Source organism: Geotrypetes seraphini, chromosome 16 (genome assembly GCF_902459505.1).
Source record: "Geotrypetes seraphini chromosome 16, aGeoSer1.1, whole genome shotgun sequence".
Lineage (NCBI taxonomy): Eukaryota > Metazoa > Chordata > Amphibia > Gymnophiona > Dermophiidae > Geotrypetes > Geotrypetes seraphini.
In genome coordinates, this window is record NC_047099.1 from 11207834 (window position 1) to 11326050 (window position 118217).

General features: G+C 45.5%; 3 protein-coding genes across 4 annotated transcripts; 2 read left to right on the forward strand and 1 right to left on the reverse strand.

The window, feature by feature from the left end:
• Positions 1–23743: 23743 nt before the first annotated feature.
• KLHL33 (kelch like family member 33) lies at positions 23744–33242 on the forward strand. Its single transcript, XM_033925023.1, has 5 exons — positions 23744–23813; positions 24751–25382; positions 25930–26875; positions 31719–31895; positions 31976–33242. Exons 2-5 carry the CDS (start codon positions 24782–24784, stop codon positions 32508–32510), a joined length of 2259 nt encoding a protein of 752 aa, XP_033780914.1. The 5' UTR covers positions 23744–23813; positions 24751–24781; the 3' UTR covers positions 32511–33242.
• An 8509-nt stretch (positions 33243–41751) lies between these two features.
• TEP1 (telomerase associated protein 1) lies at positions 41752–114112 on the forward strand. Of its 2 annotated transcripts, XM_033923800.1 has the most exons (56): positions 41754–42003; positions 49068–49537; positions 49806–49955; positions 50129–50263; positions 51198–51359; positions 52898–53059; positions 53621–53680; positions 56145–56275; positions 56805–56962; positions 57034–57143; positions 57556–57646; positions 57865–58042; positions 60480–60699; positions 61191–61343; positions 62129–62218; positions 62427–62554; positions 63784–63852; positions 63935–64084; positions 66104–66280; positions 66407–66527; positions 66728–66849; positions 67451–67564; positions 67734–67851; positions 69870–70058; positions 70948–71144; positions 71246–71399; positions 72487–72666; positions 72743–72835; positions 74017–74149; positions 75206–75365; positions 76012–76148; positions 76324–76412; positions 77391–77505; positions 79402–79678; positions 80834–80951; positions 81353–81477; positions 81588–81687; positions 83255–83410; positions 83544–83756; positions 89716–89869; positions 89950–90162; positions 90269–90429; positions 91203–91313; positions 93953–94060; positions 95494–95632; positions 96435–96511; positions 96849–96981; positions 100400–100536; positions 104118–104239; positions 104639–104779; positions 107114–107222; positions 107312–107417; positions 109017–109126; positions 110032–110097; positions 112602–112706; positions 112975–114112. In XM_033923800.1, the coding sequence occupies exons 2-56, from the start codon at positions 49094–49096 to the stop codon at positions 113089–113091; spliced, it is 7788 nt and encodes a 2595-aa protein (XP_033779691.1). In that variant the 5' UTR covers positions 41754–42003; positions 49068–49093; the 3' UTR covers positions 113092–114112. The 2 variants fall into 2 exon arrangements, with proteins under 2 accessions (XP_033779692.1, XP_033779691.1); XM_033923801.1 differs by lacking the exons at positions 112602–112706; positions 112975–114112 and adding an exon at positions 111621–112595 and having other exon boundaries at positions 41752–42003.
• Positions 85209–88207, reverse strand: LOC117349980 (caveolae-associated protein 2-like). Its single transcript, XM_033923802.1, has 2 exons — positions 87656–88207; positions 85209–86509 (listed from the first exon to the last, which is right to left on the reverse strand). The coding sequence occupies exons 1-2, from the start codon at positions 88097–88099 to the stop codon at positions 85706–85708; spliced, it is 1248 nt and encodes a 415-aa protein (XP_033779693.1). The 5' UTR covers positions 88100–88207; the 3' UTR covers positions 85209–85705.
• Positions 114113–118217: the final 4105 nt, after the last annotated feature.

Here is a 118217-nt window from a genome sequence, read left to right on the forward strand (position 1 = left end):
AGTTGGAGGATGAGGGTATCCATGCTCAACAATTGGAGAACGGCGAGGAGGCTCACAGATGTGGTTTAAAGCATTGAAGGAGGAGATGATTGGGGTCCACGTCGATGTTAAAGCATAGAACTCCGCTCTGATGTTAGTGAGTTGGGTGCATGAGTTTCCACCTCTGAAGACCACATGGAAACCCTTTCTACATCGGTGTCTGGGATTAAAGAATCTACCGATCGTATATCTACTGAACTGCAACACCTACAAGCGCAGGCGGAGGATCTTGAAAATTGATCCCGGCGTTGTAATCTGCGTTTTAAAGGCATACCAAAGGTGGAGGCCTAGCGGGACTGCAAAATGGTGGTGTGGAAATTTTGCGAACAATTGCTGCGGGCTGATGGATCACATGCTTTTACTACGGGCACATCGTAGCCTGTGGCCAACTAGAGGTCCCGGCACTAAGGATGTTATCGTTTGCTTTGTCGATTTCAATTTAAAGGAGCGTGTTTTGCAGGTGACATTTCATTGGCAAGATCTGGCAGTGGGAGTATTTCAGGATCTAGCATGGTCTACGCTACAGAAACACAAGGCCTTTAAAGAAGTCACATAGGCTTTGCGTTCAGGTGGACATAGGTTTCGCTGGCTATTTCCCTTTGGGGTGTGGTTGACTGTGAATGGAAAATCTAAGCGAGTGAGCACCGTTGCAGAAGCGTGGTCGGAGATGCAAGATCTGGGCTGCACGAACCTTCCTGAGATAGCAGTGACGTCTAGGCCGAGCGGGACATGGACTACAGTGTTGAGATCTGGAAAGAAACCTGTCAGATCTGCCACTTGATTTTTTTTTTGTTTGGGGTGGGGGTTGCTGTTCATAGGCTTTTCTAGCTATTTGTGAGCCAGCAAAGCCACTGTGTGGTTGTCTGTTGCCTTTGGCTCTCATCTTTTGTTCTAATATTAGACGATTTTATAGAATGTCTGTACTTTTAAACTGTTTGGCTCGAACTGGGATGTTTATGTTGCTGGCAGTCTGTTGGGGATTCTGAGGTGCAGTTTGTTTTCCATCGGTTTGGGAAGGGTTGGACTTCCCCAGGGTTTGTTGCTCTCCTCTACACTACCTTGGGTAGGTAGGGAGTGCCCTCTTGTTCTCCCTACCTTGGAGAGGGTGAACAACCTGTCCTATCCACTAAGTCTATTCCCTTTAGTACCTTGAATGTTTCGATCATATCCCCTCTCAATCTCCTCTTTTCAAGGGAGAAGAGGCCCAGTTTCTTCAATCTCTAACTGTACGGCAACTCCTCCAGCCCCTTAACCATTTTAGTCACTCTTCTCTGGACTAGAGAGTTGCACGGGGGACAGAAATCCCACCCGTCCCTGTGAGGAATGCCTCCATCCCCGCCCATCCATGTGAAGAATCCCATCCATCCCCGCGAGAAATCCCTTCATCCACGCCCGTCCCTGTGAAGAATCCCATCCGTTCCTGCCCATCCCTATAAACTTCAGAATTAGTCATTTCATTTAATTATGCTACTGAATTAAAGACTCTGGTAGAGACCCTTTATTATTTGGAAATATTAATTGGGAAGAATACATACTTTGTAAATGGTTTCTACCAGAGCCACTAATGTAAATATAAAATATAAATACTCAGCTTATGAGGACCCCCCAAGGTATGTCAGCTGAGGACTTCCTCTGAAGGTGGCCGAGGCTCCCTTTTGCCAAGCTTGGCAGGCAGCAGCAGAGTCCCTGAGTCACAGATGCTGGCACCTCAGTGTCTCATGGATGCTGCCAGTGGCTGCTGCGCTTGGTGGAAGGGAGTTCTGGCTGTCTCTAGAAGAGGTCCTCTGCTTGCAGTGCTTGGGGATCATCAGCAGCCACAGCCAGGGGTCAGCAAGTACTTCAACTACACTGTAGAAATAGAACCAGAAATGCATTTCCTTGGGTAGGTAGGGAGTGCCCTCTTGTTCTCCCTACCTTGGAGAGGGTGAACAACCTGTCCTATCCACTAAGTCTATTCCCTTTAGTACCTTGAATGTTTCGATCATATCCCCTCTCAATCTCCTCTTTTCAAGGGAGAAGAGGCCCAGTTTCTTCAATCTCTAACTGTACGGCAACTCCTCCAGCCCCTTAACCATTTTAGTCACTCTTCTCTGGACTAGAGAGTTGCACGGGGGACAGAAATCCCACCCGTCCCTGTGAGGAATGCCTCCATCCCCGCCCATCCATGTGAAGAATCCCATCCATCCCCGCGAGAAATCCCTTCATCCACGCCCGTCCCTGTGAAGAATCCCATCCGTTCCTGCCCATCCCTATAAACTTCAGAATTAGTCATTTCATTTAATTATGCTACTGAATTAAAGACTCTGGTAGAGACCCTTTATTATTTGGAAATATTAATTGGGAAGAATACATACTTTGTAAATGGTTTCTACCAGAGCCACTAATGTAAATATAAAATATAAATACTCAGCTTATGAGGACCCCCCAAGGTATGTCAGCTGAGGACTTCCTCTGAAGGTGGCCGAGGCTCCCTTTTGCCAAGCTTGGCAGGCAGCAGCAGAGTCCCTGAGTCACAGATGCTGGCACCTCAGTGTCTCATGGATGCTGCCAGTGGCTGCTGCGCTTGGTGGAAGGGAGTTCTGGCTGTCTCTAGAAGAGGTCCTCTGCTTGCAGTGCTTGGGGATCATCAGCAGCCACAGCCAGGGGTCAGCAAGTACTTCAACTACACTGTAGAAATAGAACCAGAAATGCATTTCCTTTTCTTTTGAACACAATACAAAGACATCTGCTATATACATTTCCCAAAGCTAACATATTTTAGTCAATAAATTCTGTTTTTTACCTTTGTTGTCTGGAGACTTATTTTTCCATCAAGTTGGTCCCAGTTTCTTTTTTTCTGCTTTCCCTTCTTCTGTAAATTCTTCTGTTGCTGTCCATTGGTTCCTCCTACCAGGGTCCAGCATTTATCCCTCTCTCATGTCTCATTCCCCGGACCATGTGCAGCATCTTTTGCCCCTGCCCATCAGCCCCATGCCCAACATTTCTCTTTCTATCACCCTTCTCCAGCACCATGCCACATCTCTCCCTCCATTCCCTTCACCACTATGTCCAACATTCCTCCCTCTTGCATCCCTTTCAATCTTTCCCACTGTTCCCTTTCCACCACATTTCTCCCTCTCATCTTTCACTTCCCTATCTGTACCTCCTTCTCTCCCAATGACCAAAAATTCTCCACTTTCTTCCATTCCCCGTGTACACCATCTTTCTTTCCCTCTCACTGACACACATATGGCGTGCTATACTATAATAAAAGACATTTTAAAAGGTAGGGTAACTCCTTATTGTGGCCAGTTGTTTTCTAAATATAGCTGTTGAATGAAATTTAGTCCTACAGTTATTTTCTTTCAGATTTCCATTGCCGGGTATTGACCCTCATTTAGTTCCTTATTATCTCATATGAGAAAACCACAATTCTAATCACACAATAATTCTATGGTGCTGCGGTCATCCCTCAACCCTTTAAATATGATAACTCTTTCTTAACAGAAATGAAAGTAAAGAGTAAAAGAGACTTGACTAGTATACTTGTTTCCCTCTCTTGTTAGCTTGACAGTAAACTACACAAGAAAACACTATATACGTTTCTTTATCAGGCACAGCAACAAATGGTTCAGCATGCACAACCGAGATAATAGGACCAGTATAGAAATACAAAGATGTACTATATTAAGAGACCATATTTCTACATAAACACTCGAAAACCCCAGCTAAAAGTAACTAGTCTTTAACAACTTTCAAAAAGCATTAACGATTTAAAACGTAAATAAAAAGGCACAGAATACTAGCCATGCAGCAACGGAAGTTACCATCTGAACTACAGAACCTAGTTAATTTAAAAATAGGTAGCAAGCATAACAACAGTACGTTCACTATACAATGCAGAAACGATCAATTACTTCTCTTCAACAATGCTTTTGTTCCCACCTCCGTTTGCTCCTTTTTTTTGTATTTTTAAACCACGGTAATCTGCCAACTGTGATCAGTTCTAACCAGGATATACTATGGCAACTAATCCCTCGGGGTCCCACCAATTTAAAGATGCCGCCATCCACGCCCACCTTTTCCCCTTTAATGGATAAGGGAAGCTAAGTAGCAAGAGCTCAACCTACCTTATTAGGTGGGCTAGTTACGTCTTTAAAGAATGGCAGACAGCCAATTTGGTTCCTCTCTAAGGGAAGAGGCGGTACCTTTCCGGTTTGAATGGACAGAATGATGCAATAGGGCACCAGTGGGTGGATACTCGCTGAGTAACTAAGCTGCTGTTGCTGGGATCATTGTAGAAAACAAGAGACTGTATTACTATTTAAAAGCTGGAATGGGAAAGAACAAATTAGCAGGAGGATCGGTTTCTTCCTAGTGCGCACGCAGTAAGTTCTTTTTTGCAGGAGGGCAGAAAAAGAAGACGAGAGCCACTCGGCTTGAGCTTCTTCCAAACCGCGGGATCCCCACAACCCTGAGGGGCATCCTCCCAAAAGAAACCAGAATATGTTACAAATCAGCATTCATAGTATAATGAAATAATTGCATAACACACACAGATACTCTTACAAAGAATGATGTTAATTTTCCTGGTAACAGTATTTTATGATGATGATTATTGAGAGCTTCTATACTGCAACTAATGACAGTGGAGTCATTTCAGAGCGGTCTACATGAGCTTCTGTAAAGGTGTTATGATACATTTGTTTCTCTTCATTGTCTTAATACTTATTACATTTAGAACATTTAAATGGTTTCTCTTCATTGTCTTTATATTATCACATTCAGAACATTTAAAAGGTATCTCTTCAGTATATCTGTATACTTATCACATTCGGGATATTTAAAAGGTATCTTTTCATTGTTTTTATGCTTACCACATTCAGAACATTTAGAAAATATGTCTTCAGTGTCTTTATACTTATCACATTTAGAACATTTAAAATATCTCTTTATTGTTTTTATACTTATATTTAGAACATTTAGAAAGTATATCTTCAGTGTCTTTATACTTAACACATTGAGAACATTTAGAATGTATCTCTTCAGTGTCTTTATATTATCACATTCAGAACATTTAAAAGGTATCTCTTCAGTGTCTTTACATTATCACATTCAGAACATTTAAAAGGTATCTCTTCAGTATATCTGTATACTTATCACATTCGGGATATTTAAAAGGTATCTTTTCATTGTTTTTATGAATATCACATTCAGAACAATTAGAAGGTATCTCTTCAGTGTCTTTATACTTATCACATTTAGCATATTTAAAATGTATCTCTTCAGTATGTGTCTGTATACGATATTGCTGAGACAAAGAATGCCTAAAATACATATCACAATCGGAAGATTTAGAAGGTACCTCATCGGTCTCTTTATACTCATCACATTTAGAACATTTAAAAGGTATCTGTTCAGTATATGTCTTTATACCTATGACACACAGACTATTTAAAGATTTCTCTTCAGTGTCTTTCTACTTTCGACATTCAGAACATTTAAAAGGTATCTCTTCAGTATATCTGTATACTTATCATATTCGGGACATTTAAAAGGTATCTTTTCATTGTTTTTCTACTTATCACATTCAGAACATTTAGAAGGTATTTTTTCAATGTCTTTATACTTATCACATTCAGAACATTGAGAAGGTATCTCTTTAGTGGTTTCATGATTATCACATTGAGAACATTTCAACGGTATCTCTTCATTGATTTTATGCTTACTACATTTAGAACTTTGAAAAAGTATCTCTTCAGTATGTCTTTATACTTATCACATTCAGAACATTTAAACTGTTTCACTTTAGTATCTTTATTCTGCAGAGATGCTCAGTGCTGCCCTCCTGTGGCAAATGTATAGCATAAAGGCTGAACCTTTTATCCCCCTACCTGAGCAGTTTCAGGAATCAGTACTGCAGAGATGCTCAGTGCTGCCCTCCTGTGGAAAATGTATAGCATAAAGGCTGAACCATTTTTCCCCTACCTAGCAGAGTTTCAACATTACCCCCACCAGCATGAAAAGAAACAGGTGGTTAATGTGGAAAGAGAGTGGGAAATGTAAATCAAACAAAACTGGACACATTTAAGGAAATGAGAACTGAAACCAAAGGAAATAGGAAATTGCAACCCAGGACAGTGAGATACGGATCGCAGCAAATACAGAAGTGGGAAAATGGAAAACCAGAAATGTAACTGATAGGAACAGTTACCCTATTTTTAGACGCCTGCAAGGTGCTGAGGGTAGTAATTTTCAATGTAGAAAGATGCAATGAAATAACATCTCAGATCCTATGGGAACTTTGTAAACACTTTAGCATCATTGGATTGGAAGAGCCCTGGGGGAACCCACAACTCTAAGAGAATGAAGAGATTATGATCACCTGGGTTATCCCCATTCTGACCAGTCAAAAGCTGGATGCAAGAATACTGGACACAGTGGTGAAAGAGAAAAACTCCAGATGGGCATTAATCAGCAAAGTTTCTGCCCTTAGCGGAAACTCTATAAGCTGCAGGAAAAGAAAGAAGATCCGGTCAGCGTAGTTGCCAGATTTTTACAACCCAGTGAATGGCTGCCTAAATCGAGAGCTCTATAGGGGCAATCTCTGACTCTTGGGAGGTCGAGGGTCAGTAAGGTTATGGCGAAGGGGGTGAGAAGTCCTCTGCAGACCTGCCTGGAGGTCCTCTGGAGAAAAATAAGATGGCAGCAGGGCAGGCGACTCATTCAGAGTTGGAGGATGAGGGTATCCATGCTCTACAATTGGAGAACGGCGAGGAGGCTCACAGATGTGGTTTAAAGCATTGAAGGAGGAGATGATTGGGGTCCACGTCGATGTTAAAGCATAGAACTCTGCTCTGATGTTAGTGAGTTGGGTGCATGAGTTTCCACCTCTGAAGACCACATGGAAACCCTTTCTACATCGGTGTCTGGGATTAAAGAATCTACCGATCGTATATCTACTGAACTGCAACACCTACAAGCGCAGGCAGAGGATCTTGAAAATTGATCCCGGCGTTGTAATCTGCGTTTTAAAGGCATACCAAAGGTGGAGGCCTAGCGGGACTGCAAAATGGTGGTGTGGAAATTTTGCGAACAATTGCTGCGGGCTGATGGATCACATGCTTTTACTACGGGCACATCGTAGCCTGTGGCCAACTAGAGGTCCCGGCACTAAGGATGTTATCGTTTGCTTTGTCGATTACAATTTAAAGGAGCGTGTTTTGCAGGTGACATTTCATTGGCAAGATCTGGCGGTGGGAGTATTTCAGGATCTAGCATGGTCTACGCTACAGAAACACAAGGCCTTTAAAGAAGTCACCCAGGCTTTGCGATCAGGTGGACATAGGTTTCGCTGGCTATTTCCCTTTGGGGTGTGGTTGACTGTGAATGGAAAATCTAAGCGAGTGAGCACCGTTGCAGAAGCGTGGTCGGAGATGCAAGATCTGGGCTGCACGAACCTTCCTGAGATAGCAGTGACGTCTAGGCCGAGCAGGACATGGACTACAGTGTTGAGATCTGGAAAGAAACCTGTCAGATCTGCCACTTGATTTTTTTTTTGGGGGGGGGGGGTGCTGTTCATGGGCTTTTCTAGCTATTTGTGAGCCAGCAAAGCCACTGTGTGGTTGTCTGTTGCCTTTGGCTCTCATCTTTTGTTCTAATATTAGACGATTTTATAGAATGTCTCTACTTTTAACCTGTTTGGCTCGAAGTGGGATGTTTATGTTGCTGGCAGTCTGTTGGGGATTCTGGGGTGCAGTTTGTTTTCCATCGGTTTGGGAAGGGTTGGACTTCCCCAGGGTTTGTTGCTCTCCTCTACACTACCTTGGGTAGGTAGAGAGTGCCCTCTTGTTCTCCCTACCTTGGAGAGGGTGAACAACCTTTCAATCTTTCCCACTGTTCCCTTTCCACCACATTTCTCCCTCTCATCTTTCACTTCCCTATCTGTACCTCCTTCTCTCCCAATAACCAAAAATTCTCCACTTTCTTCCATTCCCCGTGTACACCATCTTTCTTTCCCTCTCACTGACACACATATGGCGTGCTATACTATAATAAAAGACATTTTAAAAGGTAGGGTAACTCCTTATTGGGGCCAGTTGTTTTCTAAACATAGCTGTTGAATGAAATTTAGTCCTACAGTTATTTTCTTTCAGATTTCCATTGCCGGGTATTGACTTTCATTTAGCTCCTTATTATCTCATATGAAAAAACCACAATTCTAATCACACAATAATTCTATAGTGCTGCGGACATCCCTCAACCCTTTAAATATGATACCTCTTTCTTAACAGAAATGAAAGGAAAGAGTAAAAGAGACTTGACTAGTATACTTGTTTCCCTCTCCTGTTAGCTTGACAGTAAACTACACAAGAAAACACTATATACATTTCTTTATCAGGCACAGCAACAAACGGTTCAGCATGCACAACCGAGATAATAGGACCAGTATAGAAATACAAAGATGTATTAAAGGCGTGTTAAAGCCCTAACGCGGCTTCGTAAAAGGAGCCCAAAGTATCGTAGTAACCTATGGTACTTGAAGTGCTTTGAAAACGAGCTCCACCGAGAGGAAGAAGAGGGGGCATAGAAGAGAAAGCAGGGGGCAATAACCAGAGATACAGGAAAGTGTAGTTACTTACCTGTAACGTAGGTTCTCCGTGGACAGCAGGATAGTCAGCCACATATGGGGTGTTGTCCCAACACCTCCCAATTTGCGGATAAGCTCTCCAATAGCTCAGAGAGATTTTTTTTTTTTTTTTTTCTCTGAGCATGTGCAGTGCCCGGGCCCCCCTGGGCATGCCCGAGCCCTACCCATTTCCCCCTGCTTCCCCCTAATCCCCAGGATGTTCCTAGCTGTGGCCGGGTCGGCCGTATGGGGAGGCGGGTGGGTTGTGTGGCTGACTATCCTGCTGTCCACGGAGAACCTACGTTACAGGTAAGTAACTACACTTTCTCCTAGGACAAGCAGGATGAGTCAGCCACATATGGGTGACTCCCTAGCCGAGGGATGTACCGACTGGACCTGCGCCTTAGCGCTTTGTGCATCCCTCGCCTGGCTGTGGAGGCCGAGCCGGGCAGGGTAATCAGGCAAAGCAGGTAAGGTTGTGGAAACAAGGTTTTAGATAAAGTGCTGTGTTAACTGAGCAATAATACTCACAGAACAGTGAACTGGTCAATGACAATCAATGAACAGTGAGAAAACCAACTGGTCAACAGTGACAATTCTTAACTGGTCAACAGTGACAATTCGTACTTGCATATGAGAATTCATACTTGCCTATTCCACCTTCAGACTAGACAGGATTGCTGGAAGACCTACTTAACTCACAGAACAGTGAAATTGGTCAATGACAATCAATGAACAGTGAGAAACCAACTGGTCAACAGTGACAAATCGTACTTGCATGTGAGAATTCATACTTGGAGGTGAGGAGGATGGCAGTTTGAGTGCAGAGCTCCTCTCCCTGGACAATCTGCCTGCTTTTAAATATCAACAGCAGTGGGAGATCAATTGCTTTTACACCTAAGCAGCAACGGGACCAACCCACCAACCTCTGCAGTCCATTGGAGAGATCAATCTACCTGCTTTTAAATATCAGCAACAATAGGAAATCAACTGCTTTTACACCTCAGCAGCAGCAGGACCAGCCACCACTACCAAGAGCCCTTTGCCCCGATCCAGCCAGGCATGTGAGCTCCTCCCTCTGCAGTCCATTGGAGAGATCAATCTACCTGCTTTTAAATATCAGCAACAGTGGGAAATCAACTGCTTTTTACACCTCAGCAGCAGTGGAACTATCCGCAACTACCAAGAGCCCACAGATTCAATCCAGCCAAGAGTTTGAGCTCCACCTCCCCCTGCAGTACACTAGGAAGATCAACTGTTTTTTACACCTAAGCAGCAACAGGACCAGCCACCACTACCGAGAGCCCTTTGCCCTGATCCAGCCAGACAAGTAAGCTCTTCCCCAGCATTCCGTTGGAAAAATCAATATGCTTGCTTTTAAATATCATCAGAAGTAGGAGATCAACTGCTTTTACACCCAAGCAGCACCAAGACCAGCCGCCACTATCGAGAGCCTTTGTCCCAATCCAGCCAGACGTGTGTGCTCTTCACCATACAATTTGTTGGAGAGATCAATCTGCCTGCTTTTAAATATCAGCAGCATTGGGAAAACAACTGCTTTTACACCTAAGCAGCAGCGGGTACATCCGCAACCACCAAGAGCCCATAGACCCGATCCTGCCAGGAGCGTGAACTCCTCCCCCTGCAGTCCATTGGAGAGATCAATCTGCCTGCTTTTAAATATCAGCAGCAGTGGAGATCAACTGCTTTTACATCTAAGCAGCAATGAGACCAGCCACAACCACCGAGAGCACTCAGACCCGATCCTACCAAGAGTGTGAACTCTTCCCCCCCTGCAATCCGCTAAGAAGATCGACTGTCGGTTCCGGGCGGCTTTCCCGCAGAGGAGAGAATACTGCATTCACCGTGGACCTCATCTGGGGCAGCCTCCTTGGAGCGGCTGGGGCACGGGCAGTGTGTCTGGGAGGGAATGCATGGATGGGAGAACATCGCAGGGGAGGAGACATAGGCATCCTGGGACTGTCTGCCAAGTCTCTTCCCTGAAGAAGCCCTTTCTGGAAACGTCAATCGCTCCTCCTAAACTTACTTGCTCCACTTCATCACTGACGCTGACCCATTCTGCTTCTATTCCTTTCTCTCCTCTCTTCAACCTTCCAAAGTATTTAGATCAATGCTGTCTTTTTAAAATGTTTATTTTATTTTTATTTTTCCTCTAACTCTACTTTTCACTTCACTATTACCCTCCAGGTACTTTAGTTAGATTGTGAGCCTTCGGGACAGTAAAGGAATTTTCCAAGTACCTTTCTTATTTCTAATCTTAATATATATTTTCTGTAAACCGCTTAGAACCTAACGGATGTAGCGGTATATAAGAAATAAATTACATTACATACTTGCCTATTCCACATTCAGTCTAGAAGGAGTGCTGGAAGACCTACTTAATCAATATCTATAACACCCTACTTGAACAGTGTTTGTCGATATTTATAACACCCTACTTGATCAGTGTTTGTCAAGGCTGTGCTAGTGGTTGCTGTCCCTCCTGGGAGGGAACCTGTGCTTGGTGAAGGTGTGCATGGAGGACCAAGTGGCTGCATCGCAGATGTCCCCTATTGGTGTGTGGTGCAGATGTGCCGTTGTGTTGGCTATGGTTCTGCGCTGGTGGGCGTTGGCTCCCACCTGCGGTTGATGCTGCGCTTTTCTATAGGTGAAGGGGATGCACTCTTATATCCAGCGCGCGCGCCTGCGTTTGGTGGCCGGAAGTCCTGGTCTGTTTTGGTCGTAGGAGACGAACAATTGAGGCTTGTCTAATCTGCTGCATAGTCAGGGCCCGCACACAGTCCAGGAGGTGTTGCTGAGGTGGCAGTGTGCCTCCCTGTGGGGAGATGTAGAGTGCCGGGAGGCACGCTGAAGCCGCCTTCGGCAAGAATCGGGGGTGGGTACTGGGTACCACCCTGTTCTCATGAGGGAGCGTGTCGGTAGACACGATGGTCAGGGTTTTCCCAGCCAGGAATACGGGATCTGCCTCCCCCAAAGGTTTGAAGGGGTCGAGGTGAGATGATGCGGCACCAAGTTGAGGTCCCATCCGGGCGGTGGTGGTCTGACCGGTGGGTGCAGATTGGACAGTCCCTTCATGAAATTTTGTGATTACTGGATGCCTCGACACTGGTTTGCTGTCTAGGCCAGCGTGGTATGCCGTGATTGCTCTTAGGTGGACCTTGATGGAAGTGGGTTTTAGGTCCCCCTGAGATAAGCTCAGTATGTACTGCAGGATGTCCGGTATGGGGCAGTTGTAGGGGTCTCGCTGCGTGTCTGTGCACTGGTAGCGGAACCTTCTCCCTTTCAACCCATAGCGTTTTCTGGTTGAAGGTCTTCTGGCTGCCATAAGAGTGTGCTCCACGTCTTGTGGTAGGTTCATCCTCTCATCATCCATGCGGTCAGGGCTAAGGAACGCAGGTCGTGGTGGAGGGGGTAATGAGAACTGCACTGATCTGGAGCGGGGAGAGGTGGGTGAACCGCTATCCCTTGCCAGAACGGGAACCATGGTTGCAGGAGCCCGATCAGGGCAATCATGATCACCGTTGCTCTGTCCTGAAGAATCTTCTGCAGGACTTAGGGTGTTCCAACTCACAGACAGACCGTCGGGGCTGAGATGGCGATGGGTTGATCTCTTTGCGCAGAAGGTCAAGTATTTTGAGTTCGGTTCGGTTGCAAACAGGTCGAAGCTCGGTGTGCCCCAGGTGCTGAAGATCTTCTTAATCGCCGCTGGGTTGAGACACCACTCATCAGGATCCAGCTGGTGGCTGAGTCTTTCTGCCAGGTCGTTCTGCTCCCACAGGAGGTAGGTTGCCTGGATGGTGCATTGAATGGAGTTGGAGAACTCCCACATGTGGCAAGCTTCCTTGCATAGCAAGGTTGACCCTGTCCCTCCCTGTTTGCTGATATAGTGCGAGGCCACCTGGTTTTCTGTTTGGGTGAGGACTGCCCTGCCTGTTTGAAGGTTTCGAGGGCATTCCCTAAGGCCCTGAGCTCCAGTGGGTGGGTGGTCTGAGGTTGGGTACACTGGTCTCAGTGATGTCTGAGGTGCCCTTTCAGGGATCACATGAGTAGTCTGGTGTGCTGCACAACAAAGACCGGAGCGTGCTGACGATGAGCTGCTGGCAGGGATGCACTGGGCCAGGGATGTCATGGCGTCGATCTGGTAGTCCCGTAGGACGGCCTTGGTCTGCGTGGTGTCGATGACTGCCCAGATGAACGATATCCCCTGGGTGGGTATCAGGTGGGGCTTCATATAGTTGATGAGGAACCCCAGTTCTTGGAGGAGGGTTATGGTGGTTAACGGGGCTGCCAGCTGTCGAGATAAGATAGGATGCGCACCCCTTGAAGGCGAGGATGTGCCACTGCCACGCACTTTGTGAACGCTCTTGGAGCCGTTGAGAGTCCAAGGGGCAGGACCTTGTACTGGAGGCGTCTGTCTTGGCTTTAGAAGCGACGATGCCTCCTGTGGGCTGGGTGCATGGGATACTAGCCAATACTCGGGCTGTAACAGGGCCAAGACTGTACCCAGAGAGTGCATCTGGACCTTGTGTATGTATCTGTTCAGCTTACAGAGATCCAGGGACGAGCATTGTCCTTGTCCATGGTGACGCGGGGGTTCCTGGAGTAGAAACCCCTTGGTGATCTCCTCTGTTCGTCACCGCATCTATTGATTCTGCCGAAGCAGGTCCTCTCCTTGCTGCAGGAAAGTTGGGTCGTCAGATGGAGGGTGCCCCGCCCACTGGGGGGGGGTGGGAGTGGAGACGAATTCGGAATCCCTGCTTGATGATGCTGAGGGCCCACTGGTCGATGGTGATCCTGGGCCAAGCCTTCGCAGACAATCTGATCCTGCTGGGCCGGAGGGTGGTCAAGGTTCTATTTTTGTCTTGGGGAGAGGGCTGCCCTTGGATGCCCCTGCCCCTCGGGCGGTGCTTGTTTGCGTAGCAGTTATGTTACTGTTGCGAGTGTTGGGGCACAGACTGCTGCCAGTGTGGACTGGCTCAGTTGTGAGCTGGAATCTCTATTTTATTTTATTTATTTATTTCCTCTCACTGGCCTCCTGATAAAGCCGCATCTGGAACTGGAGCGCAGCAATTCGTGCGCTCAGCATTGCGCCCTCGAAGGTCTTTTTCCCCGTGGAAACCAGGGTTTTTCAGGTCCTTCCCTGATGGGGGTTGGAGGGGGGGGGGTCGTGCTGCCCTGTTTCTCTTAAGCTACCGCAATGTCCATGTATGGCTGCTGCGGGTTGTCGAATCCCTGGGCTGGAAAGATCTGGTACTTCAATCCCAGTCTCCTTGATGTTGGTTGCCCTGAGGAGGGAGTCAGCCAAATCTTGTCTCTGCAGTCCAGGAGGTTCTTGTGGACTGGAATCGCCACTGCCTGCGTGAAGTACTGGTACTGGTAGTTCAGGCCTTGTAGTACTCTGTCTTGGGTACTTGTTGTCCACCCACGTGGATCTTGAGAAAGGCTGTGAGTTTCTGGAGGGACATGGGGTGAGCCTCGTTTGTTTTTTTGGGGGTTTTTTTTTTAGTAAATATTTATTTATTTTTGTGGGTGGTGACTCGGGGCGTGGCTGGAGGCTGGTGTGTAGCTTGTTCCTCCGTTGCTTGGGTGCATGGCCTGCCGCTGAACCGCGCCATGTTGTTGTGCGTGGCTCCCTCTAAAGGGGGGCATTGTGGGGAGTGTAGCCCGCTGAGAGAGGAGTGGGTCAGCAGGAGGATTAACTGTGGCTGCTGGTCCCACCCCTGGTGGTTCGCAGGTTCATGTGCTGCTCCACTTGACTGGTTGGGTGGCTCCATGTACCCCACCACCCTTCTCTGTCCTTCTTGAGAGGGGGGGAGAGCCTGCAGAGAGGGGGCAGGATGCACCCCTTCATCTGTGCCAGTGCTCCTGGCTGCGTTTCCCACTGTGACTGGAGGCAGAGAAAGAGGAGTGATAATGCCTCTTGAGTGGGCTTCTCCTGCTGTACTGCCTATTGTATATTAAACTGTACAGCGCTGCATATGCCTTTCAGTGCTATAGAAATCATGAATAGTACAGAGTCCCTCATGCTAGCTGGAAAAACACTGCCTAGGTTTTATGAAGAGCAAACAGCTTTTTAGACTGAGGAGTTTCAAACCCCCACCCTTGGAGAGGCATGGTCTGACATGCCGCATCTCTGAAGATATCAGCACCCTGCTGAGAAAGGCAGACTCCTCGTTCCCAACCTGAGAGGGGGAGGGGGAGGGGGGGGAAAGGTGTGAATTGTAGACTCTGCAGGACCCCAAGAGGGAAAGAAACATCGAGTTGTTTTTTTTTTTTTTTTTCAGCATGTCCTTTATAAGCTGAACTCTGGGGCAGCATGTCTCCTACTGGGGGGAGAGGTCTGCAGGTCCCCTCCAAGGGAAAGAAGCTTGGGAGATTCTTTCTCCTTAAATTCAGATTGGGAGGAGGGTGGGGCAGAGCCCTCGGGGCTGCAACAGATTATCAGAGGTTTTCCCAAAAACAAGCAGATAGGACTTACCTTTGAACCCCAATCGGCTCCCTTCAGAGGCCGGCTGTAAGAGGCAGCATGCCGTCTGGAGGGTGAAAGCCCCGATCTGTTGCTTGCAGAGGCTGTGGATTTACGCAGCAGCATGCAAGACTCCTATCGGCTGCCCTGCAGAGGATGGCTGCATGGCAACATGCAAGGATTCCTGGAGAGATCTCTCGGTCTGGCGAGACTCCTATTGGCTGCCCTGCAGAGGCTGGTTCTAAGCGGCAACATGCAGGGACTCCGGGAGATATTTCTCTACCGGGCCAAGTGCAGGCGGGGGGATTAGCTGAGCCAGGGCATCCTGGAGGCTCCTTGCCACTGTAGCATGTGGATCCCCCGCTGCTGCATTCTGATGAGGATGGCTGCTGGAGGAAGATTCTCGGGCCTCACTTCTCTTCATGCCCCACGGAGGCTGGCTGTCAGCAGCAACATGCAGGAACTCCTGGAGAGATCTCTCGGTCTGGTGAGACTCCTATCGGCTTCCTGCAGGGGCCGACGGCTAGCGACAGCATGCAGGACTTCCGGGAGAGATTTCTCGACCGGGCAAGTTGCAGTCGGGGGGGTTGACTGAGCCAGGACGTCCTGGAGGCTCCTCACCGGATTCGTCTGTGGATCCCCCGCTGCTACGCTCCGATGAGGATGGCTGCTGGAGGGAGATTCTCGGGCCTCACTTCTCTTCATGAAGTCTCTCAGTGCCCTCTTCCTTAGCTTGCGTGCACGTGGTGACATGTGCGCACAATGCAAGCCACACGGAAACCTCGAGCGCCGGATCCAATCAGTGGGCGCACAATTCATGAGGATCCAGTGTGTTCATCCTCCTCCTGCATCCCAGTTGTTTCTTTAGATGATTCAGGCATCTTCAGGTTGAGTAGAAAAGTTGTAATGGAGAGCTGTAGAAAAATCCGACCGATGGGAACGGGCGGAAACTAAAGACTGGGGATTAGGGGGAAGCAGGGGGAAATGGGTAGGGCTCGGGCATGCCCAGTGGGGCCCGGGCACTGCACATGCTCAGAGAAAAAAAAAAAAAAAAAATCTCTCTGAGCTATTGGAGAGCTTATCCGCAAATTGGGAGGTGTTGGGACAACACCCATATGTGGCTGACTCATCCTGCTTGTCCTAGGAGAAGTTCTGTTTCGCACAGCGAGTGGTGGATGCTTGGAATGCTCTCCCGGAGGAGGTTGTGACAGAGACCACCATTCTGGGATTCAAGGGCAGGTTGGAAGCTCACCTCCTTGCAAATCACATTGAGGGATACGGGTAAACAAGGTCTTCCTTAGGGGTAATCATCAGTGAGGACATGAAGACTGCGACTCAGGTGGAGAAAGCTTCTAGTGCACTGCGATACTCAGGAAAACAGAAGGGAGGTGGGACTGGAACCAATGAAGGTAACTCAAGAGAACAAGCGCACCCTAAGCACAAATAAAAAAGCCAAAAACAGAAAACTATTACTGTTGGGGGATTCCATCATCAGAGGCATTAACCTTGGAACACAGGGCGAGGAGACCAAAATAGTGAAATGTCTTCCAGGATCCTCAGCTACCAGGAGTTCCAGGCAAATACAGACTATAATTAAGGAAGAAACTAAGGATTTTAACACTGATGTTGTTATCCATCTGGGAACAAATGACCTGGCCAACAACTCCACACTTGCAGCACAGAAAGCTTTTCGGGAGCTTGGTGAGGGCGTGAAACCTTTTGTAAAGACTTTAGCTTTTTCTGAAATACTGCCTGCATATGGAAAAGGAGAGCAAAGAGTGAACTTTAATAGATGGCTCAGAGCCTGGTGTCATCAAGAAGGCTTCAGGTACATAGGAGGATGGGGAAATACATGGAAGGACAAGAAGCTATATTGCACTGATGGGCTACATATTACTACAGCAGGAAAAGAAACCTTGCAGAGAAATTTAGACAATATTTTTCTAGGCATTTAAACTAGAAGGTGGCGGTGGTGTATGTACGAAGGACAATTATAGAGACCACCCCTGGCAAAAGAAAAGATGTGATAGTAGTAAAGGCTGCAACATAAGCAATATCAGCAACTCATTTCTTAGTATTGCAACCGAAAGTAAAACGACACAAAAATCCATACGAAAAAGGAGATTATCACTGAAAAATAGCTGGAAAGCGATGACCACAAATGCTCGCAGTCTAAGCAACAAAGTTCATGATCTGCAAGCCCTGATATTAGAGGCAGATCTAGATATTGTTGCTATCACAGAGACATGGTTCAGTGAATCACATGGATGGGATGCAAACATACCGGGATATAATCTTTTTAGGAAGGACAGAGATGGTCATAAAGGTGGAGGAGTAGCTCTCTATGTAAAGATCAATATCCAAGCGACCGAAATGCAAGGGACCTGGGGAGAGGAAGAAGCGATATGGATTGCTCTGAAAAGAGAAGATGGAACTTCTATCTACGTGGGTGTAGTCTACAGACCTCCGACTCAATCGCAGCAAATTGATAAGGATCTGATTGTGGATATCCAAAAGTTTGGAAGGAAAGAGGAGGTTCTGCTGTTGGGAGATTTCAACCTGCCGGATGCGGACTGGAATGTTCCGTCTGCGGAATCGGAAAGGAGTAGGGAGATTGTGGATGCCTTTCAAGAGGCTCTGCTCAGACAAATGGTGACTGAACCCACAAGGGAAAAAGTGATATTGGATCTGGTCCTCACAAATGGAGAGAGTATCTCTAATGTTTGAGTGGGTGCTCACCTGGGTAGCAGCGATCATCAAACGGCTAAAGTGGAGAGCGGCCGCACGATACTTAAAGTCCTAGATTTCAAACGTACGGACTTTAATGCAATGGGAAAGTACCTGAAGAAAGAGCTGTTAGGATGGGAGGACATAAGAGAAGTGGAAAGACAGTGGTCTAAGCTGAAAGGAGCGATAAAAATGGCTACGGACCTTTATGTGAAGAAAATCAATAAAAACAAGAGAAAAAGGAAGCCGATATGGTTCTCCAACCTAGTGGCTGAGAAAATAAAGGCAAAAGAGTTGGCGTTCATGAAATATAAAAAACCCCAAGAAGAGGAGAGCAGAAAGGACTACAGGGTGAAACTGAAAGAAGCCAAGAGAGAGATACGTTTGGCGAAGGCACAGGCGGAAGAACAAATGGCTAAAAATGTAAAACAGGGAGATAAAAATTTTTTCAGATATATTAGTGAAAGGAGGAAGATAAAAAATGGAATTGCTAGGCTAAAAGATGCTGGGAACAAATATGTGGAGAGTGATGAGGAGAAAGCAAATGTGCTAAACAAATACTTCTGTTCTGTGTTCACAGAAGAAAATCCTGGAGAAGGATCGAGATTGTCTGGCAAAGTTACACGAGAAAATGGAGTAGATTCTGCGCCGTTCACGGAGGAGGGTGTTTATGAGCAACTTGAAAAACTGAAGGTGGACAAAGCGATGGGACCAGACGGGATCCATCCCAGGATACTAAGGGAGCTCAGAGAGGTTCTGGCGAGTCCTATTAAAGACTTGTTCAACAAATCTCTGGAGACGGGAGTGATTCCTGGGGATTGGAGGAGAGCGGATGTGGTCCCTATTCATAAAAGTGGTCACAGGGATGAAGCAGGAAACTACAGGCCGGTGAGCCTCACTTCAGTTGTTGGAAAAATAATGGAAGTGTTGTTGAAAGAAAGGATAGTGTATTTTCTTGAATCTAATGGGTTACAGGATCCGAGGCAACATGGCTTTACAAAAGGTAAATCGTGCCAAACGAACCTGATTGAATTTTTTGATTGGGTAACCAGAGAGCTGGATCGAGGACATATGCTAGATGTAATTTACTTGGATTTCAGCAAAGCCTTTGATACAGTTCCTCATAGGAGGCTGTTCAACAAACTTGAAGGGCTGAAGTTAGGACCCAAAGTGGTGAACTGGGTCAGATACTGGCTGTCGAACAGACGCCAGAGGGTGGTGGTTAATGGAAGTCGCTCGAAGGAAGGAAAGGTGACTAGTGGAGTCCCTCAGGGTTCGGTGCTGGGGCCAATCCTGTTCAATATGTATGTAAGTGACATTGCTGAAGGGTTAGAAGGAAAAGTGTGCCTTTTTGCAGATGATACCAAGATTTGTAACAGAGTAGACACCGAAGAGGGAGTGGAGAATATGAAAAAGGATCTGCAAAAGTTAGAGGAATGGTCTAATGCATGGCAACTAAAATTCAATGCAAAGAAATGCAGAGTAATGCATTTGGGGATTAATAATAGGAAGGAACCGTATATGCTGGGAGGAGAGAAGCTGATATGCACGGACGGGGAGAGGGACCTTGGGGTGATAGTGTCCGAAGATCTAAAGGTGAAAAAACAGTGTGACAAGGCAGTGGCTGCTGCCAGAAGGATAAAGAGAGGCGTAGTCAGTAGAAGGAAGAAGGTGTTGATGCCCCTGTACAGGTCATTGGTGAGGCCCCACTTGGAGTATTGTGTTCAGTTTTGGAGACAGTATCTGGCGAAAGACGTAAGAAGACTTGAGGCGGTCCAGAGGAGGGCGACGAAAATGATAGGAGGCTTGCGCCAGAAGACGTATGAGGAGAGACTGGAAGCCCTGAATATGTATACCCTAGCGGAAAGGAGAGACAGGGGAGATATGATTCAGACGTTCAAATACTTAAAGGGTATTAACGTAGAACAAAATCTTTTCCTGAGAAAGGAAAATGGTAAAACCAGAGGACATAATTTGAGGTTGAGGGGTGGTAGATTCAGGGGCAATGTTAGGAAATTCTACTTTACGGAGAGGGTGGTGGATGCCTGGAATGCGCTCCCGAGAGAGGTGGTGGAGAGTAAAACTGTGACTGAGTTCAAAGAAGCGTGGGATGAACACAGAAGATTTAGAATCAGAAAATAATATTAAATATTGAACTAAGGCCAGTTACTGGGCAGACTTGCACGGTCTGTGTCTGTGTATGGCCGTTTGGTGGAGGATGGGCAGGGGAGGGCTTCAATGGCTGGGGAGGGTGTAGATGGGCTGGAGTAAGTCTTAACAGAGATTTCGGCAGTTGGAACCCAAGCATAGTACCGGGTAAAGCTTTGTATTCTTGCCCAGAAATAGCTAAGAAGAAAAAAAAAAAAAATTTAAATTGAATCAGGTTGGGCAGACTGGATGGACCATTCGTGTCTTTATCTGCCATCATCTACTATATTACTATGTTACTATGTTAAAGCCAGACAAATCATGGGTTGCATACGCAGGAGTTTCGTTAGCCGTAAGCCCGAAGTCATAATGCCATTATATAGGTCCATGGTGAGACCCCATCTGGAATACTGTGTACAATTCTGGAGACCACATTACCGCAAAGATGTGCTGAGACTTGAATCGGTCCAGCGAATGGCCATACGGATGGTCACGGGGCTCAGGGATCTCCCGTATGAGGAACGGCTGAATAAATTGCAGCTCTACTCCCTAGAGCTGCATCTATATCGCCTCCTTAAGCCACCTCCTACAAAAACTAAACTTAATACACTACATTTACGCAGACGACATATCCATTCTAATCCCTTTAAATGACATCACAAAAGAAATTGTAGACAATCTCTCAACCGTAATGACCGAAATCGATAAATGGACCACCAATTTCAAACTAAAACTAAACGCAGAAAAAACAAAAGTCTTTCTGGCTAGTCCTAATGACAAAATTACGAGAACATCGATAAAAATAAACAATCACGAATACCCAATTTCTAATAACATAAAAATACTTGGTATCACTCTAGACACACACCTAACTATGACTGACCACACAAACTCACTAGTGAAAAAATGTTTTTACACACTATGGAGACTAAGGTCCATAAAAAAATACTTTGACCCAACATCATTCAGGTTGCTGGTACAGGCACTGATCTTATCCATTCTTGACTACTGTAACATCATCTACCTGGGCATCCCACAAAAAACAATAATAAAACTGAGATTAATACAAAACACCGCCGTTCGACTAATCTTCGGACTAAGAAAAAACGACCACATCAGCCCCTACTATAAAAAGCTGCACTGGCTTCCAATTGAAGCGCAAATACTATTCAAATTTGCTTGCACCTGTTTCAAGCAAGTCTGGGGACTAGCACCTTCATACCTACAAACTCACTTCATCCTACACAACCCCACACGAGCGACCAGAAACAAAAACATATTTGCATACCCAAAGATTACGGGCTGCAGATACAAATCATTCCTGGATAGAACCTTTAAGTTCCAAGCGAACAGACAGCAAGTTTGGCTGAAAAACTACATAAACGAACCCAACCTGTCTTACAGTGCATTCCGCAAATCGATCAAAACCGCCCTATTCGAAAAATTCACTGACTAAAATCGTCCCCTCCCGCACTAGGACTCCCCTCCCTTTAAACGCCTTTCTTTCTTTCTCTCAAGATGCCCCTCATGTATTCAAATATTCGCTATCCATAGTACTCCAATTCAAATGGAAGTTCTAAAGAAATACTCAGTTACTCATTACCCATTGAACCCCAATCTGTAACTTTCCCCTCTTCACTATTGTATTATATTCAGACTCATTGTACGATACTGTATTTAGACTTATGTATGGTGTTGTCTTTAGACTTATTGTATTGTATTATATTTAGACTCGTTGTATTATATTGTACTGTGTTGCATACACTCATTGTATCGTATTGTATTGTATTGTTTTGTCTTGTATTGTATGTTGACTTATTGTATTGTATTGTGACCTTGTTATTCGCTGAATGTCCAGCCTTCTTACAGTGTAAACCGCCTAGAAGTCACCTGACTATGGCGGTATAGAAAAATAAAGTTATTATTATTATAGAGGAACGCAGGGAGAGGGGGGACATGATCGAAACATTCAAATACCTCACGCGCCGTATCGAGGTGGGGGAGGATATCTTCTTCTTCAAGGAACCTACGTCAACACGAGGGCATCCATGGAAAATCAGGGGAGGGACATTGCATAGCGACACCAGGAAATACTTCTTCACCGAGAGGGTGGTGGATCGATGGAATGGTCTTCCGATACAGGTGATTGAGGCCAGCAGTGTGCCTGATTTTAAACCTAATGGGATCGAAAGGTGGGATCTCTTCGCAAAGGGAGGTAGGGGAGGGTCATTGGTGTGGGCAGACTTGATGGGCCTTGGCCCTTATCTGCCGTCACTTTCTATGTTTCTATGTTTCCTCAGGGAACACCTGGCTTGGCCTCGGCGTGTGCGGGTAGCCGGACTAGATGGGCCTAAGGTCTGATCCGGTGAGGGCATTTCTTATGTTCTTATGTAGGGTCAGGAAAGTAAAGCTGGGGTGCTGGATGGGGCGTCGTCAGGAACTTCCCACCAAAAAAAGTAACCTGTGTAAACTGCTAGCCGTTCTTTTCTTGAGCAGGCAAAGAAGGGGGAAAGTTGCTTTTCCATTGGTCAGTCATTCATGGTATTTTCTGACCGGAAGAGGTGGTCAGAAAATACCACAAATGACTGGGTCCGTGAATCGCAAACCATGAAAAAAAAACAAACTACTCTGGTTCGGACCACAGATATACCTGATCACTCCATAAATCACACTAGCAAACAGAAACAGCTTCAACACTTAAAAAACCCCTCAAAAGACCTGGGGGTCACCCTAGATAGCTCACTAGGAATGGAACATCACATTAGCATTTTTTATAGCTGGCTTTGGCGGTAAAAGCTTCGATGCTCATAGAATTCCTATGAGTATCGGAGGTTATAGTTTATAAATCTTTCCTTTTGGCTAAGTCTTAATAATAATATTGTCATTTATAGCTAAAGAGACATATGATCAGGAAACTGTTTTATTTTACTTTTGTGATTATGATAAACATACCGAGGGCCTCAAAATAGTACCTGGCGGGCCGCATGTAGACCCCAGGCCGCGAGTTTGAGACCACTGGTCTAATCTGTTAAAAGAAGGTACCTCCAAAAATCCTCTATCAGAAGATGATAGGATAATATCATTTCATAGAATTAGCAATTAAAGTAGAAGTCATCAGATCGTACTTTGTAAATCAACACAAAACTTTACGACAAATCCTCTGTAAGACAGGGAGCCAATTGTAACAGAGAAGCCAAGTTATCCAGTTCCAGGCTGGAGGTTTTGAGACAATCCTCGATTTATGACCGCTTATTCCTCGTGCATTATGGGACTCGCAGCACTGATTTCGGTGGGCCGGATTAAGCACTTCAAATCCCATATTGCCCTGGGATGTAAGTTCAAAACCAGGAATACCCCATAATCTCTGCCCAGTTCCAGGAGGGAAATATTAGGCCATTCCTCGATTTCTGGCAAGCCCCCCTTTCTCCTGATGCATTATGGGAATTGCAGTACTGATTTTTCAGCAGGCAGCATCAGGGATTACAAATCTCATATTGCTTTGGGATGTAAATTTGAATCCAGGAATGCCCAAAAATCTCTAGTCTGCCCTATTTAAGGAGGGAAATAGCCCATTCCTGAATTTCAGGCAAGCCCCCCTCCTGATGCATTATTGGAATTGCAGTACTGATTTTTCAGCAGTCAGCTTCAGGGACTACAAATCCCATATTGCTTTGGGATGTAAGTTCTAAACTTAGACTGGCCAAAAACTTTCCCTCCTGGCACTGGACAATTTGGCACGCAGCTCTGGTCCTTACCACAGTGGGTCTCCAGCTACTTCCAGCCTTACCACTCACTCTCTGCAGGGTGAGAAGAGCAGAGGCTGATGGGGTTTCACTGGGGTTATATTACCCCTGCACCTGTGGAATTCAGGAGGTCAGGGAAGGTCATCACAGAGACGACCAGCCAGTTCATCTGGGACATCCTTGCTTCACACATTTTTGAGCCACAGGGACAGAGAGAATATATGTTTTTTGGAGTGTTTTTAAAAAAAAGTTTTAAATAAGGGTCATTAGAAGATAATTACTTTTTCCTCTTGAGAATTCAAGAAGAATATAGGAGAGAGGATCCTAGTACAGCACATATCGAAGACCCCAGCAAGAGCAATACATTCAGAACTTCCTCTGCCATTGTCACAGTAGATATGAGCTGAAAATCAGAAACACTGAACGAGATACATTTGCAGAGAGGTACTGGACAGACAAAATTTCACATAAACAGACCAACAAACATACACAAAACACAGACACACCACGTGCACCAATGTTCCTTTGCTATAATTAACTCCACTCTTTGGACAGAAGCCAGGGACCTTCTGGAAGGCAGACAGAGATTTCCTCTGCAAGGACATAACACAGCCAGGAGTTTCAGCCTTCAGATGTTGTCCACAGCACAGAGCTCCTTGGAGAACATATTGAGTAAGAAATATCCTGCCGCAGGGGAACTCACATTTAAAGCTTGCTAATATGTACTTTATGCAGAAATGGCTAGAGGGAATGGGACAAGACCGAAGAAAGGCTCAGGGGATGGTCACAGGGATACAGAACCAGTCTCTAGGACTGGAGGGCTCAGGGAAAGGTCACAGGGACACAGAACCAGTCAGCTGTCACCTCTAGGAGTGGAGGCCTCAGGTGATGGTCACAGGGATACAGATCCTGTCACCTCTAGGACAGGTTAAAACTGAAGTCTAATACCTGTATTCAGAGAGATCAGTGGGTCTCATGAAATGTTTTATGTCTTCCAGCTGTTCCCAAAAGCTTGGAATCTCTCCTGGAATGATGTCTTATATGGGGGGTTCCCAGGGAGATTCTCTTTTTCCTGGATCCAAGGATTTATCTGGTGAGAGGGATGCTAGGACACTTGAACAGGAGAAGGATTCTTCTGTAGACCTCCAGGAGTTCCAGAACGTGGACTATGTGGAAGATTTTTTCTCCTCTCTATGCCACTTGAGGGAGCAGGGTCTCCTTGTGGACATAAGCCTGGTGCTAGACGGGAGACTCTACCAGGCTCATTGCCTCCCCCTGGCCGCTGTCAGCACTTTCTTTGCCAAGATCCTGGAGCAGGGACAGCACAATATGGTGGATCTGGAAGGGAAGTCCACTTTCTGTGGTTTGGAAGCCCTTCTAGACTTTGCATATGAGGGCCACTGTGAGGTTAGCAGACACACAGCGATGGAGGTTCTTCAGATGTCAGAAGCTTTAGGGGTACCCAGGGTGACTGCCATATGCAAACAATTCCTTAATCCTGCATTCCAAGACCACAAGGAGGTATTGGCAACAGAAGAGAAGCTTCAGAACCTGAGGGTCATCCAGGAGATGCAAAGACACGGGGTTGGATGGGATGTGGAGCTAAAGGCAGCCAGGACATCCTTGAAAGGTAGGTTGGGAGGACTCCTCTGATGCAGATGCAGAAGGAGCTCAGGCATCAAGCTGTCCTTAAGGGATCACAGGTCAACAAATGTCTATTTCTGAAAAATGAAATTCTTCAATTTCAGGCTTGTTCTTAACTTCATCCTCTTTCCCTTTCCCTTTCCCTTTCCTCAGCCTCTCAACTTTACTAAAATTATTTTTTTTCACCACTCCTCCCCCTTATATACCCACTACAGTATTTTTCCTTAGTTAAATAAAGACAGCCTTGTTTTTATACTGGAAGTGGATGCACACCTCCTCATCATAGGTAAAATGGTTTGGTTTCCTACTCATATCACTATTTACAAAGCTCTCAAAAAAATTCCAGTCCTATCCATCCTGGTATTCCCCTTGGAAGACATTAATGGTCAGGTTTTCCACCCCAGAGGTTGCTGCACAGTATGTTAATTTGTATGAGATTTTGCCTTAATGCAGTTTTCATAATTACAGCTGAGCATGAAGGTGGTTGGTTCATGAAACCTACTCATTACCCTTGTCCTCTGTTCTCATTACAGTACACCGGGTGGTCTTGGCTGCAGGCAGTGACTTCTTCCGTGGAATGTTTACCACTGGAATGAAGGAGGCATACCAAGATACAGTGTCCCTCAGCACCTTCTCCTCAACAGACTTGTCCCTTTTTACCTCTTTCATCTACTCTGGTTCCCTTCTCCTTGGCTGGGACAACGTTTTTGCGGTCACTGAGGCAGCCTTTCCCTACCAGGTCTCTGGCATCCTGCAGCTATGCTATCAGTTCTTCAGAGAGAAGATGGAGCCAGAACACAGTTTGGACATCCTAGCTCTGGCTGAGGCCTTCGGTCTGCCTGAGCTGAGACAGGAAACTGAGGACTTTATCCTCAGGAACTTTAAAGAAGTGGTACAGGTGCCGAAGTTCCAAGACCTTGAGGTGGACCAATTGGTGGCCCTCCTAAGCCAAGATGGCCTCTACACTACCACAGAATTTGAGGTCTTCCATGCTGTCCTCTGCTGGGTTGATGAGGACAGGGAAGCACGACTTTCCCAGGCTGCCAAAGTCATGAAGTGTGTCCGCTTCCCCCTCATGACCAACCGAGAACTTAGGCAGGTCATCGCTACTGATCTGATGGCACCTTCTGAGAAGTGTTACAAGGTCCTCGAGGCCTCCCTATTAAGCGTGCCCAAGGGTCCATCTGTTCTTAGCCAACTGCCCTGTAGGGTTCGCTCGCCAAGTCATGTGTTGGTCATTGTGGGAGGAGATAGCCTCACCAGGAACCTATCCAGTCGTATACCCAGTCAGGACCTATGGTTTGCCCACCGGTTCATTAATGGTATTGGCTTGGTCAAGCACATTGAGTGGAAGGCCCTGAGCCCCCTCCCGGACATGCCACGCTTCCGTCATGCTGCGGCTGTACTTGACAACAAGTTGTATGTCTTTGGTGGAAACCATTTCTATGGGAAGGAAGATGTGCTGAAGAGTGTGGTGAGGTGAGGTGAGGTCTCTGGGCAAAGGACAAGTCCAGCTTGTATCCTTTCTGGTGTCTAATATGCTTAGATTCTTATTGCACAGAACCAAATGTCCTTCACACCTCCCTAAGGAGCTGATGCAGAAAGCTAGCATAGGCTAAACTGTGCAGTTACCAAGGGTTAAACAGTGCATGGTCTCATGTTGCATTAAAGTAAATGCTAATGAAGCCATGGAGTATTCCATGGCAATGCAGAGAGGTAAACAGGGGCTGTTGACATGCAGTTACCATGAGAATTTTTTTCATAAGGTCCAGGGCAACATATAAGTGTTAGTGGAGAGGATTTCTGGTCGGTTTTTGAGATTTTAATGGCCAATTTTGTTCCTTAAGCAGCCAAAAGGAAGCTCCTGCAAAGTTCAAAGGCAGGTTTCAGGTTTTATTAAAATTTGACAAAAACGCTTTTATAATGAAATTCAAAGCGATGTGCATAAAAATTATACATATTGAGAGACATACAAAGGACTAACTATAGACATCATACTTGGAAATGGATGGGAAAAGGGTAGAACTGCAATTTCAAAAAGAAAAGAACAATTAAGGGAAAAACATGAAGGGAGGGGGACCCTGTTGGCGTGAAGTTCCTATTTTTCAAAAATGACAGCTTAATGACGGGCAAAAGAGATCAGAGGTTTTATCCTAAGTTAATTCCTGAAAGCATCTATGAAGAGGAAGCTCTTTAGTGAACTTTTAAATCATTCTAATATTGTTTCTTCCCAGAGATGAATAGGTAAGTGATTCCATTGCTGGGGAGCTGTAACAGAGAATATTTCATTCTGCCTTGTACTGATTACCTTTAAAGTAGGGACTGTGAGAAGATTTTGATTTGTTGATCTTAGGTTTCTAGATGTGGAATATGGAATAAGAAGTCTATCCAGGAAGGCTGGTAAATTTGACTGTCTGATTTTGAACGTTAAAAGAGTTAATTTATAGGAAATTCTGTGTTGGATTGGAAGCTTTTTTAAGTAGTGGAGTAACATGGTCGTACTTATTGCGGTATTTTGTATTATTTGAAGCCTCCTTATTTCCTTTTGAGAGATGCCTTTTAAAAAGAGAATTACAGTAGTCTAGTTTGGATATGATTAATGAATGAATTACATTACATTAGAGATTTCTATTCCGCCATTACCTCGCGGTTCAAGGCGGATTATAAAATATTTATGAATGGGGTTACAACGGAAGGACATTTGTCATTTCTAGTAGTGAAGCGGAGATCTTTTTTCATTTTTATAGTTGTAAAAAGTAAGGTCTTCTGTCAATTCTCTAGAGGTAAAAAGTGATGAAGAGAAGTAGATATTTAAGAACGGAGGGTGACAAATGAGGAGCATTTGTTATTTCTCAGGTTGTTAAGGAAAGGTTAGATAGTATCTGGGGGGCGGTAGAAGGGAGGGATGAGTGAAGGAGTAAGTGGGTTATGAATGAAGATGTTTAGAGCGGCTGGGTCCAGGACTTTAGCTATTGATCTGATCATCCTTAGCTTCCAAAAACAGTTTTTTACTACCATACTAATTTGATCATGGAAGCTCAACTTTTTGTCTATTATAACTCCTAAGATTTTCACTATAGTGACTGATTGAACTATGGTGTTGTTTAGTTTTATCGACTCAGTAAGAGCGAGATCATTTTTTCCACAGGAACAGAATGGTTTTAGATTTAGCTAAATTTAGCGCCAGCATGTTTTCATTTAGCCAATTACTAATTTTTTGTAATTTAGAATTTATTTTAGTTATGTCTTCAGGGTCATTAGTATCAATTGGGTGAAGTAATTGTGTCATCTGCGTATGAAGAAATTGTGGGCAGATGGGAGGTAACAGATGTGTCAGTGCTCTCAAGGGGGCCGATCCACTCAGCGGGAGATTCAGGGTCTGCCCCAGCCCGCCCCATTGCTCCATCCAGACCTACCCCTTGCTCCGCCCCTGGCACAGCCAATTGGCGGCCAGAGACAAAAGGAGCAGCCTCCCCATGCCGCAGCAGCTGGAAGCCTTTATAAAGCATCATCTTCTGCCACTGCGGGAGATGATGTTTTATAAGGGTTTCTTACCACGGCATGGGAAACTGCTCAGCGAGAGATTGTGCCTCATGTGGAACTGTCACGCTGGATGTGTGATGTATCTAAATAAAACCAAAAATAAAGCAGGGACGGGGTAAAATGTGGACCTCACTGGCTCCATGGACCTTGTGGATTGTAACCGCAGGCCCTTAAAAATCTGCTCACCTTGGGGTAAGCAGGATCCATGAAGTCCACGAGAGTTAAAATGAGGATCTCTGTGGGATCTGCGAGGTCCTGTTTTACCCCCATCTCACAGTCCCAACCACAAAGAGAAAAGAAATTTGCAAGTGTAGAAGTTAAAACGCAGACTCTCATTTAACTAAAAGAAAGCAGCCCTGGTGTGGGGTCCCCAGAGATTCTCTTTTTTTTTTAAACTCTCTTGGACCTCACGGATCTCACTCGGTCGCTCTACAGATCCTCATTTTAACTCCTACGGTCCTCATGGATCTCACTGGAGGGGGTAAAATGAAGATTCATGGGGTGAGTGGGATCTTTGAGGTCCATGGGAATTAAAACAAGAATCCCGCGTGCCATAGCTACTTTCTTTTTAAGGTCGTATGGTAGACAACCACGAGGTCAGTGGAATCCTCATTTACAGGTCTGTCAGAGATAAACTGAAATGACAAGCTGCAGCTGCCAAAACTGAGGTAAGCAGATTTATAAGGGCACGCGGTTAAGATTCATGAGATCCGCGTTTTACCCAGCCCCCCAATGAAGCACACATTGGCACCTGTTCTTTGGAGCCTAAAAATGAGATTTGCAAAAATTTAATGTGCAAGCAGTTTCTGCAAGGTTTATACTTACCATAGGTGCATAAGAATAGACGTTGATGTGTGCTGACAAGTGTACTTACCATGAAAGCTCTGTGCATGCCATCAGTTTTGGGGGTTTTGCATGGTGTGGTATGGAGCTTGCTCTAGAACAGTATATCGCAAACTGTGTGTCGTGGTGAGATTTCAGGTGTGCTACGAGAGGCAAGTTGAGTAGGTGAGTCAACCAGCACCACTCCTGCTCTTTTAACCTCCCCACCGATGTCGTCCTTTATCTGCCATCAAGTTTCTATGCTTCTGTAGAACTTATGTGCATGACAGAACTGCAGGACTTGAATGGAATTGTATGTGATGATCTTAAGGTGGCCAAACAGATTGAAAAGGTGACGGCAAAAACTAGAAGGATGCTAGGTTGCACAGGGAGAGGTATGGCCAGTAGGAAAAAGGAGGTATTAATGCCTCTGTATAAGACTGGTGAGACCTCATTTAGAATATTGTGTACAATTCTGGAAGCCGCACCTTCAAAAAGATATCAAAAGGATGGAGTCGGTCCAGAGGAAGGCTACTAAAATGATGCTTGGTCTTCGTCATAAGGCGTATGGGAACAGACTTAAAGATCTCAATCTGTATACTTTGGAGGAAAGGCGGGAGAGGGGAGTTATGATACAGACATTTCAATACCTATGTGATGTAAATGTGCATGAGTCAAGTCTCTTTCATTTGAAAGGAATCTGCAATGAGAGGGCATAGGACGAAGTTAAGAGGTGATAGGCTCCGGAGTAATCTGAGGAAATACTTTTATACAGAAAGGGTGGTAGATGCGTGGAACAGTCTCCCGGAAGAGGTGGTGGAGACAGAGACACTGTCTGAATTCAAAAAGGCCTGGGATAGGCACGTGGGATCTCTCAGAGAGAGAAAGAGATAATGGTTACTGTGGATGGGCAGACTAGATGGGCCATTTGGCCTTTATCTACCATCATGTTTCTCTGTTTCTAAGTTTTCTATAAAACAAGCTGTCTGGAGGGTCTCCATGACGGATGTCAATGTGATGACATCATACATGCATGTGATATCATTGTGTTGACGTCTGTGCATGTGTGGAGACCTTCCAGCCATTGGCCCGAGTTTAGTGTGCCGCAGCCTGGAAAAGTTTGTGAGACACTGCTCTAGAAGCCACACACTCAGCCACCCTCATGTGGTTCTACTGCCAGCCTTTCTGCATCGGCCCCTAAGTGGGTCCAGACATTTGGCCATTTGCATACAAATTTGTGGAATTTTACAGACAGAATTTGTCACCATCACCGTCCCTGTGGATAACCATGGGAAACCATGTCACCGTGTCATTAAGGAGAGAGGGAGAATCAGAGTACAAATGGGCACAGCCACTCATACTCTGCCTTGCATTAAAGAATGCTGGTGTAGGAGGACTGAGGTTGAGATAGGGTTACCAGATTTTTGCTGGGCAAAAAGAGGATATGTGCCCCCCCCCCCCCCCGTTCCACCCCTTCCACCGACAGCCCCAAAGCCCTGCCCAGCTCCACACAAACCTCATCTCTATGGGCCACGTCTGGAGGGCATCCACGCTTGCTTGGATGCTATGTGGTGACTTCACACACATGCGCACATGGAGTGACATCACCACTTACATTTGCACATGCGCAGATGCCCTCCAGATGTGGACCCGAGTTAAAAACTCGGACAAAGTGCCAGGTTTGGGAAAGCTGTCCGTTCGCCTGGACAGTCCTCTAAAAAGAGGACATGCCTGGGTAAAACCGGACATTAGAGATAGACATTAGACACAGGATGTTTTCCCATGGTTATCCGTGGGGACGAAGATAAATTCTGTCACCTTATCATCTCCCTTGGTCACTCCTGAGCTCTCTTAAGAGAGGCCTACTTCTGAAAACATGTCCATGATCTCATTCACAACACATTGGTCTCCCTCTGCTTAGTCACACTCTAAAAACCTTTTCCCCTCCTCTTCTCAGGTACAACCCATCGCAAGATACGTGGGAGAGGCTGGCAGATATGCAAGAACGGCACAACTACTTTCAGGCTGTGAGCTTGGGGGGGCTGCTGTACGTTCTGGGGGGGAACCCAGACAATAGCAACACTCAGTGCCTGGACACCGTCGAGTGCTATGACCCGACAAAGAACGCTTGGAGGTAAGAGCGGGGATGGAGGGAGAAGAAACCTTGGGGACTGCGCTGAGAGACTGAATGTTCCTCTTTTCTCTCCTCTTCAGGTTCATGCACCCCTTGCCCGTTCCCCTGTGTGGGCATGCGGCGGTGGCCCGGGATGGTGGGATCTATGTCTCCGGAGGCTGCACTGGCATGTACCATGTACTCCGTGACTTCTTTTACTACGACCCAGCAGCTGGCTCTACACACCTTTCCCCCATGACCCACGTCCGAGGAGGCCACGTGATGGAGGCTCTGGGGGAACGTCTGTATGTGGCCGGGGGCCTGGGCCACGGGGAGCGAGGTTACATGGACCTGTATGTCTGCGAGATGTATAGCCCTGCCGAGGACTCGTGGACGAGTATCGCATCCCTGAACCACGCACACGTGGTGGCTGCCTCTGTCGCCTTTCTAGGGGAGCTGTATATTCTCGGGGGCTACTCCTATGAGACCTACAAGGATACACATCTTGTGCACTGTTACAACCCGAAGACTGACCGCTGGGTGAATCTGGGCCCCATGCCCAAGCCATACACTGATATGAAGGCCTGTGTGCTCTCGCTGCCTTCACATGTGAGAGAGAGAACGCCTGAGACATAAGGAGCCTTGCCCCCCCAATAGATCTTCCAATGCACCTCACTCCTGCCCTGCACACTACCTGCTAATTTTAGTACTACGAGCCCCACACAGCTGTACCAATGCACCTCATTCCTGCCACTAATGCACTTCACTCATTTTTTGTTTCACCTCCTGCTGTTCCAGGACTACTACTACCATTTAGGGGGAGTGTGTGGCGCAGTGGTTAAAGCTAAAGCCTCAGCACCCTGGGGTTGGGGGTTCAAACACACATTGCTCCTTGTGAGCCTGGGCAAGTCACCTAATCCCCCATTGCCCCAGGTATATTACAGAGATTGAGAACCCACCAGGACAGAGGGGGGAAAATGGTCTTGGGAGACAGTGAAGAGGAGATTGGAGGTGAGGGCACCTTGAGTAAGAAGTTTATTGTGGCAAGAGAAAGCGAGAGTGAGTTAAATGGAAGTAGTATTCTTGTTTGACAAGTGAGAGGGAAGGATGTCAGCAGGAACTTGAAACTCCTGAACAGCTGTGCCCATGTACCTCATTCCTGCCCTCCAGTTCCTCCCACTCCCATTTCAGTACTCAGCCCCCTTCCAACAGCTCGTCACTGTGCATCACATCCTCTATCACAGTATTTCTCAAGTCAGTCCCTTGCCAGCCAGGTTTTTGGGATATCCTAGAAACAGAGAAACATGATGGCAGATAAAGGCCAAATGGCCCATCCAGTCTGCCCGTCCGCAGTAACCATTATCTCTTCCTCTCTCTAAGAGTTCCCACGTGACTATCCCAGGCTTTCTTGAATTCACCTGGGAGACTATTCCACGTAGCTACCACCCTTTCTGTAAAAAAGTATTTCCTTAGATTACTCCTGAGCCTCTCACCTCTTAACTTCATCCCATGCCCTCTCATTGCAGAACTTCCTTTCAAATGAAAGAGACTCAACTCATGCGCATTTATGTAGGTATTTAAACGTCTCTATCATATCTCCCCTCTCCCACCTTTCCTCCAAAGTATACAGATTGAGATCTTTACCCCATATGCCTTATGATGAAGACCACATATCATTTTAGTAGTCTTCCTCTGGACTGACTCCATCCTTTTCATATCTTTTTGAAGGTGCGGCCTCCAGAATTGTACACAGTATTCTAAATGAGGTCTGAACCAAAGTCTTATACAGGGACATCAATTCCTCCTTTTTCCTACTGGTAATACCTCTCCTTATGCAACCTATCATCCTTCTAGCTTTCGGCATCACCTTTTAAGCCTGTTTGACACCCAATTCCCACTCTTCTGTCGTGCATATAAGTTCTTCACCCCCTAAACTGTACTGTTCCCTCAGGTTTTTGCAGCCCAAATGCATGACTTTGCATTTCTTAGCATTACATTTTAGCTGCCAAATTTCAGACCATTCTTCAAGCTTCGCCAGGTCTTTCTTCATGTTATTCACACCATCTGGGGTGTCTACTCTATTGCAGATTTTGGTATCATCTGCAAAGAGGCAAATCATACCCGACAGCCCTTCAGCAATATCGTTTATAAAAATGTTAAAAAGAACAGGCCCAAGAGCAGAACCTTGAGGCACACCACTGGTAACCTCCCTTTCCTCAGAGCGATCTCCATTGATCACTACCCTCTGTTGCCTTCCACTCAACCATTTCCTGACATAGCCCATCACTTTGGGACCCATCCCGAGGGCACTCAGTTTATTTATTAGACATCTGTGTGGAACACTGTCAAAAGCTTTGCTAAAATCTAAATACACCACATCCTCTACACACAAATCTAAATACATGCACATCCTCTATCTAATTCTCTGGTCACCCAGTCAAAGAAATTGATCAGATTTGCCTGACAAGACCTACCTCTAGTGAATCCATGTTCCTCTGGTCCTGTAATCCACCAGATTCCAGAAACTTCACCATTCTCTGTTTTAAAAGTGTTTCCATTAATTTGCTCACCACAGAAGTCAAACTTATAGGCCTGTAATTCCTTACTTCCACTTTTGTGGATAGGGACCACATCCGCCCTTCTCCAGTCCTCCGGTACCCTTCCCGACTGTAGGGACTCATTGAAAAGGTCAGTCAGTGGAGCTACCAGAACTTCCCTAAGTTTCTTCAGCAACCTTGAATGTACACCATCCAGCCCCATCGCTTTATCTACCTTAAATTTAGCTAACTCTCCATGAACCCAACCCTCTGAAAATTGATCAGGGTCTATCACTCCTCCATCCCTAGTCACATTTGTCTTCTGCGGTCCCACTCCTGGTGCGTCAGACCAGAAATATTTGTTAAGCAATTCAGCCTTTTCTTTATCATTTGAAAGGAGACTCTGCAATGAGAGGCCGTAGGATGGAGTTAAGAGGTGATAGGCTCCGGAGTAATCTAAGGAAATACTTTTTTATGGAAAGGGTGGTAGATACATGGAACAGCCTCCCAGAAGAGGTGGTAGAAACAGACTGTGTCTGAATTCAAGAGGGCCTGGGATAGGCATGTGGGATCTCTCAGAGAGAGAAAGAGATCATGGTTGCTGTGGATGGGCCATTTGGCCTTTATCTGCCATCATGTTTTTATGTTTCTATATTCCTCCCTTTCACCTTTGAGTCTCACAATGCTGCTTTTGTACTTCTTACTATCACTAATATATCTAAAAAAAAGTCTTGTCTCCCCATTTTACTGTGTCAGCTATTCTTTCTTCCATTTGAATCTTTGCTTTCCTGACTAAACGACCAGCCTCTCTTAACTTTTCTAGATATTTTTGCCTGTCTTCCTCTTTCTGCGATCTTTTGTAGTTTATGAAAGCTAACCTCTTATTCCTTACCTTCTCAGCTACTACTTTTGAGACACAAATCGGCCTTCTTTCCCTCTTACTTTTACTTACTTGCTTTACAATTACTCCTTTTAGTTTTGCCCACTACATTTCCATTCCTTCCAGACGCTCCCATCCAGACAGTTCCTTGACATAATCCCTCATCCACCAAAGTTAGTTTTTTTTAGTCTAGAACCTTTACTTTTGACTGAACCCTCTCTAAACCCATTTTAATATTAAACCATAGTATGCAGTGATCACTGGATGCCAGACGATCACCCACTGTAACATCAGAAACACTTTCCTCATTTGTAAGCACTGAAAGTCCAGTATGACTTCATCCCATGTGGGTTCCATTACCAACTGCTGGAACAGTTCTCCTCATAGAGAATCCAGGATCTCCCAGTCATCAGCCGGCATGTTATAATCACCTATTAGTAAAACTTCCACTTTTTTAGAAATACTGAGTATGCTAACTGTTCTGTGTCTTTTTGCATTTTGAGAGTGGGTGGAGCATTACCAAAGTGTATCCTTTCCATAAACAGCATACACATACAGCACTCGCCGCCTGACTCCAGGTCATAAGGACATGGGGCTCCAGTTCTGGTTTTACTACAATACATTTCTGGGTTTGTATCTTTGATTTTACTGGGAGACTGAATGGAACAGACAGAGCTACAAATCCCTGCATGCAATAGGGCAGAGCTTACAAAATAAGTATAAGGACCGCAAATGGGGATACAAAACCCTTGTGTGGAGTTACGATCTAGGAGGTGGACTTTCCGTGGTTGCATCATTATTCTGCACCTCCAGGAGGTCACACAATTTTATTTGACTCACCTCAATACCAACAACAAAAATTCCTTCCACAACCTGCCTCTACCAAATCAACACCACACCCAGCGCATAAGAAAAGCATGAAAACATAGGTATCCGCCCTTGCATTCCCAGGGCTTTAACCTCCAGGGATTAAGGGCTAGATTCACTAAACCTTCCAATCCTGTTCCGACAATCGCAAAACCAGTTTTACTGGTTTTGCGATCATTCCCCGACCCCGACCTGATTCGCTAAACTTCTGCCCGATCAATCTCCTACCCGATCTGATCCGCCCATGCAAATGAGGGCACATGGCATGAAAAGTAGGAAGCGATCGATTCACTAAGCAGAAGAAGAAACGCCGATTGGGTTTGCCGATCTGAAAAGACTGCTTACTATCCTTGCCGACTCTCCAGCCCTGTACCGCCCTGAAATATCAGTATCGAGGTTACAACCCCATATAAAACAACCATCAAAATTAAAAAGAAAACTGTACATTAACTTGACATATGTGTAAGAATTCCTTTTTTATATATTCTATAAAAAGCGCATAGCGAGCCCATGGTTTTAATCCGCGGTTTTAACTCGTGGGTTTAATGCATGTTCTGTTTGATAATCTGGCTTCACTGCGTCGGTCACAAATCATTCCTTTTTAAAAATGCCCAACTCGTAGGCCAGCAAAAGTAAACTGCGGCTACCTCCCCCCCTTTCTTTTGAGCTTACTTGTGCTTTGCGGGCGGCGCATTCGACGCCCGCCTATGACATGCGGGAATAAACCCCGCCCACTAACTACATGGTAAAGGGCGAAGAGCAAGCGCATGCGTAATTTGCATCACTAACCAACAAGGATACTCTGCACATGCATTTCGATCGCTCTTACAACGATCCATGGGATCGCTGTAGGGCGCGCGTCCGATCAGATCATTTGCATGTTGTGAATCGGTCGCTCGGCAGAACTCGGCCAAGAATCGTCCAACAACAATCCAGATCGGTAAGTTTAGTGAATCTAGGCCTAAGAGCAGTCAGTACTATCACTGCTTAAGGTATGTGGTTCCCCTTATTTGGTTATATATTTGCTCTTTTATTTTAATGTTTATATTTCACATTTTATCTAGTTCTCTATAGTTGTATTTTGGTTGTTTCAAAAAATTAAATAAACTGTTTGAACTGAAGCTGAAACAATCTATTTTCTTTTATTTGCTTTAATTTTGTCTTTCATGTTGTTTTCCCTTAATTGCTGATTTATTTTTACAAACCTTACTTTGTTAACCTGAAACAATGGCAACCCTGCCTAAGAAAAAAAACAGGGCAGGATTAACTCTTGGCTGGGCCCTAGGCAGACAAGTACATTAGGTCCCCCATTGTAACATAGAATATTTTTAAAATTCCTACAAATGGGTCTTATTTGAAACATAGAAAGGCCAAAATGGCCCATCCAGTCTGCCCATCTGCAGTAACCATTATCTCTTCTTCTCTCTAAGAGATCCCACACAGTCTCTGTCTCCACCACCTCTTCCGGGAAAATGTTCCACGCATCTACCACCCTTTCTGTAAAAAAGTATTTCCTTAGATTATTCCTGAGCCTATCACCTCTTAACTTCATCCTCTCATTCCAGAGCTTCCTTTCAAATGAAAGAGACTTGTTTCATGTGCATTTACATCACGTACGAGTAGGTATTTAAAAGTCTCTATAATATCTCCTCTCTCCTGCTTTTCCTCTAAAGTATACATATTGAGATCTTTAAGTCTGTCCCCATATTCCTTATGACGAAGACCATGCACCATTTTAGTAGCCTTCCTCTGGACCAATTCCATCCTTTTTATAAGAACATAAGAAGTTGCCTCCACTGGGTTAGACCAGAGGTCTATCGCTCCCAGTGATCCGCTCCCGTGGCTGCCCATCAGGTCCATGACCTGTGAAGTGGTTCCTGACCATTTATATAACCTACCTCTGCTTCTATCTGTACCCCTCAATCCCCTTATCCTTTAGGAACCTATCTAAACCTTCCTTGAACCCCTGTACTGTGCTCTGGCCTATCACAACCTCCTCTTGAAGGTGCAGCCTCCAAATTGTACACAATGAGGTCTCACCAGAGTCTTATACAGGGGCATCAATACCTCCTTTTTCCTACTGGCCATACCTCTCCCTATGCAACCTAGCTTCCTTCTAGCTGTTGCCATCGCCTTTTTAACTTGTTTGGCCACCTTAAGATCATCACATGCAATCCCAATACACTTGCCAACTCCTCCTGCTGAGACAACGCACAGGATGTGGGAGAAATGGACACATTTCTACTGGTGGTGGTAGTGGCCCTGACCTACCTCCACTCTCTTCTAGCAGCATCTGACTTACCGTGGATGTGTGTGTGAAACATCCCTTAGGAGCCTTATTTCAGAAGGCCCCTCCTAAACATTTGGGCATTGTTTGCCTATGCCTTAATCCTGCCCTGAATGTAAGCACTGGTACACACCCTGCAACACCAATATGCCTCCTTTAGGGAAGCGCACATCTCAAAACAACAGGTTCGACTGCTACCGATTCCTGCTCAGCCCACACCAGATTTCAGGTTTATTTAAAATTTGATACTATCGCTTATAATAATTTCTAAGTGGTATACATAATAAAATTGGGGATATAGTAAAACATATATTGCTTAGATAAGAACAGCCACGGACTAACCTGCCACATAAGGAATAAGGGTAGAACTATAATAAATGAAGGGAAATACAATTGAGAGGGTAAAATATATAAAATGATGCATCCTATATATTAAAGAAAAATACTGGATTATGGGAAGCTGAAGAACTGGAATAGGGGTATAATTTTCAAAAGCCTCCCTATACAAAAAGGACTTTAAAGTAAGGCTGCCAGATTTTACGATTGTAAAATCCGGACACCCTAGACCCGCCCCCATTCCTTCCCTAGCTCCGCCCCCGATGCCTGCTTTGGTCAGTCAGGAGGCAATCCGCACATGCGTAGGCACCATGCATGCATGCACGTGATGTCATCATGTGGCACCCGCACATGTGCGGATTGCCTCCTGACTGACGCGATTGAGAGGGGGCTTTTCAAAACCCTGACAAAGTGCTGGGTTTTGAAAAGCTGTCCGGGGAAATCCGGACGTCAGGTAACCCTACTTTAAAGAGCTCTTAAATCTATCAAGAGCGGATTCCCCTCTTAGAAAAGAAGGCAGTGAGTTCCACAACTGAGGTGCGTAAATTGAAAAGATGTCCTTGCGTCTGGTATTAATGATTTTTAGGGAAGGAATTAAAAATAGGTTATGACCCGCCGAATGCAGGGTCCTAAGGAGAGTATGAGGAATTAGTAATTTATCAAGAAACGCTGGAAGATTTGATTGTCGAATACCGGACCTCAGTCACATGGGCAGGGTGGGCCCAGTTATCCCGTTCCAGAAGGGACACGTTTTAAAACAGTCCTGGATTTCTGACAACCCTGTCATGGCACATTATGATTTTTCCCAGAGGAATTCTATGCAATGCAAACAATTTACAAGGAATTCTGCATAGCAGCTCTCCCTGATATATCTCCCCCCTCCCCTGTACAAGTCACATGTGGGGGAACAATCTGAGAGCCTGTGCTATTGGTGTGTAGGGTGTGCCATTGTGGGGGGGGTGGGGGAGAAAAAGCTGAAGTTATGTGCCTGAGGAGGAAAAAAAAAAGAGAGGTGGGGGGGTGCCTAGGTGAAGGAAAAATTAGAGGTACAGGTATTTGGAGAGGGGAAAACATTGCATGCGTGTGTGTGGGGGGGGGGAGGTTATTGGGTGGGGGAGAAGAAGGGAGGAGAAAAAAAGAGATGGGGAGTGCCTTGGTGAAGGAACAATTAGAGGTACAGGTATTTGGAGAGGGGAAAACATTACATGTATGTGTGTGTGTGGGGGGGTATTGGGTAGGGGGAGAAGAAGGCAAAGTGGAGGTATTTGCCAGGGAGGGGGGACACCTTGGGGATAGACTGAATTAGAGTCTTCCTGGGAGAGAGAGAGAGAAAGAGCTGGGGATGGAGAAAGGCAGGAGGAGATTTCAGGTCTTGTGATGGGGAAATTTAAAAAAAAAAAAATAGATCTCAGCAGAATTTGAATTTTAAATATTTTTGCATCAGATTGAAATTTTTGAACAGAATTCCTCCAGGAGTAATTAAGAAGCTGCAGCACTGATGTCTATAGGAAGGACCAGGGACTACAAATCCCACACTGCTCTGGGATAAAAGTTCAGAACCAGGACTGGTCAAAACTCCCTCCTGGAAGTGGGAAACTTGGCAGCATTACACATACTAAACACAAACCACCCCTCACCAAATACAGAATAAGTGGCTACAAAACCTGAACTGGAAACCCCTAGAGGTCAGACCCTGTACGCAAAGCAACACTTCAGAAACAGAAAAGTGCATCCTATTGCACCGACTGTGCAAAATGGAAAGACATCAGCGGTATGCATTTCCCAAAACTAACGCAGGACTTTACTATTATTCTGTTAAATCATCTCATTCTGTGCTTTATGGACCTGTGTTTTCCCTCCTAAAATGTTAAATGTGCTCTGTTGACAAGAAATGTAACATGGTTGCGTCAAACGTAATTTGGTGAATGAGAATGGGGTGGGGAAATTGAAGACTGAGGTAGGAGATTGGGCAGAGTAAGGGAGGAGGGATCAGCATGGGGAAAGGGGACAAAGAAGGTCCAGAGGAGAGGAAGAAAGGGGGAGCAGTAGAAGTCCAGTAATCAGCTTCTAGCTCCATCTTTTCAGTATAGGTCGGTCCAGGCTCCTGGTTTTGCTTGCTGCTGTAAAGAAAGAAAAACACAAGAGGCAAGTGAGATGTCTTAAACTTAATCCAACTAAAGAAGCTACTTTTATTAGTCCACAGTAAAGTCCTACAACAGGGGTGTCCAACCTGCGGCCCAGTGAAGTATTTTGTGCGGCCCCGGTTGAGGGCGATGCAGTGTTTTCCTCTGCTGCCCCTGGGTGTTTACCATCTTGCCGACTTCCTCCTGTTTTGCTGCAGCGTTTATGCGGCCCCAGAAACATTTTTTTCGGCCAATGCAGCCCAGGGAAGCCAAAAGGTTGGACACTCCTGTCCTACAAAGAGAAACAGCAGCAACCACCAGAAGGTACCATTTTCAGCATGCACAGAGGGGGAAGAACTACAAGTCCCAGCATGCAAAGAAGGGAAAAAGACTACTACTTCCAGCATGCACAGAGGGAGGAACTACAAGTCCCAGCATGCAAAGAGGGAAAAGACTACCACATCCAGCATCCTCTGCCTTCCAACCCAGCCTGCTGATTAACCATTCCCCTTAACTGTATCCATGACATCCTGTTTGTCTGTCTTGCCTGTTTAGATTGTAAACTCTTTCGAGCAGGGACTGTTTTCTTATTCTTTGTGACTCTGTGCAGCGCTGCATGCGTCTGGTAGCACTATAGAAATAATTAATAGTAGTAGTACTTCCCGCATGCACAGAGGAGGAATTATAAGTCCCAGCATGCAAAGAGGGAAAAAGACTACCACATCCAGCATGATCAGGCACAGGGACTGCAGTGCCGCACCCAGCATGCAGAGAGAAATGAGTCAGATCTCTGGGCCTGGTGCCTTGGGGCTGACAGTTGGCAGGAGGGCTGGGCACTTTCTCCCTTAGACTCGGCCCCTTTGTGCTGTGTTCACAGAGATTAAAGACTCCAGTAGAAAGCTGCAAACACTTCCTGCCTCTAGCCTGAATTGAAGTGCTTTTGCTCCTATCCTATTCCCTCCCTGCCTCCTCGGTGGGCCCAATATCCTTCTCCTGTACCCTCTAAACCTCTTCCTGGCTCTGCACTACTCCCTCCCCCTCCACTTTATTGGCTAGACAGAGGGGACAAAGTTACTGGACACTTGCCGGGGAAGAGGAGGTAAGGGCATGTCTGTTTTCTTGACCTGGGGAGGGAGAAGCTCTGACGTCATCCAGGCCGTCCTTAGGCGCAGAGTAACTGCAGCAAAGACAGAGGGAATCTAATCTTCAGTTTCTGGGTCACTCTATATACCTATCTCGGTTCAAGGCGACTTACAAATCAAGATGTTTACATTACATTTAGGAGTTACAACACTGAAATATAAAATTAGCAGTATAATATGAGGTAGTTACCAGATAGGCAATGTAGTAATCATTCAATAGAAGGGAGCATTGATCTGTCTCATACAGCAATTCGAGGTACAATATAGTTGAGATAGATGTGAGTAGATTGGTGCATGTAATAATAATAATAATAATAACTTTATTTTTGTATACCGCCATACCCCGAAGAGTTCTAGGTGGTTCACATTAATTAGACAGAGATTACAAGTGGTTACATATCATATTGATCTTAGAGTTGCAAACAGCAAGGAGAGAAGTAGGGGGGGGGGGAGAGGAGACGGGGGAGGGGAGTAGATCAGAAGGGGGGAGGAGGAGGATTGAAAAGGGGCATTAAGGATTTTGGTCTCGGAATAGGTGAGTTTTGAGTAATTTTCTAAAGTCGAGGTAGTTGTAGGCCTTGAGGACCATTTGGGCTAGCCAAGGGTTTAGTTTGGCGGCTTGGAAGGCGTAGGTTTGGGGAGGGAGCTCTGGTGGTTTCTGGAAGGGTGAAATGCTGTGTAAGAACATAAGAAATGCCTGCACCGGATCAGACCTGGGGTCCATCCGGTTCGGTGATCGCTCAGTCAGGTGTACCCTGGCGAATACCTTATTCACTCGTATCCCTCAATGTGTCCTGCAAGAAGATGTGCGTCCAATTTTCCCTTAAATCCTAGAATGGTGGTTTCCTCCACCTTCTCTTCCTGGAGAGAGTTCCAGGCGTTCACTAGACCAGTGTTTTTCAACCTTTTTTGGGCAAAGGCACACTTGTTTCATGAAAAAAATCACGAGGCACACCACCATTAGAAAATGTTAAAAAATTTAACTCTCTGCCTATATTGACTATATATAAAGTAATTCTCTTGAAAAGGAATCAAATAAACACAAAGAAAGTATTTTATAATTACTTTATTACGAAATAAAAATTATAAAAACTATAAAATACTTTATTCAGTGCGAAACCTGGGCCTGTTTGGCTGAACACAAAGCTGATATTCTGGCTGGAATCGAAGAAAGACACACACGTAGCTCTTCGTCAACAGCTCTCAGTCTCTCTCTGTATTTGGTTTTTATAGCATACAAAAATAGACAAATATACCCTCCATCCTTTTTATTAAACCACAATAGCAGTTTTTAGCGCAGGGAGCTGCGCTGAATGCCCAGCGCTGCTCTTGACGCTCATAGGCTCCCTGCGCTAAAAACCACTATTGCGGTTTAGTAAAAGGTGACCATATTGTAAAATATAGACAGCAGATATAAATTCAGAACTGTGCAAAGTAAGTGAAGGGAAGTTTTCATCTCTGGGAATTTACCCAGTTAACTATTAAGTTATTTGGGCAAATTCCTTTGAAAACTGTGGTAATACTGCCTCCACTTTGCTAAATTTAAAATAAAATCATTTTTCCTACCTTGTCTGGTGATTTCTGGTTGCACTTTCTTCTTCTGACTGTGCATCCAATCTTTCTTCCCTTCTATCAGCCTGTATGCTTTCTCTCCTCCACACCTCATTCCCTCCCCCAACTTTTTCTTCCTCTCTCCCTGACCTTTCTTTCTTTTTTTCTGTTTCTCTTCTTTCCTTCTGTTTCCCTGCCTGCCCCCTTTCTTTCTTTCTCCCTGCCGTTCCCCAAGCCACTGCCACTGCCGCTGCCATCGGGGAACAGGACCCACCAATGGATAACTGGCCCCAAATCCGACGCCGACGCATGCTCTCCCTGACGTCAATTCTGCAATCGGAGAGGAAGTTCCGCCCAGCCAGGCAGCGATTGGCTGGCCCGAACTTCCTCTCCGCCTGCAGAATTGACGTCGGGGAGAAGAAGACTTATCGGCTCGATAGATTAGATCGCCAAGACAAAGTGAGTCCTGGGTGATCGACTCACTTTGCCTTGGCGAGCTACTGGCGCCCCTGCCTCGGGCCCCCTGTCAGCTCCAGGCCCTGCGGCACACCAGGCAACATCTCGCGGCACACTAGTGTGCCGCGGAACAGCGGTTGAAAAACACTGCACTAGAGAATAATCAAAAAACAGCAAGGGAATATATTTATCCAAGGTGATGCTTATAAATCACTGTTGTACTAATCACCTTTGTTTTACTTCAAGCACTAATTTCAACACAAGGCTGATGTGGTTAAGTGAACACTCAGACCCACAGCTGAGGTCCGGTGAAACAAGTTCACGGGGCAGCTGTTAAGGAGACCATCATAGTTGTTCACAGTCTCCTCCACCAAACAAAGACTAAATAACAGAAAATAAAACTTAAATAAAAATAAAATCATAAATTTCACAACAACTTAACTTTGAATGGTGTAGATGGTACACATAACTGCTCCGGGTTCCTCCGTTTATTCACAATACCGACCCCCCAACCTAGGTTTCACCCACTGGCTTCTTCAGGAGGGGTACTACAATTACAAGATAACTCAAATCAACACTGCACCACACAGCTTGCTAACTTAATAAACACTACATTTGAAATACTCAATGTACACACTCTCTCTACAACTTACCGGCACAAACACTCCATAGTGCTTACACACGCACTACTGACAAGAAGAACTTCCCAGCAGGCCACGCTTTAAATACACTCCCCTTTTACTACCTACTACATCATCACTTCTGACATCATGATTGATTATAATTGAAACCATTCAATATCATTGTTTAATCCTGTGGGGGCCAAGGTATGCCATTGGAATATAAACTTCTGCTCCAAATAAAGAAGATGTTGAGTGATATTTCCAGATTCTTTATAAGCACACATAAGAACAGTATATTGTAATTCCTCAATAGAGTGTTGTTGCTCAATCCAATGGCTCACCAGGGGGGCAGTTACACGTTTGCATCTTATATTGCTCAAGTGTTCGGCAATGCGGATTTTAATAGCACGCCGGGTATGTCCTATGTAATACAGCCTACAAGGGCAAATAATGCAATATATTACTGCAGATGACAAACAATTAGTGCCTGTTCTTAAATAAAATGTCTTACCCCCTGTTTGAGGAATTACCACTTGGTCAGTGTTGAGGACATGAGGGCAATACACACACTGATGACAACGTACGTGAGGACCCTCTCTGTTCTGTTGGACAGGGTCACGATGTTTCAAAATCTGACCTAAATTCCGGCCCCTAGTATGGGCAAATAAAGGGCTGTCGTTCAAGCTCTCATGTACCTGCAGCACTGGCCAGTGTTTCAAAATGATTTTTCTAATTTGTTGACTTCGATTGGAATAAGGCAATACACATACCACGGCTCCACTATTCTCCCTTTGTTGGGGACGAAATAGCCACTCCCGCTGACAGTTACGGGCTCTCTTCCATGCCCGTTTAACTACCCGGGGAGGATAACCTCTCTCCATAAACTTTGTGTATAAAAGCATGGCCTGCTGCTGAAAATCCCACTCGTCAGAGCAGATCCTCCGCAACCTTAAAAATTGTCCCACCGGGATACTATCCCTAAGGGGTTTTGGATGATAACTGTGATAATGTAGGAGAGTGTTCCGATCGGACGGTTTCCTATAAAGGGTAGTATCGTAACACACTTGAGAGTTGATCTGAGATTTTACTACTTGGATATCCAAGTTATTTAGTCTTTGTTTGGTGGAGGAGACTGGGAACAACTATGATGGTCTCCTTAACAGCTGCCCCGTGAACTTGTTTCACCGGACCTCAGCTGTGGGTCTGAGTGTTCACTTAACCACATCAGCCTTGTGTTGAAATTAGTGCTTGAAGTAAAACAAAGGTGATTAGTACAACAGTTCACTAGAGAATGACACGGTGACAAAATTCATCACCGTTCCCGTCCCCGCAGATAACCGCGGGAAATAAACCCATGTCATTTTCTAGTGTCTATTTCATCCTCTGTCCTTCTACACCAGCATTCTTCAAGATTTGAGGGTCAGTGGTTGTGGCCATTCATACTCTGATTCTTATGGGAGCCAAGGATAATGAAGCCATTGTGACATCACTGATGTGATTGGCTCTTAGGCACTGGTGGAATGAGGTATTATGACATCACAATATCCGCTCTGGATACCAGAGACTGTCATTCTTTAGTGTCTATCTCAACCTCAGTCCTTCTACACCAGCATTATTCAAAGCAAAGTTTGCGGGTCAATGGTTGTGGCCATTCATACTCTGATTCTTCCCTCTTTCCTTAAAGAATGACCTGAAGATGGTTTCCCGCGGGGACGGGAACGGCGATGAATTTTGTCACCATGTCATTCTCTAGTGTTCACCACTCGCTGTGTGAAGCAGAACTTTCTGACGTTTGTCCTGGCCGTGTCCCCTCTCAGCTTCAGGCCATGACCTCTTGTCCGAGTCACATTTGACAATGTGAATAACGTTGTTACTTGCTCACCATCCTTTCCCCCTGCTGGTGAGTGAGCTTGCTCCATTTTATCGATTCCTTTTCGTATTTTAAAAGTCTCTATCAGATCCCCTCTCAGTCTTCTCTTCTCCAGGGTGAATAATCCCAGTTTTCTGAGGTGATCTTTATAGATAAGAACATAAGAAAGGTAGGTTAAGAACATAAGAATTTGCCTCCGCTGGGTCAGACCAGAGGTCCATCGTGCCCAGCAGTCCGCACCCGCGGCGGCCCATCAGGTCCATGACCTGTCATGTTATCTTGATTTAGCCCTATAGCCCCTTGTTTTTATCTATACTCTTTCCATACTCTTATCTACCCTTATCTGTATCCCTCAATCCCCCTATCCTTCAGGAATCCATCCAATCCCTCTTTGAATCCCCGTAGCGTACTCTGCCCGACCACTTCCTCCGGGAGCGCGTTCCATGTGTCCACAACCCTCTGTGTGAAGAAGAATCTCCTGGCATTTGTTCTAAACTTCTCCCCTTCCAGTTTCTCCGAGTGCCCTCTTGTGCCTGTGGAAGAGCTTACAGTACTTGTTAAATATCAAAGGAGTATATGTTCTCAAAAAGGAAAGTCTTCAGTTTATTTTGAAATCTGGGGTAGTTAGGTTCTGTCTTGATAATTGTTGGAAGATTGTTTCAGGTCTTGCTTCCGAGGTGGGTCGAGTAGCGAGTTGGGAGAGGGAAAGGATCAAATGAAATGTTTTTCAGTTTTCTGGCTGATGTTGACAAAAAGGTTTATAAGTGGCTCTGTGGAATTCGTAAATAGGGTGTGGAACATTACACATGATAGTTTGAAGATAAGGCGCGCATTATTTATTTATGTATGTTAAAAGTTGATATACTGCCTTTGAAACAAAGCGGTTTCCATAAAAATAAATATACATAATTGCAGAATATAAGACAAAATTACAATCCTAAAATTAGAGTTAAATTACAGTACCATAAAATACATTTTTAAATGAAAGAAACCCCCCCAAAAACATTTGCACCCAACAAACAAACAATCCCCAGGCAATTAATAACAAAGGCACTTAAGAATCCGCTTATTGACTCGAACAGAGCCAAGATGGACGTCACATCTACCGGGAAATATATTATAATATGACAGCTGAGCAGCTCTACAAATAAAAATCCACACATAGCTTGGTTTTCAACAGCTTTTTGAAACGAAAACGGTCAATGCTTAATCTTAGATGTCCCGACAGCTTATTCCAAAGTGACATTCTGGCTACTGACAACATCTTAGATTTTGTAGTCTACTGTAGCAAGGTGGGATGGAATCATATTTTTCAGTTTGAATGTTAGTCTTATTGCTGTATTTTGTATCAGCTGTAGTTTGTGCATGAGGGTAGATTTAATGCCAGTATAGAGAGAGTTACAGTAGTCTAATTGGGATAACACAAGCATCTGTGTCAGTATGGCAAAGTGATGATCATGGAAGAAGGATCTAATTAGAAGAAGAACTCAGATTGTGATGTCATAATGCCTCATTCCACGAATGCCTAAGCTCTGTCCTCATCTGATCATAGAAGAAGGATCTTAGTTGTCTCATGCTATAGAAGGTTTTTTTTTTTTTTTCCATAGGTTGGAAATTTGGGGTTCATAAGATAGGGTAGAGTTGAGTATAACTCTGAGAACCTTAGAGGTGGTGCCTATATTTAGAGAGGTTCCTGAGGGTAGTGTAACTGTTGTAGGGACTGTTTGTGAGGTATTGTGAAATCACTGGACTTTGAGTTTATTGATTATAGCCCAGGTATGTATTTTGTCTGTGGCACTGGATATTTTTTGAGAGACATCATGTGCATTGTGTTTGATCAGGATAAGCAGAAGGATGTCATCCGTTTAACATAAGAATAGCCTTACTGGGTCATACCAATGGTCCGTCTAGCCCAGTAGTCTGCCCTCACGGTGGCCATTCCCATGCCGGCCCGACACGGAACAACTCTCCCATGCCGGCCCAACACTCTTTTCCTCTGCCAATGCTAGATCCCAATGGGGCAACTTCCGGTGGCAATGAAGCTGCCTTGATTGTGTGTATGTGTGTGTGTGTGGGGGGGGGGAGCTTGCAGACAGATCTGGTGCTGAATATAAACAGAGTTGCAGAGTTGGGGGGGAGGAATTGTTGTGAGATTGCTATCACTAGCCAGCAGGAAGGTGTACGAGGAAGAGCTGTGCTCTTGGGATCTTCTGTCTACCCCCTTCCACACACACACACACACACTCACCGCATGATCTTCAGTCACTGAACTGTACTCATGCTCACCTCATGGGAGCAGACATGCTTTTTAACTGGCTTTACTGTCTTTATGCCTTCCCCTTATTTCATTCCTTTCCTTGTTGCCATCCCCCCTTTCCTTGTCCCTCCTTGCTCACCTTTTTTCACTATTTCCCATTGTTTTCCCTCCCCCCTTCACTTTTCTATAACTCTGTTGTAAACCCTTCAACTTTAAGAGCTTGTAAATAAACTCTCTTCTGCTTGTCTTTTCCTCTGCTATCAGGTGTGATCAGAGGACTTCCTTTGACTATGGAAGGACCTGCCCCAGCCCTTGCGCTTGGGGTCATTCCCCAGCGACCTTCTATCCTTACCCCAGAGAACCGGATCCTGATGGCACACAGCTCCCTGGGGTTGCGCCAGGGGGTCAGCCTGCAAAGTGAGAGACCTAGCTTAGCTTCACCATCACTAGGGCTTCCTTGGAGCCTCTGGAAACCGATGGACCTCCTCAGCACCCACGCCTTGTCAGGGACATCTGCATGTCCTCTTATGCGGACCAAAGAGCTCTCAGGAGTTGCAGACACCAGGAATAGGCTCCTGGGGACAGGGTCTTCACTGGACATGTGCAGGACCCAGGCCTTAGGAAGCCCAATGCCTCAGACTGCCAGTGTGATCCTTGAACCTTCACCTGTAACCTCTGGAAAAGTGTCTGATGCCTGCATTGCTATCTCACCGGGGCCATATGAAGCTGAGGAGGTATGTAAACTGGGAAGGGGAAAACAGGAGAGATGGGTGGGGGGAGACAAGATGGGAAGGAAATGAAAGAGGGGAAGCGCAAGACAGGGAGAGATGAGGAATAGATTGAGAGACAGCTAAACGGATTTTGGAGGGATAGACAGATGCACAAACAGGAGGAGACAGAGGATGGGGTGACAAGTGGCTGGCATTAGGTAGATAAGATGCACTTTTGGGATACACCCCTTCCCTAAAACCCCCTCTAGATCTCATATGCTTCACTCTCTAGGAGTCCGAAGATCTGTTAAATATATCTGCAGCAATGCCTGACTACGACCTGCTGTTGACAGAGGCGGATTTGGGGCCCTCAAGAGCTGCCAGGGTCCCTGAGTTTTGCCAAAGTCTTCCAGACCTAGAGGAACAGCTCAATGAGAAGAAGGTAAAGGGGTACGAGCTTATGAGTCACGGGAGGCTCCAGTCCTATGGTGTTTAAGGGAGGTTTATGGTATTACTGAGAGTTTGATGGGAAACCTGGTAAAATACTTCTGCATTTCTGGCATGCTTTTAATATATTTCTTTGGTGTGTGTGTGGGGGGGACTTGGGGTCCTCAGCTAGCCTTAATTAATGCCGTGTGCTGCTCACTGGTGGAGAGTCCAAAATTCGAAGACCCAGATGATCCTACGAGGAAGGCGCTGATGAGATTGGCAGAGGACGTGACAGAGGCTGACCCCGAGTTCCTTTTAAAGGTGAGAGGTGACACAGTGTCTCGAGGAAGGGGAGATACTTCAATAACCTGTAGGGAGATTTCTTTGGCTTCTGCTCTGTACAATTCTCAAAGAAGGCTTTAGATCAGGGGTGGGCAACTCCGGTCCTCGAGGGCCAGAATCCAGTCGGGTTTTCAGGATTTCCCCAATGAATATGCATTGAAAACAGTGCATGCAAATAGATCTCATGCATACTCATTGGGGGAAATCCTGAACACCCGACTGGATTCCGGCCCTCGAGGACCGGAGTTGCCCACCCCTGCTTTAGAGGCAGAGGACTCGGTGGCGTAGTAAGGGTGAGCGGTGCCCAGGGCTGTGGCCTGCCGCGCAAGCGCCCCCTTCCCTTTCCCCATACCTTTTTAACTTCTCCAGCATGTCTCCGTCAGTGTTGGCTTGCCTTTTCATGCCACTTTCTAGGCGCAGGTCCCGGAAGTGACGGCGGAAAGAGTGCCGTTGCCGACGCGGGCAGCAACCTTGCACCGGGGAAGTATAAAAGTTACGGGGTAGGCAAGGAGAGGAGTGGGGAGGAGGAGTGCCACATCCTTAGAAAAATGGTGCCTGGGACAGACTGCTTCCTTCACCCCTCCCCCCCCCCCCTGCTTTCTATGCCACTGAGAGGACTTTTAGTTTTCAGAAGGAGTGAGTCTTGTAATAATAAAAGATGTCTTTGCTTGCACTCTTCTGGTAGGAAGATAGGGAGGGGGGCAGTGACTGCTTCTCCCTTGTTTGAGCTAGAGAGCGAGGGGGGAGAATCAAGGGGGGAATTGGATTGATCAGATGTGCTGTGTTCTTATGGAACACGCTTTTATGCTGATAATAGGGTGTCTAGTCTGTATTCTTTGATTATGAGTAGTGACAGGGTGGGGGAAAGGGTTCAAAGTGGCTTCATTCACAGGATGTGACCATGTTGTTTCAGGTAGCGCTGTATACGCGCCAGGAGCTGAACATCCGAAGCACAGCAAACTTCCTGCTAGCTCTGGCCGCCTGGATTCCGGCCTCGCGCCCCCACCTTCGCCGCTACTTCTGTGCTGCCGTGCAGCTCCCCTCTGACTGGTTGCAAATCCCAAAGATCTACCAGGTACAGACAGAATTTATTGTGGAGGCGTGTTTAGAGATAGGCAGCCCCTCAATTTTTATCTGATTTAGTTTCTTGTGCTGTGTACTTTGTTGTTTTGTTTTGGTTCGTCTTCAGTTTTGTTTCAGGGGTGATGTTGTAAAGAGTGCCCCCTCTATGCAGGGTGGAATTGATTTAATTCAAATCAAATTTAAATCACTAATCAGAAAGACTTGATTTAAATCATGGTTTTCCACAGTTCAATCTTGCTGGTATAATCTTAATATTTACAACCAAATGTCATCAAAATAGGCCAGCTCTTGATATACTGCTCAAAACAGACCATGACAGAGTTCATCTAGCATCTTTTCAAAGCTGCTGCTGCAGCAAAATGATTGTTATGGAAGTATTTAGCAATTTCAAAGACATTAAGCTTTATTTCTGGGACAGTGAAGTCTTTGGCTAGGAGGTACAGCAAATGGGCACTGCATCCATATTTTATTAGCTTGGTAGTCTCTTCATGCTCTTCTAAATTTCTTCTCATCTTGGATACGTTGGCAGCATTGTCTGTGACTAAATTGCATACTAGAATCATAGAAACTTGATGGCCCATCCATCCTGCCCATCCACAGCATCCACTATCTCCTCCTCTCCCTATTGGCTAAGGATCTTTACACCTGCATTGTGAGGTCAAAGAGCTTTATGGTTATAGAAACATGATGGCAGATAAAGGCCAAATGGCCCATCTAGTCTGCCTATCTGCAGCATCCATTGTCTCCTCCTCCTCCTCCTCCTCCCTAAGAGATGCCTGTCCCATGCTTTCTTGAATTCAGATACAGTCTTGTCTCCACCACCTCTACCAGGAGAATATTTGTGCAACTCCTGAGCCTATCACCTCTTAACTTCATCCTATGCCCTCTCGTTTCGGAGCTTTCTTTCAAATGATAGAGGCTCGCTTCATGTGCATTTATGCCATGTAGACATTTGAATTTTTGTTCACATTTTATTATAGCTTTTGCTGCCACTTCCTGTACGTATTCTGCTGTATGTGCATTTCCTGAGTTTATCAATTGTTTGTGCATGAAAGACATTCCCTTCTTCTGTTGTTATACAAGCACATACAAACAGGCTGATTGTGAACATTATTCCATCCATCTATCAAGAGTTACCCCAAAAATGTAAATCCTTATTTCGTGATGATTAACTTTTGGGCTGTAATGTATCTTAATAGAAAACTATCTTTCGATAGATTTTTCCTCAATAAAGCATTTTATTAAAAAAATTAATAAAATCAGATTTTTTTGATTAAAAAAACATTGATTTTTATCCACCCTGCCTCTGTGCAAAGAGTATAGTTTATTATTGGCAAACAAAATAAAAAAACACAAAACAAATGAAAATTAGCAGAAAAACCATGATGACAACATGCAGTGACTGGACATATCAATGACACATCCCCTATGTCGCAAACATCAGCCCTTTCCTACACAGTTCTGGGGGGGGGGGATGAAGAGGGCAGTGTGGCATCAGATGGACCTGTTTACCTCTCTTTTCCTCTGCAGAGCCTGACTGGGCCGGATGCAAAGCCCTTTTCCTTCCCGTCGTGTCTCCGCAGGGCCATGGAGATCAAGTTCCGGCAATTCAATGAGTATCAACTGGCAAAATACAACACCCGGGCTCAGCGCGGCAAGCATACAACCAGGAAACATCGTACTCCAGAGGAGGTAAGGGTGGGACGGTCGTGTAAAGTCATCTGTATGTACACAGCCTTTGGAATAGAGTTACTTATACTAATGTGCCTGACCTGTAAAAAAAGAAGGATTTATTTGTTTATTCATATGTATCCCGCCTTGTACAAAGCGGGTCACAACAAATACATACACAGCATTAACCCCTCCCCCCATACTAATACATAAACTAGAAATATAGGACAAAAGGACAGATCAGCGCCCAGCTCAAATACACACAAAGGGCTTAATTCCCATACTGCATCTTGCAAAATAAGTGCCTCTAATAATCGTTTAAAATTACGCAAATTATCCTGCTGGCGTTTGTACATTCTAGCTCTCTGTGTCGGCGTGAAATATCTTTGTCTTGGCTGTGTGTAACATATCCCATTATCTTTCTCTTCTGGCTGATCTTGGTGTGACTGAACTGCTGTCTCTGTCTTGTTCTTTGTACAGTCTGACCCCTTGGGTACCTGGTGCCATGTTGAGAGCAAACTCTCTTCTCAGATAATGCTGTGATTCTAATCTCCATTCCCTCACCGCTTTTTATTTTTGTAGTTGCGGCAACGCAATTGGAGGCTGAAATCTGTGTTCTTTCGGGCCTTAGAGAACCAGAAGGTGAGCATCTCTTGAAACTTGAGTGAGCCTTGGCCAAGAGTAGAGAATGACACGGTGACAGAATTCATCACTGATTGAGACATTTGGGAAATTCTCTGGTTATAAAATAAATTGGACTAAGTCAGAAGTTCTTCCTCTAAATGTGCATTGTACGAAGGGTTTATTGGATCCATTCCCTTTTATTTGGAAAGAGGAAGGAATAAAATATTTAAGTATTTGGATAAAAAATACACTTGAAGAAACAATGAAAGTGAATGAAAGGTCTTTATTGAAAAAAATAACAGAGTTATGTGAGCAATGGAATCCTCTACATCTATCTTGGTGGGGAAGAGTCCAAGCTATTAAGATGATGATCTTGCCTGTTGTTTGTTACCAAATGGGTATGATACCAGTTTTTTTTCAGGGGTCTTTTTATAAAAAGTTGAACAGTATTCTTATCAAATTTATTTGGCTGGGTAAAAGTCCAAGAATTGCTTTAGTGTCTTTGCAAAAATCAATTAAGGAGGGTGGGGTAAATTTTCCTAATTTTTATAGGTATCATCAGTCCTATATTATGCGCCAGGGTATGTATTGGGTCCTCCCAGAGCTCTTGGAACAGCTTCCAGATTGGTTGTGGTTGGAAAGGCAGCTCCTGTTTCCAATTAGGCTTGGTCTTCTTTTTAGTATCAAAATGCCTAGAATACGTAAGGATAATAGAATATTAATGGACACTTGGAAAACTATGAGATTTGTTGATAAATTAACACTTATTCCTATTGAAAAGTCTACTTATCAAACTTTATGGTTAAACTCCAGGATTCAAATAGGCGGTTTTAAGATTGTCTAGAAGGAGCAGATATACATACCTTAGATGATGTTATATCTAATGGTAAATTGCTTGATTTTTTACAGTTGCAACATAAATTTGGCTTTGATAAAAAACAATGTTATAAATGGTTGCAATTGAAGCAGGCTATTCTTTTTTTTTTAAGTTCAATAGTTTTTATTAAGTATTTTAAAGGATACAAGAATCATTTAAAGTACATAGAAACAAAATAAAGCTTTCTGTATATAAAATATATAAATTTATGTTTAACTGTATAGGAGCAAAGGCTCCAATTATTAAAAATGTATGTAAGGGATATATAAGATAAAGATAAGAGAGAGCAGTAAAGAAAAAAGGAAAGCAGGCTATTCTTAATAATCAATTTAGTTTAGAATTCTTATGTTTTCAGGCAGACTTTCTGGGTCACCAGGCCGCACAGTGGTACAAATTATTATCTGAATATTTGAATAAGAAACCAAAAAATGGACAGGGATATTTGGAGCATTGAGATTAAGCATCAGATTAATGCATCTCAATGGCCATGTATTTGGGTTTGGAGGATGAGGTGTACAATGTCTTCATCTATGAGGCAAACATGTTTTTTTTTGTTGCATAGAGCATTCTGGACCCCTGTTCATTTACAAAAATTAGATTGCTCTAAGTCTAATAGATGTTGGCATTGTCATCTTGATGCTGGAACTTTAGATCACTTATTATTTTATTGTCCATTTATTATGGCTTTCTGGCAGTCAATTTGGGACCAAGTAAATTGTTTGTTAGAAAATCATGTGGCCTTGTCCTATGACACAGTTTTATTTGGCATGTCTATGGGAGCTAAGAGCCAAATATCTTCCAATAATAACAAACTTCTATTGACTCTAACAGGAGTTGCCATAGAACAAATAACTTATAATTGGAAAGATTGGACAAGATTAACTTATTGTTTTTGGTGGAATTCAGTGTGCCACTTATATAAAATGGAAAGAGCGTTAGCAGTCCAAAAAGGATATTTTAATAAGTTTAAGGATGTGTGGGGGCCATTAATAACTTATTGTGCTGATTAATTGTCATTTTTCCCCTTTTTAAGATAGGTATGGATATGGGGTGGGGGGGTGGGTTTGAATTTCATTATTAGATTTGAGAAAAAGGATAGTGTGTATTTCTTTAGGTTATACAATTTAATATTATATTATTTGGGGGGGGGATAATCTTTATTTCTAGAGATTTTTGGGATATTTCAAGTGGTGTTCTATAATTTTTGTTCTTATTTTCTGTACACTTGATGAAAACATAAAATGAATAAAGATTTTTTTAAAAAAAGAATTCATTACTTCCTGTCCCTGCGGATATCCACGGAAAACCATCCCCATGTCATTTTTTTAAGGAGAGAGGGAAGAATCAGAGTATGAATGGTGTAGAAGGACTGAGCTTGAGGTAAACACTAAAGAATGACACAGGATGGTTTCCCATTGTTATCCACGGGGATGGGAATGGTGATGAATTCTGTCACCGTGTCATTCTCTAGCTAAGAGCCCTGGCCACTTGATGCCTGCTTGTGAGGAAGTGTGGCGGGGACTGAGAGAGGGAAGTCTCTGGAAGAAGTCTAGGGGGGCCTTCAGCGCTCTCACTGTCTTGTATCTCCCTTACATGAATGAGCAGCCTGGGTCCTCGAGCTCCCAGCAGAAGCAGAAGAGCAGGCCGAAGCCGGATCTTTTCAGCATGAAGAAGCTGATCCAGCGTCTGCACATCTCGGAGCCAGTGAATTATGTCATGGCCTTGCTGGGGTGCAGGTACCTGTGATATTGCTCCTCCCATTTCCTGTGTTCTCGTTCCAGCTCGTAGAAACATGATGGCAGATAAGGACAAATGGCCAATCCAGTCTGCCCATCAGCAGCATCCACTCCTCCTCCTCTCCCTAAGAGATCCCACGTGCCTGTCCCACGTTTTCTTGAATTCAGACACAGTCTTTGTCTCCACAACTTCTACCAGGAGACTAGTCTATGCATCTACCACCCTTTCTGTAAAAGAGTATTTCCACAGATTACTCCTAATCCTATCACCTCTTAACTTCATCCAATGCCCTCTCATTTCAAATGAAAGAACATTTATGCACACTTATGCCACGTAGGTATTTAAACTGCAAATCTTCCAAAAGCTCTTTCAAAGGGTTGTTTGTTTGTTTTTTTTAAATCAATTAAACCTATGACAAAGTGGAATTATCTAAAAGCCGACAATGCTTAAATATCTCCCAGGCTTGTACCACTGTACCAGTGCCAAACTTTAAATCACCCTGTAAGTGTGTGTCTCCTGCTCTGTCAGGTATCCTTCGGACCTCGCCTCCTTCTCCCGCAGCGGCCTGCCGGGCCCGTGGGACTCTCATCTTTCTGGGAAAAGAATGAAGCTGAAACAGCCCGAGACCTGGGAGAGAGAACTCAGCCTGCGAGGGAATGTTCCAGAAGTCTGGGAGGAGCTGATAGGTATGAGACGCACGAAACACGCGAGACGCGCACATGGGGCACTCTTCTGACTGGGATTGTTCTTTCTGCAGATCACCGTAAGCTTCCGTTCATGGCAATGCTGAGAAATCTCCGGAATATGATCAAAGCAGGGATCAGCCCCCAGCACCACAGCAAGATCATGGCAAGATTATTGGACAAGGTGGGAATGCTGCATTAGGAGGTGGCTTGTGGATATTCCCAAGGGAGATGCCCAAATCTCCTGGAGGGACATGTGAAGAAAGTGATGTACCAGGAAGGGGGGGGGGGGGGGGGGGGGGGGAGCTGCTACCCTAGAAAACACCTAGATATTCCCTTTGTAGGATGTTTTATGTTTATTTTTTTATCATGATTATACTGTTTTATTTTTGTTCTTATTTGATTATCTTATGTATATCATTTTGTGCTGTTCCTGTAACTGTGAATAGTTGCAGGCTATGGATATTTTAAACAGATAATGATGGTTGGAGAGCTGTCTCTTAAGGGAGATGCACAGCTATCCTGAGAGGGTCAGGTGCTTCCCAGGAGAGGAGTGTGGCAGAGTCACTCACCCCCTGCCTTCTCTGGTCCCGTAGGAGTCGGTCATTCGAAGCAGACAATTCCCCTTCCGCTTTCTCTCTGCCTATAAAGTGATTTTGGAGCTGGAAGAAGAGTCCAAGAGAGTTGGTGAGAAGATTGGATGAACAGCGGGGCTGCCTTTTAGTTTAATTCCTCCCCACCTTCCACTTTCTGTCTCCCTCATTTGCCCCTTTTCCTGTTCTTCTCACCTGCCCTGTCTTTTCTTTCTGTTCCTTTGAAGCATTGTGTATAGAGCCTTTTTCTCCTCAGGTACCTAATTTCTCTCTCTCTTTTTTTTTTTTTTTTTCTTTTTAAATACCTTCCAGAGAACGTCTTCCCCACTACCATGCAAATCTTGGAGACGATATTTGCAAAGAACTTTCGGAAAGGCGACGGTGTCTTCCAGGTGCTGAGGAATAACCCACGGAACAGCAAATGGCGGAGAGCAGCCATGTCGGTGCCGGCCGTGTTCCGCATGGTGCAGAGGGCTAAGAAGAAACTGAGGTGAGGGAGGCCAAGACTGGAGATCGTGGAGGGTGTTGGGAGAGGTTACGATTTAGGTGATAGCGTGATGGAGGCTGAAGGGAGATTAATTTTGAGAAAAGCCCATGTATTGGCTCTTGAAGAGAGCTATATACATACTGGGTGCTGTTTTTTGTTAAATAATTTGAGTTTTTATTGATTTTTTTTTTAACTTATTCCAACTGTGTACAGTATATTTGCTCTGAACTATTAAATCTTAACCGTTAAATCTTGCTTTTATAGGCTACGAATGATCCGCTCAATTTCCAAGTTTCTAGAGCCAAAATCACTAAACATACTAATTCATTCTCTAATTATCGCTAAACTCGATTATTGTAATTCTTTATTAATAAATATTACACATAAAGAAAAAAGGCGTCTTCAAATAATCCAAAATACTGCCGTTAAACTGATTCATAACGGCAAAAAATATGACCATGTTACTCCCCTTCTGATCAAATCCCATTGGCTACCAGTTAATCACCGCATTATTTAAAATCTTACTTTTAGTATTTAAAACTCTGTCTACTTACCAACCTCAATTTATTAATAAATTGCTTATTCCTCATAATACGTCGCGTTCCTTTAGGTCCTCAAATCAAAAACTTTTAGCAATTCCCTCAATGAAAGTTATAGGAACACGACGACAGGATTTGTACTCAGTAATGGCTCCGCAACTATGGAACACCTTACCTCAATATATAAGAAAAGAAAACGATCTGAGTCACTTTAAAAGTAACTTAAAGAGTTTTCTTTTTAAAGATTCCTGTAATCTTTAAATATGCTCAAAGTTTTATTTTAGCTTTTTCTCACTTTTCACTTTCCCCTCCCCATTGTGTTTTCCATTTATGTTCTCTTCTATACTCTAAAAAATTGAATTGTAGTTCTACCCTTCTTTCCTTATGTATCTATTAGTTTGTAAGTCTGTCAGTTTAACCTATTATATTTAATAATTAATGAGTATATGCTTATACTTTTTAAAATTTGCAATTCGCTTAGTAAATTAAATAAGCGATTCATCATACCAAAATAAAAACTTGAAACTTGTGCTATATAGAATGTTGACTCCCGAGACTGCTTTTTGCTGAGTTGGTGCCCAGTTTCCTCTGGGTATATAGGTATGTGAGCTTTGGGCACTGTTGTTTTGGTGCTACCATTTGGGCACTTGTGATTTTTGGGGTATCCACAAAGCAGTATCTGAAAGCCCTCTCTCTATTTCTTTCCCCCCCCCCCACCACCTTACCTCTGGTATGGGTCAGCAGAGAGCAGGGCTGGCTCAAGGGACTGTGGCACTCTGAACCAACTTTTGAATTGGTGCCGCCCAACCCCCACAATCTGGTATCTCATTCCTTCCATCTTCCCCTCCCTCTCCTGTGATCTGGTATTTCCTTCCTTCCATCCCTCACCTGGGATCTTCTTCCTTCCGTCCCTCACCTGTGATCTGGTATTTCCTTCCTTCCATCCCTCACCTGGGATCTCCTTTCTTCCTTCCTTCCTTCTGTCCATCACCTGGGATCTGGTATTTCCTTCCATCCCTCACCTGAGATCTCCTTCCTTCCATCCCTCACCTGGGATCTGGGATCTCCTTCCTTCTGTCCCTCACCTGGGATCTCCTTCCTTCCTTTCCTCACCTGGGATCTGGTATCTCCTTCCTTCCATCCCTCACCTGGGATCTGCTATCTCCTTCCTTCCTTACTGCTGGACCAGTTGAGGCACTGGCTTAGGGCACCGATGATAACGGTTGCCTAAATCCCAGTCCAATCTACCTACAAACTTCTAGAGGGATAGATGCTGGACTGGGATTTTGGCACCCTTTCTCACCGATGCCCTGGGCCAGGGCTTCACCTGGTCCATAGGCTGAGCTGGCCCTGAGCCCTTGGCTGCTCACTGCTGTGGCTAGGAGTCCTTGGAGCAGAAGGGAGATGTGGGCTGTCCCAAGCAAATCCTGTGAGGGAGGACGGTTCTTCTGGAAGCCTGCTAGATGTGTCTTTATTTATTTATTTCGATTTCTATCCCGTTCTCCCAGAAGTTCAGAAAAGGTTACAAGTAGACATTCACAATCGTTTGAAAACAGACTAGTCATGACAACAAATAAGTTACAGTAGACAATCACAGAGCTTATTCTAGAGACCAGACTGGTCATAGCGAAGAGTACTAGGAGAAGTCTATTGAGGAGGCAGTTTTTAATGGCCCGATTGGCGGAAGAGGAAGGTCTTTACTGCTCTGCAGAAGGTCATTAGTGAGTCTAGCGACCTGATCTGTGTGGGTAGTCGGTTCCATAGCTGAGGTAGGAAATAGGTGTAGGATCTTTTGTACGTCTTGTAATGCCGACACAATTTTTGTGTCCCATCTCCATAGAAGTCCACAAGGTCGCTTGTTTCCCATCTCTCTGTGACTCTCTGCTTGTATCTTCTGACAGGAGCTTGTGCACTGATACAACGTTGCTGAACCGTTACCGTCAGGCTCTGGAGGCGGCCATTCACATCTCTGCCCGACACAACATACCACCTCTTCCAGGGAGGACTCTGATTTTTTGCTGTGTGGATGCTGTGATGAAACAGCCAAGTCAGATGGCAAAGGACTTTTGCTGTCCTGGAGCCCTGGGAGAGGGAGCTTCTGGGCAGAACAGCAAACTCACGGTATGTATAGTGCTGTATTTCTGTCCTCTTTCTTCTGCGTTCTCTTTTATGGTACTTGAGTAATTGTGAAGTTTTGTATGCAGTGGCATAGCGAGGTTGAGAGGCCCCCCCCCACCTCCACATGTTCCTTCTCTGCCCACGCCGCTTCCCTTCCCCCATACCCCTGTAACGTTCCTGGCGCAAGCAGCAACTCCCAAGCTGCTGTTGCGCCAGTGTCGAATCTTCCTCTGATGTCACTTCCTAGGCGTCGGAGGAAGAGCCAACGCTTGTGAGATGGCAGCTTGGAGGTTGCTGCTCGTGCCAGGAACGTTACAGAGGTACAGGGGAAGGGATGCAGAACGCTTGCGCGGCAGCAGGGATGGGGGATGGGGAAGGAGCAAGGAGAATGGGTGCCTGCGCCCTCGCCAAGAAGGCGCCCAGGGCGGACCGCCGCCACGTACTATGCTACTGCCTGTGGGGGTATAAAATATCTGTATGTTTCTTGTCTCCAGGTTCTGGAGCTGGCGCTGCTCCTCAGTCTAATGGTGCAGGGGGTCTCGGAGGACGCCCGGCTTGTTCTGTACAGTGGCAGTGCTTGTGAGGAAGCCTCTGTGGACTCCGAGTCCATCTTGGGGCGTGTGGGGACGCTGCTGCAGCAAATTGAGGTAGACCCCCTAATGCCATGCCTCGCACACAGTCTCGGCCACCTCCCGGTGTGGTCTTGCCCTTGTATATGAGCTGTTGCAGCTGGATTCACACACACACACAGCTCTTTCTGTATCGGTGTATGCCTTGGGCATGGTGCCCAGATTAACCCAGTCATTATATAAGAACATAAGAATGGCTTTACCGGGTCAGACCAAAGGTCCATCAAGTCCAGTAGCTCGTTCTCACGGTGGCCAATCCAGGTCACGACCTGACCAAAACCCAAAGAGTAACAACATTCCAGAATCCCAAAGAGTAACAAAAGATTCTAGAACCCCATCAAGATTCCATGCAGAATCTCAAAGAATAGAAAGATTCCGGAACCCCAAAGAGTAGCAACATTCTAGATCCCCCCCCAAAGAGTATCAAGATTCCATGCAGAATCTCAAAGAATAGAAAGATTCCGGAACCTCAAAGAGTAGCAACATTCTAGATCCCCCCAAAGAGTATCAAGATTTCATGCAGAATCTCAAAGAATAGAAAGATTTCGGAACCTCAGAGTAGCAACATTCCATGCTACCAATTCAGGTCAAGCAGTGGCTTCCCCCATGTCTTTCTCAATAACAAACTATGGACTTTTCCTCCAGGAACTTGTTCAAACCTTTCTTAAAACCAGCTGTGCTATCCGCTCTTACCACAACCTCTGGCAGCGCGTTATATTATTACTCTGTCTTACAAACAGACACACATTTGGCCTGTCAAACTCCTGCAGTGTCTGAAAGGTCTCTCTCCATTCTATTCTCAGCGTGATGACATGAAGTGGAACAGCACAAAGGGACGACGATGCCACCCGCTGACCCAGTACATCCTGTCGCTGGTGACCCACAAGGAGCAGGTATAGGGGGGGAGGCATGAGATCCTTCTGAGGTCCCAGAACCTCCTCCTTGTTCATGTCCAGTGCTGTGCAATCTGTTTCATCTGGTTCTCATCTGTCTGACCCTCGCTACCCCTGGGATTGCCATGTTCCAGGATGATCTTGTGTTGGTCTAAGATTGATTCATCACACTTATTCCATCTCTGCTCCTTTCTCGGGCTTGTTGCAGGTAGATACCTTCCTGATGCTGAGTCTTCACCCCGCTGATGCCTCCTTCACCTCTGCTCTGCGCCTGTACCGGCATCGTATCAATGCCAATGGACTTTTCATCAATATCCTGCCTGAGGCAACAAGCCTGTAAGCTCAGCACTCCTACACAGTCCCTACCATTTCATAGCAGGATGTGCCATAGGAACACTCAATGCCAGTACATAGTCGCCAGAGCAGGCTCAGCTTATGGACTAGATGAGGCCCTGGTCCAGGACACCAGTGATAAGGGGCGCCAAAATCCCAGTCCAGTGAACCTTCAGACTTCTAGAAGGATTTTGGCACTATATTGTCGGTTCCCTGAGCCTGTGCTTAACCTGATCCAGGAGGAGAGGGAGACGTAATAGAGAAAGGGGAGATACCAGGTCACAGGTTGGGGAAAGGAGAGAGATAAGATTGTGTTGGCAAGAGCTGGCTCAGGGCACCACAGTCCTTTAAGCCAGCCCTGATAGACGCCATCATCTTATGGATCACAGAAACACTCAGAGCCGGTATGCAGTCACCGCCATCATATAACAGGATGGGTCACGTGAACGATCAGAGCCAGTACACAGTTGCCGCCATCTTAGAACAGGATGGGTCACGGGAATGCTCGGTGCCACTATGCAGTCGCCGCCATCTTAGAACAGATTGGGTCACAGGAACGCTCGGTGCCGCTACACAGTCGCCGCCATCTTAGAACAGGATGGGTCACAGGAACGCTCGGTGCCGCTACGCAGTCGCCGACATTTTAGAACAGGATGGGTCACGGGAACGCTCGGTGCCACTATGCAGTCGCCGCCATCTTAGAACAGGATGGGTCACAGGAACGCTCGGTGCCGCTACGCAGTCGCCGACATTTTAGAACAGGATGGGTCACGGGAACGCTCGGTGCCACTATGCAGTCGCCGCCATCTTAGAACAGGATGAGTCATGGGAACGCTCGGTGCCGTTACACAGTCGCCGCCATCTTAGAACAGGATGAGTCACGGGAACGCTCGGTGCCGCTACGCAGTCGCCACCATTTTATAACAGGATGGGTCACAGGAACACTCGGTGCCACTACGCAGACGCCGCCATCTTAGAACAGGATGGATCACAGGAACGCTCGGTGCCGCTACGCAGTCGCCGCCATCTTAGAACAGGATGGGTCACAGGAATGCTCGGTGCTGCTACGCAGTCGCCACCATCTTAGAACAGGATGGGTCACGGGAACGCTCGGTGCCGCTACACAGTCGCCGCCATCTTAGAACAGGATGTGTCACGGGAACATTCTGCCTGTCTGTACATCTCTGGAAATACTTTTTTACCGTCTCACTGACTGGACTTTTCTCCTGCAGGAATGACCTGATGCCCTCCCAGCACAGGAATGATGTGACACTGTGTGGATTTAATGAGCAGGTTCTGAAGTGAGTGTGAAACTGTCCCCCTGTACATTGTAATCATGTGTCATTGGGATGCCTGTGACGCGACTTTCCTTCGTTTTCCCAGGTTCATCGCAGAGCGGGGAGGGGCCCGGCTTCTTCAGCACGTGGAGAAGATCGATGAGATTTTTCGGATCCCCAAGGATGAAGGAACCCTGAGGAGAGTCAAAACCGTGGAGAGCCTCTCGCACCCTGGGGCCTTTATCCCAAAACTCAGGTGAGTGCTGCCGACGCAGTGTTTTTACATCTTCAGTGCTCCATCAACTGTAACATCAAAAGGACCAAAAATCCACAAATTACTTTTTTCATTTTTTATGCTCCCAACATCCCCCATCTTGTCCTCACTCAAGGGTTCTTATTTTGTAATAACAGTTTTATGTTTTTTTTCTAATGAACATAGCCTGTTTTATGTTTAAATGATTTTTATTATTCCAGCAGTAAGAAGCAAATACAAACAGTAGTACCATTCAGGAAATAACATTTTCAACAATATAATCAGTTCCCCTCCCATCCCCCCCTCCCCAAGAATCCATGGCCAGTCCAACAGCTGAGAGTGGGAATAAAATCTTAAAGATTCAAAAGTCTACTGCGAGCACGCGGTGTGAGGTCCCGCCAGAAGTGCTCCCACACCTGCCAAAATTTGCGACCCGGGCCAAGAGTCAAGTCTCCCACCATGCGTCTCTCCAGTGTTGCGTGCACTATCATTAAGGATCTCCATTGTGCATATGATGGGGGATCACGGGAGAGCCAGTGGGTGAGGATGGCTTTTTTTCCCATGAAAAGGACTCTGGAGATAAATGTTGACATTCCCCTGGGTTTGGGCGAGGCTATATTATAAAATCCAAATAACGCCCTCGGTTGCGGAAGCCATCGCCTTCCCCAAGGCAATGTGGTATATAGGCCCAGATGTCTCCAAAACTGTTGGATTGCGGGGCAGGCCCAAAACATGTGACTCAAAGATGCGTGAGCCTGATTGCATTTCGGGCAAGAATGCGACGCAGTAATCCCCATCCGGGCTGCACATTCCGGTGGAATGTAACATAGCCTGTTTTAATGTTTTTTTTAAAACTATGGGGCTCATAATCAAAACTTTAAAATGTCTAAAAGCCCGCCTCAATCAACACTTTGATGTCTTAATAGACAGGATGTCCAGGTGCCAATCAAACCAACTTTCTGAATGGGGCAGCAGGACTTTTTATGCCTCTGAATGCCGCTGTACACCCAGAGCTGAAAGGGGTGTATCTGGAGGAGTGGTCAGGGCTGTATTTGGGCGGGATGTGGGCCGACTTAGACTTAGACATCCTGGATGTGAGTTAGACGATGTAAAAACAGGTATAAGTGCCAAAAATGTATCCAAAGCGACCAGATAACCACTGCAGAGACAAAGTAAAGACCTCCCAGACACTCCCCCAGTGTTCACTGACCCCCTCACACCCCCATAAAGATCAGAATAAAAAAGTACATACCTGTCTCCAGAACTTCAGCACCTGGTATAGGAAAGCCTAGTAGAGCTGCACACAGGTGACTTAAATAGCCTGTTGGGGTGGGCTAGTGAACCATAGAAAGGAGGAGCCAGGCCCATAAGCCACTCTAACCCCATTACATTTATGGTGGAACATGTGCACCCCCCAAAACCCTACTGTACTGCAATATAGATGCCAACTGCAGCCATAAGGGCTATTGGGGTTGTAGACAGGTGGGTATAGTGGGTTTTGGGGGGCTCTCCATAACCTATAAGGGAGTTCTGGTGAGATGTGGCACCCTTTTTGTGAAGTTCATAGCAATGCCCTGTAAGGTGCCCCACTGCTCTGTTGCCATGTCTGGGTGGCCCCTCCCATGTCCAAAAGGTCTTGTTCTGGGCGTTTGGGACTTGGGACAAAATTTTGGTTGAAAATGTGATATAAAGATAGATGACCTGTCGGTCTGGGTGACCCAAAGACCTGGACATCCAGATAGATGATTTGAAAAAAAAAAAATTCTAGACTTATGGGCATTTTCCTACTGCTGACTTTGGCCGTCTAGCACCATACATCCAAATTGGTCTTAGACGTATGTTTTGATTATGCCCCTCTGTGTGTTTTTGTCTTTTCCCTGCTTAAAGCACTTTTAAGATAAATATAATGAACTAATTCATGAAATGGAGTGAGCCATTTCCTAGGGGCACAAAAGTCACCCACTCAGGGAGTGCTCTGATTCCCAGTAGAAGGCCTCTCTTTTATATGCACCTCACTCGTAGGTGGCGAAGTGTCCGCGTCTTCATCTCCTCTACCTTCCGAGACATGCATGGAGAGCGAGATATCCTGATCCGCTGGGTTTTCCCTGCTCTGAGAGCTCGGGCTGCCCACCACTTCCTGTCCCTGGAGGAGATCGATCTGCGCTGGGGAGTGACCGAGGAGGACACGCGAGGGAACAGGTGAGCGTTGAAGACAGCCACTCGGTGACCATCTCGGTATACCTCTGTTAGAAACCGCTGCCTTTTTTCTTGGTAGAAGAGAGACCCACGCTTCCTTTGTTCACCCTTCTGACTCTCCTGTTACAGACAGCTGTCTCTCTGCCTGTCGGAGGTATCTCACTGCCAGCTGTTTGTGGGGATCCTAGGAGAGCGTTATGGGTATATCCCGGATGAATATAGTATACCAAATATGCCAGAGCACGAATGGGTGAGTGAGGTCGGGGTTATGGGAGAACAACAGATGACACTGGCTTAAATCTCTTTTCCACTTTCCCAATATTGTTCTGTGTGTCAGTGTTTCTCTGAGATTTTCTGTCTACATCTTTCCAGCTTTGTATTGTGTTTGTTTCATTCTTACTGTGAGTGTGGGTGAAAATCTCTCTCTGCTTTTCACTCCCTTTCCTGCAGGTGAGATCTTATCCTAAAGGACGCTCCGTCACTGAACTGGAAATTATGCAGTTCCAGAATCAGGAGAGCAATATTGATCCTCCCCGAGCCTTCTTCTACCTCAGAGACCCTGCATTCCTCAGGTATGGGGATTAGAACTCGGGCAGAGGCAGTACAGTGATTCCTTCAGGGTCACACCCTGAGAGTCAATGACAGAACTGGAGATTAGAACTCGGGCAGAGGCAGTACAGTGATTCCTTCAGGGTCACACCCTGAGAGTCATTGACAGAACTGGGGATTAGAACTCGAGCAGAGGCAGTACAGTGACTCCCTCAGGGTCAAATTCTAAGAGTCAATAGCAGAACTGGGGATTAAAACTCAATGCAGTGACTCCCTCAGGGTCAGTGACAGAACTGGGAATTAGAAATCAGGCAGAGGCAGTACAGTGACTCCCTCGGGGTCACACCCTGAGAGTCAATGACAGAACCAGAGATTAGAACTCAGGCAGAAGCAATACAGCGACTCCCTCAGGGTCACACAATGAGTATCAATGACAAAACTGGGGACTAGAACTCAGGCAGAAGCAATACAGCAACTCCCTCAGGGTCACACCTTGAGAGCTGATGACAGAGTCGGGGATTAGAACTGAGGCACAAGGAACTAAATAGTGAATACAACATGTTACACAACTGTTGGGAAGCTGCAGTATTTTGGAGTGTGGTAAATTTCCGGTTCTCAATTCAGATCTGTGCCGGACCGCTGGCAGAAGGATTTTGCTGCAGAATCGTTGGATGCAGAGAGGAAAATGACAGAGCTGACGAGCCAGGTGGCAGAGCTGAAGCAGACCACATGCAGGAGGTAAGGCTTACCAGTGAGATTGTCCCCCTCAATGTGAGCTCTCCAGGGCCCCAGTAGGACAAAGAAAAGGGGAGCTCATCTGGGACATTTATGAGACTGGGAAGTGGGAGGAGAGCAAGCTTCTCTCCTAGATCTGCCTTACATAATGAGCTGCTTGGCTGTCTCTTAGGTACTCTTGTCAGTGGGGAGGCGTTGCTGATGGGAAACCCTTTGTCAAAGAACTAGATGTATTTGGAACCATGGTACTTCAGGACATCTGGGAGGCCATAGAGAAGAACTTTATTAAGGTGTGTCCCTTTAATCTCTACTTTCCTGTATACTTGTGATCTTTTAAAAAGAAAATGCAAATGCTTTGTGGGTCTGCAATACCTGTCTTTGCCACTAGTTTCTGCTGGAGGTTTTCACTTAAAAATTGACTGCAGTATCAGTCTTTGCCTCTAGATGCTGCTGGGGGGAATACATCAGGCAAAATGAGAGAACATTCCTATGCTGCCTCTTTGTTCTCCTCCTCCCTGGATATCCAAAATTGATGCTCTTTTAAGAAGCCTTTGCTTGGGAGGTGGGATGGGAACAGCAGAGTTTTGTCATGGGAAGTTCAGGATGCATAGATTTTTGGATTCAGCCTGCCATCAGCATACACAGGGCTGTACAAGTTAATTCCGTTGGTCATAAAGTCTCCAAGTCTTGGTCTCCTTGGTGTTGAGATCATTGAGAGTGGGATTTGAACTCTCGTCTTAAGTAGGCCTCAATGCTGTGCCCTAGGTGCAGAGAGGTTCTTCGATCATCCCAACAACAGTTATTAGCCGTTACTTCATTTCAACAATTATTCCTTGATGTTCGCCGGAACTCCTCATTTTTTCCCCCCAAACTGTTTATTGAATCGACAAAATACAGACAAACAAAGCAGCTGATACAGCATTTGCAATATACAGAACACGAAACAATTAACCCCAGAACAAGCGGGGACCTTCAGAGTCCAGCTTGGGTTCTTATTCCCGAACTGGGCCAAACCCCACCCTACAGAAAAAAGCCCCCCCACCCACCCGTCCCACCCTTAACCCACTGGCAACATGGGTACTACTGGCTTCTGCAATCGGTTGATTACTTGGCTTTTAATCGGAGGGGGTAAAGTATCCAAAGAAGACGCCCAAACGGACAAGAAGATCTTACTACCATGTCGAGAAAACCGAGCTGACAAGGATTCCCAGACCATAAGAAGATGGAATTTATTGCGCCAATACCAAGTGGTGGGTGGGGAGTCTTGAAGCCAATGATTTAGAATAAATTTCTTACCCACTATATAGCCCTTGTGGATAAGTAACGAATCACCCGCAGAGAGCCCAGCCAGATAACCCTGAGCCAAAAAGAGGATCCCTTCAACCTGCAAAGGAAGAGTATAACCCACCAGGGTCTGCAAATAACAACAGACCTCCAGCCAAAAGGCAGCAATAACTGCACAGGACCAAAGACCATGCGCTAGAGAATTATCAACCCGGTGGCATTTCAAAAACGTAGCGGTAGAGGCACACCCAAAGTGAAAAAGCCTGCTTCTGGGAAATATAACCTCGATGAAGGGCCTGAAATTTACATTCCTGGAGCTCAGTGCTCGGCTGCACCAGAAGAACTCCTCATTTTCGATCTCTGGCATTCTTTACCTTACCATCTCCGCCCTGAAAGTCCATTCCTGACATTCAAGACACATTAAAGGCATCTTGTTTTTTTCTCTGGCGTTCTGCTCATGACTCTTTAGATTTCTCTGCTTCACTATCTCTGCACAGACAGCTCACTCTTGAGACTTGAGATACAACTTCTTTTCTCTGGCTTTCTGCTTATATTTATTTATTTATTCAATTTTTTAGCCTGTCCTCCCAAAGGAGCCCAGAACGGGTTGCAAAGTACATCCATAACAATCGAGACAAGACAGAGATGACATAATTTACATAAATTACAATATAGACATGACAATAATTTACAATATAGACATGACAATAAAGCATATGGCATAGACTGAGTGGCATTTTATACTCAAAAGGCACAGGCAGCAATCATAAATGGTTATATTTTTACCCTATGCTTCTCGCCCCATCTCTATTCCACTACTCAAATGCAACTCATCCTAATTTCCTTTCCTAATATTGCAAGACACGTCTGTCCAGTTGGTATATCGTTTGTTTGCCTTCACCCCCTCGTTCTCTTTTTATTTTAAACCACTGAGATTTTAACCTCGGTTTTATCAAATCAATTGAACTTGAACTATAGGTTTGCACAGCATCTCCTCATCCGTTGCCTCCACCCCCTTCCCTAGGAACAGCCTATGGAAGATGAGGAAGAGATGATACAGGAAGCCTACCAGGAGTACCAGCAGCGCCAGTTCTGTGCCAGGAAGAAACAGCTTCTCAGTCTGGACGATGGGGAGAGGTGGCCAGGACAGGCCCAAGGAGGGAGACTGTTCCTCGTGAGTGGAGGCCCCAGCGAGGGAAAAACAGTCTTCATAGTGAGTAAGAGGCAACATCTCACACCAGCCCTGTCTCTTCACTCCAGGGCAACTGATAAACTGGTGCACGAGTATTAAATTCTCCAGGTGAACTTCTAGCCTTATCCTACCCCCTCAATTTTCGGTGACCCGTCAAAGCATGCCAGACTTTGGCACACTGACAATCCCGTGCCGACAATTGCGCACAGGATGTATGCATGAAGCTTTCAAGCCGTACCGTTAGCGCTGTGTGGGGGTGTGAGGGGGGGAACCCCCCCACACACTACATGTACAAGTTCTCATGCTCCTACTGTTGGGGGGGGGGAAACTGCCCCCCATTACACTGAAAGACTCCCGGCCACCGAAAACGGAAGTTTTCAGCGTACTGGGGGGGTTCAACCCCCCAACCCCCCCCAGGAGTACGAAAACTTGTACATATACTGGGGGGTTACCCCCATGCCCCCCTCAGAGCGCTACCGGTAATGCTTTAAAGTGGCAGGAGCGGTGGCATGCATATGTCCTGCACGCAATTGTTGGCGTGCCTTTGTTGGAGCGCTTTTGTCCTGCGCTCAGTTGTTACGGAACCCAATTTTCAAGTCCCTAATCCTTGGCTCCCCCCCCCCCCCCAACACTACCTCACAAGTTTTGTAATTAAACTCTGCAGTCATGGTCATCCTCCAATAATTCCATGCAGACTCATGAACTTTTGATTTGCAGGTAAATGTGCACGCTCGATGGCTCTCTGAGTTTGTGGCTGGCAGGTCTTGTTTGGCTTGATTTCAGCTGCTTTGGTGCTGTCCCCCCACCCCGCCCCTGAAGCTCCTGCCAGCCTTAGTCTTGCTTCCCTGTTCTGCAACATTGTGTTGCCTTCCTCTGACTATATGTCTGTGTAACGTTTCATCTTTCATAGGCTGCCCTGGCACACAAGCTGAGATGTACGATTGAGGAGACAAAAAGACCTCTGGACTCTGCCCCTTCCTGTAATGTCATTTTCCACTTTGTCGATGCTAAACCAGACGCCAGGAATGTCGTTTTGATGCTGACAAGGATTTGCAGTCTGCTGAACAAGTGCCTTAAGAGAGAGGGGGAGGTTCCCAGGTCGCACAGGTGAGGAATGGCTACCCCTGACTATCCCCTCTGCGTCTTCAACCCTTGGTCCCTGCAGTATAATACCCCTTCTCCCTCTCTCTCTCTGCCCTTATCCAAAGGGGTTTGGTGCGTGAATTTGAATACTTGCTGCAGCTGGTCTCCCAATCCCTGCGGGGGAGTCAGAGCCTAACGCTGCTCGTGGATGGAGCCGATTGTTTGTGTGGTGAGAGCGGTGAGCCCAGCTCTGATTGGATCCCGGAATTTCTGCCACGGGTAGGTGCAGGAAACCTCTTCGAATTCACCTGTTGGGCTTCCGATTCAGTCCTCTTCTCCAGGGAATGTAATTTGATCTGAGTAAGGCTCTACTGTAAGATGGCGCTCAGAGGAACGGTGATGGGTTACATAGTGCTGGGCAGGCACAATGCAGGCCACACTCGATGGAGTAGTAGCTTAGCGCAGTGGTTCGATTCCCGCTGCAGCCAACTCTGACGAAGTCGCTTATTTATTTATCATTTTAGACTTACTAACTGCCTTTTTCATGAAGAGATTCACCCAAAGCAGTTTACAATTCATTGAACAGTAATCGGGTACTTTTTAAGTATTTTTCCCCATCAGTCCCGGCAGGCTCACAATCTTAACTGTGGTAGCTGGTGCAACGGAGGGGGGGCAGTGACTTACCCAGAGTCGCAAGGAGAAGGCCAGGATCAAGGCAGCAGCTCTAACCACTAGGCCGCATCCTGCACTCCACTTAACTCTCCATTGTCCCAGCTACAACATAAGTACCTGTATATAATATGTAAACCGCTTTGATTGTAACCACAGAGAGGCAGTATATCAAATCCCCTTTCCCTTCCTGATTGGCCAATCCTGTTCAAGAAAATCACGCAGTCACCTCTGGTACCCGGTAGCACATTCTCAGTGCAGGAATCATTCTAGAAGAAAAGGGAAACAATGTTGTTCTTATTCAAATAGAGGTTGGAAAACGGGGAGATTAGAACTCAAGTGACTGTCCCAGGTAAAATCCTGGATGCATAGCCCCGCCCTGTTCTGCCCTAGCCCCGCCCCCACACAGCCTCGTCTCTCCTTTCCTGCCGGGTCTGGAGGGCCTCCGAGCATACACAAATGTGTGTGATGTCATCTGTGCATGCTCAGAGGCCCTCCAGACACGGCGGGGCTTTCCAAAACCCTGACAAACTGCCAGGTTTGGAAAGTCCATCCGGGCACCCGGATAATCCTCTAAAAAGGACGGCTGGTAACCCTAGTCCCAGGGATTTGCACACCAGGAGCCCATGGGTCTGTAGTCTGTGCTGTAGCTTGTTTGTGGTTTTGACATGTTACTATTGTCTGTACCTCTGTGTAGCGAGTGCAGCTGGTGCTGAGTCTGGATGAGGGTTCTTCACTGCAGTGTTCCCTCATGAGGCGCTGTGATGTCAGCACCCTCCTGCTGGGGCCCCTGGAGCCCTTGGACAGGGCAGAAATAGTGCGGCAAACACTGGCCGTCTACGGGAAGAAGCTGGAAGAGTCTGCGTTCAATAACCAGGTATTACTAATAACTGGTGGTGGATGTGTGTGTGTGCATGTGTGTTTCTCTCTCATGCTGTGTTTTTTTCTTTAAGATGCGTTTGCTGCTAATTAAGAAAGGCTCCCAGAAGCCGCTCTACCTGAAGCTAGCCAGTGAAGACCTCCGAGCATTTGCTGTGTATGAAAAGGTAAATTCCACTGCCGTCTCAAGCAGGCTCCCCTCTGTGGGACAGACATCCCACCGCTGCAACAAACTGTTTAGCGTTAGTTCTAGATCTTTCCCCGTTTAATCTTTCGCTAAAGCTATCTCCAGACAGTTCTTTATGCAAGTGTCGTGAAAGCTTACTCGTAACCCTGCATGTGTTAATTTTGGGGTTTTAAAAAATCTCTTCATTTGCCATCTCCGTTCTTTCAGTAGTCTGAAAGGCGTACATTTTTACATTTATAAGATGATCCCTGCTTGGAAGAGCTTACAATCTAACTTGGACAGACAGACATAGAAACATAGAAAAAGACGGCAGAAAAGGGCTATAGCCCACCAAGTCTGCCCATTCCAAATACCCGCCCTCTGGTTTCACTCCCCTAGGGATCCCATGTGAATATCCCATCTTCTCTTAAAGTCCGACACGCTGTTGGCCTCAATCACCTGCAGTGGGAGTTTGTTCCAATGATCCACCACTCTTTCAGTGAAGAAGTATTTTCTGGAGTCGCTATGGAACTTCCCTCCCCTGATTTTCAGCGGATGCCCCCTGGTGGTCGAGGGTCCCATGAGGTAGAAGATATCTTCTTCCGACTCGATACGGCCCGTGAAGTATCAATCATATCACCCCTCTCTCTTCGTTCCTCAAGTGAGTACAGCCTCAGTTTATTCAGTCTTTCTTCATACGTGAGATCCTTGAGCCCCAAGACCATCTTAGTGGCCATTCGCTGAACCGACTCAATTCTCAGCACATCCTTCCGGTAGTGTGGTCTCCAGAATTGAACGCAATACTCCAAGTGAGGCCTCACCATGGACCTGTACAGCGGCATCATAACTTCAGGTCTCCTGCTGACAAAACCTCTACGGATACAACCCATCACTTGCCTTGCCCTGGAGGTAGCTTTCTCCACTTGATTTGCAACCTTCATGTCATCACTAATGATCACCCCTAGATCACGTTCCGTCGTGGTCCTGGCCAAGGTCTCACCATTTAGTATGTAAGTTCTGTGCGGGTTTCTCTTACCCAGGTGCATTACCTTACACTTTTTAGCATTGAAGCCTAGTTGCCATGTTGCCGACCACATGACATATAGGATTGGGGATGCAGAAGCCAAGGTGAAAAGAGTTAGGAGCCATACCCACTGTCCTTCCCGTCTCTCCCTCTCTAAGGTCTCGGGGAGGATTCAGAGATTCCCAGCCACACTCCCACCTCTGCTGCAGCACATACTGGGAAGTCTGGAGCAGGAACATGGCACAGAGACTGTAATGCTGGCACTGAGTGCCCTCCTCCTCTCTCGCACTGGTAAGGGGGGGAGAAGGGGGTAAGTTCATGTCCTTGTGCCTTCTGCTCCAACGCATTTACTGCATCGAATAAAACCCTTTGATTTTCGCACAGTTGTTCAGGCTATGGTTTTGTCGAGACTTGAGTACTGCAATGCCTTATTCCTCGCAAGGCATTGCAAGTTACTTAAAACGCAACAGCAAGACTGATAATGGGATTATCGAAGTATGATCACATTTCACCTTTTCTCCAACGATTGCACTGGTTACCACTTGTTTTTAGGATACAGTATAAAGTAGTCATGATTTGCCATCAATTCTTGTATGGAACCATACCTGAATTGTTCAAGAACAGCATGTCTTAATTATCTACCAAATAGATCGTTACGTTCTGAGAATTTAGCTCTACCAAAAACAAATGCTAACCCGAAGCATGTGGAGACTGGTAAAATGACCTTCTGTTGTGCAAATACGAAAATGCTGTGAAAAGGATAGTTTTAGAAAATTACTTGACGCAATTGTTTGTAGACTCATTTTTCTATCACCTTCAAAATTTCTGTGAGCGCTTGAGATCCTTAAGTATTTCTCCTTTATATCAAGGTGGATATCTTCTTGTGTTTTAGCCACTTGATGATAATTTAGTGTGACTCATTTTTCTAAACAATATTTTTTTTGTGTTGATTGCAGAATCACTCATGACTCTTTGAATAAGTTTTTTTGTGTTATTTTATGGATATGTTTCCTGAGGATTATTTGTTTAATTATATGTTTTTTTACAATTTTATGTATGTAAATCAGGGGTCTTCAAAGTCCCTCCTCGAGGGCCGAATCAGTCAGGTTTTCAGGATTTCCCCAATGAATATGCATGAGATCTATTTGCATATACTGCTTTCAATGCATATTCATTGGGGAAATCCCGAAAACCTGACTGGATTCGGCCTTTGAGGAGGGACTTTGGAGACTCCCTCATGTAAATCATGTAAACCGTTTAGTTTTAAATAGTATAGAAATTTTATAAATAAATCTGTCAATTTCTCTCAAGCCACTGATGCCCCTTTGCCTTCTCTCCTTGCGACAGGCCTGAGGGAGTGCGATCTATATGTCATGTTGTGTGCCCAGGTGAAACTTGCCTCTCATTCCCGCCCTCTGGCCTGGGAGGAGGTGCTGAGAGCCATGGAGCGGCAGGAGGCAGCACTGTCCATGGCGGCTTTCTCTTATCTCCTGAGAAGCTTGCAGTGGTAAGATGGAGTGGTGGGGAGAAGGGTTAAAGAACGGCTGGACTACAAGTCCCAGCGTGCACTGGGATAAAAATTAAAGAAACTGTATTGTTGTTTGCGTGCTGATTGGACTGGGCCCTGACAGTAGTTCCTGGGGTCCTCCATGTTTTTGCTTTCTTTTAAAGGAAGATAGATTCATTATGTGAAATCTAAAATATCTATCTTCTCCATTGCTGATAAAAAAAACCCCTCTGGAATTCCATCCCAGGAACAATGAGATTATTTAAAGATCGTATGTCATTTAAGAAATTATTAAAACACAACTATTTGTGGACGCCTTTCTGTAAATTCAGTGAGCTTTGATTTATCTAGATTTCATTAAATTTTGGCATTAAGGAAATTTGGAAAGATTAAGGGTTCCTTTTACTAAGGTGTGCTAGTGTTTTACCGCGCGCTACGCTTCTAGAACTAAGGCCAGCTCAATGCTGGCGTTAAGGTCTAGCGCGCCTTAGTAAAAGCAGCCCTAAGTTAAGTTATTTGTAGTATTTTATGATGCTTTGTCTGTGTTTATAATTTGTGCATGTATGATGTTTGCATACCGCTTAGATTCAAGTGGGTTATACATTTTGAACATAAAAATAAAATAAAATATCTTTGTCCTCTTCAGTATGCTGGGGCTCCGAGCCCCCTCACGTGCCAGTGACCCCCGGCTGCAGCTATCTGGGTCTTTGCTACGTGATGCAATGGAACAGCGGTATCTGGGGAGGCCAGGCCTCAAGGCTGAAGTTCACCTCTTCCTTGCAAGTAAGACCTTCCTCTTCTCGAACCTCCCAATGAGACACACTGATACTTACGCAATCTGTGGCCCTCTGTCCCTGGTTGCTACGGGGGACGGCAGAGATTCATGAAGGTTTTTTTAAAAAAATTTTGGATTTTTAAAATACTTTCTCTATTTTTCCTCATTTTTGGTCCTGCCAAGCTTACTTCTGGAGGAGTTCTGACCCCCTGTGCGAGGACCCCACCGGAAATCCGGATGCTGACTCCCTTTGTGCCTTGCCGTATCATTTGGTGAGTAATAAGGAAAGGTTGTGACTTAACAAAGACCTTGACGTCACAAACCACCAGGGAATGATGTCAGCAGTACCAGCAATATTACATAGATTGATGACAATCGGCGCCAAACTCCAATTTATTTAGATTAATAACAGCGGGTGCAAATGAGGCTTAGTTTTTCAAAGGCTTTAGAAATGGTAAAACATCTCATGAGGAAAGGAAATAGCTATCAGACCAGGAAAAGGAGAGATTCTACTGAGTTTTGCTGGTCCTCCAATCTCCAAAAGAACTAGAAAAAATAGTGAAGACATCATCTGCATATTGTCTGGACCTAGTTAGGGTAATTTTCAGACTTGGGACAAAGATTGCACTTCAGGCTTCATGCCTGGGTTTTTTCGTGTATGGTGTCACCTCTGCCTCAGGAGTGATTGATTGTATAATTTGTATTAACAGCTCGGTCCAAATGTCCTTGGTGGGGTACACCGACAAATCCACGCACGACAACTGCGCTCCGATAAATGCACACACAGTTGCACCCCATGACTGAATCTGGCATAAGAGGATATCTGGAAGGCCCTGATTTGCTCAGACTCCTCAGGCCCCATCCCTGGGAGGGGCTTGAGGCGCCTCAAGCCCCTCCCAAGGGACAGGGCCTGAGGAGTCTGAGCAAATCAGGGCCTTCCAGATATCCACTTATGTAAAGGGTTCCCGTAATCATGATGCAAGCCTTACCTTAACACTAGGTTCCCCCTCCCTCCCACCCACCCCCCTCAAAAGGACAAAATAGTATCCCACCGTTGGGGCGAATTAGACGGGAAGTTGTTGTGCGCGGAATTGTCGGGGTGCTTTTGACGGGTTGCTGTTCAAATCATATACAAGTATAAAATACTGCTGTTAGGGCTTCTTTGAATGACTTGTCCCAGGTGAAGTCTCCACCTGAGTAGGTATCTAATTCTTCCTTTCCTCCTCTCCTTCGGGGTGGTGTGTTTTTAGGTGCACTGTGGACACAAGGACCTCTTGGGTATGCTTCTGACAGACCTGCGCTTCCTGTCTCTTCACACTGAGCTTGGTCAGCTCCCCCAGCTCTGCAAGGGGTACAGTCTGTACTGTGAGTGTCTCCGCTGTCGCTGCCACCAGGCCATTTGTCCTCTCCCCCCCACCTGTTTTTTTAATAATTCATTTGCAGAGAACCCTGTAATTGAGGCGCACACTCGGTGGAACTAAGCAAGATCTTATCGCCCAAACCATAAATGCTAAAATCTGTCCTATGCTTCAAAGGTATTGTAATTCTAGCTGCTTTACATATAGGGCCTCTCGGTTGCCATGCTTCCAAGTTTATTTAATCTTTGATATACCGTTGATCAGAAAGATGCTTAAACGGTTTACAGTTATCAGAATATTCTTTAACATAAGATATAAAGTTCAAAATAAAAAAGGGGGTGAGGACAGAACATATAGACTTACTGGAATAAAAAGGGAAAATGGGAAATGGTAAGAGCTTAAATACAATGAAAAAATAAAATGTAAAAGGGAGGGAAGAAGCGGAAGGGCTTTAGCACCCTAGGTTGGGGGTCGTTTCGAAGGAAGCATTCCGGTTCGGTACTGCCGACTGCAAAGAAGCTGTTAAGGGTCTGAGAGAATGGAGTCGAACTTTACATTTGAATTTTTCAAGAGCTGCTTCTTGTCTAAGATCTGACGGAAGGGTGTTCCATACCGTGGGGCAACAACTGAAAAAAAAAAAATGGTTTTGCGGATGGAATCGAGAAATAGTTTGCAAACAGAAGGGACAGAAAATAGGTTTTGAGTAGTGGAAAGCAGAGTCCGGGAGGGGGTATATGGAATACTGTGCTCAGCCCCCAAATCTTGTATTCTCCTCTCCATACAGTACATAAGAATTATCCCTCTGCTGCTGTTCTTCCCTTTAATCTGCTCTTCTGAACATCTTGTATGTGAATTTGCATCCTTGTTGCCCATCGTTTGCCATGCTACTGTGCCCAGTACCCAACACATGCACATAGGAATTTCTCTTACTGCTCTTCATCCTTTGGATTAGTTAACATAAGAACATAAGAATAGTCTTACTGGGTCATTCCAATGGTCCATCAAGCCCAGTAGCCCGTTCTCACGGTGGCCAATCCAGGTCACTAGTACCTGGCCAAAACCCAAGGAGTAGCAACGTTCCATGCTACAGATCCAGGACAAGCAGTTGTTCTGTTTATCTGCTGTATATGAAGTTGTAATCTTGTTGCTAAACCTTCTACTGTGTATGTAAACTTGTAACCCGTTCTGGGCTTTTCTGGGAGGACGGGCTAGAAATTCGACTAAATAAATAAATAATTTCCAAGCTTTGGCCATTGCGTCAAAACCCCTAAGGAATTTTCCAGAAAAAAAGTAGGAATTAGAGGGCTGAGGACACAGTGGTGGTAAAGCCAGGCCTGGCTGAATAGCCTGATTTGGGTGATCTGGAGCCGCCGTTGGCTTGCAATGTAATTGACTGGTCCCTTTAAGGTGTTATCTTTTATGGAGGCGGCCATCTTGGAAGCGGAACCTGACAGTGATGTCAGTTCCAAAGTAGACATAGAGCCACTCCTGTGGGGACAGGAAGCGTGTTTTAAAAGCATTTTGGAAGCAGCTTGTTTTATTTAACATTTTTATGTACCACTGGAAAGTTAACATACGTAATCACCCTACCTACCTCCAAACCCTTCCAAAAATTATCAGTCTATTTATATCCCAACCCCCTTTCCTATCTGTAACGGCCCAGATTTTATTTAGGGTATATTCTAGCACTAAACAAGAGTTATTTCTCCCTCTCTGGCTGAAATATTGACCCTCTTTTAACATCCACATCCATCCCACCATCTGCCTTTAAGTGAGGAGAAGTTATGCAGTGGCCCCTCTAAAATATCATGTGGAAATAACAAGATTTTTAAAGCTATCCTGAAACCGCTCTAATCTGCAGAGCTTGTTGAAATAATTCTGTGCTGTTTCTTGTCTCTCTCAGCCGCCTCTACAACAGTTGACGCTGATCGCGGGGAATTTCCACCCCCTGCCTCGGATGTGGAAGTCTATTGGGAGTTTGTCCAGCGTAATGTCACCCTGCTGTGCCGCTATCCCGTGTTGTTCCTCCAGCAGGTCCTCAATGAGCCGGAGGCCTCTCCTGTTTGCCAGCAGGCCCAGAAGCTCCTGGGTAAAGGCAGTGTTGGGCTTCTGAAACAAGGCAGAGGACTTCGATTAATGAAATGGGTAAACAAGCCGTCGACCCTGCGGAAGGTTAACAGGTGGGTAAGGGCTGGCTACAGAGAACTTACAGGGTGTCGGGGGCTAGGTCGCTTCAATCCTGGTTCTCTCCCTGTTCAGTGCTGGAAGCAGAACTGAAACACCTGGTCTGTCCTTCCTAATCCAGATTAGCTGTCGAGGTGCGTTTTGCATGGTCTTGGGTAAGTTTTGTCTCCATTCCAGTCCCTGGCTCTCTCACTGACCCTGGGAGAGTCACTCGTCCTTCCTGCATGTTTTTTCTCTCCGGGCTCAGAATCACTAAGGGGTCCTTTTACAAAGCGCACGCTAGCCGGAAATCTACCGCCTTCTCAAAAGGAGGGGGTAGCGGCTAGTGCGTGCGGCACTCTAGTGTGTCTTTGTAAAAGGAGCCCTAAATGTTTATGTTTATTAAAATGTGATAGTCCGCCAAATCTTGCAAAAGTTCTCGGCGGAGTACATTAAATTTATATAAATAAAAACTGAAAAGAACTCCATAATATAAAGAAAAGACCCAGTCTCCCCGTTCATATCTAAGATACATTCAAACCCATCCACAAAATAAAATTAAATAGTAGGTCAGTTGCCTGCGAACCTCTCAAATTAATGAATATGATCATTCGGAGAGGGATCAATCCCAAAAGCCTGTTGAAAAAAGTATCACTAATAATAAAACCCTAAGCACACATGCGCACTCCTACCTGTGTGATCCATAGCTCTGTGGCTGGCAGAGAAATTTTAAAGCATGCACATTTGGAGCGTGCGAGCATGACGATTTGCTACGAGTGGTAGTTTATCCAGTAGCGGTTACTGTGTGCCGATTGCCCTTCCCAACACAACGCGTGATTTAAAAAAAAAAAAAAAGGTAGGTGGGAGAAGGGGCACGATAATTGACAGACTGACATAAATAGAGACACACACGCTGAAAGACAGGTAGGTGGGAGTGAAAGAGACCCACAGAAGGACAGGGGGCCAGGGAGAGAGATTGAAAGAAAAAAAAAAACAGACAGCGGCCAAGGAGAGAGAGAGAAAGAAAGAAAGACAAACATACACATCTATTCTAGCACCCGTTAATGTAATGGGCTTAAAGACTAGTGTTTTTAATAACCTTTTAAACACTTTATGATTAATTTCAGTATCTTACTTTCTCTTTATAACACTAATTTATTTTAAAATTTCAGCAAGGTGATGCCCATCCCATCCACCCCCTCTTGTGTCGGCATCTCCACCTCCGGACGCACTGCTGCAGTGGGAACCAGCGAAGGCTCCCTGTATCTTCTAGACCTAGAGAGTGGACAGGTAGGGCAAGAAGGGTGGGAAGGTCCCAGCATGGGATTGTTTGGGTGGGGGGAGTACAGGACACACAAGGGTGTAACCCTATTGTGAGAACAATTGTGTAGAGAATGACATAGGGGACAAATTTTTCCTTGTCCCCGCGGGAACTCATTTTCCCATCCCCGCAAGTTCTTTTCCTATCCCTGCCCCATTCCTGCAAGCTCCGTCCTCATCTGCACACGCCTCAAACACTTGAAAATTATAAGTGTTTGAGGCTTGTGTGTTTGAGGCTTGTACGGTTAAGACAGAGCTTACAGGAATGGGATAGGGACAATGACGGGTAAATTGAGTTCCTGTGGGGACAGGGACAAATTTGTCCCCGTGTCATTCTCGACTGTTGTATTTAACTCCCTCTCCCCCTGCAGGAAGTGAGATCTCTGGCTACCAGCTGCGATGGAATCTCGGCCTGCATCTTCCTCTCAGAAGGATCTCTCTGCACGGCCTCCTTTGACGGCAAACTGGAGATGTGGAACACCCGGGATGGATGCAGGTAATGCAGTAGCTGTCTGTAAAGGGGGGGGAAGTGAGTGTCATTCAGGAGGAGAGGGTAATGGATGGTAGGGGAACATATTTCTTTATTAATCCTTCTGCTGCCCTCAGGCTATTCCTAATAGAGGCTCACCGGAGGGATATCACCAGCTGTGCCCTGAGTCCAGATGGAAAGCTTCTTGTGTCTGTTTCCTTGGACCATCACTTGAAGGTGAGAGGGGGCTTCTCTCTGGGTATTCCCAGGAGCCAATGGGGCACAGAAACTATGAAAACCTATGTTGGGATCCCTTTGGGAACAGTTCAAGGCAGGTTCCCATCTGTAGAGTCTGGGAAATTCTCAGTCACCAGCCTTGTCTCTGGGTAAATTAATTCACAGGCCCAATCAAAATAGACTTTATCCAGGATTGATATATTTAGGGAAGTCCTGCACGGCTTATGCGTCCTTCTCTTTATCATTGCCAAAGCAACACATAACATCCAAAGCAGAAACAAGCAATATTTGCTTACAAACGGGCAACCGATTGACTCTCTTGCATACCAGCTTGATATAAACAACCTAAGGACCCTTTTAGGCGCTGAAATCTGGGCCTATTTGTAAAGCTTTTTGGTAAGGTCATGTGTCGTAAGCGGCACCTGTCAAAAGGAGGTGCCACATCATCCAGTTAGGGCGGGCTAGCTAGGTAGCACTGCCGCCCTCATTTTTAGCCCATGAAATGCCCCCTCCAGAAAATATTTTTAAAAAGTATGCAACACACGGTTTTGCACATGCTATGAGGCATAAAATCACAAAATGCCTTTTCTCCTGCGCTAAGCATGCACTAGGGCTTACCGCACTTCTGTGAAAGGGCCCCATAATGTAGAGCAGGGGTGTCCAACCTGTGGCCCGAGGGCCGCATGCGGCCCTGTGAAGGATTTTGTGTGGCCCCGGTCAAGGGCGATACAGTGTTTTCCTCTGCTGTCCCTGGGTGTTTACTATCTTGCCAGCTCCCTCCTCTGTTTTGCTGCAGCGTTTGCGCATTTGTGCGGCCCCAGAAACATTTTTTTTCAGCCAATGCGGCCCAGGGAAGCCAAAAGGTTGGACACCCCTGATGTAGAGTTTAACAAGTGCACTTTTCTATTTCCACCCCTATGCTCTTACCCAGGGCAGACCCCATTTCATTATTAAGTGTTCATCTCCTTGCTGTAGGGCAGATATTCTGGGTTTAGATTACTAGGGTATATTCTAGCACTAAACAAGAGTTATATCCACGTCTCTGACTGAAATATTGACCCTCTTTAAATATCCCCCCTCCCCCCCAAAGTGGAGAGAAGTTATCCAGTGGTCCCACTAAAACAGCATATAGATATAATGAGGTTTTTAAAGTCATCTTCTTACCGGACCTGGGCCATTATTATTAAGTATTCATCTCCTTGCTGTAGGGCAGATGTTCTAAACCAGGTCGTCGGGTCACATCTCGCCAGACCCACAATGAATATGCATGAGAGAAATTTGCATACACTACAGTACTTCCAATGTAAGCAAATCTGTCTCGTGCACGGGTCCAGGAAGTGACATTAGAGGAAAAGCCGATGCTGACGCGACAGCAGCTTGGGGCTTGCGGCTCGCGTCAGGACGTTACAGGGGTACGGGGGAAGTGAAGCGGCACGTATGCGCAGCAGTGGGGTGGGACAGAGAGGAGGACTGGTGCCTGGGGCAGACCAACCCCCTCCCCTGCCCCTCCTTACTAATCCACTGATTGCACATGTCTCTTTCTTCAATTTTTCTCTCAATGTTATAGCTTTGGAATTCATCACGAGGCACTCTGGTGGGGTCTTGGTTCTCCCCGCATCCACTGAACTGTGTGACCTTTCACCCCGAGAGTCAGTTTGTTGCCATGGGCTCCTGGGATAAGCTGATCTGCATCCGGAAGACTCTCACCTGGGAGTTGGTGTCGGTGAGTGGCGTGCAGAGACGAGAGAAGATGCGCTTTGTCTGTTCTCGTTCTCTCTTTCTCTCCCCCGGTACAGTTTTGTTTTTTTTTTCTACCTGAAATAAGAAACCCTCTCGTCCCCTTTTTTCTCTCGAAGACACTCTCAGGACACAGCTCCACAGTGCGGGAGCTCTCCTTCTCTCCAGCGGGGAATGCCCTGGCTTCGGCGGCACTGGATGGGGAGGTGCGCCTCTGGGCCTGGCGGGAGCAAGTCTTGCTAGCCGCTTTCCAGGCACATCATGGAGTTGCAGAGGTGGTGAGATTTGTAGGTCACGGAGAGTACCTGGTGACAGCTGGAGAAGACCACAAGGTAACTCAAGCTTAGTGCAAAAGGGAATAGGGCTGGGGCTGGAACCCTTCAGGGAGATAAAGAAACCGGGTTTGATTCAATGTGTGTATTTGCATTCAGAAGAGATCTTGAGTAAATCACCTTTCCTTGTTCTGCCTTAGAAACTTTCTGACCCTGATGTATGTGGTTAATAATATCATCACTGTTTACCTTTGGAAGCTGTATCATGAAGTTTGTATGCTGAGTGCTTTCTGACTGGGGTAACTTACAGGCACTGCTCAAAGGGGGGTCACATGTTCTTTACACAAGGACTTTCATACCCAGAGGAGAAATTCTTCACACCAGTGCAGACCACATCCTGAGCTTCCTCCTCCATTGCTGCTCTGCAGTAACTGACTGAATTTTTTTTTTTTTTTTTTGTGGGGGTGGGGGGTGTGTGTGAGAAGAAGCAGCAAAGCCCAGCTGAGAATCCACAGAGCCTTATGCTGGTGAATTCCTTTGCCCAGTGGTTAGAGTAAATTGTGAGTCCCTGAATCTGTCTACAAGGCCCCTTCTCTTCCCTCAGATATCGCAGGAGACGGTCATAGAATCATTTGCGTGCTCTTTATTATTAATGATTTGTGAATTACAAAAGCTAAGAGAGGAAAGCGAAGGCAGAACAAAGAGCTGCTCTTTTCTTCATCTTCCATGTTTTGTACGAACAAACTGCAACTATACATATTATCTCCTAATTATTTTGTCTCCAAACATGGTAACAAGTTAGCAGATATTCTGCACTCGATCCCCAAACCTCACTACACCAATTTCCAATCAATATAATCTCAGAATTATTCAGCCTTAGATGCCATCTGCAAACCTGCACAGTTCACATCCTGAGCAATGTTTGGTAATTTTTCACACATCACAAACATATAACATGTCTCTTGATAGCACAGCATGGAAAAATGTACTTTTTTCTTTGGTCCTGTGGTTAGTTTCCTTCTGCTTCCTTCTCCTTTCTCGTGCTTTGTGAGGAGGAGAGAGTAGGGGGGTCTCGTAACTCAAACATCTTTGGTCTGCCGCTTCCGAGACTCTGCAGAGAGCATTTTCCCTTGCAGCGGAGCCTGGGTGAGACATGGAAAGACACAGACAGGTCTCTGGCTTTGGATACTGGTAGAGCTTAGCCCTTTTTTGCAATCCCTGGGTAGAAGTAGATCGATTTTTTTACGCCGTCAAAAATTACAAAGACTAGGGGGACACTTGATGAAGTTGCAGGGAAATACTTTTAAAACCAATAGGAGGAAATATTTTTTCACTCAGAGAAGGTTGTGGTATGAGCGGATAGCGTATTTGGTTTTAAGAAAGGTTTGGACAAGTTCCTGGAGGAAAAGTCCATAGTCTATTATTGAGAAAAACATGGGGGAAGCCACTGCTTCTCCTAGATTGGTAGCATGGAATATTTCTACTATTTGGCGTTCCAGAATCTTTTGTTACTCTTTGGGATTCTGGAATGTTGCTACTCTTTGGGTTTTGATCAGGTAGTGACCTGGATTGGCCACCGTGAGAACAGGCTAATGGACTTAATGGAACCTTTGGTCTGACCAATTTTTATGTTCTTAGTGGTGAGTTGTAGGTACTAGTACAGGCTGAGATCAAGTACCGGAGTTTATTCTCTTGTGTTTTGTGGACAATGAATGTAAGGGATTCAATGGATTTCTAAAAGCAGGGCAAGTGGAGGGGTTTACCATGTTGTAGCACTTGGAGCTCAGGTGAGTTTCACTATAGGTGATGTAGAAAGTGGGTGGCTCATGGGAACTCCATGGTGAGGTTCTCCAAAGTGCCTGCACTGTGCATGAACTGCTGAGTTAGTAACGAGAGGTCTTGTCTCTTTGAGCTTAGATTGTTAGTGTGAGGGAGGTAAACAGAGGGTGTGCGAATCAGCAGCTGTGGAAACGTGTAAATTTGGGCGAAGCAGAGACAGTTCCTCTTGATCACTCCTCATTGGGTGAGTATGGGGTCCTGGTCTGGTGTTGATCATAGGGGCCTCCATGAGCCTCCCAGGTCTCCTTCATCCCCTCTTCCTCTTCCACCATCCACCACCCATCGCTTCCCCTCCCTCCTGCATCCTCCTCGTCTGTTCCTGAAATGGGATATGGCATTTCTGGAGGGACTTTGCCACCGGTGGTGGTGTAGGTCCAGTGACCCATATATGTTGCCTCTCCCTCATCAGCCTTGTGGTCTTCTTCATCTTTCATATCATCTTTCATCTCATAGCTATCTCCTTTCATGGTCTCATGGTCCTCTCCTTTCTTGAACTCCTTATATTCTTCGCTTTTCTTGGCCTCATGGTCCTCTCCATCTTTGGCCTCATACTTCTCTTCATTCTTGGCCTCTCCATCCTTAGTCTCATGCTCCTCTTCTTTTTTGGATTCATGCTGTTCTTCTTCCTGGCCTTCCTTCTCTTCCTGAGCTGTTGTCACCTCCCCTGTTTTCTGGTGCTGGGAGCTCAAGGACTTCTTTATCTTTTCCCTCCTTTCTGGGGATACCATCTTGTTCCCCATCTTGGCCATCATCTTCTCGATGTTCTTGAAGGTGAAGGCCTTTTTCAGACTGCCTGCCCTCTTCAGGCCTGTGACCTTCTCCCCCTTGTCCCCTGTGTCTCCCTGGGCCTTCTCCTCCTCATCTGAGGACAGGCAAATGGTGTGGAAGGTCTCTCCATCGTCCACATACTCCCCTGGTGAGATGGCTGGGTCCTGGATCTGAGGGAACAGGCCTTCGGGAACCTCAATCTCCTCCTGCAAGAGGTGAAAGACAGCAATTAAAGTTAAGGGAGAGTAGCAAAAGGGAACCCACTGCAAACTGGCCAGTGCTTTTCTGATTTAAGATTGGTGCATGAAGCATGAATACATTTGGCCTTTATCTGCCATCTTGTTTGTTTCTTCTGTATTAATTGGCCAAGCACCAAAGGAAGTAGATGTGATTTGTGGCAGTCAGAACTCTCCCTATGGATGAAAGATAACCTATCAATTATTACAAGCCTAATTGGTTATGATTTTATATCACGCACAGCAGCATAAGTCGGTGAGATAAACTAGATGCATGAGATCAATTTGCGTTGATTTTATCTATTATGGCTGCCATCCAGGAAAGCAAAACTTGAAAAAGGAATACACTTTAATGAATAGATAGGGCACAACTTTTACGGAAAACTTATTCCTGATTCTGAAATGTAGAGCGGTGTGGATTAGAGGGAGGGAAGAAAGTGGAGTGGGGGGAGAGGGCATGGGAGCACACCCCACTCCAAGGCACTCGTGAGGGTACTGTGATGCTTTGATGCCATCCTGTCTAAAGGGAAGCTCCAGGATCCCAAAGGGCCTGGGTTGAAATCTTATTTTTAAAACAGGAAAGAGGAATTCTAGATGGAAGGACAGAGACTCAGATGGGGAGGGGGTGAGAGACAGAGACAGACAGAACCAAGGTACAGACCGTTAAGGGATAGTAGAGGGTGGAAAGGTACGGAGAGGAGAGTGGTGCTAGCAATCTCTCCCTGGGCGCGGCCCAGCCCGGCCTGTATGACTCATTCACATCTGCAGGCCTCACATTCTCAAAATACAGTTCCTGGCACCAAACTTAAGACTTTTCCTGCCTTAAGGAGGGGAAAGATGACTCCAGCAATTCTCCTTAAAAGTTTCCATGAACAGAAACTCGCTTAAGTTTCTGTTCCGTTACAACATTTAACTTCTGTATAGGGGACACTATATTTTATCCTTTTAAATTCAACTGTGCAACTTTTTATATTAAGGATAAAATGCCCTCACATGAGTTGCACTGTATCATTTTATCTTAAGGATAGGAACCCCATCCCTTCCCACCAGTCCTTGCTAAGATGCTGTTCGGTGCAGTGGCCCCAGGCAGAGCTGCTGGTTCTGGTCCGTCCTCACCTGATAGAGCAGAACATTAAACTGGTTCTTCCTGAGGATTTCGCTGTGGATCCTCTCCAGCCGGTCCACCCCTTCTCTCCTGCGCTCCATCCGCAGGCTGGCATCTCGGACTGCGGCGCTGACCTGCCGCGACCCCTGCAGCAGCTTACTGACGGCGTTGCTGGTGCTGTTCTGGCTGCGGCCTAGCTTAGCCATCTCCCCTTGGACCTTGCGCACGCTGTTGCCCAGGTTCATCTGCCGGTTCTCCATCCGTACCTGGGTCTCCTGCACTTTGCCCAGCATCTCCTCCAGTTTCTCCAGCAGGGCCAGCACAGTCAGTGCATTCACAGGACCCTTGTGCTCCCCTGGGATGGGCACAGCCACCTGAGCTTCACCCTGGGTGGGATTTGTACCTGGAACCTGCGGGCTCTCTGCCTCTGAAATTTGGAGGTCCCCTTCCCCCATGGTACCAGAAGGAGCGTGCTCTGTGCTTTTTGAGATCCTGTCTACTTCTGCAGGGAAGCTCTGAAGTTCCCTTTGCTCTGGAGGAATTTGGCTGTTGGGAAAGAGCTCCACCCTTTACATGGGAGCCAGGCAGGGAAGAGAGGAGGCCGGCCCCCCTCCCCCTTTCCCTGCCAGCCGCATTCCTGCGGAAGGAGGGATCTGCTCCGAGCTGCATAAACACAGTATGTATCAGGGTGAGCTGAACTAGAGGCATCGGAGGGCTGCTGCCTGAGATACACACGTGTAAGGAAAACGAGCTTTTTTCAAAACAGCAACATCCTACCTAAACAAATATATTTTATAGAGCCAAAGGAGTATGACATGGATGATAAAGAAAAAACAAAAAACATTTTGAAATCTTTAAATGACTGACAAAGGCTAATTAAAGCTTTCACATTCAATAAACTTATATTCAATAATATATAGTATGTTCCTTTAAAATTGTATCCAATGTATACTTTTTCTAAACACCTAGATAGTATGAGAGACAGGCGTATCATAATTATAGATAATCAGATCATAGGACCTCATATAATCTCTCTATTATTCCAGGTCCACATCCTGACTCCATGTTTTAATCACATAACCCTGTCCCACCTCACCTACCTCACCTATCTTGTGTAATTAAGCCTTGTAAAAACACATATGCAAGTGTATGCCTCAACTCTAATAATACCAACTTAAAAGAAAGGCAACACTTGTATTAAACGGTTTAATCCATGAACCAGCGCTGGTTAAAGAAACATATTGAATGGGGGATTAGATGGGTGGGATATGGATTGATTATTGTCATTGAAAATTGGTTGAGCTTAATATTTCTATTGCTATTCTTTTTGTATCTGCTCAATCAAAATGATTTAAATTAAAGATTTAAAAACTTTTTTTTCTTTATCACCCATGAGATACACATGTGGCAGCGGATCTTTGGGAGCCTCAGGCGTGGAGGAAGTCTGTCCCCACTTCTTATGAAGAGGAGTTGGAAAGGAAGGGGCTCAGTTTCTCTTCTTTTCTTTCTCCAAATTTCCTAACCAGTAGAGGCAAAAGTTGGCCAGTCTCGGACTCTGCATTGCCGCCTGATATCGGAGCTCCCCCTATATTTTGCATAAAGATGTCATTAGGTTTCCTCAGGCTTAGGTTATGGTATTTCCCATATATGTATCGTAGCTCTACCCTGTCCCTTTTGTATCTTGTTAGTCCTCGTTTGATTTTGTTTATGTTTTTAATCTGTAATATTGTATCCTTGTTTTTATAATGTACATCGCTTAGAAGTATTATAAGCAATGTAATCAAATTTTAAATAAACCTGAAACAGTGGCAGGAGGAGGGGAGGAAGGGCTGCATATATTTGCATATATCTGACTCCTACCTAAGGGAATATCTCCTCATCGACTGGAGCTAGGGGGATTTGCAGCTGGATGCAGGATATATTAACTTCTGTCTTTGAGTGGATCTCCCTTTGTCTTGAGTTCTAATCCCCAGCTCTGCCACTGACTCTCTGTGTATGAAGCTGGGAGGGCGCTGTTTGCTCCCTCTGTGCCTCTGGAGGAAGTGGTCCTGAATTCTCTCTTGTCAAACAGGTGCAAGTGTGGTCGGGACACCTGGGTCAACTGATGAGGTCTTATGGGGCAGAGTGTAAATCCCCAGCTCTGTCCATCTCTGTCAGTCCTGAGGGGAGTATGCTGGCCGTTGGGCACCAGTCTGAGTGTGTGAAGATTTACAATCTCCATGAGGGTGAGTGGTAGGGCTGGAAGAGGGTGGGGGCTGCAGGGATTTGTGTTGGAGATTGCTACCGTCATGCCTTTATCTTGCAGGCTGTCTGACAACCGAGTGTGACGTCGGGGACGCAGCAGTGCTGAGCCTTGTCTGGCTCCAGAAGGACTTCCTGGCCACTGCAGGGTCAGACAAGACTGTGCGCCTCTGGGAGGTCTCACTACATCAGGCTAGACACTGGGGTGTCGGTGAAGGCCATGAGGGTGCTGTAGTGTTCATGGCCTACTCTAACGGAGTCCTGGCTTCTGCCTCAGGTGAGACCTGGAAAGGTAGACGGGTCAGAGTGTCACCCCTCCATGACTGGGGAAACGTTCCTTAATCCGCAGCTCTCTCCCCCAATCCCTCTTCTCTCGTGTCTAGATGACTGCTCTGTTCTGCTGTGGTCCCTTCCCTTGCCGCTTTCGGACCAGAGAAAGGGGCCCATGTCCCCCACTGCAGCTTTGCGTGCTCACACTGCCGGGGTTACCTGCTGCGCCTTCAGCCCTGACGGACGGTACCTGGCCACCGGGAGCAAGGACAGGGTAAGGAGAATATTTCTCGAGTGAACTGGTCAATGTAGCGGTTAAGAAGTAAAAACTGTATTTGCACTAGCTGTGTAGGTATATGAGATTCTATCTTTCAGTGTTTGGCTGTGGGAGGGACTAGCTTTGAACTGTCATTCTGAAGATGTGTTTTACGATTGTGTAAAGATGTTTTATGATTATTTTTTTTCCAATGATGCGCATTGCTATTGCATTTCCTTGTTTGTGATTTGGTGATTTTTGTATGTTTGCACTGTTCCTCGCCTAGATTTTAAATAAATAAATAGGTACTTAGATGAAAGCGCTCAGGACAATTGCACAAGGACAAAGGAGCTCAGACAAATGCACACAGGACGTCAGCGCGCCGGATTTAAAGTTAAGCTTAAAGCGCTCCGAGGGTGTGTGTGTGTGTGTGTGTGTGAAATCCCCCCCAGTTTACTTAGAAATGTTGACGCTGCCGTTAGGGGATTCAAAAGTGTAATTTTTCCCTAATTTAGGGGAAAATTACAGTTTTCTCTCTAAGTGTGTGTGTGTGGGGGGTTCCCCCCCCCCCCCCGGCAGCGCCAACACTTCTAAGTAAAGTGGGAAGTTCCCTCCCACACATACCCTCGGAGCTCTTTAACTGTAACTTCTAATCCGGCGCCCATTTGAGCTCCTTTTGTCTGCACGCAATTGTCCAGCGTGTTTTAGTCCTGTCACCAATAAATAAGGAGGGTAGTGGTAGAATGTCGGCCAGTCCTCTCTCACTGCCTTTGCCGTTCTTGTGTTTTCAGAGCCTGCTGTCCTGGGATGTTTCTGCCTCACCCCCCTGTCTCTTGCAAGAGATGGTGGCGTCTCACAGGGACTGGGTCACTGGCTGCGCGTGGATGACAGCGTCCCAGCTGGTGAGGTCATGACACAGAAGGACTCTGTACCCCCTCCCCTCTCCGTCCCTTCTCTCTCCCTCTTTTTTTTTCCAGTCTTTCAAATTGAAATGTTTTCTTGACGTGATATTTTATGCACATTGCCAAAAAATAGAGGCTGAAAACTAGAGCAGCTGAGTTCAAATCCCCCTGAAGCTCCTCGTGTCCTTGGGCAGATCACTTTGCCCGCCGTTGCCTCAGGTACAAACTTAAATTATAAGCCAGTGCTTCCCAATCTGTGAGGTTATGACCCCATGACTGCAGCAAATAGAATTGTGTGAAACCCTCCCCTCCTCCCCTCCGCAGGTGCAGAATAGTGATGCACCTGTGGAGGGCCCACTTAAGCTGTGACCATAAATATGGGTCTTGTGAACCCATTTGAATTCCTGACCCACAGTTGGGAAGCTCTGTTATGTCCCTTCCCCAGCGAGCTTACATCTGCTCTACTGCAATGTAACTTATGAGTGATCAAATCTAAAATTCAAACATCAAGTTGGCACTTACTTCGCTTGAAAGAACACTGGCATAACCGGGTAGCTATACACGAATATGCCTAGGCATGAGCAATGACCTCAGTTGTAGGGTGGCATACATGTTTGTGCCTGTACCTTAGAGAAATGTGCATAACTTTGCACTCTGCCCACTCTATGCCAGACTCAGACCTTATGTGCTTCTGCAAACTATGTACTATCAGACTGATGCCCAAGTTACTTTCTAAAAGTAATATATTACAGTTAGTAGTTATTTGTGGACTTCCTTTTGCTGTGAAGCAACGTGGCAATCACAGCCGAAGAATAACCCTGGCTAGTTAAGGCCGCACGTTCAAGAGCCATGCCGTGAGACCAAAGCGGTCTGGATCCTGCATAGCAGTCGGACCCTGCGTGAGGAAGCGAGAATGACAAGGTAGCCGGAGCCCCTGATCCTGCTGGAGCCGAACCAAGTTGGCATACCACGGCGACCTTGGCCAATTGGGTGTAACTAGGATCGCTGGACCTCCGTGGGCCACTATCTGCCTCAACAGACGCCCTATCATGGGCAATGGAGGGAAGACAAAGAGGAGACCTTCCCGTGGCCAGGGCTGAACCAGAGCGAACAGGCTTTCGCTGCTGGCTTCGTGACGGCGACTGAAGAAATGATCAGTTTTCTTGATTGCTGCGGTCACCATGAGATCGAACATGGGACACCCCACCGATCTGCTATGCAATCAAACGCTCTTTGAGACAGGAACTGCTCTCCGGGGTCCAGCGTCTGACGACTGAGAAAATCTGCTTGAACGTTGTCCACTCCTGCCATGTGTGCCGCTGACAGTGCCACAGGGCGTCTCTCTGCCCGCCAGAAGAGAAACTGAACCTCCACGTTTTTCGGACTGACACATAACCGATTACTTTTTAGATCCGCAGTTCATCAAGTCGCTAGGACTTGAGCGCAAGTCGATGGCACCTAATAACAACAGTTATTGGTTCAATAAAAGTAATAAGTTACATTACGGTGGAAAGTAATAAATTACAGGTACTGGTTACATTGTAGAAATAATATATCATAGTTATTAGTTGTTTAATAAGAGTAATAAGTTACTGTAAAAATCAAAATATATTACAGTTACTAGTTATTTTATTAAAATAATACAAGAATCTAGGTGTCATCCTAGACAATAGAAACCTTCTGCCCAATGTACAGCAGCGGCCAAAAAAGCAAACAAGTTGCTAGGAATTATTAGAAAAGTGATAATAAATAAGACAGAGTGTTGTAATGCCTCTGTATTGCTCCATGATGCAACCTCATCTTGAGTATTATGTTCAATTCTGGTTGCCTTAAGGGGGAGGGTTCTTGAGTGGGTAGACTTGTTGGGCCGACGGCCCTTTTCTACCGTCATATTCTGTGTTTCTCTATAGTGGAACTAGAAAAGGTTATAAGAGTAACCAAGATGATAAAGGGGATGGAACTCCTCTCGTATAAGGAAAGACTAAAAAGGTTAGGGCTCTTCAACTTGGAAAAGAGACGGCTGAGGGGAGATAGGATTGAAGTCCGGAAAATTCTGAGTGGTGTAGAACGGGCACAAGTGGATCGATTTTTCACTCCGTCAATAATTACTGTTAACCGGAGAAGAAACCAGACAAAGTTAGAATATCAAAAAGGCTCTTTCAATTTGATCTGGTTAGTGGTCAGAATTTTGCCGCTAACTGGTTAGCACCGCCTATTGGTACTGAAACTGGATGTTTAGCACTGGCCAGTGTCCGTTTACCAGTGCTGAATATCTGGAATAATTTTAACCATGGCAGCCAGTGGGTTGTTTTTTTTTAATCTTTATTGAATTTTCACAGCTGTCAAAAAGTGCAATACAATACATATACCAATAATAAGCACTTATAATCAATCACCCCCCCCCACCCAAACATAACCCCCCCACACACCCAACCACATTTTCATCAAGAAATCACATTAAAGATATACCCCTCCCCCACCCTGGATGTTAAAAATAAATAAATAATAAAAATAAAAAATACTGAGCACCATGGGCTTAATATCTGGGGTTTTCTCCCTTTCTGAATAATTCTGGGCTAAGAGGTATTTCTTTCCCCTTCACTCTCCCTTTCTCACACTTCTCTTTCTCTCGTTCTCAGCTCTCCTGCTCCAGTGACTGCACCGTGTGTCTCTGGGATCCGCTGTCTGGTCAGCACCTCCGGGAATTCCTAGGACACAAGAGCGCCGTCAGCTCTGTCTTCGCCATGGTAAGGAAAATATTAAATCTTATGTATTTAACTCTGTACTAACCGTGCACCTCCACTACATAAGAACATAAGCAATGCCTCCGCTGGGTCACACCTGAGGTCCATCGTGCCCAGCAGTCCACTCACGCGGCGGCCTAACAGGTCTAGGACCTGTGCAGTAATCCTCTATCTATACCCCTCTATCCCCTTTTCCAGCAGGAAATTGTTCAATCCTTTCTTGAACCCCAGTACCGTACTCTGCCCTATTACGCTCTCTGGAAGCACATTCCAGGTGTCTACCACTAGCCACACAAAGTCCACTCCCCACCCTCTCTGTGTCCAGGCTCTTTTGCTGTTTGGCTTCAAGGTCACCGTCTCTATTTTAGGCAACTTATTTCTTATTCAAATTTCCCCAAGACAGCAAAATGGTACCCAAAATCTGCATGTTAGACAGTGTCTCGCAAACTTTGCGAAGCTGTGGCACACTAAACATGGTGGCTGTGGCTCGAGGGCATCCAGAAGTGCGTGGACGTTGATGCGATGACGTGACCATGTCGATGTCCACGCATGTGCAAATACTCTCCAGACAGGGCCCTGAGCCACTGGTGGGTGGTGCTGGAAGGGAAAAGGCGCGGAGAGAAGGAGAGGCACTGGCTGACTGCCTACAGGATGTGCCTCTCGCTGCGAGACACACATCTTTGCAAACAGCTGGCGCCTCTCCTCCATGGTGTCTCATGGCACACAGTAAGATATACCTGTGGATTTTATGCAAAAGACCTTTACCTCTCAAGTGACGGGCAGAGGGGCAGAGGTGGCCTTGCCTTGCCCGAGATACATAGAAACATGGTGGCAGATAAAGGCCAAATGGCCCATCCGCAGCATCCACTTTCTCCTCCTCTCCCTATTGGCTAAGGATATTTACACCTGCATTGTGAGGTCATAGAGCATTATTGTGATAGGCTAAGGCTCTTAACACTTGCATTGTGAGGTCATAGAACTTTATGGTTATAGAAAAAGGACAGCAGATAAAGGCCAAATGGCCCATCCAGTCTGCCCATCCGCAATGACCATTATCTCTTCCTCTCTCTAAGAGATCCCACATGCCTATCCCATACCTTCTTGAATTCAGACACAGTCTCTGCCTCCACCACCTCTTCCGGGAGACTGTTCCATGCAGCAATGCTGCCATCTCCTGGCAGTTGTATGCTGCAGCTGTATATATTTCAGCATTTTTTTTTCTTTGCAATTTATAATTTACGTCAAAGAAGAACTTTGAACAGCTGCATTTCTATATTTACATTTTTTAAATTTATTTTGTAAAGAGTCAGTTGATCAAACATTATAAAAGCAGGTGTATCTGTCAATTGGGACTGTTTATTGGGAATTCTTTTTCAACCTTTTCCCTACCCTTCTCCCAACTCCCTCCCTCCTGATTCCTTGCTTTGACCTGGCAGGGGGACCTGGTGGTGTCAACCAGCAGAGATGGAGTCCTGAAGCTGTGGAACCAGGATGGGGTGGAGCTTACCAGCATCCCAGCTCACTGCAGCCAGATCAATCAGTGCATCTCTGCCTGCACCCTGGGCGAGGCTGCAGGTAATGCATCATTCATTCCCCCTATGTAGGGATACTAGATGTCCGGATTTACCTGGACATGTTCTGGCATCCGGACGGCTTTTCAAAACCTGGCAGATGCCCTCCCAAAGTGGCTCCAAGCACGTGAGAGGTGGGGCTGGGTGGAACTGGGCCAGCCTGGGGGCAGTGCCATGTGTCCGGAATTTTTATGCATAAAATCTGGTAACCCTATTCCTAAAGTATGAGGAGAGAAAAGACCCAGAGATTCTTGTTATGTCAAACAAAAGGCAAAAAATAAAATTTTGTATGATAAATTCTAGGACCTCATGGGGAGAAAAACTAGCTCTGGGGAAGGGGGTGATGAATTGTCAGATAGGAACAACAATGTTTTCAGCCTGTTGATTCTATTGTAGGGTTGTCCGACTTCGGTCCTCAAGGGCCACAATCCAGTTGAGTTTTCAGGATTTCCCCAGTGAATCTGCATGAGATCTATCTGCATATGCTGTTTCCATTGTATGTAAATAGATCTCATGCAAATTCATTGGGGCATCCTGAAAATCTGACCTGGTGAGGGCTGAGGTTGGACACCCCTGTTCTATTGTTTCTTTTGATAAATAAAGGGTTGTGCAAGAAAAGTCCCTGTTCCCAAGAACTGATAGTCAGCATTTCACTGCTTTTTTTCAAGATTCAGAAGTGAGAGGTTGCTGGGTATTTGTTGGGTGGGGGAGGTGGGGAATATGAGCTGTCCTTCTCCCACTTTTTTCAGACATGCTTTACTGCAGCCCATGATACCTTAATGTTTTACCCCTTTCCCTCTCCACAGCTGGAAGGAGGGAATCTAACTTCCAGGTTATTACAGCTGGAGCTGACGGAATCTGCAAACTATGGAGCCCCCTGCTGGTGAGTGTGGCAGCAGTTTCTCCATGCTGTCACATGCTGCATCCATTTCTGTATTTATTACTCTCCTCCATCTTATCTTGCTCTGCTCCCACTGCCCTCTTCCTGTGGTTTGAAATAGGACTGTGCCGCAGATGGTGATCGATTTGATTTTCTGTCACCCACAGTTTCACAGCGCTGCCAGCCTTCAAAATGTCACAGAATCCGCTGGCGGTGGGGAGGAATTATTTTTTTCTCAGCAATTACTGGACTTGAAATTTTCTGACAGACACGTGTTGATTTCTGCATACATGGAACATGCTCTCATCTTATTGCTACTTTTATATCCTTTTATTTGCAGGTGGAACTAGTGGCGACGCTAACAGGTCACAGTGCAGGCGTGTGTGCGGCTACTGCCGCCTGGGATGCGCCATCCTTCCTTACTGTGGCCCGAGATTGCACCCTTAGGCTCTGGCCGCTGCCACCCTATGAAGGTAAAATGTTGCAATCAGGAGGGATCTTCAAAGAAGAAGACGGACAATGGAAAATCTGTGATGAGGGAATGAGAGTTAAAGCATAGGAGAGGCACAGAAGATCTTCAGAAATGGGGGAGTGAGGGGTAAAGCCTGGGACAGGCACAGAGGATTCTCAGGGCTGGGGGAGTGAGGGGTAAAGCCTGGGACAGGCACAGAGGATTCTCAGGGCTGGGGGAGTGAGGGGTAAAGCCTGGGGCAGGCACAGAGGATTCTCAGGGCTGGGGGAGTGAGGGGTAAAGCCTGGGACAGCCACAGAGGATTCTCAGGGCTGGGGGAGTGAGGGGTAAAGCCTGGGACAGGCACAGAGGATTCTCAGGGCTGGGGGAGTGAGGGGTAAAGCCTGGGACAGCCACAGAGGATTCTCAGGGCTGGGGGAGTAAGGGGTAAAGCCTGGGACAGGCACAGAGGATCCAACTTGTTCATTCAGAAGAAGAAATACCATTGTATCCCTGATAAAATTATCTGTCAGCTAAGTAGTTCAAGATATTCTTATCCAATATGGTTCTATCATTTTCCCCCTTCTTTTCACACATTCCAGCCTTTGCTGGCCTCTTTTTTTACTTATATCTATGCCCTTGGATGTGTCGCCTTCCTTTACGTTCCTCACGCGATTATCTTTCCGATTCACAATCTGCTGCCTCCCCCAGCTCTGTCCTCATAGTCTCCCTAATTATTGTTCACAGCCTTTTTTTTTTTTTTTTTTTTTACTTTTTTTAGTTCAAATTTTTTCCCTCTGGTTTTAATGTATCCATACAATCTCACTTCATCCATACCCCCTTTTATTGCTTATACTATGTTTTTAATATATCCGTATATCCTTTTAATACATCCATATATTCTTTTTTGGCTGTTTTCCAGTTGTTATCCATAAGGTTTCCTTGTATATGATCCATTTTTGCACCTAAAACACATTGCCATATCTCTTCTACGCACGAAGTTCAAGCTAGGATGTCTCTGCTTCAAAGTATTAAATGTTCTAGCCCCAAAATACATTACAGACCTCTTCTCATTCCCAACCAACAGACATGAAAGAAAAACACACATGAAATTTGTCTCCCCACCGGCTAGAGGGTGCAAATATAAGAGACACCATCAACAACTGCTATCGTATCAAGCAGCCATATGGGGTAAAGACCTAGAAAAACTAATTGCACACACAAACAACTATGAAGAATTCAGGAGACACCTAAAAACTTACCTATTCTTGAAATACCTAGGTAACGAACCGGAACATCAACCCCCCTCGTAACATCATCACATACCTGTACTTATAAACTGCAACCCCTAATCACCAACCATGAACACTCTATTCAATTTACGGAATATTTCTACTTCTGTGTAAGCAGCCTGGCACTTCCTGGCCTGCAGCACACAAACAGTCGTAAACATTATTAATGTTATCAGATGCACACTGCTATATTCATTAATTCGTTGTATGTAAAGTTTCTCTTTATTGTATTTACAGTCTCTCGTATTGTAAACCGACTAATTCGCTGTATGTAAAGTTTCTCTTTATTGTATTTACAGTTCTCGTATTGTAAACCGCCTAGAAGTCGCAAGATTGATGGCGGTATATAAGAATAAAGTTATTATTATTATTATTATTCTATCCTTTCATGCATATTTTCACAATCCTATGTTGTTGTTTTTTGTCTTTCACTGATCTTAAATCTCATACCACATGGCATTTCTTCTTGCACTCTTCACTTGACTCATCAGGACCTCACGCCCACATCACTGAGGCATACCTTGACTCATGCTGGCTCCCAATTCAAACAAGAATACTATTTAAATTCTACTGTCTATTATTTAAATCCATAAATGGTGACAGCCCAGCCTACTTGAACAACTGCCTAATCCAAACTACCACAACCAGGCACAGGAGAACCCAGACACCATTCTCATACCCTCCAATCAGAGACATCAAATGGAAAAAAGCTGTACGATGGCCTTCTAGCCACACAGGCAGCAAAACTAGACCGCCAACTCTCCAATCTACGAATCGCGACCCCAGACTACAAAACTTTCAGAAAAGAAATAAAAACCCTGCTATTCAAGAAATCCATGAAGACAGACTAACACCGTATGAAACATTTCAATCCTCTGAAGCAACCATCTCTACTCTGTAACACTTCTGAACATGTCCAGAAATCCTCTTCTGTAATCCGCCTTGAACCGCAAGGTAATGGCGGAATAAAAATCTCTAATGTTATGTAATTATGCTCACAATCATTTCCAGCAAGTCTATCACTAAACCCCACAATTTTGCACTTGACAGTTTCCACAGGATCATTTGCTCCATTATGTTTACACTATTTTTCAGCAGGTTCACTATCACACTCCACAATGTACCACACGATGGCTTCACCCTATAATAATAATAATAACTTTATTCTTCTATACCGCCACAACCTTGCGACTTCTAGGCGGTTTACAATCAAGAGAGCTGGACATTCAGCGAGTTACAATGTGCAGATAGTCAGAGGAAATACAGAGTGCAGAAACATTTAGGAAGCAAAATTATAGATATACAATTTGCTGAGTGAGAGTGAAGAAATTTCCAAGTGGGCCTGTTAGGAGAAGGCCGTGCAATTCAGAAAGTACAGCGAAAATTACGATAATAACAATTTATATATGTCACAGAACCAAGAGTTCTATGCGGACTTAAGAGGGGAGAGAGGAAAAGGGTAAGAGGTCGGGAGGACCGTTATTGAGGAGAGAGGGAAGAGCAGGTCAGTCGTTTAGGTATTTCAGGAACAGGTGTGTTTTTAGGCGCTTCCTAAATTCCTCGTAGGTAGTGGGCGAAAGCAGTTGATCTAGGTCTTTACCCCATAAGGCTGCTTGGTGTGAGAGAAGGTGATCATGGTGTTTTTTCAGTTTGCAGCCTTTAATTGGAGGGGAAACGAAGTTTGAATGTGTGCTTCTCTTATGTTTGTTGGTGGAAAAGGAGAAAAGGTCAGTTATGTATTTGGGGGCTAGTCCATATAGTACTTTGAAGCAGAGGCAGGCGAATTTAAACTTTACACGTGCTTCCGTCGGCGGCCAGTACAATTGTCGGTAATAAGGTGTCACGTGATCAAATTTCTTCACACATGCAAATTCACTTATACATATTTAATTGTTCTAATTAGGACCCCTGAGGAAAGAGTGTTTCTTCGAAACATGGACCATGTCGGGTCCCGGTTCATCAACCCCTTTTGGTTGCAAACTGTTTTATGACTGTTTTTATATTTACGTTTGTTCATTAAAGACTTGGCGTCTTGTACACCAGTTTTTACTTTTGTTCTTCAACGAGGTATTATTTTGACATTTAGAAGTTTATACACTGCTCTGGAATTCTTTTGACTGTCTTTGGTGGTGGGATTCATTTCCACAGGGGGCGGAGTCATCCGGAAGCATCGTGGAGCAGTCACTGCAGTTGCATGGTCTCCCGATGGAAAGTTAGCCGTGTCCGCCAGCGACTGTGGAGACGTGGTGATTTGGAGTGGTGCGAGAGCATCGGATACAGTGCAGGTGGGAGCATGTGTCTGCATCTCCAAATCCCCTTCCTCATGTTATGAAAATGAGCAAAGAGGAATGGAGGATTTTGAAACAGCAGAGCTGAACAGAATTTGGCATTTGCTTTAGCAGCAGGAAAGAGAATTCAGGGGCTGGAGATGAGCCATTGCACTATAGAGCATAACCACAGGAGGGCAGCAATAACAATGCACCACAAATGAAGATTTTCATTGGGGTAGGAGTGTGGGGGGTGGGGCTTGTATTATTATACAGAGTCATAGATTTTTTTTATATTCAGTTTTTTTTATATTCAGTTGCGTTCTCCTGGGTCTGCTATTTTTTAAGGCAGGTATCCTTTAAATGTGATGCTTGCATGAGGTTCTGTAGACCAGTGTTTCTCAACTCAGTCCTGGAGCCCCTTGCCAGTCAGGTTTTCAAGATATCCACAATGAATGTGCATGAAAGATATTTGCATATAATGGAAGCAGTGTATGCTAATCAAGTTTATACAAATTCAAGGTGGATATCCTGAAAACCTGACTGGCAAGGGGGTACTCCAGGACCGAGTTGAGAAACGCTGCTTTAGACGATCCACTCTTCATCTGTCTGTGCTGTATTCATGCTTTTAACCTGCATTAGTCTGATGACAATCCTCGCTCCCATGGTCTCCAGGAAGTCTCCAGCTTCCCATGTCATAAGGTACAATTTAAAATATTGCTTTTCTCATTGGTCACCAAGTGACCTGGTTTCTGGAGGGAGCCTCAAATTGGTTTGAGTTTTCATATTTCAACTTTATTTAATATGCTGCAAATATAAACTGCTGAGACAGTCTTTTTAATAATTATAAAAATTTGGGTTACAAGAAGGAAAGACCACATAAGAAGGCTTAAGTTACAACTTTAAGTGATGAAAATGATAAAAAAGGATGGGACAACATCCCTATGAGGAGAGGCTAAAGCAGCTTGGAGAAGGGACAGCTCAGGGGTGATATGATAGAGGTCTATAAAATACTGAGTGGAGTGGAAAGGGTAGATGTGAATTCCTTGTTCATGTTATCCAAAAATACTAGGACTAAGGGGCATGTGATTACTAAGTATTAGAATTAAAACAAACTAGAGAAAGTATTTCTTTACTCAACATCAGGGTTCAGGCTTATTTAAAATTTGATTCTATAAAACTTCTAGGCGATGTACATAATAAAAACATAATTTTTATGTTACAGCTTAAAATTTAAACCAACTTAGACAAGGACTAACTTGGATACAGAAGGAAGAGATGGGGAAGAACTGAATTAGTTATAGGAAAGTAACATGTAAGGGGAAGTACAAATTGGGCCTCTTTACTTCGGAATTTAGGCACTCAACCTTTAAGATAAAAAAAAAAAAGATAAAAGAATCGAACAGAGTATTACACTTCAAACTTTGCCAGAGAATGTGGTGAAATCAGTTAGCTTAGCGGGGTTTTAAAAAGGCTTGGATAATTTCCTAAAAGAGAAGTCCATAGGCCATTATTGAGAGGCTTGGGGAAATTCACTACTTATTCCTAGCCTAAAATCTGTTTTACTACTTGGGATCTAGCTAGGTACTTGGGACCTGGGTTGGCCACTATTGGAAACAGGAAGATGACTTGATGGACCTTCAGTCTGTCCCAGTATGGCAACTCTGATGCTCTTATGTGAGCCAAATATAGGGCAATCAAGCCATTGTGACATCACTGCTCTTAGGCATTGGTGGAATGAGGCATTATGACATCACAATCTCAGCTCTGGAATTTGCTACTCTTTGGGTTTCTGCCAGGTAATTGGGACCTGGGTTGGCTACTGTTGAAAACAGGATATTGGGCTTGATGGACCTTCAGTCTGTCCCAGTATGGCAACTCTGATGCTCTTATGTGAGCCAAATATAGGGCAATCAAGCCATTGTGACATCACTGCTCTTAGGCATTGGTGGAATGAGGCATTATGACATCACAATCTCAGCTCTGGAATTTGCTACTCTTTGGGTTTCTACCAGGTAATTGGGACCTGGGTTGGCTACTGTTGAAAACAGGATATTGGGCTTGATGGACCTTCAGTCTGTCCCAGTATGGCAACTCTGATGCTCTTATGTGAGCCAAATATAGGGCAATCAAGCCATTGTGACATCACTGCTCTTAGGCATTGGTGGAATGAGGCATTATGACATCACAATCTCAGCTCTGGAATTTGCTACTCTTTGGGTTTCTGCCAGGTAATTGGGACCTGGGTTGGCTACTGTTGAAAACAGGATATTGGGCTTGATGGACCTTCAGTCTGTCCCAGTATGGCAACTCTGATGCTCTTATGTGAGCCAAATATAGGGCAATCAAGCCATTGTGACATCACTGCTCTTAGGCATTGGTGGAATGAGGCATTATGACATCACAATCTCAGCTCTGGAATTTGCTACTCTTTGGGTTTCTACCAGGTAATTGGGACCTGGGTTGGCTACTGTTGAAAACAGGATATTGGGCTTGATGGACCTTCGGTCTGTCCCAGGATGGCAATTGTTAGTTGTTATGTAAAGAGAGGAAAAAGTAGGCAGGAATATAATTTACCTTAAGGTACAATAGGAAGAGAGAACGTAAGTGCACAGACTTGAGCTGTTCGAGGGTGACAGTATTAAGGGCTCAGCTCATTCATTTGTAGAGGGAAAGATTTTAGTAAAGGTGATAAGTTTTCCTAAGGGAAGTTTTGGAAGGTCCAAGGGAAAGTGATTTCCACAAAGCAGGAGCTATGACACCGAAGCAAGAGTGTGCGTGAATCTGTAGATGAAAACAGATAACTGATGGATTTTCCGACCTCCTTCCCCTCCTCCATTCCTGCCTGTTTTAAATCACTAAAGGCTAGATTTACTGAGGCCATGGATCCGATCGGATCCATGAGCGATCCGATCAGATCCATGGCCGGGGGGGGGGGCTGATTCACGAAGCGTTCTCATGCAAATGAGGGCGATCGGAATCACGCTCCCAACCGACTGCACGGATCGCTCTCCAGCGAGCCCGACGCTTACGCAGACCATCTGTAAATGGTCCTCTGTGCCTGGCAGCAGGAAACAAAACTTTTTTTGCAAGCCCTACTTTTTCACAAGCCCGTAGTTTTAACCTGGTTTAAACCTGCGGGTTAAAGCCACGGGCTTGAACTGCAGGGAAGGGCAGGAGAGTCAAGGAGAATTGAGCAGGAGAATCGGGGCAGAGCAGGGCGGCGGGGGAATCGCGGCAGAGAGTCAGGGCAGACAGCAGGAGATGCAGTTGGAAAGGCCGTAAGCGATTAGTCCCCAGCAGTCGCTTGATCGGCCAGCCCAGTCGGTGTTCCAGTTTTGGTTTAGTGAATCGCTGCCTGCCTCCTTTGCATGCCGTTTCTCCTCGTTTGCATGCTTGGATTGGAGGATGATCGGCCATGAAGGAGTCGCAAACCGATCGATACACAATCGGTTTACTTAGTGAATGTAGCCCTAAGCGCTGGGGATCAGTGTTGTGCTGGACAGTTATGCCAGTTATGCCAGAGTTATGCCAGTTATGTCCTCTTGCTACAGTTTCACACACTGTCTTTCTCTCCTTTACCTCTCCCTCTGGTCCAGGTCAGTAAATGTGCTGTCCGCGCGGTCCTTTTTACCTCGCCATGCAGTTTCTTGGTGGCATCGGATGATCAGAAAGTCTCCCATTGGGACCTGGATTATGGGCACGAGCAGGAGCACACACAGTGAGTAAAGCAGATGAGGGGATACAGAGAGATTTGCCATTTCCTTATATTCTACAAATTTCCGAGATCTTTGAAAATAAATGTTGACGCTTTCTCAGGGACTGATGTCACAGGTAGTGATGTCACAAGCTTTAACTCACAAAGGTGTATAGGTCATGGTGGGTGTGTCTCACAGGTAGTGATGTCACAGTATTCTCCAATACACTGTAAATGATGTCACTGATCCTAAAGAAGTGTTGTCGGGATGGTTTTAAGTCTTACAGGTCGTGACATTCAGAACGTCCAAACTTTTAATTGCAATACATTTTAAAAATCTAAAGAGTTGAGAGCGGTATGGGAGGAGATCGGTTTCATTGAATGAAAAGGTTTGTTTTGTTTTTTCCTGCTTCTTGAGCACAGCCCAAACCAGCGTTACAGCCTGGATATAAACTGCCTTGTGACGGGGATGGGACTTACACACGCTTCCTGCGCCGTGCTGGGGACTGTTAGGGGTGACCTGTTGATCCTGAACCTGGAGAAGGGCCACTTAAACTGTGTCAGGTAATTCAGGTGGGGGATGTGAAGGTTAAATCCTGGGGAGGCAGTTTCAACAGTGCCAGCACCCATCATCTTCTCCGCCCTCCCCCCGCCGCGCACCTTTTCCCTTCCCTTGTACCTTTTTAATTTTCCCAGCGCGAGCAGTATCGCACACTTGCTGCCCACGTTGGTGTCGACTCTCTCTGATGTCACATCCAGGTCCCCCGTCTAGGAAGTGACCTCAGAGGGAGAGCAGACACGACGCGGGTAGCAAGTTCGTGATTTTGCTCGCACCTGGAAAATTAAAGAGGTACGGGGAAGGGGGGTATGAACGTGATGGGGAGGGGGGCAGGGAAGGGGCGCCAATTACCCTCACTACGCCACTGGGTTTTGGCATTCCAGATCTGCTCTGTCTCTTGCATGGCCATCCTAGTGGTTGGTGTATAGGAAAGGGAAGGGATGTTGGATTTTATTCACATCTTTCCAGCTGGTAAGTTACATTCAGGTTTAGTAGATATTTTTCTGTCCTCAGAGGGCTCGTAGTCTAGTTTTCAAATTTTATGTTTAAATCTGTTTATTAATTTTTAGAATATAGAAAAACATCAACCAAATACAGTCAGAAATCTCCAACAAAACCCCTCCCACCCAACTCTCCCCCCCCCATGGGAACAGCTACGTTATAGTCCAGCATACCAGTGCGTCAGTTCAAAAGTCTGCTGCGCACCTTCGGTGTTAAAGTAGAACAAAAGGGTAACCAACACTTGAGATACAATGTGCCACGTCTGGAGTTCATGTCCGTAATGTCCAATCGTTCACATCCCGCAAGTTGGATCATCTGGGTCCGCCAGTGCGAAACAGTAGGTGTGTGAGGTGATAGCCAGCACTGAAGGATAGTTTTGATGCCCATCAGGATAGCCTTCCGAGCAAACTCAGCTGCTCCAGGACGTGTCGGTTGCAAAAAGATAACTTCAAAGTGAAGAGAAAAGTGTTCATAGGCGCTTAAAAATATTGAAATCTATTGGGAGACATAACGAAGCCGTAAACCATATCAAATGCATATATACATGTGGGAAAGGGGGGGGGGGGAGAGATACAATTTGTAATAGGATAGAAGAAAAAAAAGAGCCAGCACAATGGGGGCGGGGGGTATATGCTCGTCCTCCGTTGATTATCTATCTCTAATGGAAGTTACAGATCGTAGGCATCCTTAAATAAGAATATCTTTTAGATTTGTTTTTTTTTCCAAATCTTTATTCATTTTCGTTTCTTACATCAAGTGTTCAATAAAATACCAATTAGATCATACAAATCACTTGAAAATCTAATCAAACATCAGCATAAATATATAAATAAAAACCCCTCCCCCTTCCATCCCTTCCAACAATATAGCATTAAATTCATTCAATATTACATATATTATAAACAAAAATAGGAAAAATTATAACTCTAAATACCCTCCCTCCCTTCTAACTATGTTTTGTTATGTAAGAAAGTGACTAATCATTACAAAATGCTATCGATGGCCCCCAAATCTTCTTAAAATTATTATAATTTCCTTTTGTTAAGCAATTATTCTTTCCATTTTATATATATGGCATAATGAGTTCCATCCAAAGGTGTAATTGAGTCTGGTATAATCTTTCCAGTTTCTAGTAATATGCTGAATGGCAACTCCTGTCATTATTAATAGCAATTTATTATTATTTGCTGAAATTTGGCTTCTCAATCTCATAGAAGTACCAAATAAAACTGAATCATAGGATAGGGCTACATGGTTTTCTAATAGAGAATTAATTTGGGACCAAATTGATTTCCAAAAGGCATTGATACAAGGACAGAAAAAAATTAAATGATCTAAAGTCCCAGGTTCCAGATTACAGTGCCAACATCTATCAGACTTAGAGCTATCTAACTTTTGTAAACGAACTGGGGTCCAAAAAGCTCTATGCAACAAAAAGAACCAAGTTTGTCTCATAGATGCAGACACTGTACATCTCATTCTCCAAGACCAAATATGTGGCCATTGAGATGCAAAAATTTGGTGCTTGATTTTTAGATTTGTTTTAAATTTCTCAGTGTGGGTCTCCTTGCATAGATACAGTAGTAGAGGGTTCCAATGACTTGGGGCAGTAACTGCGAAGATCTTTTTTCTTGTGGTGTCATAGAAGAGGTGACGTAGGGAGGGAACATTTAGAAGGTATTGATTGCTGGATCGGAATGTTCTAGGCGAATTTAAATTTGTGCCTGAGGCAGTAGAGAGTTAAGCGACTTGTTAAGGTCATCAGGTGTGGCAATGTCAACTGAACCGGTCTCCCTGAGGTGATTCACCATCAGACTTCTCCCTCTCAACCTTCACAGCTGTACACTGGGGTACCAGTCTGAGGTCTTCTACTCCCAGGTCACCGCGACAACGGGTGACCAGATGTGTCTGCTGGAGAACTCCCAGAATCCCGCACTGCATCTGATTGTGAGTATCCTCCCATGTCTGCCAACCCCCAGCCATTAGCCACCCCCCCCCTCTTGTTATAACATCCTCTCTGCTTTCTCCATTACTAGAGCATGACAGAAGCTGGGGACTGTGAGGCTCAGATGCTGGTGGATCTTGGTTCGTGGAAAGCCACCGAGCGCCATCACCAGATCACGCAAGCTCATCCTGAATTCGGTAGGAGCGAGTTTCAGTTGGGGAGGAGTGAGAGTGGTGGCAGGAGGGTAAGGGGCTAGGAAGGAAGCCTTGTGGCAGTCTTAGTTTCGTTATAGTGACTGGTAGAAGAAAGAGTAACTGCAGAGTGGAAATGGAGCCTGAAGACTGGGCTGTGGATTATTTCATTTTTGGGTTTTTTTGTAGTCGATGCTATGAGTATTGGTAATACATTTTTGGAGACCTTCTTACTGTGATAAGAACAGGTCTCAGGAATGTATTACCGGAACTTCCTAGCCCACTCTTTTTGTCAAAAGAGGTCTGGTTTGTTTTATTTTGAGAGATGACACAGTTCAGGCTGTTGGAACCAAAAAGAACAGGGATTCTAACCCTTCTTACGCCAAAAATAGTATCTCTTTGACTCTCTGCAGGCTTCTAATTACAAGGTGGAAAATAACATAATAGAATACATCAAAACTGTACATTTATTTATTTACTCACTTATTTAGCCCGTCTTCCCAAAGGAGCCCAGAACGGGTTACAGGAGTACATTCATAGTATGGGTAGGACAAATTTTAGTGAGTCATATTGATGAATTTTTATTCAGGGCTCGTTCCTGTTGATCTGCTGGTAAATAGAACGTGAGACAAAGACTAGGGGACACTTGATGAAGTTACAGGGAAATACTGGAGGAAGTTGGTTTATTTTCACTCAGAGAATAGTTAAGCTCTGGAATGAGTTGCCGGAGGATGTGGTAAGAGCAGATAGCGTAGCTGGTTTTAAGAAAGGTTTGGACAAGTTCCTGGAGGATAAGTTCATAGTCTGTAATCGAGAAAGACACGGAGGAAGCCACTGCTTGCCCTGGATTGGTAGCGTGGAATGTTGCTGCTCTTTGGGGTTCTAGAATCTTTTGTTACTCTTTGAGATTCTGTATGGCATGTTGCTACTCCTTGGGTTTTGGCCAGGTACTAGTGACCTGGATTGGCCACCATGAGAACGGGCTACTGGACCATTGGTCTGACCCAGAAAGGCTAATTTTATGTTCTTATGACCCTTTTGTGGGAATCGGAGCGCCACAGAGCGCTCTCTAATTGGTACATGGTGCAGAGGAAAAAAGTGGCATTGTGATGAACCTGAGACGGTGGCATAGTAAGGGGGGTGGTCCACCCCAGGTGCGGTCTTCCTAAAGGCGCAGTGGTACCCTTCCTCCTCTCTGGCCCACTCATTACCTACTTCTCCTTGCCACACGCCTCTTGTCTTCCCCCATATCTTTCCTGGCGTGAGGTTGCTGCCCGCATATGCATCGGCGGGACCCACGCCTAGGAAGTGATGTCAAAAGGTGAGCCGACACCAACGTGGGCAGCCGAAGCTAAAAAGGTTGGGGAAAGGGGTGGGCTAAGGCCACCACCGCACTTCCCCTTACTACGCCAGTGACCTGAGGGTCAGCCAGGGGCAGCAGGTCTGCAGATATGATCAGAGGGGGATCCTTGGCTGTGCCTTAGCCTAGCAGCTATCCCTTTAAGTGTCATTCCCACCTCTGGCCCCTTATGAAAGTGTTAGTAACCCTTTCTCTGTGTTTCCAGGCCTTCTTATGCTGAATCCCCTTCTCTTCTTTCTCCGCAGGTTTGGCGGACTCTGGTGGGCGCCTCTGGGTGGAAACTCAGCGAGTAGCAAAGAGAGACTTCAACAGGGACCAGTGGGATGTTGAATTTGCGACCAGGAAAAAGAAAAAGGTAAGGAAAGGGTGGGAAGAAGGGAGAGGACAGCGGGAAAGATGGGAGGTAAGGAACCTCTGGGGAGGGAATGATGGAAGGAGGGTTGTGAACAAATGAGGGAAAAACTGTTCTTGATGCCAGAAAGAAGTCTGGATTGAAAACGTGAAAAATTCTCAAGGAAGATGGTAATAGGAATAACATAAAGAGCTGGTATGAGGGAAGAGCGCAGTGAGGTGGTCCGAGGGTTCAGCCTGGCATGGCCAGAAGGTTCAGATAGGCATGAGGGGGCATAGCATGGTCAAAAGGATCTAGCCTGGTGTGGGGGAGGCGCACAGCATGGTCAAAAGGTACAGCTGGCATAGGGGAAGAGCACAGTATGGCCATAGGGTTCAGCCCAGCATGGGGGAGAGGCGTGGTATTGTCAGAAGGTCCAGCCCAGCCTGTTCCTTTTTAGCAGTTATCCTGGCATCCATGTCCATTTGACTCCATCTTACTTCTAATTTGGTTATCACCTATTGCAGTTCTCTGCCACAGCCCCTGATAGGTCTATTGCTTCCAGGTTCCATGATTTCCTAATTTCCAATTGTCAGTGCCCCCACATCCTTGCTTCAATCTGGCTAGAAAGCACCATGCATGTATGTCCCTGAGGTAGGCTCGTCTGAGCCAAAACATGGACCGTGTCGGGTCTAATTGGCTTGTTAGCAATAAAGATTTATTGGAAACACAAGAAGGGTATATCCTGGTTGTTTCATCAAAAAATACGTTGGCCGGTTGTTCCACAGTTTACCCCTGCTTTTTGTGGACCTGTGACTGTTTTGTGGGGATTTTGCTCGCTTTTTGCTTGTGTGTCCCAGGAGAAAAACATGACCTCCGTCCTACTTCCTGCCAAACTAATCTCTAACTCACCTTTGTCCTTTCCCCAGATGAAACACAGTGACAAGTCACCGGACTTCAGTGTCCTGGAGGTGCAAAGCTGGGAGACAAAGCAGGTACAGCTATCTCTTGATCATTTCTATACCTAACATTCTGGTCTCCTTATCTCAAGAAGGATGTAGCGGTACTGAAAAGGGTTCAAAGAAGACCAACTAGGATGGTAAAAGGGAGGAAAGACAAAAATGGTTAGGGGTCTTCAGCTTGAAAAAGAGACGGCTGAGGGGAGATTTGATTGAAGTCTACAAAATCCTAAGTGGAGTAGAACGGGTACAAGTGGATCGATTTTTCACTCCGTCAAAAATTACAAAGACTAGGGGACACTCGATGAAGTTACAGGGAAATACTTTTAAACCCAATTGGAGGAAATTTTTTTTCACTCAGAGAATAGTTAAGCTCTGAAACACATTGCCAGAGAATGTGGTAAGAGCGGATAGCTTGGCTGGTTTTAAGAAAAGTTTGGACAAGTTCCTGGAGGAAAAGTCCATAGGCTGTTATTGAGACAGACATGGGGGAAGCCACTGCTTGCCCTTGATCAGTAGAATAGAATGCTGCTACTATTTGGATTTTTGGCAGTTACTTGTGACCTGGATTGACCACCATGAGGATGGGCTACTGGGCTAGATGGACCATTGGTCTGACCCAGTAAGGCTATCCATATTTTTTTATCTGCAACACGGTACTGAGAAGCATCAAGGACAGTCCCTGCCCCATGGATGCAGATGAGATGCACAAAGAAGTTCCAGGAAATGTATGTATTACATTTAGCGTGATTAAAATGAATAAGGATGCAATTAAGAGCCAGGGTATGATATAGAGAATGACACGGTGGCTGTTACCCACGGCTAGCCGCGGGTAACCCACCGAAATGGTGACAAATAAAAAAAGGGCACCGCGAGTATGGGGACAAGGCCATTCACCGCCCTGTGCAGCGGTGAATGGCCTTGTCTCCGCAGTTAAGGGAGTGAGCACGTGCGGTGAACAAGCGTGCAGTCCGGCAGTCCCCTCTCCCGCCATCCGTCTGGGCATCTCCCTCCCTTCTATTGCAGCCGGAGCCTTGAAGTCACGTCATATGTGGCTGCTGGAAAGGTCTCCTCTGACGCAACTTCCTGTTTCCGGTTGTGTCAGAGGAGACCTTTCCAGCAGCCACAAGCGACGTGACTTCGAAGCTCCAGCTGCAATAGCCTTGTAGAAATCGTCACGAAGGGAAGGTAAAGGGAAGGGAGGGAGGGAGATGCATGGACGTCTGGCGAGAGGGAACTGCTGGACTGCGTGAAGGGTGCTGAGGATGTGTGGCGAGGAGAAGACGCTGAAGCAGCCTGAAGGGAACTGGGGAGGAGAAAGAGGGGAGAAGACGCTGGAAAATGGGGAAGAGAGAGTGGGGAGAAGATGCTGGGAAAGAGGCTAGATTAATAATATTTGTCTCGCTATCACTAGATATCATTCTCCCCTTTTGACTCTTCCCTATCAATCTCCCCTTCCTTTTCTCTCTACCTCCCCAACCACCTCCCCAGCTCTCTTCCCCAATCGCATCCACTTTAGTTAACTCCTTCTACTTAAAGAACAATCTTCTTCTTTCTAGGTTTGCGGGAACAGGGTCCGAACTCGCGAGACAGGACGGTGACAGGGACCGAGCTCGCGAGGATGGGACGATGATGGGGACCAAGCCGACGGGGCGGAGACGGGGACAAATTTTTTCCCCTGTCATTCTCTAGTATAATATTTAAAAAGAAAGTTTATTCATTTCTTGATACCGTCTATCGGTATCTCATCTGAATATTCCAGCCTCCATTCTTAGGAAGACTATGATTTCAGGATTGTGCCCTCTTCCTACCTTGAATTGTGCATTCTGGATTTCAGAGTCAGATTAATTGCATACATTTTCTATTGAGAAATATATAGATCAGTGTATCGCAAACTGTTTGCCACCCGAGATTCTAGGTGTGTTGTGAAATGCCGATGAGGAGAGGTGCCAGTGAGAGGCACATCCTTTAGGTAGTCAGCTGGTGCCAGCGTCTCTGAATATCTTCCCTTCCAGCACCCTCCACTGGTGGCTAGGGCCCTGTCTGGAGGGCCTTTATGATGTCATGCATGCATATCTGGAAGCCTTGAACTGCAGCCACCATGTTTAATGTACTGCGGCTTCACAAAATTTACAAGACACTGATATGGACAGTAGACAGAGGATTCTCTGCAGAGATGGCAAAAGCTGCCTTGCAGGTCATGAGTGGGATGGGGGTCTCTGGAGGCCCACCTAAGTTAGCAATTAATTATGGCATTGGAGGCTGGATGGGAAACAGGCTGCCACCATGGGAGGAGAGGGTGTCAAGAGGGTTGGCCGTCCCAAGATAATGTGGTGGAGTGCTGAGCTGCCCTTTTGAAAAATAAAAGATTTCCTGAGAGTAGCTCTTAATCCAAATTCAGAGTTGCTGCTTCCTCTCACTTACTGTGTTTCTTCCTGAGATAATTGAATGTGAAACCTCAGTGTTGCTTCAAATCCTACACAGTCTCTAAGTTAATCACTGTTTTTCCCCACTCCCCTCCCCCCCCCCCCGAACTCCAGGTTCACAGTGATGTGATTACAGCCCTTCAGGTGCTCGATGACCTCATCATCACCGCCTCGCTGGACGGGGACGTTAAGCTTTGGGACAGGCCGAGTCTGAAGCAGGTGAGAGCAAAAACCCGGGGATGGAGGTGTTGCCCCCAAACCTGGATCAACGCTGATCTAGGCCTGGTGTTTGGTTTGTGCTAAATTGTATGCGGGAATATGTAATTCTCATTTTCCTATGAACTGCTGAAACCCACCCCCCCACCAAAAATCATGTCTGTAATAGACATACCCAAGATTGGATCAGCCCATTCAGTTGACCTGGGAGAGAAGTTTGGATTGGTGATAATGACCTCTGATCCTTGTGTTCTACGTTTTGTCTGTCTAGCTGGGACTCTTCCGTTGTGACGGGTCAGTTTCCTGCCTGCAGTCCAGCCCGCGTTACTCATCGGAGATGGTCTGTGGAGACACTTTGGGGAACGTCTACTTCTTCACCTCCCTCTAGAAGACTTCTCAGGGGGGCGGCCACTCTTGGTCCTCCGTGTGTGAGGGATCAGCAACCGCCACTTACTCTTACTTTTGGTCGGCTCACTTTTGTTGACCAAATCCACTTTATCATTCGGTTACTGCAGAGCGACTTTGCTATACTGCCCATTGAGACGGTGGCATAGCGAGGGTGCCAGGCGCCCGGGGCGGTAGCCCTCCGCCCCCTCACCCCCACATGCTCCTTCCCTGCCCCCTCCTGACGCGCACATCCCTTCCGTTATATCTCTTTTTTTTCTCCATATTTTGCTATTATTGCTTCATACTTTCTTAACACACAGAGATGGTTCCCCCCATTCACAAAAGTTAAGCTTAGACTTATCCTTCCAGTTACATACTGATACTATATGCTGAAATAGCTAGTGCAATCATGAAATCAAAAATTGTGTTGATTGATGTAAGCAATGAGACCTCCGGATTTGAGGAGCGCAGTACAATGGACTTATAAGACAGAGGTATCTTATTAGTCATATGAATTATAGAACGGATCCTGGACCAATAGATTTGCAGGTTAGGACCTGCAAATAGGAGATGCAAGAGGGTCCCAGGCTTCTGGCGGCACGACCAGCACAAGTCAGCAGGCGAATGCAACACCCTTGCAATTTTAGTAGGGGGTCCAATAAGCTCTATGCAATCAGCCAGCGTTGGCTCTTCCTTTGACGTCACTTCCTGGACGCGGGTCCAGGAAGCGACGTCAGAGGAAGAGCCGATGTTGGCGCAAGTTGGGGTTGCTGCTTGATTTTCGAACGTTAGAGGTACAAGGGAAGAGGCGCGCACGTATGGTATTGGGGGGGGAACATAAGAACATAAGAAGTTGCCTCCGCTGAGTCAGACTAGAGGTCCATCTCGCCCAGCGGTCCGCTCCCGCGGCGGCCCATCAGTTGCAGATGCCTCCCCCAAGAAAGTCCCATTGAGAACATCTGAGCAGTTTACAAATAAAATATATAACCAAAAAGCATGCAATATACAATATACAAAAAAAAAGTAATATAAACTACTTACTGTAGGTTGAATAGTCCGTCTACTCAGGAAGCTGTGACTGATTGTTAATCAAAATTCTTTTGCAAAAGAAATGTTTTAAATTTGTGCCTTGAAGGAAACAATAATAACGTCACAGAACACATCCTGAACTTTCCTCTCTATTTCCATCCTGCAGTAATTAGTGAAAAATAATCTATAAGTAATAAATCAGAGACCTGAGCTGGGAGATGCAGCATAGATAGCGCTAATGTGTCTTAAGATCCTGCTGCATAGAATGTGAATATGTAATATGTCTTTTTAGAGAAATAAAACTATTTAACTGCATGTCTGTTCTGTCAGCGTCTTTCATAGCGACTCTTATTAGTGACACATCAGAGATGGCACTGGGACAGTCTGCACCATATCACTTGCAAGGCATCATTTTAGGAAAAGGAGAGTTGATACAAGACCCCCCCCCCAGGTTACCTACAGAGTGTCAGCAGTTGAGCCTCGTGTCTGAGGATTTCTCTGGAATCGGTCAGTGCTCTTGCCCCTGGATCTCTCCCCATTTGAAAAAGCAGAAGCCACACTTTCCCCCACCCCCCTTTCCACTTACCAAAACACACGTGCATTCAAAATCGGAACTTTTATTGCAAATGTAGGACATACATAAGAGGAAAGTCTCTTTACCAGAACTTCGTAAGGAGTGCGCATATTCTAGAGAGTGTTTCTGATAACGTGGCAGAGCCCTGAGGTTTTTTTTATCATAGGAAAGAGAAAAGGAAGGCAGATAAAGACCACATGGCTTATCCAATCTGCCCATCCATACCATCTACAATCCATCTTCCCGTCTCCTAGATTTCAGATTTTATTTATTGATTTAAAACATTTATATCCTGCTTATCACAAAAATCTATGTGGGTCACAGTACAAACACAAATGCATTAATAAGCAACCTAACACACTGACACTCAAATTTAAAAAAACAACACATTGTCAAAAAAATTCTGAATATAACAACCACAATTTTCTTCCTTTACAAATTGCCAAAAGCTTCTTGGGGGGAAAAAAAAGCCTTCAGATACAGTCTTTGTCACCACCTCCACTAGAAGGCCATTCCACAAATTCTCTACCCTCAGGTTACTCCTGAGTCTGTCCTCTTCCGCCTTCATCTCATGCCCTCTCATTCCAGAGTTGTTGTTTTTTTTATTTAAAAGAGGCTCACCTCAAGTGTATTTATGCCATGCCTATCATACCCCCCTCTCCTTTCTTACAAAAGTGTGCTCATTTTAAAATTTGATATCGCTGCACACTTACCAGTCCAGAACAGTTTACAAAGTGCATACAAGTCTGTCCTCATACGCCTTTTAACGAAGATGACTGACCATTTTTAATAGCCTTCCTCCGGATCGACTCCATTCTATTTATATCGTTTTGAAGGTGCGGTATCCAGAATTATACGAAGGAGGAGTCATGAGGATAAGATGCCAGATAATTCAGCCACGGGTATACAGTTCAAAGTAAACTTTATTGGTAGTAGTACTGCAAAGACTCATTTCAAACATTTACCTGCGCTTAATGCACTATTCATAAGAACATAAGAACATAAGAAGCGCCATCTCCGGATCAGACCTTCGGTCCATCAAGTCCGGTGATCCGCACACGCGGAGGCCCTGCCAGGTATACACCTGGCTTACCCTATAGCCAACCATATCTCTATATGCCTCTCTCAAGGAGATATGCATCTAGTTTGCCCTTGAAGCCTAGGACTGTCGATTCTGCAATAATCTCCCCTGGGAGAGTATTCCAGATGTCAACCACTCTCTGTGTGAAGCAGAACTTCCTGATATTAGTCCTGAACTTGCCCCCCCTTAGCTTCATTTTATGTCCTCTTGTCCGTGTCAAATTGGACAATGTAAATAATCTTCTCTGCTCTATTTTGTCGATTCCTTTCAGTATTTTGAAGGTCTCGATCATATCCCCACGCAGTCTCCTTTTCTCAAGGGAGAACAATCCCAGTGTTTTAAGTCGATCCTCATATTCCAGTTTCTCCATACCCTTCACTAGTTTAGTTGCTCGCCTCTGCACCCTCTCCAGCAGTTTTATATCCTTCTTTAGGTAGGGAGACCAATGTTGGACGCAGTATTCCAAGTGTGGTCTGACCATTGCCCTATAAAGCGGCATTATAACTTTCTCCGATCTACTCGAGATTCCTTTCTTTATCATGCCCAACATTCTATTTGCCTTATTTGCCGCTGCCGCGCATTGTGCCGACGGCTTCAGGGTCCTATCTATCAGTACACCCAGATCCCTTTCTTGTTCACTTTTTCCCAGAGTTGCACCTGACATTCTGTACTCGTATTCCTTATTTTTACTGCCTAAATGCATTACCTTGCATTTCTCCACATTGAACTTCATCTGCCATTTCTCCGCCCAGTTTTCTAACCGACACAAATCGCTCTGGAGTTCCTCACTGTCCTCCTGCGATCTGATTTCCCGGCAGAGTTTTGTGTCGTCTGCAAACTTGATGATCTCACTGGATGTTCCGTTTTCCAGGTCATTGATATAAATATTAAAAAGGATCGGCCCAAGTACCGAGCCCTGGGGTACACCACTAGTCACTTTCTCCCAGTCGGAGAACTTCCCATTTATGCCCACTCTCTGCTTCCTATTTTCCAGCCATTTGCCTATCCATCTTTGTATATCTCCCTCTATGCCATGGCTTTGTAGTTTCCTGAGAAGTCTTTCGTGTGGAACTTTGTCGAACGCTTTCTGGAAGTCCAAGTATATTATGTCCACCGGCTTTCCACTATCAATTTGCTCGTTCACGGTCTCAAAGAATTGGAGTAAATTCGTCAAACACGATTTCCCTTTCCTGAATCCATGTTGACTGGGTTTCATCAAGTCGTGTGTGTCCAAGTGCTGAACTATGCTATCCTTGATCAGTGATTCAATCATCTTGCCGGGGACAGACGTAAGACTCACAGGTCTATAGTTGCCCGGTTCTCCTCTCGATCCTTTTTTGAAAATTGGCGTGACGTTTGCTTTCTTCCAGTCGTCTGGTATCTGACCAGTTCTGATTGACAGGTTTGCAAGTTTTTGCAATAACTCTCCGATTTCAACCTTCAATTCCTTTAAGACTCTTGGGTGAATTTCATCCGGTCCAGGGGATTTGTCACTTTTAAGTTTGTCGATCTGATAGTATATCTGATCTAAGTTCACTTCAACTGTGGTGAGGCTGTCCTCTATTTCTCCTGTAAACAGTTTCTCCGCTTCAGGTATTGTTGAGGTGTCCTCCTTCGTAAAGACGGACGCAAAGAAGGAATTTAGTTTGTCTGCGATTTGTTTATCTTCCTTGATGTACCCTTTTCTTCCCTTGTCGTCCAGGGGTCCCACTGCCTCTTTTGCAGGTTTTTTCCCTTTCACGTATCTAAAGAAGGGCTTGAAGTTTTTAGCCTCCCGGGCTATTTTTTCCTCATAGTCCTGTTTTGCATCCCTCACCGCCTTGTGACATTTCTTCTGTTCATCTTTATGTTTGTTCCAGGCTTCGGTTGTCTTCGTGCATTTCCATTTTCTGAAAGAGTCCTTCTTTTCTTTTATGGCTTCCTTCACCTGTATGGTAAGCCATGCCGGTTCTCCTTTGCCTTTAGTTCTCCGATCTTTGGAAATCCTCGGAATGTAGAGATCTTGTGCTTCTGCAATAGTATTTTTCAATAGGCACCATGCCTGATCTACTGTTTCAAGTTTGTCCACCATCTTCTCGAGTCGTTTTGTTACCATGGCTCTCATGCAATCGTATTTACCCTTTTTAAAGTTTAAGGTGGTGGTTAAGGTTTTGGTATGTTTCCCTTTCCCGATGTCAAGTTTAAAGTTGATTACATTGTGATCACTCGTTCCCAGTGGAACCATGACTTCTACTTCTGTTATCGGTCCGGTGAGACCATTTAGGACCAAGTCCAAGGTGGCGTCTCCTCTTGTCGGCTCTTTTACCATTTGCTCCAGGAAGCAATCCCCTAGCACCTCCAGGAACTTGGCCTCCTTGCCGCAGTTGGAGGCTCCTAGTTTCCAGTCTATTCCTGGGAAATTGAAGTCTCCCAATATAACTACATTGCCTGTCTTGCATACTTG

Bases quoted from the DNA above. Each gene is read 5' to 3' on its own strand.
- LOC117349980 (XM_033923802.1), bottom strand. From the start codon at position 88,099: ATGGGGGAAGGGGACCTCCAAATTTCAGAGGCAGAGAGCCCGCAGGTT. The intron at 86,510-87,655 runs GTGAGGACGGAC...CACCTCTTGCAG, and splicing joins TTAATGTTCTGCTCTATCAG to GAGGAGATTGAGGTTCCCGA.
- TEP1 (XM_033923800.1), top strand. From the start codon at position 49,094: ATGGAAGGACCTGCCCCAGCCCTTGCGCTTGGGGTCATTCCCCAGCGA. The intron at 56,963-57,033 runs GTATGAGACGCA...TTCTTTCTGCAG, and splicing joins AGTCTGGGAGGAGCTGATAG to ATCACCGTAAGCTTCCGTTC. The intron at 96,982-100,399 runs GTAAAATGTTGC...TCATTTCCACAG, and splicing joins GCCGCTGCCACCCTATGAAG to GGGGCGGAGTCATCCGGAAG.
- KLHL33 (XM_033925023.1), top strand. From the start codon at position 24,782: ATGATGTCTTATATGGGGGGTTCCCAGGGAGATTCTCTTTTTCCTGGA. The intron at 26,876-31,718 runs GTGAGGTGAGGT...TCCTCTTCTCAG, and splicing joins GTGCTGAAGAGTGTGGTGAG to GTACAACCCATCGCAAGATA. The intron at 31,896-31,975 runs GTAAGAGCGGGG...TCTCCTCTTCAG, and splicing joins CCGACAAAGAACGCTTGGAG to GTTCATGCACCCCTTGCCCG.